Here is a 144,179-nt window from a genome sequence, read left to right as displayed (position 1 = left end):
TGCAGAGATAACGGGAATCTCACTGCTTCCCTGAGCAGTAAACCTCTGCACATTGCGCAGCCTCGCAGACCTTCGGGGCCGCTGAGCAGGAGAGTCTGCGGCAGGCCAGGAATGGGAGACCGCTTCACTCCTTGTAACAGGAGAACCACTAGGTGTCACCCTTCTGCTGCCTCTCTGAGAAGGCATCTCCTGCACACTGCGCAGTCTGGCAGACCTTCGGCGCTGCTGAGCAGGAGTGCTCGTGGCAGGCAAGGAATGGGAGACTGCCTCAGTCCTTGCCTCAGGAGAGCCACGAGATGTAACAGATGGGTATGGCGGGTTGAGACCTACGGGGGCGTGGTGTAGGTGCATCCCTGGGTGCTTGTTCAGGTGGCTCGCTGGCGGGCATCTCCAGCTCCATTTCTTCCACGGATTGTGGGAACATTATCACAGGAACAATCACTGCGCCGTTCTGCGTAGGCCAATCAGCTGGAAAGTCACCCATTACTGTATGGATCACTCCTTTCTTTTCCTCCACGCTCGGCGTGGGCTCAGGAACCTCGTCTACCAGTCTCAGGGGACCCGTGCATCTCTTCAGGTGGTCCCTGGAAACAGTGGCCGTAGTTTTCCCCTGGTCACGGCTAATCAAGTAGGTCTTCTCGTTCTCCCATCCAGTGGGCTGTATAACATAGGGGGTCCTTTCACACTGATCATTAAGCTTGTGCATTCTCCTTTTACGCTTCAACACTACATCCCCAGGTCCAAAAGGGGCAGTCTGAGCCCGCTTTTTGAAGCGCTGCTCTTGCTTTTCTCGACTTTGACGCAGATTCCTTTCCACATACTCTTGGATCCGTTGGTACTGCGTCTGTCGCTTGGCATCCCAGTTGGCAGTGGGGGGATAGAGCTTCGGGCATTTCTATGTCCATTTCTAGGTCCACTGGCAGCCGCCGGGATCTCATCAGGTACGCAGGTGTGCACTTGGTGGAGCTGCAGGGGATGTTATTGTACATGTCCACCAAATCAGGCAACTTCTCCGGCCACAGATTCCGTTCTTCCAGGGATAGTGTCTTGAGGAGGTTAAGGACCAGATGGTTCATTTTAGTTTGGGCATGGTAGGGCGTGGTCCGGATCTACTTGCACCCGTACAAGTGGCAGAACTCCTGGAACACCTCTGCTTCGAAGGCAGGGCCCTGATCCGTAAACACCTTCTCCGGGTAGACATGCGGTCTGCAAAAGTAGGCCTGGAAGGCTCTGGCTGCAGTACGGCCTGTCAAGTCTTTAACGGGGAGAACCACCATGAATCTTGAGTAGTGGTCTACAATGGTCACGGCGTAGGTATACCCGCTCCGGCTGGGTGTGAGCTAGACATGGTCCAGGGCGACTGACCCCAGCAGCTGGTGGGTGACAATCGGCTGTAGCGGGGCCTTCTGACTGGTTTTGTCTTTTCTTCTCAGTGTACAGGGACCACACTCTCGGCACCAGGCTTCCACGGACTCCCGCATTCCACTCCAGTAAAAACGTTCCCTCAGCAGCATCTCCAGCTTCTTCCAGCTGAAGTGTCCTGCGCCATCATGGTAGGCCTGCAGGACTTTGGGCACGCATGCCTGGGGCACCACCAGCTGGCGGACTTTTTCATGGGTCTTCGGGTTGATTGAACCCCTATACAGCTTCCCTTGATGCAGGTAAAGACGGTCTCTCTCTTTCCACAAACAAGTGAAAACTGTGGAAAAAGAAAGCGCAATAGGGTCTTACCCCAATATATATAGGGTGAAGCAAAGAATAATCCTACTCACCAATTCGGGTTGTGACAGTCACAACACCTATAGCAGCATGTAACACCAAGTCCCGGCAGCGGTCCCCAAGAGGCAGATAACAGAGAGTAGTAGAGAATGGGTTTCACAGCCGCGCCAAAAGACTACTGGATTCTTCTCAGATTAATGTTTCTTTTATTTCATAACAGGTCAAGTCTACGCGTTTCAGGAGAACACAGCTCCCTTCTTCAGGACAAACCAGCAAAGAATCATCAAATCTGCTGTATAGAGAGCCTATACACCATTATATACCTCATGGAATGAGGTCAGAGCACACCCACCAAAAGAGAAACAAAAAAAAAAAAAAAAAAAAAAAAAAAAAAAAAAGGAGGCGGGAAAGACATGCTTGCAAGTCACAGTGACGTAGTATGGAATAAAAAAGTCATAATGCAATACAATTGTAAAGGCTCTCTATTAATTCCAACAACTTAAAAATCAATGAATTAAAAATACCGAATAAAATTATGTTTATATTAAAATGTTTCTGAGTGATTTATTTAATTGTGTATAAAATGTGAATATATGTATAATACTCTCAGGGAAGTGTATAGTGTATTGCCCAGAACACTGAAATAGCTTAAAGTTTTCAGTACCATATAAACCGGGAACCATGTGTGGAAGACGTGCAGCTGAACGTGCCACCTGTGATTATATAGATCAGACCCATACAAACACTTGTTTAGGGAGTTAAATCCTTCCAAGAAGGATTGGAGACAAAAATGGATAAAATATCTATATAAGCAAGTCTATTACTAGCGGTCCCATAGTGACCGCCCAGACATAAGAAGAAAAAAGTCTCCAAAATCTTAGAATGACCGTTGTGATGTGAATAATTATCTATGTTATTATATAAACGCAATCGTGACATTAGTGTCAACGTGTGTGTGCCACTGAGGGAATAATCAACCTTACAATCTTGGGACAAGGGTTGGTATGGATACGTGCAGTGAAAGGAGATATACTAATGAAAGTGAAAACACAGGGTCGGGCCGGATTTGCAACACTTCATGCATAAATACAATTTAGACCATACATGAGTCCAACTATGGCTCACGGGTCTTAGGATCATAGATTCAAATAGGTCTTTCCACAAACACTGAGCTTCAGAGGGGGCTGTGGGGTCCATCCTGGAGGAGCCTTGGGCAATCATCGTTTTGAACAGCTGAACTGCAGGCTCCTGATCCAAGGCTTCTTGCTACCCCTGGCTAGGAAGCGGGTCAAGGTTCGCCTACTGTTGGCTAACGCAGGGCTTCTCATCCCTCGGCTGATGGAATGCGAGTAGCTTTATCTCCTCCAGGCTGTCTTCTTCCGTCCATTCATCCGACAAGTGTGGCATCCGGGACAGCGCAACCGCGTTAGTGTTCTTGCAGCCAGCCCTGTACTTAATGGTGAAATCGTAATTGGACAGTGGAGCCATCCACCATCCCAGCTTGGCTGTATCCAGATGTGTCAACGGGTTGTTGTCAGTGTAGGCAGTGAACTTTGCCGCTGCGAGGTAATGTTTAAACCTTTCTGTTATTGCCGACACGAGGGCCAAGAACTCGAGCTTGAAGGAGCTGTAATTCTCGGGGTTCCTCTCTGTTGGCCGGAGCTTCCTGCTGGCGTAGGTGATCACCTTCTCTCTTTTATCTTGTACTTGGGACAGGACCGCCCCCAGGCCCACATTGCTGGCATCGGTGTAAAGGATGAACGGAAGGCCGTAATCAGGATAAGCCAAGATTTCTTCCCCTGTTAGGGCCGACTTCAGCTGTTGGAAGGACTCCTCATGCTTCTCACCCCAGACAAACGGGGGTCCAGGAGATCTACCATTCTTGGTATGTCCCACGAGGAGGTCTTGCATGGGCGCGGCCATCTTCATGTACCCCTTGATAAAACGGCGGTAGTAGCCCACTAGGCCCAGGAACTGCCTCACCTCCCTCACCTTGGTTGGTTGTGGCCAGTTCTGGATAGCGGGATCTCAGGATTCAGGGCTACGCCTTCCGCACTCACCAAATGCCTGAGGTACTGCACTTTGGGTTTCAACAGGTGGCACTTAGAGGGTTTTAACTTCATCCCGTACTTGGAGAGGGCTGCGAACACTTCTGCCAGGTGCTTCAGATGGGCTTTATACGCCTTGGAATACACAATCATGTCGTCCAAATACAGCAGAACAGTCTCGAAGTTGAGATGCCCCAAACAGCACTCCATGTGCCTCTGGATGGTCCCCGGGGCATTGCACAGCCCGAACGGCATACTGTTGAACTCGCAGAGTCCCATGGGGGTAGCGAACTCAGTCTTCTCGCGGTCTTCCTGTGCAACCGCCACCTGCCAGTAGCCACTAGTAAGGTCAAGAGTAGATAAATAATTAGCAGTCTTCAGCGCAGCCAGTGACTCTTTAATGTGGGGGAGAGGGTAGGCATCTTTATGCGTTATCTGATTGATCTTCTGGTAGTCCACACACATTCTCATGGTACCATCCTTCTTCTTCACCAGCACCAATGGAGCTGCCCAGGGACTACAACTATCCCAGATGACCCCTGCCTCCTTCATGTTCCTCAACATGTCTTTGGCGCACTGGTAGTGTGCAGGTGTGATTGGCCTGTACCTTTCTTTAATGGGTGGATGTGTACCCGTGGGGATATGGTGTTGAACCCCCTTAATTCTCCCAAAATCTAGCGGGTGCTTGCTGAAAACCTGCCCGTACTCCTGCACTACCCGGTATACCCTTTCCTTGTGGTGCATGGGCGTGGACTCGGTGCCGACGTGCAACTCCCGGCACCACTCCTCTAACTCTTTGGGTGGAGGGTCACTGCCCGAGTGTGGTGTAGTGGTTGTGGGGATTGTTTATTGGATAGCATGTGCATCTACGGTGAACAACCTGGCTATGGTGGCGTATCTGGGGAGCCTTACCTCTCCCTCTCCACAGTTCAGCACTCTCACGGGCACTCTCCCCTTTTTGACATCAATAACCCCTCTGGCTGCCATTATCGTGGGCCAGTGCTCCGAAGGCAAGGGCTCTACCATTGCCGGGTAATCCTGTGCTTGGAGTCCTACTGCTGCCCTACACCAAATCATCATTGCGCTCCGCGATGGCACCACCAACGGCGCAGCGTCCATCACCCGCACACCACCAATCTCTCCACCTGTCATGTTCACCTGCTGCCGCTGCAAGAGGGCCCAGATCACACGCTGCAGTGCCCTCTGCCGACCCCCTCCCGCAGTGGCAGACAGTGTTTGCAACAGGCTCAACACTTCCCCCATGCAATTCTCAATTACATTGGTCCCAAGGACCACTTTTGGGTTAAGGTCACTGGAATCATTCAGCACCACAATCATCCCTTGACGTCTCAGCTCCGTTCGTCCCACAGTCATGGTCACTTCCTTGAACCCCACCTGGATCATAGGGAGCCCATTGGCCGCAATGATAGTTAGCTCATCATCCGGAGTTGCAAGTTCACTATCAGCCCAATATCGCTGGTACAACATGTAAGGCATAGTCGTTACCTGCGATCCGGTGTCGAGCAAGGCCATGGTCGGGCCACCATCCACTGCCAGGTAGATGATGGGGCGGCCTCCAACATACCGATCCCGCCAATCAGCTGGGCCTCGAGGATCTACTCCTGAGAACTGGCCCTTTCCCTCAGGGGTTGCTCATTTAACGGACACCGTCTGGAGTAGTGAGTGGTCTTGTTACACTTGTAGCAGACAGGTGGTCTATACCGTGGGTCGTTGTTCCTCCTCCGCTGCATCCAAGGGACGTCTTCCGGACTGTCGGCGAGCTGGATCTTCTCCATGGGCTTGACTCTCGTCGGTAGCTGGAGAGCGGCGAGGATCCTGGTGACGTCCTCATTCAGGCGCCGGACTTGCGATGACAGATCTTCCGGAGCTCCGGTGGCTGGAGCAGGGGCCGGCAGGGCCAGCAAGGGGGGCGCTACCGAAACGGGAGTGGTATCAACCGGTAAAGATGGCGGATCGGGGGCGCCGGCTTCTGATGTTTGTAGGGCCTTGATGGACCGCTCTTTCAGCACTGCAAAGTACAGGTCGGCATGTTCCAAAGACCACAGCCGCAGTTGTTTGCGATCTTCGGCGGACCCCAGTCTCTGTAGGAACTGTTGCACTAGCATTTTGTTGCTATCAGTCTCATTGATGGGGTCCACCCGCTTTAGTGTACGTAAGGCTGTTTGCAGCCGCAAGGCATAGTCTCTTATACTGTCCTTTGGTCGCTGCCGACAATGGTAAAACTGCATCCGTAACTCCGCTTCCATGCGGGTTTCAAAGGCGACCTGGAGTTTATCAAAAATGGCGGTTACCGAGGCCCGGTCCGCGTCTGCACAAGTCGCCACCTCCTGCTCGTCCGCGGTGGTCAGCTGCCCTAGCACTACTGCTGCACGCTGCTTGCCAGTCATGACATACAAATTGAGAATCGTGCATATCTTTTTCCAAAACACCTGCAAGGCGTCAGGCTTCCTATCGTACTGGGGTAGCCAGGCAGAACCGGGCACGTAGGGCAAGGAGATTGGCATTACCTGGGCGACCGTCGGAGCCTCCCCCGCTCCTGCAACCGGAGCGAGCGCCGCCACGTTCCCATCGTCAGGCACACCTGCGGGCGCCGCCGCTCCAGTGGCCGGCGCCACTCCGCCGTCTGGGTTAGGCACGGACATCTTCCCGCATCTCCCCTTTGGTCTTTTGCCGGCACTTCTTTTTTTCTTTTTGCTGGAAGTTTCATTTTGCGACTTCCGGCTCACTTTCCGGCCGTGTTCCCAGAGTGCGGGGCTTCGCTTTCGCACCCTTTCTGCGGGGAAGAAGTCTCTGGCGGGAATCTTCGCGCCAAAAGATAACAGCAAGATGGCGTACTCCGAAAACTTTACAACGGATCACCGCTGACTTCACTTCAAGGCGCACTTCACTAGGTAAGTGTATGGCTAAGTATCCTGTTTGTGACGCCAGAAGAGTCGATGTGTACCACCCCACGCTCGGATGCAGCCGAGCCGCTCGGATCCGGGCTCGCTGGTGGGTGGCTCGAGCGCCTCCCGACCCGGGGGCCCTGTGGTCACTCCAATCTGAAAGGGGGCTGGCGTTTTAGGGGACATAGGTGTACGGCCGGAGCGTGTTTAAGTTCGAGACGCCACCCATGGGATATGGTGAAGGTGGACACCACCGCTGCGGTTTACGGGGCACCCGGGGGAGATGTTGCGCAGCAAGTTGTTAACCCCTCTGTGGGTAGGGATGGTGGCCCCGGGACCCGTTGAGGGGCAGTAAATGGGCGGTGCACGGAGATGGGCAGCCGGAAGGCACTGATGTTCTCACGATTAGTAACACACTCAAGTCTCTGGTAAACCAAGTTGATGGTGGTCGGTGCCTGCAGCCGGCTGAGTCTGGTCCCCCTCCCGGTTGGTGGTCTCTGCCTTTCTCCTGCACCGTGTTGTGTATTTGTGGGCTACCTGTGCTTCAGCGTCAGAAGTCCGCTCCCCGGCTTTGTGGATGTCTGGAGAGCACCGTGTAGTGTATGTGTAGACTGTCTGCGCTTCAGCGACGGGAGTCCGCTCCCTGGCTGTGTATATGTTGGGAGATCCCGTTTGCTCGCAGACGCTGGCCCGTGGGATCTCTCTGCCATGGCGGTGGCTTACTATCCCCCTCGATGGGCTGTTGTCTTAAGTCCGGACTTTGGGTGTGAAAGGACCCAATCAGCAGTCCAGACCGCAATCAGTTAATTAACTCAGTCCAGTGGCTTCTGGACCTCGGTTCAGGTTCTGAGTACCCCCCTTTGTGCTCCGGTTTCCGAGTCGGTTCCCCGGGTCGGTACCAGCGGGCCACTACCCTGACCCAGTCCACCACGGTTCCACTGAGCCGTCTTCCCGGCTTCTGCAGGCTGAGGCCACCGTATGCCTCCTAGCCAAAGGTGCCCGGGCTCCAACCCTGGCACCTGTCAGACTGCTGCAGACCTGGGCACAGGCCTGCTTCCACTTTCCTTCACTCTTCTCAACTAATCACCTCTATTTTCCTGCCTCAGGCTCTCTGAACTCATTGGTGGGCGTGCCAACCGTCTGGCTCCGCCCCCTGGTGTGTTCATCAAGCTCTGAGGGAGGTGACTAGGTTTTAATGGTTGGCTGATGACACCATTTTAGGGGACAGGTGTTGTGCGGGGCTCTAACTGTGACTACCTGGCTAATCCAGGGTGTCACACATTTATATCAATGTGTTCTCTGCCTAACGCAGGCAGGTCTTGTGAGATTCTGCCCTTAGATCAATAGCTGAAGACCACAACCAGGGAATCACCCCTATATTATCTTAGAATTCCATTTTTGTGATTATGAAGATGGGTCTTTAAAACTAGAATAAACCCTTAAAGGCCTCTATAATACTCCAGAGCTGCATTCACAATTCTGCTGTCAATGAAAACAAGCTTGGATATGTGACGCCCTGGGCAAGCCAGGGGTCACAGGTCACAACATCACATGCACCCCACATTCCCGGCAGGTACACCTAGGCTAACCTAAAATCCTTGTTGCCTTCCTCCAGGGGCTGATGTCCACACCAGGGGGTGGGCCAGGCGGTTGGCTCCGCCCACCGAGGAGTTCACAGCCCTGGAGACGGGAGAGCCAGGAGATAGAGTTTGGAGGAGGAAGTAGAAGGAAGTGGTAAAGGAGGACAGTAAGAGTGGAGGAGTAAAAAGGAACAGTTAAGAAAGCCTGAAGTTGGTCCGGGTGTGTGCCCCGGACTGAGACAGCAAGGTCAGCAGACGGCGGTGATAGTCTGCAGGGGGACTGCTTGGAGGTTGCTGGAAGGACCGCGGACGGGTGGTGACCCGGCGGTACCGGAGCAGTATACGAAGAACAGTCAGCACCAGGGCAGGGGCCTTTCGGATCCCGGCAAGGCTAGGAGTCGCCATAATTTGCCAAATCCGTCAGTGAAGGGGACCTCTGTCTCCTAACAACCAAGTCCCGATTGAAGGCAACAGTCCGACCGTTAAGGGGAGACACCGCCACCGCCAAGGCACCAGTTTCCCAGGGCCAGCGCCTGCGGGCAAGAGAGAGGCTCCTCCAGCCCATATCCAAGCCGGGGAGCGGGTAACCGGTGGGAACGCATCGCTACCAAAAAGACTTTACATAGGTGCAGGGAAGAGACCATCACCGCTAACTGCAGGGAACATCAGCACCGTAACCGTCCGAGGGACCCGTCCAACCAGCCGTTTGTTTACCGAGAACTGTGTCGTGTTTACTGGCTGAGTGAGTACCTCCGTGCCGTGCGGCACAGCGCTGCCCCTGCGCGCCTGCACCTCCACAGGCCCCATACCCGCCTGTCTACCATACCAACCCCATCACTGGGCCCCGGGACCACCAAACCCCCTACCCACGGAGGGGCAAATCAACAACTGGCTGCTCCATACCATCACTCCCGGGCTCCCCAGACAGAGCAGCGGTGGTGTCCACTTAATCACCACAACCGTGGGTGGCGTCACGGACAATAAACTATCCCAAAACCCAATCCCCTTTCACTCACGGGCGAGGAGCGCCGCTCGAGTCCCCGGGATCCAGCCCATCGCTCGAGCCACCGAGCAGCAGCAGCAGCAGCCGCAGCGGCGGCCGGACCCGAGCAGTGGGAGAGCGCGGCGTCCCCTCCTCCGCCCGCGACAGATACAGTCATTTCTAAAAGCTTAGCTGAATTCCTATATAACTGAAACCTTTTATACAGAGTAATTGACTTCTGTTGATGAAAACTACACTTTTTACACTGCGAATCCCTAGAACGGGCTCATTGAGATACATAGTCTGCAAACAATGCTAGGAGATTTTAGCTCTGAAGGATGCAGAATTGTGAATGCAATTTTGAACAGGTTTCCACTCAGGATCAGTACAATATATGCAATGTAACATATGTACAGAGATACTCTATATCTATGCTGCATTTTAAAGATTTCATGGCATATTTTTGCCTTTTTTTGTGTGTTTTGCACCTTTGTTTTGTTTGTACCCAATTTACTATTCTATTTGCACTTATTTGCAACTTTTTTTATCCCCTTAATGACCCATGAAGTACTATGATGTACAATGGCCATCATAGGTTGTGTTCCTCCCTTTGATGCTTTCTACCACGCTGAGCCCGCAATCTCCCCTGCACATTTCGGCTAACCTGATCAGACAACATGTGCCTCTAATTTGGGATCCTCCCACGGCTGTATTCCAGTTAAATCCCTGTGTCAATCTAAGACAGCAGGGTTTAAAACTCGCTGGCTGTGGAGCATGTCATTCCCTGCTGCCATCGGTGGCCCTGTAACATCAATGCAGAATGCCGATAGGTTGTAAGGAGAGCCAGAGTTCAGCTGATGACCTCTGTGTCTGTCGTGACGAACTTCCCGTGAATGCCAGCTGATACCGCCATTCATAGGAGATCATGAGTTCTGCTGTGCTGATGCTGACGTACCACTCTGTACAGCACAGGCAATGGGATGATCTCAATTTCAAGTCCCCTAAGGAGACTAGTAGAAAAAAAGTAAGAAAAATGTTTTTAATGATATGAAAAAAATAAAAAAGCACAAAAGTTCAATTCTCCCTCCTTTTTCCCCATTGAAAATAAAGCAATAAAACCAAATTAAACCATACACATACTTAATATCAGTGCATTTGTAAAGGTCCAATCTGTCAAAATCTAAAATATATGTATCCGAACTGTAAACAACGTAACGAGAAAAACAATAAAAAATCCAGAATTGCTGTTTTTCGACCACTTCAATAACAGAATAAAATGTAAGAAAAGGTGCTAAAAATTTTGTATATATCTAAAAAATAATTTCAATAAGAGCATCAGCTAGGGGCACAAATAAGCAAGCCCTCACACAGCCCCATAGCCCTCCTAGCCCTCACACAGCTCAATAGCCCTCCTAGCCCTCACACAGTCCCATAGCCCTCCTAGCCCTCACACAGTCCCATAGCCCTCCTAGCCCTCACACAGTCCCATAGCCCTCCTAGCCCTCACACAGCCCCATAGCCCTCCTAGCCCTCACACAGCCCCATACCCCTCCTAGCCCTCACACAGCCCCATAGCCCTCCTGGCCCTCACACAGCCCCATACCTCTCCTAGCCCTCACACAGCCCCATAGCCCTCCTGGCCCTCACACAGCCCCATAGCCCTCCTAGCCCTCACACCGCCCCATAGCCCTCCCAGCCCTCACACAGTCCCATACCCCTCCCAGCCCTCACACAGCCCCATAGCCCTCCTACTTGCCTATATTTCAGAAACTATACATCCGATTTCACCACTAAAGGTGTGTATAGAATCAGCATGATAGTGCCAGTATAGCAATGATTTAAATTTATATAGGAGAATCCTGGTGGTTGGTCATCTTTAACCTGACGGGTTCCATTTATACAATATAATTCTATTGCTTAATGCATTATTTACTTAGACATCAGAATTATTCAGCAAATATTCGGCTTGGATGAATTCATATTTTGGGATCTTTAAAAACTTCAAAGGCTTTTCATTTGTTTTTATCAACCAAAATGTGTATCTGGGTATGCAGGAACATTTATACGTAGACATGGGTGGACTGCAGAATTATGACAGATATATACCTTCAAACAGTGTGAGACCGAGGCGCAGCCCGTTCATTGACTACAGATCGTATCATCTGGGAGGTTTAAATAAACAGACGGAGTGGAAAGATTTTCAGAAGTGCACTTCTAACTACATAAATAATATTCTTCTATTTCACGCACCTCAGGGGTCGTACAGATTTATTGAGAAGAGTTAGCCTGAGGGATGAATGTTTTTAGAAATGCAGGGAAAGTTAAAAAAAAGTTTATAGAATTTTATTTTTTTACAACAGGGTTCATTTATCTCAATGGATTTTTTTTTTTGCATACACAGACATTTTCATATATTGAAAAAGTAGAAAATTGGAGAAAAAAAATGTTCAATATGGGGCAATTGTAGAATTTAAATATTAAAGGGAAAGTGAGTTTATTCATACTGCCCAATACATGGACTGCAGGAATCAGAGTCTGCCTATGTGATTGAAGACAGGTATTTTTTTTTTTCTTTGAAACAGTCCGGCATTACAGAGAAAGCATAGATTGAACATCCAGTAGATCAGTGGTCCTTACCCTAAGGACTCGCTCACATGGCCATAGATTCTCTTACGCACGAAAACCAGCTGATTATGTTAATGACTCTTGATTCAAATTCTGTTCATCAGATTGTAGAGGGGAGCAAACGCCGGGCCGACAGGGCTCCCCTTTACTTCACTAAACTGAACCTGTGTTTGTGCTCCACTCCGGACAGGGGGTGCGACACTTACTTTGGTCTTCAGGTGAGCATCCACCTCCCCGCAGACAGTCACCGTCGTAGACATGGCAGGGCAACACAACACAGGGAGAGTCACTTTATAAAACAACAAGGAAGAGTTTATTTGCTCTTTAACCTTCTTGACAGACATGGCCATTCCTATCCAGTTCTGCTGCATTTGTTCCCTGGGTTACTTCTTCTGCCTAGCTCTCGCCCTGGGTTTTAGCCTTCCAGTGGCCAAGCCTAAAGGCAGCGTTACACGCTCCAATTTATCTGATGATATGTCGTCGGGGTCAGAGATTCTGTGATGCACATCCGGCATCGTTAGCGACGTCGTTGCGTGTGACACCTACGAGCGACTTTGAACGCTCGCAAATAGGTTGAAAATCGTTGATCGATGACACGTCGTTCAGTTTCAAAATATTGTTCGTCGTTTGGAACGCAGCAGACATATTAGTACGTTTGACACCCTGCCAACGACAAACAACATCCACTTGACAGCCTTGGTCAAACAATAAATCGCTGAACGATGTTGCGTCATTTGTGAGATTGTTACGTGTGACCACTATTAAATGACCTATGAGCGATCTCGGCAAATCGTAACTACGATCTGGGCGTGTCACATCGCTAATGAGATCGTCAGATAAATCGTAGCGTGTAAAGCGGCCTTTGGGCTGCTTCTCACTTGCGAGTTTCTCGCAGTAGAGCAATGCGAGAAAAACTCGCATTGGAATCGGACACATGTTAGTGAATGATTCAGCTCACATTTGCGATTTTTTTCTCAGTCCGAATCGGACTGAGAAAAAAATCGCAGCATGCTGCTTTTTTGCGAGTTTCTACTGCGTGTAAATAATCGGATGTCATGGGACGGCACTCACACCATCCTAGTGACATCCGATTTTCTAAATACATTTCTCGCATGTTTCCTAAAACACTGGAAACGAGCGATGTCTCACAATGTCCGTCAATCACTATTCTCTGTCAGTCGGTCTCTCCCTCTCGGTCTCTATTCTCTCTCTGTCGGTCCGTCACTATGTCTGTCCCTCTCTCACAGTCTTTCGGTCATTTTCCCCTCCTCTCTCATACTCACCGTTCCTTGATCCCCGGCGCGGCGCTGCACGGCATTCACACTGCGACGCACGACCATCCTGGATTCCGCCGGACATGGAGGGCTTTATGGGGCTTAGTAAATTGGTGAACCAAGGAATTTGTTAGTGTTTTTTATTTCTAATAAATGATTTTTTCAGGTGTGTGTGTGTTTATTTACTGTAACTTACAGATTAATCATGGAAGGTATCTCGTGGAGACGCCTGACATGATTAATTTAGGATTTAGTGGCAGCTATGGGCGGCCATTAACTCCTTATTACCCCGATTTGCCAACGCACCAGGGCAAATCGGGAAGAGCCGGGTACAGTCCCAGAACTGTCGCATCTAATGTATGCGGCGATTCTGGGTGGCTGCTGACTGATATTGTTAGGCTGGGGGGCTCCCCATAACGTGGAGCTCCCCATCCGGAGAATACCAGCCTTCAGCCGTATGGCTTTATCTGGCTGGTATTAAAATTGGGGGGACCGCACGCCGTTTTTTTTAATTATTTAATCATTTATTTCACTGCACAGTATAGACCCGCCCACCGGCTGCTGTGATTGGGTGCAGTGAGACACCTGTCACTCAGTGTGGGGGCGTGTCTCACTGCAACCAATCATAGGCGCCTGTGGGCGGGGAAAGCAGGGAATCGAGATTGTTTAATGAGTGGCTGGCTTTTTCAAAATAGTAAAAGCCGCCGGAGCAGTGTGAACGCCGTGCAGCGCCGCGCCGGGGATCGGGGATCGGTGAGTATGAGAGAGGGCTGCTAACTTCAGTCACTCAGGGGATTAGCGGTCACCGGTGAGCCCTTCACTTGTGACCGCTAATCAGGATGCGGCACAGACAGAGCCGCAGCATGACAATGAAGTCGGGTGAAGTTTACCCGAGTTCATTCTGATCGTGCGGCTCTGTCTGTGTCTGCTGTCATCTGCCATTCAGCTCTGCTACATGGCTGTCTGTGTCTGCTGTCAGCGGCCATGTAGCAAAGCTGAATGGCAGATGACATAGTAAAAAATACGCATTACACACGCATTACACACGCTAGTAAAATCATTAATTTATTCAGAAAAAGCATCGCACTTGCGTTGCACTTGGACCTAACGTGAACTAAAATCAGCCGAGTTTTTTTCAGCCCAGTCGGACCGATTTTACTCGCATAGATGTGTTTCCAGCCTTTAGCCTCTACTTGTCCCTGTTCTCACCTCAAAGGCTACCCGTGTCCAAACGCTGACTTGGATGGCTACACTAAGCCCGTCCCGAGGTGAGCCGTAGGCACCGGAGACACAGAATATACTGTACATTCGAGTTCCATAACGGGCTCAAATTACCAAGTACCATCCACACCTGGAACCCCTCTGCTGAACTAACTTCTGTCAGGCCTATCTCACCAGCCAATCCTCTGTTCTCTGACACTCCTCCCTTCCTGGCTCTCCGTTCCCTTGGCACCTGGAAGTACCTACTACACTGCACATACTAAAACCTTCACCTACTCTAATCCTTATCTTGCTAACATTCTTATACTCTACATTATATATTTAATACATTAATCATACATAACTGATTATACTTTACATTACTATACAATACACATTATAATAAAATGCAATTTTCAATAGAAACACTTTAAAGTCTCGGTTGCTAGATGGCGCTGACCGCTCCACTTCTCTGGCTCTGCTACACTGCCAGCCAGTATTCTCCAGCAGCTTTATCCATGCAGGCTCGCATATAGGTTGTCTGATTCTCACTTTCAGCTTCAGAAGGTCTCATTGTCTGAGCAGTTTTTTTCCTTCAAACCCGTGTTCTGCTAATGAGAATTATTTGACTTTATTTATTTAACAGATGTTAATTGTGGTGTTATCTTGTCCATAGGTGTTAGGGTACTGTCACACTTTAGCGATGCAGCAGCGATCCCACCAGCGATCTGACCTGGTCAGGATCGCTGCTGCGTTGCTACATGGTCGCTGGTGACCTGTCAAACAGGCAGATCTCACCAGCGACCAGTGACCAGCCCCCAGCCAGCAGCGACGTGCAAGCGACACTGCGCTTGCACGGAGCCGGCGTCTGGAAGCTGCGGACACTGGTAACTAAGGTAAACATCGGGTATGGTTACCCGATGTTTACCTTAGTTACCAGTGCACACCGCTTAGCTTAGCGTGTGCAGAGAGCAGTGTCACGGGCGGAGGAGGGGACACCGCGCTCTCCCACTGCTGCTCGGGTCCGGCTGCCGCGGCTGCTGCGGCCTGCTGCTGCTCGGTGGCTCGAGCGATGGGCCGGATCCCGGGGACTCTAGCGGCGCTCCTCGCCCGTGAGTGAAAGGGGATTTTGGGTGTGAGGATTGGTTATTGTCCGTGACGCCACCCACGGTTGTGGTGATTTGGTTGACACCACCGCTGCTCTGTATGGGGATCCCGGGAAGGATGGTATGGAGCAGCCAGTTGTTATGTTGCCCCTCCGTGGGTAGGGGTTGGTGATCCCAGGGCCCAGTGATGAGGTGGGTGATGCAGGGCCTGGTGGGCATAGGGACGCGGGGGGCAGCGCTGTGCCTTGCAGCCCTGTGGTACTCACTCAGCCTGAGACGATGACACAGTTCTCGGTAAAACACACAGCTGGAAAGACGGTTCCCATGGACGGCTGCACTTGTTTTCCCCAGTAGGTAACGGTGACGGTTCCTCTGTCCTGCACCTGAGTTGATGTTGGTTGCGATGGGTTCCCACCGGTAACCCACTCCCCGGCTTGGATATGGGCCGGAGGAGCCCTACTTTGCCCGCAGGCGCTGGCCCTGAGAAACTGGTGCCCTGGCGGTGGCGGTGTCTCTCCGTTACGGTTGGACTGTTGCCTTCTATCGGGACTTGGTTGTTGGGAGACAGTCGTCCCCTTCACTGACAGATTTGGCAAATTATGGCGACTCCTAGCCTTGCCGGGGTCCGAGAGGCCCCTGCCCTGGTGCTGACTGCACTTTGTATACTGCTCCAGACCGCCGGGCCACTACCCGTCCGCGGTCCTTCCAGCAACCTCCGAGCAGTCACCCCTCCAGACAATCACCGCCGTCTGCTGACCTTGCTGACACTGTTCTGGCACACAGCCGGACCAACTTCTGGCTTTACTTCTGTCACTTTTCACTCTCTTTACACTTCACTGTTTACTCCTTCACCTCCTAAACTCATCTCAGCTCCACACTCTAGCTCTTCCCTGAGCTGACTTCACTTTTCAACTCCAACACTCATCTGCCTGGTTCTTCCCGCCTCCAGGGCTGTGAACTCCTCGGTGGGCGGAGCCAACCGCCTGGCCCACCCCCTGGTGTGGACATCAGCCCCTGGAGGAAGGCAACAAGGATTTTGGTAGCCTTGATGTTCCTAACTGGGGTGTAGGGTGTGGTGGTGCAATGACCTGTGACCCCTGGCTTGCCCAGGGCGTCACAGCAGGAGCCGGCACTGGCAGCATGAGAGCTGCGGAGGCTGGTAACAAAGGTAAATATCGGGTAACCACCTTGGTTAACCGATGTTTACCTTGGTTACAGCTTACCGCAGGCTGTCAGACGCCGGCTCCTGCTCCCTGCACATTCAGGAGTGTTGCTCTCTCGCTGTCACACACAGCGATGTGTGCTTATCAGCGGGAGAGCAACAATAAAAAAATGAACCAGGGCGGTGTGTAACGAGCAGCGATCTCACAGCAGGGGCCAGATCGTTGCTCAGTGTCACACACAGCAAGATCGCTAATGAGGTCACAAAAAATGTGACTCAGCAGCGATCTCAATAGCGATCTCGCTGTGTGTGAAGTACCCCTTATCCTAAGGTAATTTTGTGGCGCCCTGGCCTAGCCAGGTCGTCACAGATAACACATAAACACCCCCAACCCCATCAGGGACAACAGCCAAACAAAAACCCTTGTTGCCTCCCTCCAGTGACTGATGTCCATACCAGGTGGGGCGGAGCTAAGCGGTTGGCTCCACCCACCGAGGAGTTCACAGGCCTGGAGGCGGGAAAAGCGATAGAACAGTTTAAGAGTTCAGTGTTGAGCAGTGAAGAGTGAGGAGTGAACACTTGGGTGTCTGGGTTTGTGGCCCAGGCACTGACAGCAAGATTGGCAGACGGTAGTGGCCGTCTGCAGGAGTGGTGGAGCAACGCGGAACCGTAGGACTGGGGATGGGCGACGGTACTGACCGGGGAGCGAAGTGAAGCCAGCACACACAGGCAGGGCAATCGGACCCACAGCAGGCTTGGAACCGCCGACAATAGTCAGATCCGAATGTGACTGGAACCCGGGTTTCATAACAGCAAAATTCCCGATTGAAGACAACCGCCCACACCGTGAGTGTATACAGCTACCGACTAAGGCTAGAGACCCAAGGGTCAGCGTCTACGGGCAAACGGGCTCCTCCGGCACCCATACACCGGGGAGCAGACTACTGTTGGAAATCCATAGTAGACAGAAAGAGAACATCAAGGTGCAGGGAAAGACAGCCGCTATCACCTGTCAGGGGAGAGACACTGCAGCCGACTGTGGGACCCGTCCATCCAGCCGTTTGGTTTACCGAGGACTTTGTACCTTTCTTGCTGAGTGAGTACACCCGTGCCATCCGGCACCGCGCAGTGCTGTCCCTGTAACCCTGCATCTCACCAACCCTGCCTCCCCATCACATCATCGGGCCCCGGGACCCCCGACTCCTACCCACGGAGGGGGAAAACAACATCCCAGCTGCTCCCTACAATCGCTCCCGGGATCCCTGTCACCAGCAGCGGTGGTGCCTATCTTCACCACGACCCGTGGGTGGCGTCACGGACTAAATCCCCCAAAGCAACTACCCCTTTCACTCATGAGCGAGGAGCACCGCTCGAGTCCCCGGATCCGGCCCACCACTCAAGTCACCAAGCAGCCATCGCAGCAGCGCCGGACCTGAGCGTTAGCGAGAGCGCAGCAGCGACGGCGTCCTCCCCGCCCGCGACAATTCCTTTGAGACAATAATTTATTTTCAATCTGTGGCCTCCTGTTTACCATTGCCTCTTGTTGGTTGTTTTGGACAACAGGTCTGCTTCTATTGATCTGTATACTACTGCATCAGAGTGGGGGTTTATATTGCACAGCTTTCTCTGTACGAGGGTAGTTGGACCATGTGTGTTTAACTATAGCTTTTTGCTTATTAAATGTTTTTAATTGTGTTGTTCACCTTTCTTGTGTCAATTTTGTAAAATAAAATAATTTTTTATGGTGATTCTCCTTGTATGACACATTCTTTTCTCTATATATTGGACTAGTTTCTATTGTGTCAGGAGAGATCCCCCTGTGAGTGAAGTGGTGCCCTCCATATTTGTTAGTACTATTCTCCAGCAGCAGTAACACTAAAGCGGGCTTTACACGCTGCGACATCGCTAGCCGATGCTAGCGATGTCGAGCGTGATAGCACCCACCCCCATCGTATGGCCGATATGTGGTGATCGCTGCTGCAGCGAACATTATCGCTACGGCAGCGACAAACGCACATACCTGCTCTGCGACGTTGCTGTGACCAGCGAACCGCCTCCTTTCTAAGGGGGCAGTTCATTCAGTGTCACAGCAACGTCACTAAGCGGCCGCCCAATAGAAGCGGAGGGGCGGAAATGAGCAGGACGAACATCCTGCCCACCTCCTTCCTTCCTCATTGCTGGCGGGACGCAGGTAAGGAGAGGTTCCTCGTTCCTGCGGCGTCACACATAGCGATGTGTGCTGCTGCAGGAATGAGGAACAACATCGTTACTGCAGCAGCAACGATAATTGGGAAGAGGGGGGCATGTCACCGATTAGCGATTTTGAACGTTTTTGCAACGATTCAAAATTGTTAATAGGTGTCACACGCAACGACATCGCTAACGCGTCCGGATGTGCGTCACAAATTCCGTGAGCCCAACGAGATCACTTTATCTTTAGCGATCTCGTAGCGTGTAAAGCCACCTTTAGACATTTTGTAAAACATGACTATTAAGATGCACACAATATAAATCACTATATGTACAAACACCGTATGAGTCGGGTAATCTGGCCACCTCCTACAAGATAAAAAGAAAGGGCTGGTCGGCACTGACCCATAGTATAACATGGCCATTTTATAACCTCATGGGAGCGTATCTTAAAAGCTATATTGAGCTCTGACAGATAATTGCAAGCCACATCCAGAGCCCTCTGGGTAGGGCCATCTGGTTCCCCTATCCCCCTAATTAGTTGCACCCAGAGACCAGGATAATGATAGGCTAAGCTTTAGCCCAAAAATCACACAGAGACCTTGCGCTACTCTGTCTTAGGCCGGAGTCACACTTGCGAGAGACTCACGGGAGTCTCGCATTGCATCACCCAGCACGGCTGCACAGTCTATGGACAAGACCGTCTCCGCTGCATAGAAATACATGCAGCCAACCTGCTTCTGTTGTAGCGCCCCTGAGACCCTCAGGGCACTACAGGGAACTGTATCCTCTTGGGGATGCAGGACCTACCCCCTGGGACCTAGAGTACCTTTGCCTTTTCCAACCAAAACACAATCTAAATCCTAGTTCTCCACTCCACACTGAGCATAGAGGGTTAACCATGTAAGGGGAACCATGTGTGGTCGCCATGAGAATGAGTCCCTGGGTATAGCCAGCCTGGTTGGAGGGGTCAGGCAGTCTGAGAGGAGTGAGAGAGTGGGCAGCACACAGGAGAGGTGTGCGGATGTGCCTGAGCTGGGTCTGTGTAACGGTGCCACGGGGGGCACAGGAGAGAGGTCGCCAGGACGGGTACCGAGATACTACTGGGACCAGAGCACGTACGGGGTACAGGGCCGTAGGTCAAGTGCACGTTTTAGACTGTTTGGCAAATACCTGCTCGGTGAGGACACCTTCACGGACTTCACCGAACCAAATAATCTGGGGGCATCAGCAGTAAACTAGGATCGAGTTTGGACACTTACCTCCCCACAGGGTCCGCGCTGCCCGCCGTACGGAGAAGGAGACTGTACCCCAAAAGGGACAGTCGAGGTCCCCAAATGCTCCACGCTATGGGGACTCAATCTATAGAGAGTGACGGGGATAGAGCAACCTGAGTCACTACATTGGCACTGGTCCTCCGGGGACCTGAACCAGCAACCCTTGGGTCCACAGTGAGTAGAGACTGTTAAAGACAACCTGTTGTGGTCTCCATTATTGCCCCTCTATATCCCCCAGGCACAGCCCTACCTGCAGAGAGCCTACCATTGCAGCTGCCACTACCACCAGCCCTGGGAGTACCCACATTGAGCAGCGGCAGTTCTCCATCATTAACTGCAACCCGTAGGTGGCGTCACATGACAAAAACTCTTATCTCACCTGTAACTACCCCCTATTAACAAAAGGGGCCCAGAGCACGGGATTGGGCAACGGCCACCAGAGTGACATTCCCATTTGTTACCGCCCGGGACCGAGTACCCCCTTCTCTGGGCGCTACACTGTCAGCAAAGCGTAATGTCTCTCGCAAATATGACTCTGGCCTTAAAGGCAGCCTAATTCCATCTAAATGTTCACACCTTACTTCCATTCAGTATTTTCCTATCAAGCACTCCCATTCCACTATAGCACCCCTCTAACTGGTGGTACCATCCTATATTCAGGCTGGCCAGTGTATGTGCATCCAGATCTGGATTATGTTACTCAAAGTTGTCACCATCTAAAGACCTGTTCTTCATATCTCTTTACTAGTTCTGGTGCTAATGCAGCATACTGGCACATCATGGGTCTGCAGGGCAAATTTGGCTCCTGAGCTACAGGTTGGGGAACTCTGCCCTAGAGGCCATCCAGCTTCTCCTGCATCACTCTAGATTATGTCTAGATTATGTACACACATGTGAGCAATTTATCAATAACCCAGAATGATGAGAGGAGAAGTCAACATAGGTCAGAATCTGACAAGTATCCTCTTGCTGTATAGTCCATGCAAAACTCTTAAAACTATATTTTCTCTGAGATTTCAGAATGTTTCAAAGGGAAATATACAATTTCAGCCAGGTTCTGATTCATGCTGTCATTGGTTTGAGCAAGAGACATTTATGGGGAACCTTTAAGGACAATGATACTATTTAAAGGCAATCTGTTAGCAGGTTTTTGCTACCTCATCTGACAGCAAAATAATGCAGGCAAGGAGATTCTGGATCCTTTGGTGTATCACATAGATTACTGGCTGAAGCCATTCTTAAACATCAAAAAATCAGATCCGGGAACACAGCAACACTGAGTTAGCTGCCCCCACCCACACCAGGCTCTCAGTAGAGATTGACATCTCACAGTCAATGCACAGTCACAGCAGAGGGGATGTCAGACTGCCATGCATGAGTTTCTAGTCCTGTAATGTTAATCACAGGGTAAAAAAACTTTTTTTTTTATGTAAAAAGTTGCACACACTGATAAGAGAAGCACAGTTGCTTTTTGTTTTTTAACCCTTGCAGCATGCTGTCCTCAGCTTACATAGCAATAACCTGCTGGCAGATTCCTTTTAAGCTAGTGATATGGCTGTATTCACTGCAATAAATTGCAATAAAAACAATAACAATCTCATAGTAATCCATGTACGATTGCTGAAAATGAAGGTTTGAAACCGCATGCAAGTTAGTCTAGATGTGCATTTAGAGCTTGTTGATATACCCAAAATGTATATACACGTCTAGTCGGAATGCGGCCAGAAGTATGCTCCGAGCACCGACATAAGAGAATTCTGACAGTGTGCACACTTATCTTTCGATTGCAAGTTCTGATGATCCATGTGATTGCTGTGAAGCACATTTTTAAATGGAGCTCAGGTAAGATGGTCATCCCATAATCATTTAAAGGGAACCAATCACCAGGATTTTCATTTATAACCTAAAGCCAGTGCTATACTGGCACTATCAGGCTGATTCTATACATACCTGTAGTGGTCAGCTCGGATGTATAGGTGTTGAAATCCAAGAAAGTAAAGTTTATAAAATTGGCAGCTTCTTGAGTGACAGCAGCCGAGGATCAGATAAAATCTGGGGGTGTATTCATAGTTATCCCCTCCCCCTTTTACAATTAGCATGAGTATTATACAATTGATTCACTTTTTCACTTCCAGGACGTGTGTGAGGTCATACCCATGTGATCAGAAGGGGTGGAGCCTCGGCCAACAACGCTGATACCACAAAGCAATATTTTTCTATTGGCTGAGACCCTACCCCTACTTGTCACATGGGTATAACCTCATACAGGTCCTGTGCTCCAAATTAAATTTATTCATAGAAAAAAAGAGCTTCAATTTTCCAACTTTTAAACGTTTTCGGCTTATTAAGCCTTTCTCAAAACAGATCTGGATAAAGCAAACAATAGATATATAAGATCCATTAATAAACACTTAAATTACATACAAAGCATAATTCTTATACAAACAACACTATAACAAGTGTACTTGTTAATTTGCAATAGATAATATAGTTACATAGTTACATAGTGTGACGCCCTGGACTAGCCAGGTAGTCACAAACACAACATCACACACACCCCCTCCCCTGGATAGTCCACAACAGTCAAACAAAATCCTTGTTGCCTTCTTCAGGGTCTGATGTCCATACCAGGTGGGGCGGAGCCAGGCAGTTGACCCCACCCACCGAGGAGTTCACAGGCCTGGAGGCGGGAAAAAGCAGTTAGTTGAGTTTAGGAGTTGAGGAGTGGAGGAGATTCGAGTTGGAGTTGAAAGTGACAGGAGAGAAACTGTTAGTGTCTGGGTCGAAGCCCAGGCACTGTCAGCAAGGTCGGCAGACGGTGGTGGCCGTCTGCAGGAGTTGGCGCAGGTCAGCGGAACCATAGGACCGGAGACAGGCGGTGGCCCGCCGGTACCGAGCCGGGGAGCAGATCTGAACCAAGCACAAAGGCAGGGCCATCAGACCCCGACCAGGCTAGGAGCCGCCGACAACGGTCAAATCAGATAGTGACCGGGACCTCAGGGGTTCCCTCACACCCAAGACCTGACAGAAGGCAACCGTCCACACAGTGAGGATAAAAAGCCACCGCCATAGGCTAGAGATCGAAGGGCCAGCGCCTGCGGGCAAAACGGGCTCCTTCGGTACATACACGCCGGGGAGCGGACTACCAGTGGGAAACCATCGGAGTCAATACATACACAGCGGTGCAGGGAAAGACAGCCACCATGAACCTGTCCAGGGAGAGCAAAGACACTGCAGCCGGCTGCGGGACCCGTCCATCCAGCCGTTTGGTTTACCAGAGACTCTGTGAATCTGTGCCTGAGTGAGTACAACAGTGCCATCTGGCACTGCGCCTGCAACCCTGCACCCCGGCCTTCCTGCCTCCCCGTACTACCACCGGGCCCCGGGATCACCAACCCCTACCAACGGAGGGGGAACCAACATCCTAGCTGCTCCCTACCATCGCTCCCGAGATCCCCGTCACCAGCAGCGGTGGTGCCCATTATCACCACGACCCTGTGGGTGGCGTCACGAACTATCCCCCACAAACAAATCACCCCTTTTCACTCGTGGGCGAGGAGCGCTGCTTGAGTCCCCGGGTCCGGCCCACCGCTCGAGCAACCGAGCAGCAGCAGCCCCGGACTCGAGCGTAGCGAGCGCGGCCCCTCCGCCCATGACACATAGTTAAATAGGTTGAAAAAAGCCCCCAGTCCATCTAGTTCAACATTTCTCCAACAATAATACATTTTGTCCCTAAGTCACTTATAACCAACAATCTTGTTTGTACTGAGAAAATCATCCAGCCCTTTTTTAAAAACTGTTATAGTATCTGCCATTACTACCTCTTGTGGTAGGGCATTCCACAGTCTGACTGCTCTAACTGTAAAGAACCCTTTCCTATTTAGCTGTCAGAATCGCTTTTCTTCCACTCGCAGTGAGTGCTCCTGGTCCTTAGTATTGTCTTTGGAAGAAATAAGTCATGTGCCAGTCCTTTATATTGACCACACATGTATTTATACATATAAATGAGATCTCCTCTGAGACGTCTTTTTTCTAAGCTAAACATATCTAACGTTTTCAACCTGTCATCATATGGGAGGCCTCCATTCCTTGTAGTAGTCTAGTTACCCGCCTTTAACTGACTCTAACTTATGTAAGTCCTTCTTAAAATGCGGAGCCCAAAACTATCCACATAGGGAAATCGGAATACATGATATAATAAAGAGAACTAAAGTGTCACTGTACCTAGAGTACCAGGTCATGGAGTAAGAGCACAAATTTCAAGTTCAAAATTACCCGGAAAAGAGCAAGCTATAATGCAAAAGGAAAAGAAGAGATTATGACTATAATGACTATAATGTATAATGGTAAATAATCATGAATGGTAATTATCAAACTTAGAAAATAGAGACAAAAGGGTAATAGAGTAAAGGCTGCTTTACACGCAGCAACATCGCTAGCGATGTCGCTCGTGAAAGCACCCGTTCGCGTCATTTGTGCGGACAGTACCTGTCACACATAGTTACCTTCCTAGCGACATTGCTGGGGGCGGCGAACAACCTCTTTTTTAAGGGGGATGTTCGTTCGGCGTCACAGCGACGTCACACAGCGGCCGCCAATAGAAGTGGAGGGGCGTAGACCAGTCGAATTAACGACACGCCCACCTCGTTGCCGGCAGGACGCAGGTACATTGTTGTTCTTCGTTCCCGGGGTGTCACATGTAGCGATGTGTGCTGCCTCAGGAAATATGAACAACCTGCGTCCACAATGAGCAACGATATTTGGGAAATGAACAACGTGTCAACAATCAACGATTAGGTGAGCAATTTTGATCGTCAACACTCGCTCATAGGTGTCACACGCAACAACGTCGCTAACGAGGATGGATGTGCGTCACGAATTCTGTGACCCCCACGACATATCATTAGCAATATCATTGCGTGTTAAGCTCACACGAGCCATATGACTCGCACGAGAATCATATCACATCACCCGGCAAGGCTGCACACTCTCCAGACAGAAGCGCCTCGGCTGCATAGAAATACATGCAGCCGACCCCCTCCTGTCAGGAGAGTGTGTGGGGGCACCAGGTGATGTGATCCGATACTCATGTGAGTCATACGGCTCATGTGAGTGCACCCTAATGGAGAGAAACTTAGGAATAAAAGAAAAAAAAGGGGAACAAAAAAGAAAAAAAGCTTATAAAAAGAATAATAGAAGGGAATAGAACGAAAATTCAGAAAGCATAAGAAGGAAGACAAACAGAACATAACACGGAATATGAAAGTAAGATGCCTTTTATGAACAAAGAAAAAGACAAAACTATAGTGTAAATATCTGTGTGGCCAAAAGAAAAGGTGCACTTATCAGTGGAAACACCTATATGAAAAGGTCAGACCATTAATAAAGGAAAAGATAAGTGTGCAGAATAAAAAAGAAAACGATTCCATAATCAATTAACTTATGCGGGCATCAGAGAGGAACAAGGACCAGGCGTAACCGTAGTGTGACCCCAACTTAACCGGTGGTGTAACTTTCACCCCCATCCGAGCTGATCACAACTGGTATGTATAGGCTCAGCCTGAGGCCTAAGTTACAGGGCGAGAAAATCGGTGCGAGTAGAGTGCGATAAAACATCACATTCCACTCGGACCAATTCTAGCCTGTGTGTCAGCGCACATGAGCGATTATTTTCTCAACCCTAATCAGACCAAGAAAACAATCGCAGCATGCTGCGGGTGCAATGCGATCCTAGATTCTCTCGCACCCATTCAAGTGTATGGGGCGAGAGAAAAATCGCACTGCACTCGCGGTATACCGGTGTACCGTGCCTGCAGAGCGAGAATCACAATAGCCGGCTACGGACGAGAGAGGGAGATAAATCCCTCCCTCCCCTCCTCCGTGCCGGCCTGCCCCTCCTCAGTGCCGGCCCAACCCTCCTCAGCGCCGGCCCGCCCCCCGCAGCTGAGGTCCACTCACACAGTCGGACCTCAGGCGCAGGGATACTAGCATGACACTCGGTTCCTGCTGTACTGCCTGCGTGAGCCGATTGTCATGCGAGCATCACACTAGTGCCCCGTGTGGCCCCGGCCTGATAGTGCCAGTATAGCACTGGCTTTAGGCTATATAGGAAAGTCCTGGTGATTGGTTCCCTTTCACAGAAAATAAAAGTAGATACTTGAGATCTTTTTTTAAGACATCATTTTTAGTTACCTACATGGAGAAATGTATTTATATTTCTCTTTGAAAAATGACAGATTGTTAAACATCGAAATTGTAAAATATCACCAAAAATGTTCAAAAGCATGAAAACAAAAATTCAGAAACCGACCATTATCTTACAATACAGTAGTTATTTTTTCATTTAAAGCAAGCAATAATAATAATCCACCATTTAACGTTATGAAAAGAGAAAAAAAATCTTTATAAAGGAAAAAAGGAGTAAATACAACATCAGGTTTGGTCTATGATTTACATTGGAATTATAGACTTAGGGGCACTTTGCACGCTGCGACATCGCACGCGGATGCTGCGATGCCGAGCGCGATAGTCCCCGCCCCCGTCGCAGCGGCGATATCCTTGTGATAACTGCCGTAGCGAACATTATCGCTACGGCAGCTTCACATGGACTCACCTGCCCTGCGACCGTCGCTCTGGCCGGCGACCCGCCTCCTTATTAAGGGGGCGGGTCGTATGGCGTCACTGCGATGTCACACGGCAGGTGGCCAATAGGAGCGGAGGGGCGGAGATGAGCGGGATGTAAACATCCCGCCCACCTCCTTCCTTCCGCATATCCTACGGAAGCCGCAGTGACGCCGGTAAGAGATGTTCCTCGCTCCTGCGACTTCACACACAGCGATGTGTGCTGCTGCAGGAGCGAGGAACAACATCGGACCAACGCGTCAGCGTAATTATGGATTACGCCGACGCTGGACCGATGATACGATTATGACGCTTTTGCGCTCGTTAATCATATCATCGAGCCTTTACACACTACGATGTCGCATGCGATGCCGGAAGTGCGTCATTTTCAATTTGACCCCACCGACATCGCACCTGCGATGTCGTAGTGTGCAAAGCCCGCCTCAGGCGGGCTTTGCACCTTGCGACATCGCAAGCCGATGCTGTGATGTCGCACGCGATAATCCCTGCCCCTGTCGCAGCTGCGATATCATTGTGATAACTGCTGTATCGAATGTTATCGCAACGGCCGCTTCACATGCACTCACCTGCCATCCGACGTCGCTCTGGCCGGAGACCCGCCTCCTTATCAAGGGAACGGGTCGTGCGGCATCACTGTGACGTCACACGGCAGGCATCCAATAGGAGCGGAGGGGCGGAGATGAGCGGGATGTAAACATCCCGCCCACCTACTTCCTTCCGCATATCCTACGGGAGCCGCGGTGACGCCGGTAGGAGATGTTCCTCGCTCCTGCGACTTCACACACAGCGATGTGTGCTGCTGCAGGAGCGAGGAACAACATCGGACCGTCGCGTCAGCGTAATTATGGATTACGCCGACGCTACACCGATGATATGATTACGACACTTCTGCGCTCGTTAATCGTATCATCTAGGATTTACACACTACGATATCGCCTGCGATGCCGGATGTGCGTCACTTTCAATTTGACCGCAACGACATCGCACCTGCGATGTCGTAGTGTGCAAAGTGCCCCTAAGCCTTTAGGCACCATGATTATTGTATAATTGTTCTTTTGTGCTGTCTTAAGAATTTTTTTTTTTGTCGTAGTAGAGGTAAAGTGGTTTCTTCAGTGTTACTAGCAGCAACATGTGCAGTGATGCCGGGCAGATATCCAAGAGCGATTTTGATGAGCATGAAATAGAGTCAGCATATCTTCCCTCCCTGGAGAGACAATTCTTCATTTAGATTAAAATCAGAGTGTTCCTTTTTTCTTCTATCACAATGTTCTCCTCTGAAGATCACAACATAAGCCTACTTGGATGATCCTTTAACTTCTAAAAATCGACATCGTAATGTTTGATCCAGCATGAGTCTATGGACATGGCGTGACACACCGTAGGATGCATATGCACAATGTACGCTTGCCGAACTTTTCGGAACTTTTCGTAAACTTTTTAACTCCTTCGAGTTTCCTATCTGAACTCTGTAATTAGTTCAGCAGCTTGATGGCTCGGAATTTTTAATAGCTCGCTGCAATTTCTAAGACCTGGCGATCACTGAAATAATTTTATTGAAATAATGTGAGAAAGGACTGAAATATTTATATTCCTCCTTTCAAAATGGCAAAAAAAAACCACCATGGTGGAATACAGTATATTGAGGAATTATCAACAGTCACAAAAATATTGCAGACAATAATATTAACAAGTAAATTTGAGTGTTTCCTGTTTTGTGCTGCTTTTAGAAGATAAGATTTAAATGAGATGTGTACAGTACAGACCAAAAGTTTGGACACACCTTCTCATTCAAAGAGTTTTCTTTATTTTCATGACTCTGAAAATTGTAGATTCACATTGAAGGCATCAGAACTATGAATTAACACATGTGGAATGGAACACTTAACAAAAAAGGGGGAAACAACTGAAAATATGTCTTATATTCTAGGTTCTTCAAAGTAGCCACCTTTTGCTTTCATTACTGCTTTGCACACTCTTGGCATTCTCTTGATGAGCTTCAAGAGGTAGTCACTGGAAATGGTCTTCTAACAGTCTTGAAGGAGTTCTCAGAGATGCTTAGCACTTGTTGCCACTTTTGCCTTCACTCTGCGGTCCAGCTAACCCCAAACCATCTCGATTAGGTTCAGGTCTGGTGACTGTGGAGGCCAGGTCATCTGGCGTAGCACCCCATTACTCTCCTTCTTAGTCAAATAGCCCTTACACAGCCTGGAGGTGTGTTTGGGGTCATTTTCCTGTTGAAAAATTAATAATGGTCCAACTAAACGCAAACCGGATGGAATAGCACGCTGCTGCAAGATGCTGTGGTAGCCATGCTGGTTCAGTATGCCTTCAATTTTCAATAAATCCCAAACAGTGTCACCAACAAACCATCCCCACACCATCACACCTCCTCCTCCATGCTTCACGGTGGGAACCAGGTATGTAGAGTGCATCCGTTCACCTTTTCTGTGTCGCACAAAGACACGGTAGTTGGATCCAAAGATCTTAAATTTGGACCCATCAGACCAAAGCACAGATTTCCACTGGTCTAATGTCTATTCCTTGTGTTCTTTAAACCAAACAAGTCTCTTCTGCTTGTTGCGTGTCCTTAGCAGTGGTTTTCTAGCAGCTATTTTACCATGAAGGCCTGCTGCACAAAGTCTCCTCTTAACAGTTGTGCTAGAGATGTGTCTGCTGCTATAACTCTGTGTGTGGCATTGGCCTGGTCTCTAATCTGAGCTACTGTTAACCTGCGATTTCTGAGGCTGGTGATTCGGATAAACTTATCCTCCGCAGCAGATGTGACTCTTGTTTTTTCTTCCCTGGGGCGGTCCTCATGTAAGCTAGTTTATTTGTAGCGTTTGATGGTTTTTGGCACTGTACTTGGGGACACTTTCAAAGTTTTCTCAATTTTTCAGACTGACTGACCTTCATTTCTTAAAGTAATGATGGCCACTCGTTTTTCTTTACTTAGCTGCTTTTTTCTTGCCATAATACAAACTCTATCAGTCTATTCAGTAGGACTATCAGCTGTGTATCCACCAGAATTCTGCACAACACAACTGATGGTCCCAACCCCATTTATAAGGCAAGAAATCCCACTTATTAAACCTGACAGGGCACAGCTGTAAGCTGAAAAACATTTCCGGTGACTACCTCTTGAAGCTCATCAAGAGAATGCCAAGAGTGTGCAAAGCAGTAATCAAAGCAAAAGGTGGCTATTTTGAAGAACCTAGAATATAAGACATAGTTTTGGTTGTTTCCCCCTTTTTTGTTAAGTATTTCATTCCACATGTGTTAATTCATAGTTTTGATGCCTTCAATGTGAATCTACAATTTTCAGAGTCATGAAAATAAAGAAAACTCTTTGAATGAGAACGTGTGTCCAAACTTTTGGTCTGTACTGTATCTAAGTTTTCAAGCACAAACTCAGTTTGGCGCTCCCTCAAAGGGTCTGATTATTATTCGTCATATGCAATTTAAATATTTACAGTCACGTGCAGACTAGCTGCTCTTCCACATTCTCTCAATGTTCAGCTAAAAACTGAGAAGCAGTAAAAAAAGAAAGTTGTCACATGAGGGAACCCGGCATTGGATGTTTATAATACCTAACCGTCGGTGCGGTGCCGACTGGTCAGATGGGCGTCTACATTCTCCGAGGACGGCGCCCCCTCTTTTGGCCATCTTTATCCTCCTTCTTCTGAAACTAGTGTAGATGGCGCGTTCTATGTCATCTATACAAGCCGACATTGAGGTCCTGCGCAGGCGCACTACAATACTTTGATCTGCCCTACTTAGGGCAGATCAAAAGTGCGCCTGCGCAGAACCTCAATGTGGGCTTGTATAGATGACATAGAATGCGTCATCCACACTAGTTTCAGAAGAAGGAGGATAAAGATGGCCAAAAGAGGAGGCACTGGTACCGGAGAATGGAAAAACGACCAGTTTGCTCTGCACCGACCGTTAAGTGAGTATCATAAACATCCGGTTACAGGTTCCCTTTAAAAATGAAAATTGCATATGAGTGGAGTGGCCATATGATGACTGCTGAAACTAGCAAGCAGAGCTGAATCCTGACAGTGAATATATTACACGCTGTTAGGATTGGCATACTATAGGGCTTACTTTTATAATTAAAGGGCTTGTCCAGGTTTGAGATGAAAGTCTGCAGGTGACTACTATACTTTTGGTTACTGCTGGCTTCTTATTTTTACAGGGCCCACACTTTTAGAATTATCCCTTGCCAATGGTAATAGTGGACAGTTATGTGAGCACAGGCATGCGATTTGTATACTTCTGGCCACTTTTTGACTAGATGTGTCCATCTTTGCTCAATTAACTCTTATTGAGTGAGGCCACTTATGTCTAGTTGCTACGCGACAGCATGTAGGTAAATCGCATGTTTGATGTTTCATGGCCTCCCACTTTCACTACCAGCACCAGAGAATCCTGACAGTGTGAACTGCATGCACTGTGAGAATTCAAAGGTTTGCAGTCACATAGTTTATCGCCCAAACCAGCATCCTCGCACTGTTCTGCCCCTCTTCCCTGGTGGGGACGCTGGTACTCTCACCTTCTTGGCCACCCAGCAGTGACTGCCCCATCCCCAACTCCTGCTGCCGACTCTCGGAGCTTGGGCACGGCACTCACAGGAGATCAACATTTCTGCTGTACAGAGTGATGCTGAAGCATCGCTCTAATCAGCAGAAACGATCAGACAATTTAGCCATAAAGTCCCCAAAGGAGACTAGTAAAATCAGTAAAAAAAAAAGTTAAAAAAAGAGTTTTTAAAAGTATAAAAAAAATACCTAAAACTTCAAATCACCCCCCTCTTGCCCCATTGAAAATATAACAATAATAATGAAAAAAAAAAACAAATGTAAAATGAATTAATCTGATTGGTACACGAGGTAGCGAGAAAAAAATTCCAAACGCCAAAATTATGTTTTTCTGATCGCCGCAACATTACATTAAAATAGGCGATCAAGGCATCAAGACATCGCATCTATGCAAAAATGGTATATTTGAAAACACCAACTCAAGACCCAAGACCGGAAAATGATAACATTACGGGTCTCGAAAAGTGACGAAAAAAGTGCTATTTTTTTTTTTTTTTTTTACAAATTTATGATTTTTTTTTACCACTTACTTAAAAATAAAGCTAGATATATGGGGTTTCAATGAACCCGTACTGACCTGTGGAATCATAAGGTCAGTTTATTTGCAAAATAGGGAACACAGTAAATAAAAAATCCAAAGCGATTGTACAATTATACATTTTTGTTACAATTTCACCGCATTTGGATTTTTTTCTCTGTTTTCCAGTACAATATATGGCAGAATGAATGATGTCATTCAAAAGTACAACTCGTCCAGCAAAAACAAACCCTCATATAGGTATTTTGATGGAAAAATAAAAATGGTATTCCTCTTGGAAAAGGAGAGGAAAAAATGGAAAAACTGAAAATCGCCCGGGGTTAAAGCGGGTAGGGCACCTTCCCCTTAAGGGAGGAGCCTGAGCAACGTGTTCTTAATGTTGCTAGTTCTCAGGTCCCTTTGTGCTTCTGCTGCAGTGTGCTGCATTTCTGATGCTCCCATACCTGCTGCAATTTTCTACACTGACCACTCCTACATTATTGGCCATCGCTGCTGCAATTACACATCTCAGCCACTGTTGCCACAACTAGCCATCTGATCCAAACCTACGATACCAGCTGCTGCTGCTGCTGCTTCTAGTATCAGAGACTATTGGTGTACATACCCATGGCACCAGCTGCCAGGGTACAATGTTCCCATGGGGCTGAATTGTTGGCTACCTACCAGTGTGTTAGCCTATCTCCACCTCCATTGGCTTTAGTGAAAACTCAATAGCTATTCAGGTTTGCTCCTTGAGGTCAGTTATTGGTACCTTTGGTCAAGTGGATCCACTTACCTCTAGCTTGCCCTGTGAGCACTACACATAGTGGGACTATAGACTCATCAAAAACTTAGCATTTGTAGCAGTTAGTGGTGACGTCACTCAGGTTAGTTGCAGTCACAGCTGGAGGTTCCCATGGTGCGCCACCTGTGACTGCAGGTAAACTGACCCTTGTGAGGAGAGGTCACTGAGTTTATTGAGGTCTCCTGAGGTCAGGCTACCTGTGATCACTGGGGGAGGGCCATGGGAACCTCCAGCTGTGGCCATAACTAACCTGAGTGACATCACGCGCTGCTCATTCTCTGCCTGAAGCTCACAGCAGGCAATCATTGCTCTATGGCCACAAACTGTCTGTTCAGATGTAGTAGAGCTGGAATTATTAAGGGAACTAGTGTGGATTATGTCAGAACTGGGTCTTTTGGGGTTAATAAATTAGTGAAGGAGGGTGGGGTTTGTTGTAATTTATTTCAAATAAAGGATTTTTTTGGTGTTTGTGTTTATTTCTTTTCACTTACAGATCAGTAATGAGGGGGTCTTATAGACACCTTTCAATCCTTATCTAGGGCTTGCTGGCAGCTGTGGGCTGCCATTAAGCCTTTAATACCCTGATTGCCACCACACCAGGACAATCGGGAAGAGCCAGGTAAAGTTCCGGTATTGTCACATCTAATGAATGCAACAATCCTGGGTGGCTGCATGCTGCTATTTTTAGGCAGGAGGGTCCAAAAAGAATGGGTGTCCCCAGCCTGAGAATTCCAGCCCCAGATGTTGGGCTTTACTGTATTTTTGCTGGGTTTCAAAATTGAGGGGACAAAAAAAAATTAAAAAATTAAAAAATAAAAAAAACACATGTGGTTCTTCTTATTTTGGTACACAGCCAAGACAAGCGCAAGGCTGGAGATTGCAGCCTGCAGCCATGGGCTTTATCTGTGCTGGTATCAAAATATAATATATAGGGGGACCACTTGGCATTTTTTAAATTTATTTATTTTACATCAGTATAACGCTGTCAAAGAGGGTGGGGGCGCGGTCTGAGTGCAGATAATCAGAGACATCAGTGGGCGAAGAAAGGAGTGAATATGTATGAGGGATAATTAGTGGCTCTGGAAGTAGCGCTGCAGATGTGGGGAGACTCCGTAACTATGTCCTGCTTTGTTCCTTCCTTATTTTCTTTCTTTTGCAGCCCCCTAAACCCTTTGCAACCCACCTACATCATAAGTTTTGCCTCTCATTGAATTCAATGGGTTCAGCTAGGATCGTCAATTGGATCAGCAATCTGATCGGCAAACCCAGACGGGTTCAGCGATCCCGACTTAACCCATTCATTGGAAGGATTGCGCATCTCTAGTGGTGAGACATGTAGGAATATTGAAGGAAGGAATATGTGAGATGGAACACGCAGAGGGAATATGTATGAAGATGCTTTGTATTGATAATGATTATCCAAGAGGTTGTGTACCCATTATGTAATGTACATAGTTTCCATCTGAATTTTGTTCACTAAAACTACATTTTTAAATAACTCTTGGTCTTTCTTGATGAAGTGGTTACCAACTGGTCCTTATTAGCCAATGTCAATGGCAGCATGCCACCTGGTTTGGTGTACTGCCCTAATAGCAACAGTACAAACACCCAACCAGGACACCATCTTTCATGTAGCATGCCAGGGCACAGAAGACTCATAACTCACCTACCCTTACTGCCCATGCCACGCTACAACAGAGAGAGGGAGGACATACTTATGGGAAGCTAGATCCGCGAGAAGTGAGTAACAGAACCGTTCATGGTTGGGGATCCAATAATGGGACATCTTGGGACCTACTAATTGTCAAGAATCACTTTGAACAATAATGAATGATCAAAGTGGAAATTGTAAACCACCTGAGACTGCCCGCAACCCAATTGTCATGCATGATACCATTCAGCAATTTACTTTTTCTCAATATTTTACTGATAATATTTTCATTCTTTATTTTATTTAATCATAACATTTATTTCACTTTTATGATTTCCTCCTTTTCTTTTTGCTCTCGTAGTGTATGCACTTCCCAGCAATTCTACAGCAGGATATTGGGATGGGCACTTATCTCCCAGTAACACTGGCTTATTTCCATTCCCAGAGACGCCGCAGTCAGAAGCTGATTTATCAATGAATGAGCCATATGGCTGTCAGCAGTATCATTTTATACTTATAAATATATATATATATATATATATATATATATATATATATATATATATATATATATATATATATATATAACTTTTCTTAAGCTTTTTAGGATCTGAGAAAGAAGAGCTAAAACCTATAGTCTGCACAAGCTTTTATCAGATGTCTGAATTCAAAACGCAGCTTTAATCCTGCAATTTCATGAAGGAAAGTAATTAGAAAAAGTGTAAAGGTCAGCAAAAGAATAAAAATGCTGATTCATAACGCTATGAAGCACCGATATATACTGACACAGTCCGGCACACTAAATTTGAATGAAACCCATGAGCTAAAACTGTTTGTCATTTTCTTTTAAACATTCCTGTAAAATGTTTGCAGTGTGGGTGGAGACCACCATCATTAGCCAATACTTCAGCCGTGAGCGGGGTACTTGGCCCATACAATGTTGAGGCTGGTTGCGCAAGTCACATCCATATGATGTCTGGATCCAAATTTTCTTAAAACATTGTCCAGAGTATCATCTCAGACAAGACAAGATAGCCTATGGTCTTCATGTGCATCATCGAGCCGTGTGCCCAAAGCCCTGCTGATGGTTGACCACTTATCCTTCATTGCCGCACTTTCGGTAGGGACTAACCACTACATACCAAAAACACCTCTCTAAAAAATCAGATTTTGTAATGCTTCGGCCCAGTCATTCTGCCATCACAGGATCAACTTCCTGACACTTGCCCATTTTACTAATTCAATAGCTGCCTAATATATCCCATCTCCTAAAGTGTGCCTTTGTAATGAGAAAATATTTAACCCCAATCTTTGTGAAGTCTTGATGGAGTAGAAGAGGCATAAAGGGAACCTGTCACCAGATTTGGGGAATATAAGCTGTGGCCACCACCAGTGGGCTCTTATATACTGCATTCTAACATACTGTATATAAGAGCCCAGGCCACTGTTTAGAAAGAAAAACTCCTTTTATAATATCTACCTAAACAATCGCTGCGGTGGAGTTGGGCAAGGTGGGTGTCTTCGTTCTCTGGTGCCAGCGCTTCATCTTTTGGCCATCTTCATCCTCTTTCTGAAGCCTTTGTGCATGATGCATCCTATGTCATACATGACCACTGAGGAAGGATTCTCCGGTCGTGATGGTTAGTATACCCAACTTAACCTAATAAATAACACACCGACTGCATGCGACTTGGTTAAACAAATTGGCCACAGCAGCCTTTATTACCTATTATTAACATTCTAACACAAGGGGGCGCCGTCCAACGGGTGACCCCAAACAAATAATAGGTAACACATAAATAATAACTGTACATGTAACCCCATGTAGACCCGGTCCAGAAACCACTTCCTCCACCAATATCCCTGGCCGCAACACTCCGACCCAGAGATGAGGTATTAATCACCCCGTGGATTAATACCCCCCAAACTTTGCAGAACCCCGTGCCTGCAATTTACCGGAACCCGGAGACACCATACCAAGACAGTGCCTCTCAGTCCAGCCACCAATCCCTTACAACCGCCTCTGGACCAGACCTACCCCGCCACAGGACAGGACACGTGACACCTTACGTGGCCTGGACCCGCCACACACCGAAGGCTTGCTCCACCATCACGCAAACCCAAGGCCCATAGATCAGAACCAATCTCATTAAGGTGAACCCCATCACCCCTCCAAAACTGCCACTTCGGCGACTCCAGATCCGCATGTCGCACTACAATACCGCAGTTTCTTCGCACGAAACGCGCAACCACCCTGTTCACTTGAGCTTGGGCGCGATTAAGCTTCTCAACTGACCGTGCCCCCCTCCACACCAATCTGGCCACAATATCCGACCATACCACTATCAAAACCGGATACCTGGTCCATAAACGCAATAGATCCATCTTGATGTCCCTGATCAAATCACGTGATGCCCGCGCTCCCAAGTCATTTCCCCCCCACGTGCAAAACCAACACGTTCGGAGGTCTATCCACCCTGCAATAGTATTCAAACTCCGGCACGACCCTGCTCCATTCCATGCCCCGCACACCGATCCACTTGACCAACGCCAGCAATCTGTCCACACCCAACTGCCGACCATTCGGGCGAGCGTCGGCCCGACGGGCCCCCCAGAACACGAAGGAGTGCCCCAGAATCCATATCAGGCAGATTCCTACAACCAAAGAAACAACTTTAGTAAACAAAAACCCCACCAACTCCAATTTGCAGCAAGGAACCCCGACAAAGCCACAACCAACAACTCTATAAAGCCCTCACTGGGACAACAACTGTGGGCGCACATAACCCCGAAAACGATAAGACTCCCACCAACCGATTCGTCTCACCATGTCATCACCCAGGCCCCAACGCGAAGCCTCCGCAGCCGCCCCGATCCTGAAGGAATGAGACCCGTAATCTCCCGGGCATTCCCCCGCACAGCGCAAACAACTCCTCAGTACGGCCGCAAACTGGTAACGAGACAACCAAGTCCCATCCACGTGCCGTAACAGCGGGCCCGGAAGACCGCCCCGCAGGCAGCAAAACTTCCTCACCATCTGCACAACTCATCCCCTTGCACCGCGTACATCACAACCAACCTGCCTCGACCCATCTGGTCTGTTTTGGACCGCCTAAGCTGACACTCTACTCTCCGTCCCCCCACTGTCACATTCTCAGACATCAGACCACCCCCCCTGAACCTGGAAGGGCTCACCAATGCCCCAAAAAAGGCTAACACAAAAGCCGTTTCAAAAGCACCCTCTCATAAACTGAGACACAAATTTCCCGCAAACCATCCACCAATCGCCGTAACAAAACCAAAGAAATGGGCCGCCTAGTGTCCCGCTCCTTCGCCCCTTTACGAAAACCCTTCAAGGCCTGCCGCACCCGAAATCCCGCAACACGCCCCACTCACCCCTGACCTTCAACCAAAAGGCCCCAGCCGCCACCCTAAGTATCATTGCTGATGCTGACTTCCCAGCCCTGAAATCCTCGCTCACCAATGCCAGTAGCGCCAACAAGTAATTTGCTCGCCCGTCACCAAACATAACTCCCAGCATCTCCTGCCACTCAACCCACACTTTAGCATAACGGCACCAAGTCACCTCGGTCACTGAATTCCTAATTAAACCCGCAATCAATGCCTCACCAGGCTCCACAAGTCCTCAGGACACACCGCTCCGATCTCGTCCGCCCCCGGCATTAACTCCCGAAACCTGTGGAACTGAAAACGAGATAAAGCGTCCGCCACCCCGTTACCAACCCCCGCCACATGTTTTGCAACCACATGAATGTTCCACAGTAAACACTTGAGCACCAAATGCCGCAGATAAGCCACTACCGGTCCGGACTTTGCTGACAAGCTGTTTATCGCATGCACAACCGCCTGATTATCACAGTGATAGCACACTTTACGTCCCGAAAATTGCGACCCCCACAACTCCACCGCCACCACGATCGGAAATAACTAAAGCAAGGCCAGATTCCTTACCAGACCAACCTGCCGCCATTCCTCAGGCCACCTCCCAACGTACCAATGTCCCTGAAAAAGGGCGACGAAACCCGCCGACCCGGCCGCAACCCTGTACAGTTCCAGCTCACCATTGGGCACCACCTTCTTCAACCACAAGGCTCGGCCGTTAAAACGTTGCAAGAAAACATCCCAAACCAGAAAATCCTCCTTGATCTCCCGCGTGACCCGCACAAAGTGCGCCGGGGACCATACGCCTGCCATAGCTGCAGCCAAACTCCTGGCGAACACCCGCCCCATTGGCATAATCCTGCACGCAAAGTTCAACTTCCCGAGCAAAGACTGCACCACCTTCAGCCGCACTTTCCGTGCTGCCAGCATTGCTGCTACCGCGCACCACAAGTCCACCATCTTCCCCTCCGGCAGCCTGCATTCCATAGCCAAAGAGTCAATCTCAATCCCCAAGAACCGCATACCCGGCGCCAGCCCCTCCGTTTTATCCTGTGCCAAAGGGATCCCAAAGCTATCCGCCACTCTCTGTAAGGTGAACAACGAGGCAGCGCAAACCATGGATCCCGCCGGACCGACACAAAGAAAATCATCTAGATAGTGGATAATGGAGGACAAGCCAGACACGTCCCGCACCACCCACTCAACAAAGGAACTAAACGCCTCAAAATACGAACAAGAAATTGAACAGCCCATAGGCAAACAACGATCAACATAAACTTATCACCCCACCAGCAACCCAGAAGGTGCTGGCTCTCCGGATGCACCGGCAGCAAACAAAACGCCGATTCTACATCCACCTTTGCCATCAATGCACCGCATCCCGCCGCCCGTACCAAGTCCAGCGCTTTGTCAAACGAGACGTAGTACACTGCCGACAATTCTGGCGCGATGCCATCATTCACTGACGACCCCTCCGGAAATGAAAGATGATGGATGAGCCGAAATTTATTCGGCTCCTTCTTTGGCACCACCCGCAACGGGGACACCACCAGATTACTGCACGGCGGGCTCTCAAATGGACCCCCCCATCCTGCCCAACTCAACCTCTTTCCCCAACTTCCCACCCACAACCATAGGGTGGTCCCTTGCCGACCGTAAATTACGACAAACCGGAGGCAATGCCTCAACCGCCGACGGAATCTGAAAACCGTATAAAAACCAAACCGCAAAAGTGACGCCGCTGCCCCGTCCGGATACCTATTTAAAAACGGCGCCATCGCCCCTATTTTCACCGGCGTCCTCCCCTTTACCAAACCCGTCCCCAGCCTTGCCTTTCCCTTTTTTAAAACATTTGGAAAAAACTATGTCCCCCACCACAGCCGGAGCACTCATGCTCGAACCTGCATGCTGCACCAAATTTGCACTGGCCGTCGTTAACTTGCCAGCACAATCCCTTCTTTCTGGGTACCCGAGGGCCCGGCTCCCGTTCCCCCGGCGCCGCCACGAAAGGGCTGGCTCGGGGTCGCCATTAAACGCATCCATAAGGAAATGTCCTTATGGTCCCACCGCATGCCGGGCCGCAACGCCTTCCGCTGCCTAAACTGCTCATCATACCGCAGCCATGACAAGCCCCCGCACGTGCGATACGCCTCCCCAATTGCATCCAGATAACCAAACAGAGCCGAGCAGTGCTCCGGCTCCTTTTCCCCTATTACACTTGCCAAAATTGCGAACGCCTGCAGCCAATTGGAAAAGGAACGAGGAATGAGCCTATAACGGCGTTTTTCTTCCTCTTCCCTTTCCTTCTTGGAGTCGCTCGGCTTCACCCTGTCCAGATTAAATTTTTCCAGGGGTAGCAGGGAAAATATCTCCACATACTCCCCCTTCCAAATCTTGTCCCTCACCTCTTTCTTGAGATGAGCCCCTAACGGTCCCTCAAAGCACACGTAAACTTGGCCCTATCATCCAAACGCACCACCTCATCCTCCTTTTCCTTCTCCTTTTCTACCGCTGTTTTACCCGCGGGCTCCACTACTCCACCAACCACACCCGACCCTACCGGCGCCGCCTCGCTGCTGACCGACGCTGCGCCATCCACCGCCGACCCGTCCAGGCCGCTACTGCCGCCGGCGCGCGCGCTAAACCCTGCAACAAGCCCAGCAACTGACTAAGCAATGCTGACCCCCCCCTGGCGCTGCCGTGCCCGCAGCCACCTCCCCAAAACCAGCACCCCGCGCCGCAAGCAATGCTGAATCCACGGCTAGCTCACCCGACCGTGGCGCAGAAATGGAAATCGGTACCGCGACGTCCTCTGCCATCTGCTCGTCAGATTCGTCCCCCGACCTGAGGGCTCCCTCTTCTTCCTCGCTGTAGTCGTCCTCCACCGTTCCAGCTCCAGAGGACGCAGCCGATGCATCCCCTCCACCATGGCCGCCCTCCTGGGCCGCCGCGTGGGCACTGGCGGTGGGCATCCTTCTCTTCCTATGCGGCGACAGCCCGCGAGACCGTCCTGTCCCCCGGGCCGCCGCTGACCGAATCCTCTTCCTGGAGGAGTCTCTCCCCGAGCTCAGGGGGCTCCCCACCGTCGCCTCCAGCCCTCCAGGGGCCCCAACCGTGGCAACCCGCAGGATCCTCCCCCAGGGGGAGACCGCTGCTGCCGGGCGCAGTACTGATGACCTGAGGGACCTGGCGGGAACCGCAGGGCTCCTGCCGTCCCCCCCGCTCCCCGCTCCCGCTGGCCTGTTAAATTGAGCCCGAGGCCTGGGACTGGAAGTAGGCCCCAGGCCGGGCCCACTTCCGTCCAGGCCACCGCTGGCCTCAGATCGTCGCCGGGCTCGGTCCCTGCCGGGAGACGCCGCTGGGCTCCTCACTCCAGCCCGAGGCCCGACATCAGAAGAAGGCCACGCCCCCTTTGCGGCCGCCACGGTCTCGCCGGAGATTCCTCCCTGCGGCCGGGGCAGACGCTGGAAGCAGCCGCTGTCCGCCCCGCCGCAGAGGGTCCCGAGGGGGGCTCTCACTGGGCCTCCTTGCCCCCCCTGAGCCCGGGGAATACCTGATGGGGGGGCCTGGAACGCCGCCCGCGGCCGAGGGGGGGACAAGGGGCAGGTGCCGACGGGGGAACCCAGGCAGCCCTGAAGTGGGACTGCACTGCCTGGGCCCCGTGCACCGCCATCGCTGCTCGGATCATCCTGTCCAGTTCCTGGAGGTCCGCCATGCCGCTGGTCAGTTGGTCAGGTCGGAATCCTTTGCTGTCCGGAGTCACAAGGAAGGTAAGACCCCTCCCCTATAGCTTATATACTAGCCCCCTCCCCACCCTACAGTGACCCTATTCCACCAATCCTCTATAAGGGCCCATAATGCCCTTTAATTCACTTTATTAACCCCTCACTCCCTCCCTTCCCTCTGGCCATGACGCCCCTCCCCCCTATGGGGTCCATGGCTTTCTCACTCGCTGGTCTCGCGCAGGCGCACTACAATACTTTGATCTGCCCTGCTCAGGGCAGATCAAAGTGTGCCTGCGCAGGACCTCAATGCTGGCGAGTATGGATGACGTAGGATTGTGGGGATTTGGTGAGGAGGATCAGGTTTTGGAGAGCTATCAATGATATCAATGAGGAGAAGCAGTGAGAGTGTAGGTGGGAGCAGGAGAGGGAATACAGTGGCTGTGTGTATTTGGAGACAAAGGATTCTATGTTGAGGAACAGATCTGAAGAGCAGGTGAGATGGATGGGGAGGATGGAGGGAGAGATGACTAGTTCATTATTACAAGGGCTTCTCAATAAATTACAATATCATCAAAAAGTTATTTTTTTTTCTGTTATTCATTACCAAAAATGAAACACACATATATTATATAGAGTCATTGCACACAAATGGATCTATTCCTATATATTATATAGAGTCATTACACACAGAGGGATCTATTCCTATATATTATATAGAGTCATTACACACAGAGGGATCTATTCCTATATATTATATAGTCATTACACACAGATGGATTTATTCCTATATATTATATAGAGTCATTACACACAGAGGGATCTATTCCTATATATTATATAGAGTCATTACACACAGAGGGATCTATTCCTATATATTATATAGAGTCATTACACACAGAGGGATCTATTCCTATATATTATATAGAGTCATTACACACAGAGGGATCTATTCCTCTATATTATATAGAGTCATTACACACAAAGGGATCTATTCCTATATATTATATAGAGTCATTACACACAGAGTGATGTATTTCAAGTGTTTATTTCTGTTAATGTTGATAATTATGGCTTACAGCCAATGAAAACCCAAAAGTCATTATCTCAGAAAATTAGAATATTATATAAGGACTAGAGTTGAGCGCGATTCGTGGTTCTCCAGTTCGCGGCTCGAGTGATTTTGGGGGCTGTTCTAGATCGAACTAGAACTCGAGCTTTTTGCTAAAGCTCGATAGTTCTAGATACGTTCTATCAGCAAAAAGACAAGCTAATTACTAGCTGGCTTTCCGCTGTAATAGTGTAAGTCACTATTATGAAATTTCAGTGTATAGTGTATAGCACATTCAGATCACTGCTGCTGGGATAATGACGATCGCCATTTTTCATTTTTTTTTCCTTGTCTTCCTTCCCTAAGCGCGCGCGTGTAGTGGGGCGGGCCAGCATGTCAGCCAATCCCAGACACACACACAGCTAAGTGGACTTTTAGCCAGAGAAGCAACGGCATGTGTGATAGGATGTCCTTGTCACAGGTCCCTGCATTATAAATACGGGTATCTGCCCGTCAGGACGCCATTATCTGCCTTCTGCGTCTGGGTGTCAGTCACCGCTGGCGCAGCTCCTGTCTCCGATACTGCTGTGTACGGTCTACACACAGCGCTATACAGAATAGGGATAGAAGTTTCTATTAGCCCTTGTAAGAGCTAATACCAGCAGGCTCAGAGCCATAGGTGACAGTCAGGTCCGTGGAAACAGATTTTAACAGGTACAGATAAGAGCGTCTGTGTAGCTAAGGTCAGGGACTTCCTCGCTGCATTTCCCCATTAGGAGGGATAGAAAGTGAGGTTTCCTTTCCTCTACACCAGGGGTGGGGAACCTTTTTTCTGTCGGGGGCCATTTGGAAATTTCTACCAACCTTCGGGGGCCGCACAAAATTATCAATGTTTAAATAACCCTGCTATATTGGGTGAAGCAATTAATTAACTGGGGGCATGGGGCTGGGAGCACAGACACCACACGCGGGGATGGGGGCACAGATACCACACGCGGGGCTGGGGGCACATACACCACACGCGGGGCTGGGGGCACAGACACCACACGCGGGGCTGGGGGCACAGACACCACACACGGGGCTGGGGGCACAGACACCACACGCGGTGCTGGGGGCACAGACACCACACGCGGGGCTGGGGGCACAGACACCACTGGAGGGGCTGGAGGCACAGACACCACTGTGGGGAGGCACAGACATCACTGGGGGGGGGCTGCACACAGGACTGGGGGGGGCTGCACACAGGAATGGGGGGGCTGCACACAGGACTGGGGGGGCTGCACACAGGACTGGGGGGGCTGCACACAGGACTGGGGGGGGCTGCACACAGGACTGGGGGGGTGCACACAGGACTGGGGGGTGCACACAGGACTGGGGGGGTGCACACAGGACTGGGGGGTGCACACAGGACTGGGGGGGTGCACACAGGACTGGGGGGGTGCACAGAGGACTGGGGGGGTGCACACAGGACTGGGGGGTGCACACAGGACTGGGGGGTGCACACAGGACTGGGGAGTGCACACAGGACTGGGGGGTGCACACAGGACTGGGGGGTGCACACAGGACTGGGGGGTGCACACAGGACTGGGTGATGGGCTGCACATAGGATTGTGTGGGGGTGCACACAGGACATTGGGGGGCTGCACACAGGACTGGGGGAGGGGTGCACACAGGATTGGGGGGGGTGCAAACAGGACTACTGGGTGATGGGCTTCTCACAGGACATTGGGGGGCTGCACACAGGACTGGGGGAGGGGTGCACACAGGACATAGGGGGGCACACTGCGCTGAGAGTTTCATGCAACTCTGGGGGAGAAGGTTTACAGAACTTGTGTGGGGAGGCACAAAGCATTGGGCAGGGCACATAGCAGCAGAGGGTCGGCGCTGGACTCACAGCAGCATTGCATTCACATCACCGGAGTACAGGAGCCGGACACACTGCATCAGAAGGAGAAGGCAGGCACTGATCTCCGGAGGGCAGGGGGCGGACACACAAGGCTGTAAGCTGTGAGGCTGCTGTGGACCCGCCCACAATTGGCACTGGTCAACGGGAGAACACATTGCAGCACAAACAGCAATGTGTGGATTTAAAGGGCCGGCGGCAGCAAGACCGCGGTGACAGCACCAGCACTGCCTCCCCCGGGAATCTGCCCGTGGGCCACATAAAAGGTCATGGCGGGCCGCATGGGTGGGTTCCCCACCCCTGCTCTACACAGACCCACAACCCTGCCACTGTACCCTCCTGCCCTTTGCACACTCAAACTCATTGTTACTAAGCTATTATACTAGCAAACACTGAGGAAACTTAGTGGCATCCTAAAAGTGGCTGGACTTCATTATTGTCCCACCGGTGCAAAGCTATTTCCAGCACCTCTGCATTGTACACTCAAACTCATTGTTACTAAGCCATTATACTAGCAAACACTGAGGAAACTTAGTGGCATCCTAAAAGTGGCTGTTGGACTTCATTATTGTCCCACTGGTGCAAAGATATTTGCGGCACCACTGCATTGCACACTCAAACTCATTGTTACTAAGCCATTCTAATAGCAAACTATGCTGCCAGTTTAAGGGCCGTAGTTGCATTGTCAGGGATCTTTATTGTTGTTTATTCTGCTGTTAATAAAGATAGACCACCGCTGCAGTCTACACCATCTCTCAATTTTTACTACCATATTTTAAGTGCACAATCTTGTCGCAATCAAAATGAGTGGCAAAATGACAGATGCTGGTGGAAAGGGGAAGAGGCGTGTTGGAAAAGGAAAAAATGGTTTGTCCGTGGGGAAGGTGGCAAAGCTCCATTAACATCTGCTGAAGATAGACCATCTTCCAGCAAAAGTAAGATGTCTACTACTTACCATGGACAATCCGATGTGCTCCCTTTTTTACGGACACGAACAACTGGAACAAAGGTAGATGATGGCCAAAAAAAGAAAATGCTTGAATGGATCTCAAGTGGTCCAACAAGTGCCCTCTCCTCCACCTCAACTACCGCATCCAAAAAACACCAGTCCTCTGAGTTGTCATCCCAATCACATTTGCTTTCTCCCAGCTCTGAAGTCTCCATCCGCCCTGCACAGTGTGGTGGAACTGAGATGGCTGAGTCTGCAGAGCTGTTCAGTCACACTATAGCCTGGGAATCAGAGGTGTGCTCCCAAGCTACAGTGAGTACAGACCAGGAAATGGTCTGCAGTGATGCCCAGAACCTTTGTGACTCTGATTCAGGCCGTGAGGACCAAGTTTCTGAGCATAATGTTGTCCCTTATTCACAAACTGTAACACCTGTTGTTATAGACAATGAGGAACATACTGATGATGATGAGACGCAGATACCAGATTGGGATGACAACTTAAATATTCGGTCAGGGCAAGAAGAGGCTCGGTCTGAGGGTGAGGGGAGTGCAAACACAACAATTGATGAGGAAGTTCTAGATCCCACCTAATGTCAACCCACAGTCATGCACTCGAGGAGGTCAACAGAGGCGGTGGAGGAGGATGCAACTGACGACGAAGTTACCTTGCGCCTTCCTGGACAGAGTCGGAGTATTGGTAGCACGTCTACAACTGCATCCTCAGCCACCACTCTGCCTCTGAGCACTAGTCGGGGATGGATCAGCAGGTCGCATGCCCTCTAAGCCTTGTCTAGCCTGGTCCTTTTTTGACATAGCAAAAGATCGCCCAAATGCATGTGATATGTAAAATTTGTTGTGATTCTGTTAGTAGAGGGTTAAACATCAGCAGTTTGACAACTTCTTCCATGAATCGTCACATGAATAAATATCATATGTCCCAGTGGGAATCTCACCGTGCTGCAATGCGGCCTAGCGGAGCGAACCATCCACCGCCTGCCCCTTCCAGTGCATCCGCGCGCTCTTCATCTTCTAGGACTGTGGGGACAGCTGTAACACCTGGTTTTCCACACACAACTTCCACCACTGTAATCGCAACAGGCAGTTTGCTTGGTAGGCCGTCAGTTGGTTTAAAAGGGGAAACAAGTGCGTGTGTACAGCTCTCTCAGACATCGATAGCACCAACGTTGGATGAAGGCAACATCATGTCCACGCCTGCACTTTCCTCACAAACCTGCATTTTTCCAGGGACACCCTACTCAACACCGTCTACACACAGCAGCCAGATCTCTGTCCCTCAGATGTGGACAAATAAAAAGCCATTTCCTGTGACCCATGACAAAGTTAAGAGGTTGACTTTATCCCTCTGTAAGCTCTTGGCTACCGAAATGCTGCCTTTCCGCCTGGTGGACACACAGGATTTTAGAGACCTTATGCCTGTTGCTGTGCCCTAGTACCGGATGCCCAGTCGCCACTACTTCTCTAAGAAAGGACAACCAGCATGTCGCACACAACATCACCGCTTCCTTGAGAAACTCTGTGTGTGAACGGATACATTTCACCACCGATACTTGGACCAGTAAGCATGGACAGGGACGTTACATGTCGCTGACTGGGCACTGGGTAACTATGGTGATAGATGGTGAAGGGTCTGCTGCACAAGTCTTGCCGTCCCCACGACTTGTGTGTCAATCCTCTGTCTGTCCAAGTTCCGCCACTGCTTCTGCCTCCTCCACCTCGTCTGGGTCCTCCACCTCCACCCCAAGCCTGCCTGGTCAGGCCACCAGCATTCTAACTGCGCAGAAGGAATTACCCACCCCTCATTACTATGCTGGCAGCAGAGTGCAACGGCATCAGGCAGTCTTTAGCTTGTAATGTCTTGGAAATAAGAGTCACACAGCGGCTGAGTTGTGGGCAGCTTTGGAGACTGAGTTTGGTAAATGATTGTCTCCACTCAACCTGCAGCCTGGTAAGGCCGTGTGCGACAATGCTGCAAACTTGGGTGCGGCCCTTCGCCTGGGCAAGGTGACACACGTGCCTTGTATGGCTCACATGTTGAACCTTGTTGTCCAGCAATTTTTAACATACTATCCCGGCCTAGATGGCCTTCTGAACAGGGCACGAAACCTGTCTGCACACTTCCGCCGTTCAACCACCACTGCATTGCTCCAGAAGTCTTTCGGCCTGCCGGTTCATCGCCTGAAATGCGATGTGCCGACACGCTGGAATTCGACACTCCACATGTTACAGCGACTGTGGCAGCACCGTCGAGCCCTGGTGCAATACGTCATGACGTATAGCCTGGGCCAACGATATGCAGAGATGGGGCAGATCACCCTGATGGAGTGGTCTCAGATCAAGGACCTATGCACCCTTCTGCACAGTTTCGACATGGTGACGAATTTGTTTAGCACTGACAATGCCATTATCAGCATGACAATTACAGTTATTTACATGCTGGAGCACATGCTAAACACTATTCGGAGTCAGGGGGTGGGACAACAGGAAGGGGAGGAACTACATGAGGATTCATATGCGCAAGAGACAACAACATCACCAAGGTCCAGACGTTCATAATCACCAACGCGGCAGGCATGGGACCATGGGGGACAGGGATCAACATGGGCGCATGGTAGCAGGCGAAATGTTGAGTAAGGTGCAGGAGAACATGAAGAAATGGAGGACGAACTGTCCATGGACATGGAAGACTCAGCGGAGGAGGGAGACCTTGGTCAAATTTCAGTTGAAAGAGGTTGGGGGGAGATGTCAGAGGAAGAAAGAACGGTTAGCACCTCTATGCCACAAACACAGCGTGGACTTGGTCCGCATGGCTGCGCAAGACACATGAGCGCCTTCTTGCTGCACTACCTCCAACATGACCCTCGTATTGTCAAAATTAGAAGTGATGATGACTACTGGCTTGCCACACTATTAGATCCCCGGTACAAGTCCAAATTTTGTGACATAATTCCAGCCATAGAAAGGGACACACGTATGCAGGAGTATCAGCAGAAGCTGTTACTCGATCTTACCTCGGCTTTTCCACCAAACAACCGTGCAGGTGCAGGAAATGAATTTACCAGTTGTAACTTGACAAACATGGGACGGTCTCGTCATCTTCAACAGTCTACCCGTACCAGCAGCACCGTATCTGGTGCTGGTAACAGCAATTTTATTGAATCTTTTCATAATTTTTTTAGACCATCCTTTGCAAGGCCACCAGAGACAACAAGTCTGACACATAGTCAACGGCTGGAGAGGTTGATACAGGAGTATCTCCAAATGAACATCAATGCCATGACTTTGCAAATGGAGCCTTGCTCATTTTGGGCTTCAAATCTTGAAAAATGGCCAGAGCTCTCAACTTACGCCTTGGAGATTTTGTCGTGTCCAGCTGCCAGCCTTGTCTCTGAACGTGTCTTCAGTGCTGCTGGGTGTGTGCTGACAGATAAGCGCACGCGTCTGTCCAGTGACAATGTGGACAGACTAACGTTCATCAAAATGAACAAGTCATGGATCCAGAAGGAATTTACTACCCCTGTGTCATCCTGGGGAGAGTAAATGCTTGTGGATTTGGAATGTGCTTGATGCAAATCTACCTGTGAAGTGTACAACTAGAGCACAAGTGCTGCCACTGAAGGGGTGGGTGTGTGTGGGGCACAATTTTTGGAAAAAAGGGAGACTCCGCTTGGAGTAACCTTGCGGTGTTTTACATGATTTTAGAAGAGCATGCCATGCCTATATCTGTGTCTCATCCTCTTTTCCTTGTAACACTGTTTTGTTTTCGTATGAGAATTTGTTCTTGTCACTGTCCCATGTGTTTGTGTTGTGTTTTGAGTTGTTTGTCACCTTTTGGACACCTTTGAGGGTGTTTTCTAGGTGTTTTTATGTGTTTGTGATTGCCTCCCATTGTTTCCTATGCGGTTCGAGCGGTTCGCCTAACCGGTTCGCCGAACTGAACTCAAACGAGACCTCCGTTCGGCGAACCGAACTCGTGCCGAACCATGGCCGGTTCGCTCATCTCTAATAAGGACCAACCGAAAAAAATTATTTTACACTCAGATATGTTGGCACCTACTGAAAAGTCTGTACAGTAAATGCTTCAATACTTGGTCGGGGCTCCTTTTGCATGAATTACTGCATCAATGCGGCGTGGCATTGAGGCGAGCAGCCTGTGGCACTACTGAGGTGTTATGGAAGCCCAGGTTGCTTTGATAGCAGCCTTCAGCTCATCTGCATTGTTGGCTCTGGTATCTCTCATAGATTCTCTATGGGGTTTAGGTCAGGCGAGTTTGCTGGCCAATCAAGCACAGTGATACTGTGGTTAGTAAACCAGGTATTGGTGCTTTTGGCAGTGTGGACAGGTGCCATGTCCTGCTGGAAAATGAAATTTCCATCTCCAAAAAGCTTGTCGGCAGAGGGAAGCATGAAGTGCTCTAAAATTTCCTGGTAGACGGCAGAGCTGACTTTGGTCTTGATAAAACACAGTGGAGCTACACCAGCAGATGACATGGCTCCCCAAACCATCACTGATTGTGGAAACCTCACATTATACCTCAAGCAGCTTGGATAGTGGCCTCTCTTCTCTTCCTCCAGACTCTGGGACTTTGATTTCCAAATCGTGGAGTGTGTCAATGACTGCCTTCTGGACATCTGTCAAGTCAGTAGTCTTCCCCATGATTGTGTAGCCTACTGAACCAGACTAAGAGACCATTTTAAATGATTAGAAAGCATTTGCAGGTGTTTTGTGCTAGATAATTCTAATTCTAATTAATTCTAATTTTCTGAGATAATGACTTTTGGATTTTCATTGGCTGTAAGCCACAATCATCAACATTAACAGAAATAAACACTTGAACTAGATCCCTCTGTGTGTAATGACTCTATATAATATATAGGAATAGAACCCTTTGTGTGTAATGACTCTATATAATATATAGGAATAGATCCCTCTGTGTGTAATGACTCTATATAATATATAGGAATAGATCCCTCTGTGTGTAATGACTATATAATATATAGGAATAGATCCCTCAGTGTTTAATGACTCTATATAATATATAGGAATAGATCCCTCTGTGTGTAATGACTCTATATAATACATAGGCATAGATCCCTCTGTGTGTAATGACTCTATATAATATATAGGAATAGATCCCTCAGTGTTTAATGACTCTATATAATATATAGGAATAGATCCCTCTGTGTGTAATGACTCTATATAATATATAGGCATAGATCCCTCTGTGTGTAATTATATATAGGAATAGATCCTTCTGTGTGTAATGACTCTATATAATATATAGGAATAGATCCCTCTGTGTGTAATGACTATATAATATATAGGAATAGATCCCTCTGTGTGTAATGACTCTATATAATATATAGTACTATCAGTAAACCTCAAACAGAGGGAGGCCACTTATCAATTAATAGTGTATATAGCAATAAGAGGCTAAAATTTAACTTTTAATTCTAAAATATTAAAAGCCCAAGAGGGATACATGTAACCATGAAACTCCAGTGCTCTAGAGTATGAGATAATAACTTGTCATAGCACAAGGAGTCAATGATGTATAACAAACATAACAAAAAAACACAAAATACATAAATCATGAATTGAGTAGATTATATCCACCCATAGGACAGTGGTCCACTTACTAGGGAAGAAAAAATAATCAAAAAAACGCAATAAACCTAAATCAAGAGCTAAATATTGGTCCTCAATGGAAAGACCAGTACAATTACTATTGCTCAATATACAAATAAATGAGAACAATCTCACCCATGTTCAGTGGTCTAGGGCAAAACAGGATCTCCTCCGTGTAGGTCCTCTTTATGTCGTCAGGTTGTCACTGACCCTACATAAACCTAGGAGATAGATTAAACCTGTTGCCCAAACTTCTGTCCTGACAAGGACAGACCACAGCTGGCCCTCTCTATATACCCCTACACCGATCCTATCCACGTCCCGACGCGTTTCGTCATATAAGACTCATCAGGGGACTCCGGTGTTTAGATAGAGGCCAGAGGTCCTAAGCCCTCGCTCCCAGAATAACATGAAGGAACCAGAGCCACAGTGACAAAGGGTATATAAATGGTAACGGTCCAATAAGGATTATAGGTCAATTAAGAGACTCACCAGTGGTGATTCAGTTACGCAGGTGGATGTATATCTAATATGATGCACATTAATGTCCCATGATGACGCCACCTCCTGTATCAACCTCGTGTACACGTGGAACGCAAACAGCGTCCACGTTAGGATCCCAGCAACGCACTTCCGGTCTCGCAGCGAAAAACCGGAAGTGCGTCATAACGAAGGCGGGACCATTGCTACACACTAATGTGCACGCTCCAAGCCACAGGCCCAGGGCGGCGTTCAATCCGCCTACCGGAAGTGAGGTAACGCGATCAAAAGGCGGTGGGAGTGGCAAATGCGTCATGCAGACGTCAAATCACCCACCGCCCATTCAATAAGATCACGGATCATGATGACACGCCCTACACTCCCAGCGCTCAGGATGCATGTAGGGAAGCAAGCCCTGGTCCGCTACACATCCCGTGCACCGGATCGAGTAACGGCATCACATACAAAGCAAAAAGAGGCGCAAGACACATCATCCTCAGGATGGGGGCACCATGCAAATCGCAGTATTCATGCCCCAATAAAAAACACAAAGCCCGATAGATGGGGGGTACCTCATTAGCACATGAAGAGGGGATCATGGGGCAGGATCACATTGCTAAATGCACCTATCTGAAAATCACCACACATCCTAATATGAGTCATCTTAATAATCTTATTCAGTGTAATCAGCTTTCATCACACATAGAGTTATAGTCATGTTACCCAGATATTACAAGTGTGTATAAATCCAGGATTCCACATATATGGAGGGATTATTCACTGTGTTTACTGTCCCTCCAGGACTATACAGGTTACAACTACTTCAAAGAAATTGATGAAGGTTATCATTGGCTAGTGATTCTCCTAATGTCTAGATAAAGCTGGCAAATTGAAGCTGTTCATTTAGGCCCCCCGGGGACGAGGTGCCTAATCTAAATATCCATTTCGTTTCCTGTTGGAGGACACACCTGTCCCAGTCGCCACCCCGTTTTGGTCTGGGGACGACATCAATACCTACAAAACGGATGGCAGTGGGATTGCCACCATGTTTAGCCCAAATGTGTCTGGCTAGTGGTTTGTCCCTCTTATGTTCGATGTCGCCAAGGTGGTCTCCAATTCTTCGCCTAAATTCACGGATCGTTTTCCCCACATACTCCAAGCCACAGTTGCAGGTAGCTTTGTAAATCACTCCTTGAGTGCGACAATTTATGAAATGACGTATTTCAAAATTCCTGTCCAACACCATACTTCTGAACGTTTTCCCAACTTCCAGGTAGGGGCATGCTATGCATTTAGAGCATCTAAAGCAGCCCTTCACCTCCCTGGACAGCCAATTGGTCTCCTGGTGTCGTTCAAAGTGGCTGTGCACCAGCCTGTCACCAAGGGATCTCCCTTTTTTATAGGTGATCAATGGTCGTTCAGGTAAGGAGGGGCCCACATCTCTGTCCATTAAAAGAATAGGCCAGTGGTTCTCCAGTATTTTACGGACTTCAGTGGCTCCGTTGTTGAAAGTAGTGATGAAGCGAGAGAAACCATTCTGTTCCAATGGCCTCTCCCGGTCCATCAACAATTCCATTCTAGGGGTGTTTTTCGCTTCATTATAGGCTCTTTTAAGTATCTCCCCAGGGTAGCCCCTCTCTTTAAAACGGTCACGGAGCTCCCTTGATTGACTTTCAAAGACCTTTTTATCCGAACAGTTCCTCCGTAGACGGAGGAACTGTCCTTTGGGGATCCCCCTCCTCATGTGGAAGGGATGACAGCTCTCCCACATGAGGAGAGAGTTGGTGGCTGTGGATTTACGGTAGGTTGAGGTGGAGATCTCACCATTCCCACTTTTCTGGATAAGAATGTCCAGGAAGGGGAGATTGTCTTCCCCAATGACGTGTGTAAAGGTCAGCCCAATATCGTTTTGATTAAGGCCCGCTACATAGTTAGACAGTTCCATCCTCGACCCTGTCCATACAATCAGTATGTCATCTATGTAGCGGGCCCATATCTCAAATTTAGATGTAGAATCTTCCATTCCTTCCACAAAGATCCGCGTCTCCTCCCACCAACCCAGGAGCAAATTGGCGTAAGAGGGGGCACATGGGCTCCCCATGGCCGTGCCCCTGAGTTGGTGGTAGATCCGCCCATCGAAGGTGAAGATATTTCTCGTCAAGCAAAACTCCAAAAGTTTCAGGACGAATCTGTTGTGCTCCCTAAACTGACGGCCCCGCGTATTCAGAAAATAATCCACCGCCTCGAGTCCCTTCGTATGGGGAATAGAGGAGTAGAGAGCTTCAACGTCCACACTTCCAAGAAGGGTGCCCTCACTAACTGATATACCGTCTAGTTTCCTCAATAAATCTGGTGTATCTTTCACAAATGAGGGTAGGGCTGCAACAAATGGCTTAAGAATTCTATCCAAGTATGTTCCACAATTTTGGGTCAGGTTGTTGATCCCAGAAACTATTGGCCTACCCTTCAAGGGGCAAAGGCCGTTATGAACCTTTGGTAGGCAATAGAAGGTCGCCATTGTTGGTTCTTTTGGGAGAAGAAACTCATACTCAGTTTTACTGATTACTTCAGACAAAAGGCCTTCATCCAGGATACCTTTGAGTTCGCTCAAATACTGCTTTGTCGGATTTGCAAGAAGTCTTTCATACCCTGTCCTGTCGTTCAGGATCTTGATACACATTTCCGCATACTGGTCAGTATCCATGACAACCACATTGCCCCCTTTGTCCGAGGGCTTGATGACAATGTGGTTGTCATGTTCCAATTCTCTCAAAATCCCCATCTCTTCCTTCGTGAGATTATATGGTGTATAAAGAGAGGATTGAGAGATAGATCTAATTTCACGAGTAACAAGTTCCTCAAAAACATCAATTGCCGATTGATCCCCAGAGGGGGGAGGAAATTTCGTGCTCTTATTTTTTAGATCGGTAAAAGGTCCCCTACCCTGGAGACTGGGGTCAATGGTACCGATACTTTCCAGTAAGCGTATATCTGGTAAAAGGTCAGGTGGAATATCAAGATCCTGACACAGTCTGGTATCCTGACGTAAAAAATGTTTCCTCCACCTGACCTTTCGCAGGAAAAGATTCAGATCTTTGATGGCTTCAAAGGTGTCGAAATTAGAGGTAGGGACAAAGGATAGCCCCCTCTTGAGGAGTTCAACCTCCATGCTACCCAAAGTTTTTTTAGACAGGTTAATAACCTGTACACTGGAGATTAACTCCTGGGCTGCTGGAGCCGGTTCCTGAGGGGGTAGGGTTCTAAAAAAGGGCTCAATGGTTGATTACCTCCCCTATCACCAGATCTAGAGCCTCTTCTTCCCCTCCCTCTCCCCCTTCCTCTATTCCTGTTATTCCGCTGTCTCCTGTAGTTGTCGCTATCCGAGAAATCAGTATCTGTGGAGGATGGCTCACATTCAGTCAGTTGGCCTGGCAACTGGTTATTAACTACCTGGTAGGCCCGATTATCCTTAAAGTCAGAGTAATCCCTCATATACTGCTTATGCTTCCTCTCTTTTAGTCTATATTGGAAACGTTCCAATTCGTCCTTCAGTTTATTCTCTTTGGTGGTAAAGTCAGATTCACCTGAAAACGTTTTAGTTATGTCGATGCTTTCCTTTAATCTGTCATCCAGCTGGGAGAGGTTGGCTCGTTCCTCCTCCAACATCAATTGCATCAAACGTATTGAGCTATTGGTTGCTTCTCTCTCCCAGTTGGTGACAAAATCTGGATTTCTATATCTAGAGCCCGCCGTGAGGGCCAGACCACAGCTGGCCCTCTCTATATACCCCTACACCGATCCTATCCACGTCCCGACGCGTTTCGTCATATAAGACTCATCAGGGGACTCCGGTGTTTAGATAGAGGCCAGAGGTCCTAAGCCCTCGCTCCCAGAATAACATGAAGGAACCAGAGCCACAGTGACAAAGGGTATATAAATGGTAACGGTCCAATAAGGATTATAGGTCAATTAAGAGACTCACCAGTGGTGATTCAGTTACTCAGGTGGATGTATATCTAATATGATGCACATTAATGTCCCATGATGACGCCACCTCCTGTATCAACCTCGTGTACACGTGGAACGCAAACAGCGTCCACGTTAGGATCCCAGCAACGCACTTCCGGTCTCGCAGCGAAAAACCGGAAGTGCGTCATAACGAAGGCGGGACCATTGCTACACACTAATGTGCACGCTCCAAGCCACAGGCCCAGGGCGGCGTTCAATCCGCCTACCGGAAGTGAGGTAACGCGATCAAAAGGCGGTGGGAGTGGCAAATGCGTCATGCAGACTTCAAATCACCCACCGCCCATTCAATAAGATCACGGATCATGATGACACGCCCTACACTCCCAGCGCTCAGGATGCATGTAGGGAAGCAAGCCCTGGTCCGCTACACATCCCGTGCACCGGATCGAGTAACGGCATCACATACAAAGCAAAAAGAGGCGCAAGACACATCATCCTCAGGATGGGGGCACCATGCAAATCGCAGTATTCATGCCCCAATAAAAAACACAAAGCCCGATAGATGGGGGGTACCTCATTAGCACATGAAGAGGGGATCATGGGGCAGGATCACATTGCTAAATGCACCTATCTGAAAATCACCACACATCCTAATATGAGTCATCTTAATAATCTTATTCAGTGTAATCAGCTTTCATCACACATAGAGTTATAGTCATGTTACCCAGATATTACAAGTGTGTATAAATCCAGGATTCCACATATATGGAGGGATTATTCACTGTGTTTACTGTCCCTCCAGGACTATACAGGTTACATCTACTTCAAAGAAATTGATGAAGGTTATCATTGGCTAGTGATTCTCCTAATGTCTAGATAAAGCTGGCAAATTGAAGCTGTTCATTTAGGCCCCCCGGGGACGAGGTGCCTAATCTAAATATCCATTTCGTTTCCTGTTGGAGGACACACCTGTCCCAGTCGCCACCCCGTTTAATCTATCTCCTAGGTTTATGTAGGGTCAGTGACAACCTGACGACATAAAGAGGACCTACACGGAGGAGATCCTGTTTTGCCCTAGACCACTGAACATGGGTGAGATTGTTCTCATTTATTTGTATATTGAGCAATAGTAATTGTACTGGTCTTTCCATTGAGGACCAATATTTAGCTCTTGATTTAGGTTTATTGAGTTTTTTTGATTATTTTTTCTTCCCTAGTAAGTGGACCACTGTCCTATGGGTGGATATAATCTACTCAATTCATGATTTATGTATTTTGTGTTTTTTTGTTATGTTTGTTATACATCATTGACTCCTTGTGCTATGACAAGTTATTATCTCATACTCTAGAGCACTGGAGTTTCATGGTTACATGTATCCCTCTTGGGCTTTTAATATTTTAGAATTAAAAGTTAAATTTTAGCCTCTTATTGCTATATACACTATATAATATATAGGAATAGATCCCTCTGTGTGTAATGACTCTATATAATATATAGGAATAGTTCCCTCTGTGTGTAATGACTATTTAATATATAGGAATAGATCCCTCTGTGTGTAATGACTCTATATAATATATAGGCATAGATCCCTCTGTGTGTAATGACTCTATATAATATATAGGAATAGATCCCTGTGTTTAATGACTCTATATAATATATAGGAATAAATCCCTCTGTGTGTAATGACTCTATATAATACATAGGAATAGATCCCTCTGTGTGTAATGACTCTATATAATATATAAGCATAGATCCTTCTATGTGTAATGACTCAATATAATATATAGGAATAGATCCTTCTGTGTGTAATGACTCTATATAATATATAGGAATAGATCCCTCCGTGTGTAATGACTCTATATAATATATAGGAATAGATCCCTGTGTGTAATGATTCTATATAATCTATAGGCATAGATCCCTCTGTGTGCAATGACTCTATATAATATATAGGCATAGATCCCTCTGTGTGTAATGACTCTATATAAAATATTTTTCACTTTTTCTATTGAATAATTGAAATAAATTAATTTTTGATGATATTTTAATTCATTGAGAAGCACTTGTAGGTGTAGTGATCAGGGGGGTTAGTAGGAAGTGAAGGACTATTGGGATGATAGTGGAAATAAACAGAAACATTGTTTACAGTGACTATGCATCCAATTACCTTCAGGTTCAATTCTGGTCTAATTTATTGTAGTACACTTTCAGTATACGATGCACTTAGATGATGCGCGAGCAGACTAAATAAATATTTCATCAAAAGCTTAAACCTTCATCTACTTGTCCCCAAATCCAACAATTTCTTGGGCATTTCCATGGCCAGTATGTACTGCACTACACTATTGGATGATAATTATTAGGAAAATTAAAGTAAACCATTAAAAATTTCCTGTATCGTCGGCCATGGTGTTTTTAAATAGACATGTTGCATCCATCACGTGTCTTATGGTTCGATTTAATAGCAAGAACAGAAAGTAGTCTGAAGAAATGATGCTGGATCTGGAATAGGAACAGTAACAAAGTGTTTTGGACATAAAGTGATAAGGACTATGTGTCAGTTCAAATCTGGGTTAGTTTAATGTCACTCCTGCTCGCAGGCAATTATCTAATATTAGCTGTTATACGCCATCGGCAAGTACACATTTCTTTCTTTCAGTATGAATATATCTAGCGTCAGACTTGCAGTGGAGAAAATGCCAATTATGAGTCCTCGTCACACATTTCATGTTCACTTTCAATTTATATGTCCTCAGCTTAAAATAAACTTTTGGAAAATAAATGTTTTATAGTTTTTCTTCAGGGATGGATACAACATTCAAGCACTTGAGCACTGTTTGAGGGTAGAAACACAGACCCCCACCGAGAAACTGAGCTCTGAATCCTTTGAGTTTCTTGATAACTCATATACAAAAATGGCAGTTGCACTCAAGTAAAGGAAAGGAGAAAAAACAAGAATGTAGATGGTGAATATTGGAATGTGAACACACATTACTCCTAAGAAAAGATGAACATTTTTTTTTTGAAAAATATGAGTAACTTAGCAATTAAAGGTGGCCAAATTTACTTGTGCCTAGATACCAACGTCAAGGTGTAAAGGTGGTGTCACACACAGCGACGACAACAACAACATCGCTGCTAAGTCACCATTTTCTGTGATGTAGCAGCGACGTCCCGTCGCTGGCGCTGTGTGTGACATCCAGCACCGCCCTGGCCCCTGCTGTGAGGTCGCCGCTCGTTGCTGAATGTCCAGCTTCATTTTTTGCTCGTTGCTCTCCCGCTGTGAAGCACACATCGCTGTGTGTGATAGCGAGAGAGCAACGAACTGAAGCGAGCAGGGAGCAGGAGCCGGCTTCTGGCAGCCTGCGGTAAGCTGTAACCACGGAAAACATCGGGTAACCAAGGGAAGCCCTTTCCTTGGTTACCCGATATTTACATTCGTTACCAGCGTCCGCCGCTCTCACGCTGCCAGTGCCGGCTCCCTGCTCCCTGCACACGTAGCCGGATTACACATTGGGTTAATTACCCGATGTGTACTCCAGCTACATGAGCAGGGAGCCGGCACTGGCAGCGGGAGAGCACACCGTTTAGCGCTGGTTCCCTGCACTCCTAGCCGGATTACACATCGGGTAATTAACCCGATGTGTACTCTGGCTAGGAGTGCAGGGAGCCAGCGCTAAGCGGTGTGTTCTCCCGCTGCCAGTGCCGGCTCACTGCACACGTAGCTGGAGTACACATCGGGTAATTAACCCGATTTGTACTCTGGCTAGGAGTGCAGGGAACAGGGAGCCGGCACTGGCAGCGTGAGAGCGGCGGATGCTGGTAACGAAGGTAAATATCGGGTAACCAAGAGAAGTGCTTTCCTTGGTTACCCGATATTTACCTTAGTTACCAAGCGCAGCATCACTTCCACGCGTCGCTGCTGGCTGGGGGCTGGTCACTGGTCGCTGGTGAGATCTGCCTGTTTGACAGCTCACCAGCGACCATGTAACGACGCAGCAGCGATCCTGATAAGGTCAGGTTGCCCGTCATGATCGCTGCTGCGTCGCTATGTGTGACCCCAGCTTAACTCTCATCTGGGTCCTAATCTAAATGCTATGCGTCACTTGGCCAAACTGAACAGGCCAGAATAAAACCTGCAAAATAAAAATTAAAAACTTCTGAAATAACTGGGAGGAGTGTGCAGACCAAGGACATGACTCCATAATACAAACTAGAAAAAAATTGCACTTCCTAATCTCATAAGGGTGCTGTACACGCTGCGACATCGCTAACGATATATAAGGTGGTCGTGCGGCGCTATAGAATACTGAGGGTTACAGCAGGTTGTAGGCTTGTTAGAAAAGGTGGGTCTTCAGGTTCCTTTTGAAGTTTTTCAAGGTAGGCGAGAGTCTGATATGTTGGGGCAGAGAGTTCCAGAGTATGGGGAAGGCACGGGAGAAATCTTGGTTGTGATTTTGAGAATAGGAGAAATGAGGTGAGTAGAGAAGGGTTACAGGATTTGGGAATGTTTAGCTTAGAAAAGAGAAGACTGAGAGGACACTTAATAGCTGTCTACAAATATCTCAAGGACTGTCACACTGTAGAGAAATCATCCTTATTATCATTTGCCCATGGAAACATGAGAAGCAATGGCATGGAACTGAAAAGAAGATACGGATTAGAAAAAAAAAACGGTTTGACAGTGAAGGTGATGAACGAGTGGAACAGGTGGTCACAAGAGGTGGTGAGTTATCCTTCCGAGTGGAACAGGTGGTCACAAGAGGTGGTGAGTTATCCTTCCGAGTGGAACAGGTGGTCACCAGAGGTGGTGAGTTATCCTTCCGAGTGGAACAGGTGGTCACAAGAGGTGGTGAGTTATCCTTCCGAGTGGAACAGGTGGTCACCAGAGGTGGTGAGTTATCCTTCCGAGTGGAACAGGTGGTCACAAGAGGTGGTGAGTTATCCTTCAATGGACATCTTCAACAGAGACTGGACAGACATCTGCCTGAGATGGTCTAGTGAATCCTGCATTGAGCAGGGGGGTCAGACACAATGACCCTGGTGGTCCCTTCCAACTCTACATTCTATGATTCTATGATAATAAACTTCATAGGTCACAATTACTTGCGGATATTCATAAACATCTAACATTAGGTTCTATTAGATGAGCTATGGGATAAAAGGGTGCACATACATTTCTTGTATCAGTCCCCTCTGCTTTCTTTGTTCACCCCTGGAACTGATGGTCCATTTTGTTTTGTTCTTTTTCATGGGTGGGACAGTTAATATTTTTTGGATGTAGGGCACAGTAAGTTGTTGCTGATGGTCATTTGATGCCTACTCACTGAGCATTCCTCAGACACGCAAATAAAGTGATTTCTCATTTATATTGTGTCATAGCTCAAAGCCGTGCCAAGATTTAAGAGAAAATAGTCTTAGCCCTTGTCTAGACGTATGATTAAGCCTGTGAGCTGGTCAGAAAGTAAGAAGACTTATAATTTCATAATTGAGACATGAAAAAGTTTCTTAAGATTCAAAACAGAAATCAATTAGATAATTCTTCTTTTTCTCCTTCTTCTTTATTTTATTACATTTTCTTTGTAGGTGTTCTGTCTTTACATACAGAGGCTGAAAACCTGTCTACCTGATCATGAGCAAATGACACATGTGAACAGCGCATAATAAGAGCGCAGTGACACAATGTAACAAGCCCTGGAATTGTAAAATGGGCAAAAGCCAAATGTCAGCAGCTCGGAGCCATCCTTCAAGATCAGCATTTTCTACTCATCACTGCTCGGCTTGCTACAGGGATTGAAAACTCAAGTCTCTGCTTTATTTTTCCATAAAATCATTGACTGAGCTCTACCGCGGAGGTCTATCAACCTACAACGTCCTCAGGTTACAATGATTTCAATGTATAATGGTTTTCTTTGTCACTCTAAAGGAAACCTGTCACCAGATTTGTCCTGCGGCCACCACCAGTGAGCCTTTATATACTGCATTCTAGACTACTATATATAAGAGCCCAGGCCGCTATGTAGAACGTAAAAATCACTTTTATAATACTCACCGAAGGGGCGATTCGGTCTGATGGGTGTCCCTGCTCTCAGTCCAATGGGTGTCACCACTCTTGGTCCGATGTGTGTCGGTGCTCTCAGTCTGATGTGTGTCACTGCTCTCGGTTCGATGGGTGTCAATGCTCTCAGTTTGATGGATTTCGCTGCTCTCAGTCCAAAGGGTGTCGCTGCTCTTCATCCGATGGGTGTCGCTGCTCTCGATCCAATGGGTGTCGCTGCTCTCTGGTCCAATGGATGTCGCTGCTCTCCGGTCCGGCACCTCTGCGGCGATTTCCGTCCTCCTTCTTCTGAGGCCTGTGCAAATGATGTGTCCTACGTCATTCACACTAGCCGGCATTGCAGTTTTGCCCATGCACACTTTAATCTGCCCTGCTCCTGGCAAATCAACGTATTGTAGTGCGCATGTGCAGGCGGTCTTTAACTTTGCCTTGCGCCTGAGCATTACAATACTTTGATCTGTCCTCAGCAGGTCAGAGAGAAGTGCGCCTGTACAAGACTGCAATACCACCCTAGGTTGGATAGATGGAGGACCGCGATCACTGCAGAGAGGAGGCACCGGATTGGAGAGCTACAACATCCATTGGACTGGACCATCCCCTACATGAGTATTATAAAGTGTTTTTTTTGTTATATAGATTGGACTGGGCTCTTATATACAGTATTCTGATGCTGGAGGAATGCTGAAGAAGAGGGAACATCCACTGAAAAAGAATCAATGGTAAGTTACACATCATTTGGGGAAGTGGTATTTGCATCAAGAACAGTTGTTACTTACTGTAGGGAATGAAAATAACAAGTCCAAGCTTTTGTAAACTTTAAATATGGATCTAATTTTACAATATAAAAAAAAATAAAATGAAAAATATAGTTTCCAACGAGTTGTGGTTTATACACCCAATGCAAACATACCATAATACTATCCAAAAACCTGTTGTGGAAGACAGGTAAAGAGATGATAGCCAAGAATTTGGTGCAACTTAATGGCATCTAGAACAATGATAGGAGATTGACTCCAGATAGAAATGGGCTCTATGGGCCTCTCCCTGAAGACGTCAATTGTCACCTCAAGACAGTGATGTAATTATTGTTGACATGAATAATGTGTTAATGCTTATTCCATGTATGTGGCCATCTAGTGGCCGGTTTTAGATTCTGCTCCTTAGCAAGGTATCGGATGTTGCTTAGCGACAGGAGTAATGAGTTAGTATATAGTTAGGAATAATGGAAGGAGATAGATATAAGATATAAATGCAGAGGCAAAATACACGGCAGATAGGAAAAGAGTTGAACATATTGAGTGCAAGTCAGTTGAATATTAAAGGCCTAGAGAGCGGGTGTTGTGGCAAGGCCCAGAACAGAATTAGAGACTGCAACATAGGATGGGACAGCGAAGTACTCTACCCCACCGTAGTGAGTACCAAACTCTAACCCACAGGGTGTGGGTCGCAACTGTGTCCACCAGTACTAGGGCTATAGCGGAGACTTGGCGTAGACTTGGGCAAATTGGTCGGCACGGAGGAGCCAAGAGAACGAGCTTTATCTGACAGCAGTTAAGATCAGTAGACCAGTTGACAGAAATTCGACGGTAAAGGTTGGATGTGACTATGGCCATGTGGGACTTTATGACTTTACTGGGTTGAACTGTGGTGTCAGAAGGTGAAGGAGAGGACAGTGGGACAGCAACAGTGTCAGGAATAATGGAGCGGTCTGCAGTAGACGTGTGCATTGAACTAAAGAGTACCATTCCTATAGTGTTCAAGTGTTGTGCCCACAGTAATGAGGTGACAAAAGCGCTGTGTGTCACCATTAGTGAAAGACTGTTGAATAAGAATAACGCATCTGTGTCCATTGATCCACGGCAAAGCTATGGATAAAAAGTGCAGATAGAGTCTTACACGGTAAATAAAGTGAATTAATCAATAAGAAGAACTCACCAGGGCTGTGCCAGTCACAACACCTAAGAAAGCCGGAGAAATGGCTGCTGCAGCAGCTCCACATGTAATAAAATCAATTTTGGAGAGGAGAATCGGGGTTACTGCCGCGCTGTCGCTAAAATGACACGATGTTGATTATATCAATTTGCTTATTTTATTCAGGTCAACGCATTTCGGAGAAACTGAGACTCCTCATCAGGACAAAATTTGCCATCAGGATTTTGTTGATTCTTCTTTTATCCTGATGAGAGACTGAGTTTCTCCAAAACGAGTTGACCTGAATAGAATAAAAAAAAAATGTTAAAATCAATATTATATCATTTTGGCATTAACTCCGATTCTCCTCTCCATCATTGATCCATGGTGTGAGACTCTTGGAATGAACAAGGGCCTGCGCAAAGGTATGGCTTGCACACACAAAGTTCACACACCCCACCAGGTACCTCGCCAACCAGCTCCTTCCCCTAGTGCTGTAGAGCGGACCAAGAAATGGGCCAAAGTGAAGGAAGGGCCAACCCCCAGCAGAAGGACTGTGTCCGGCCCGTGGCCCCTGCTGCCTATCTTACAAGGTGTACAGTGCTGTGTTTAGTAAAGTCTCTTTAATCCAGTAATCCAATAAGATTAAGGCAATTAAGGTGATTAAAACATGGTATCTACCCCAAAATGGTATCAGTAAAAACACCAGCTCAGGATGCAAAAAGCAAGTCCTCACACAGCCCCATAGCCCTAAAAATTGGAAACATTATGGGTCTCAGAATATACAGACACAAGCAAAAAAAAATATTACAAATTTAAGAATTTTTTTCTCACCAAATACATTTTTTTTTTTAAAAAAAAAAAACTATGAACTAGGAATTTTTTCCCCACTCTCCAGTGCATCACATTAGAAAATGAATGGTGTCATTCAAAAGTACATTTCATCCTCCAAAAAAAACACGTGCTCATGCAGCTATGGGGACAGAAAAATAAAATAGTTATGGCTCTTGGAAGGAGAGGAGGCAGAAAAACTGAAAATCACAAGGTCGTGAAGGGTGGGATGTTGTTATTCATTCAGGATGCTCGTTAAGGTACCACACAGGAATGATTGCCATTTATGACCATTAGGTTTATTACTCCTTTATAAACTGCTCCAGCAACACAAAAACAAAAAAGCTCTCTCCGGAACAAAGTCCCAAACAGAACACAAAAAATATATATATTGCCAGCACAGGATCTCTCAGGAGGTTTTCCAACCTCCATACACAGTCCATGTGTCAAACAAACAGGAGACACACCCATGGGCGGGGGAGAGGGGGGCTGTGGATAGCCAGACCCACCAGACTTTCTAGCTATCCGTACAACCTGGCAGGGTTTGGATAGCCAGACCCACCCAAATCTCTAGCTATCCACACAATCTGGAGGGCGTTGGATAGCAAGACCCACCCAAATCTTTAGCTATCCGTACAACTTGGAGGGGGGTTGGATAGCCAGAGCCACCTGACTCTCTAGCTATCCGTACAACCTGGTGGGGGGTTGGATAGCCAGACCCACCCGACTTTCTAGCTATCCTTTCAACCTGGCGGGGGTTGGATAGCCAGACCCACCCGACGCTTTAGCTATCAATACAATCTGACAAGGGATGGATAGCCAGACCCACTCGACGCTCTAGCTATCCGTACAACCTGTCAGGGAGTGGAGAGCCAGACCCACTCGACTCTCTAGCTATCCATGCAACCTGGCGGATGGTGGATAGCCAGAGCCACTCGACTCTCTAGCTATCCATACAACCTGGCGGGGGGTGGATAGCTAGACCCACCCGACTCTCTAGCTATCCATACAACCTGGTGGGGGGTTTATAGCCAGACCCACCCGACTCTTTAGCTATCCATACAACCTGGCAGGGGGTGGATAGCCAGACCTCCCCGGCCCCGACTCTCTAGCTAGCCGTACAACCTGGCCGTGGAATGACCTAATAAGACTCGTTATATTACAGGTACCAGAGCAGACATCCAGGTTTACTCCACCTTCATAGTACATACCCGCCTCAATGTTACAAGGGGTTAAAGTCTAAAAAATCTTATACAGCTCGAAAGTAAAGAAATGTAGGATTCTTTCTCCTTCGCTTAGTCCTCAAGTGGTTAATCCTGTAGCTGCTGTTTGAAAAAGAACATCAGGATTGAAAATACCTGAGAAGTGTGAAACTATTTTGCGGTGTATCATTATACGTCTCTGCCACTGTGCCGCGTACAAGGTTATTATGTGCAATGTACGTGACGGGGACCTTTTATACCTACGCTGTATATACATTTAAACCCTCAGGAACCGCGCAGCTTTGCAGAACACGATTTACAAGTGTATACAGTGCAATCTTAATGATGACTGGATAGGAAAAAAACAAACAGGATTCGGGCAGACAGCTTTAGCGATGACTTATTTAGCAAACTTTAACTTGTTCCAGTGTGATTTATGAGCCGGAAGATAAACATGGAAATGTTTTTTTTTATTTTTGGTCTGTAATAGAAATAATTTATGTTATCTCTTACCCAATCTTAATAGCACATAATGCCTCTGTTTACCGGAGCTTGGGTTGCTCATTGCTATCTGTGCTATTATTATTTCCAATCATTTTTGTTTTCCTTAGGGACACATCGAAGGCCGTCATGCCGGATGACTCGCGAAGATTTGTAGAATATTTATAGTGGATTAACCGAAATATAGGGCACCAACGAAACTTGCATAGGATAAAAAGAAAACAAACATTGCTTCACAGTATGGTGTCCATTTTCCAGCCGAGTAAATGTAGTGAGCTCAACCATGCCATGAATGTGAAAAACATCCAGAGATCCTTAAATAAAAATTAATTTGGATAAACTCTTGTTGAGCTCCAGTCTACTCAGCTGCTGGACCTAAAAGCTTCACTGTAAAGCTCTTCACAAAATAGCCACCGGCTGGGGTAGTTATAAGGGGTGCAGAGATTAAAGTCGCACCAAGATCCTAGTCTTCCTCTGCATCAGAAGACACCATACTTGCCAATTTTAGGAACCAATTTGTCACGCACAGAGTAGAACATGTCCATATATAATGCGTGACACACACTATCAGACCAACGAATGTCTGACGCACTACCAAAAACACCACAAAAAAGGGTAACACCGGGGACACGATATCACGGAGGTCCCTGCCGCTCGGGGTGAGGGGGCACCTCCTGCACTCACCTCAAGCTGACTCGAGCTCCCTACCGTCCCTATACAGGTTCTTTCAACCTGTCGGTGAGCAGGATACCTGGTGTCCCTCAGTTAGCCCTAAACTCACGCTGTCTAGTGAGTAGGCCAATGAGTACACTAGCTCACCACTCAACTAATAAACATGGAGGGAAAGGAAAGACAGACGGGGGAATAAACAGAACGATACAAAACACCAAACTTCACCATAGCATATGGACTCAATAGTAGCAGGTGGATGAACACAGGAGAAAACCTCAGCACCTCCTTCCACCAGGCTGGCCAAAGTTGAAATGATTCTAACAGCAGCAAGGACTGCTGGGAAGGCTCCAAAATTTAACCTAAATGGGTGTGGGCCCAAAGCAACAACACCTGATTTGCCCTGCACAGAGCTGCTTACAACAAAACTAAAATTAACTCATGAGACGCCAAAGGAAAGGAAAGCTTGTGTAAATGAGGAGTCAAAATGGAGATGACAGGCTCCAGTCCTAAGGCTGTCACTAGTCTCAAAACAGCAGGAAGACGACCGTGACAGAATTGTGGTTGCCCGCTGAAAAATGTGTTTTGGTATGAATGCTCGCCTTTCCGCAGACCATGGCTTTTTTGAGACGTGCCAAAACTTTTTCCTCCTGAGTCGGATCACACAGAAGACCAGAACTATCTGAATTTTTTCCAACAGCCTTTAGGATGTTTTTGGAGAGTTGGCAAACGTTTAAGTATTAAAAATATCACATGATAGTTGGAGCCAGGTCACAAATTTGCCCATACACGTTTATTTTAAAGGAGAGAGAAAGATTAGCCAATGAAAATATCTGCCATCAAGGCATAGTCCGGACGTAGAGATGAACGGGCCTTTTGAAATTCAAATTTAAAAAAATCTGATTTGTGGCAAATTAATTTGCGTGTATCTCAATGCTGTAAATCTTGTAGTTGTAAAAAAAACGTGGGGAAGAGGAGAGAGAGAAAGTATCTGAACATATGAGTTTATACTCTACAGAAGACAGAGAGGATACCACTAACCATAAGACCTTACACTGTACTGAAGAGAGAAGGACCCCCATACTATAAGAGCTTACACTCTACAGAAGAGAGATGACCCTGCTGACCATGACAGATTACATTGTACACTCTACTGCAGAGAGGGAGAGAGAGGACCCACTTACCTTAAGAGCTTACACTCTACAGGAGATAGACAGGAACCCACTGACCATAAGAGCTCATACTTTACAGAAGAGAGAGAGAGGCCCTCGCAGACTATAAAAGCTTATACTCTGTAGGAGAGAGATAGGACCCCACTGACCATAAATGTGTGCCGCCCCGCTCGCAGCAGCCGAGCTGCTCAGAACCAGACCTTCTGTGGGTGGCTCGTGGGTCTCTGGACCCGGGTGTCTCGTGGTCACTTCGATCAAAAAGGGGGTTTGTAGTGGTGGATGTAGGACGTATATGTACGGGCTGAGCCATATTAAGTTTGTGACGCCACCCACGGTATGTGGTGAGGTTGGACACCACCGCTGCAGTGACGGGGCACCTGGGGGAGATGTTATGCAGCAAGTTGTTAACCCCTCCGTGGGCAGTGATGGTGGGCCCGGGACCAGTTGGGGATTGGTGCAGGGAGATAGGCAACCACAGTGTGCTGGTGTACTCACTATTGAAGGAAACACACGAGTCTCTGCTAAACCAAGGTGATGGTGGTCGGTGCCCACAGCCGGCTACGTTCTGGTCCCCCACCTGGCTGGTGGTCTCTGTCTTTCTCCTACACCTTTGTGTAATGGTGGACTGCCTGTGCTTGCAACTTCAGGAGTCCGCTCCCAGCTGGATGTGGCCTAAGGAGCCCTTGCCTGTTACACCTCATGGCTCTCCAGTGGCAAGGATTGAGGTAGTCTCCCATTTCTTGTCTGCCACGAGCCCTTCTGGTCAGCAGGGCCGAAGGTCCAGGAGACTGCGCGGTCTGCAGGAGATGCCTGCTCACAGACACAGCAGAAGGGTGACACCTAGTGGTTCTCCCTTTGCAAGGAATGAAGCAGTCTCCTATCCCTTGCCTGCCACGTGCCCTCCTGCTCAGCATCACAGAGGGTCTGAGAGGTTGCGTAGTGTGCAAAGGGTGGATGCTCAGAGAAGCAGCAGGACTTCCCTTATCTCTGCACATTGTGAAACCGAAGATCCCGCCTTTATGACCCAGAGGCAGGAAGATGAGCATGTGCCCCACGTGACGTGTTCTGATTCACTCACTGATATCACACGGCCCGATGACGAGGCTGGTGATGTGCTGAATCCTGACTGGCCAGGCCAGGACGTCACGAATCCTGATTGTGTCACGTCCATCTCGCGCCCGCCGTTGGGTGGAGCTACGCCTCCTTAAAAGCTCCTCCTGCCTTCATGGCGGCGCGCAACCGTCCTTCTATGTTTGGATGTCTGGCAGCGTGCTGCCACACCACTGTACAGACGTCATTGTCTTTTGTGGGCTTTGCCCTTGCTGCTCAGGCAGCACCTGGTTTGCAGGTCTTGCCCCTGCCTTGCTGCTCCGGCAGTATCTCATTCAACAGGCCGTGTTCCTGTCCCAGGTGAGCTCCTCGAGTCTCCACCGGACTCACCTGGTTCTTGACAGCACACGTGCGTGGGCACCTCTGTGCTACCCTCGTGCCATATCCTGTGACTCCCGCTGGCACACGTGCGTAGGCACCTCTGTGCGTCCCCGTGCAACAGGTACACCGATCGAGAAGCCCCAAGCCATACAACCCTCATGGGTTAGGGCGGACCGGTGTACATAGATTGTCTGTGACATTCCAGACGATCACTAGTAGCAACCCGCTCACTCTTTCCTGACCATAGCAGCGGTCCCTTACACCGCACAGTGGACCTTGACTGGCGGAAGCTGTCCATTTCCCATCTTGGCACGCTTCCCCGGCTCCCCCTCGTAACATTACGGTCGCGCCAAAGGTCTGGCTATGGCGGAAGAGCAGCAGCAGTTGCTGCGTTATGTACAGCAGTTGGAGTCACGATTGGCAGCAGTGGAGTGGTCTTCCCCTGATAAGGCTGCTCTAGTGACAGTTGCCAACCAAGTGGCTACTCAGGCTGTGGAATTGTGTGGAAGGTCGCCTCGCCTTGCGCTCCCAGAGCGCTTTAGCGGGGACAGCTCCTAGTGCCGTGGTTTCATAAACCAGGTTACCACCTACTTGGAGTTGTCCGCGACTCATTACGCTACTGAGAAGGCGAAGGTAGCCTTCGGTCAGTCCCTGCTCACAGGGAAAGCGCTAAAATGGTCCACGCCATTGTGGGAGCGTGGAGATCGTGTGGTGAATCACCTTCCCGCTTATCTTGAGGCCATGACAGAGGTGTTCCTCGGGCCTCAAGTCACCCACGACTCCGCGCTGCGGCTCCTACACCTTCGGCAAAAGTCCACTTCAGTCGGGGACTTTGCGGTGCAATTCAGGACACTCGCCGCAGAGCTGGACTGGCCAGATAAAGTCCTGGTCCCTGTGTTCTGGGAGGGTCTGGCAGGGTTCGTCAAAGACGCGCCGACCACCTTAGAGTCCTTGATTCGGCTTGCCTCTCGCATAGACATCCGCCACGCGGAGCGGAGGCTCAAGGTCTCTTCGGCACCCACGTCTACCTGGCCTACAGAGCCTCTGACTCCTCACCCCCACCAGACAGGTCTCCCAGCCAGCCCTGTTGACGACCCCGTGGAGTCAATGGAAGTGTCCAAAGTGGTCTCCTCTACCACAGGTTCTCGGCCTTCGATCGTTTGCTTTGCCTGTGGGCAGAGGGGACATATAGCTACCCGATGTTCGAAACCATCGAAAAAAGACAGCGTCTAGTTTCCATCAGAGGGGGGATCCTAGACGCTGCCTCTCCTTCTAGGTTAACCATCAGCGCCCAGTTGCAGTTCGGCACCACTGTCTTCTCTGCCCAGGCTTGCTTGGACTCCGGCGCTGACGGCAATTTCATTTCAGCATCCCTGGCAACTAGGTACTCTGTCCCCCTGGTCCTGTTGCCTAAACCAATCAGTATCCGGGTAGTCAACGGGTCCCTACTTGTCGATCCCATTACCCAGATCACCGTCCCTCTCAGGATGGATGTACCACCAGGCCACCATGAGCAGGTGTCCTTTCTGGTGCTTCCAGGGGGGACGGATGAGATCCTACTGGGACTTCCCTGGTTGAAACGGCATGCTCCAATACTCAACTGGGCAACAGGGGAGATCTCGTCCTGGGCAGGGTCATGTAGGGAGCACCTCGGGACCACCGGGCCACCCACTACCCTAGACCAGGTGCCACCTGGCCAGACCATTGTTCCCCCTGGGCTACGGAACAATGTGCTGTCCTGGGACAGTACCTCCAAGGTCGGGGGCCCCTTCTGGGCCAAAAGGACCAAAGTCCTAGAGGCCAGGCATGATTGGTGGCCGACGGCCGACGAGCCTGAAATAGCGAGGCTGGTAAAAACAAAAGTTGTACAGGGCAAGAGGTACTTCCTCATGGAGTGGGTCGGTCGTGGACCGAAGCATAGGTCCTGGGAATTGGAGGGTCATGTCCATGCCCCGGGTTTGGTGGCGGCCTTCGAGCACAGGCAGGAGGGGGGCTATGTTACACCTCGTGGCTCTCCGGTGGCAAGGAATGAGGTAGTCTCCTATTCCTTGTCTGCCACGAGCTCTTCTGTTCAGCAGTGCCGAAGGTCTAGGAGACTGCGCGGTCTGCAGTAGAAGCCTGCTCACAGACACAGCAGAAGGGTGACACCTAGTGGTTCTCCCTTTGCAAGGAATGAAGCAGTCTCCCATCCCTTGCCTGCCATGTGCCCTCCTGCTCAGCATCACAGAGGGTCTGAGAGGTTGCGCAGTGTGCAAAGGATGGATGCTCAGGGAAGCGGCAGGACTTCCCTTATCTCTGCACATTGTGAAACCAAGGATCCCGCCTTTATGACCCAGAGGCAGGAAGATGAGCATGTGCCCCACGTGACGTCTTCTGATTCGCTCACTGATATCACACGGCCCGATGACGAGGCTGGTGATGTGCTGAATCTGACTGGCCGGGCCAGGACGTCACGAATCCTGATTGCGTCACATCTGTCTCGCGCCCGCCCTTGGGTGGAGCTACACCTCCTTAAAAGCTCCTCCTGCCTTCATGGAGGCGAGTGACTGTCCTTTTATGTTTGGATGTCTGGCAGTGTGCTGCCACGCCACTGTACAGATGTCATTGTCTTTTGTGGGCTTTGCCCTTGCTGCTCAGGCAGCACCTGGTTTGCAGGTCTTGCCCCTGCCTTGCTGCTCCGGCAGTATCTCATTCAACAGGCCGTGTTCCTGTCCCAGGTGAGCTCCTCGAGTCTCCCCCGGACTCACCTGGTTCTTGAAAGCACACATGCGTGGGCACCTCTGTGCTACCCTCGTGCCATATTCCTGTGACTCCCGCTGGCACACGTGTGTAGGCACCTCTGTGCATCCCCGTGCAACAGGTACACCGATCGAGAAGCCCCGAGCCATACAACCATCACGGGTTAGGGCGGACCGGTGTACATAGATCGTCTGTGACACTCCAGACGATCACTAGCAGCAACCCACTCACTCTTTCCTGACCCTAGCAGCGGTCCCTTACACCGCACAGTGGACCTTGACCGGCGGAACCTGTCCATTTCCTATATTGGCACGCTTCCCCGGGTCCCCCTCGTAACACTTGCCCACAGACGCTAGCCCGTGGGATCTCTGAGCCCTGGCAGTGGCCTTCTATCCCCCTCGATAGGCTATTGTGTTCTAATAGGGACTTTGGGTGGGACAGGACCTCTAGTCCTGGCCTCAATCGGTGAATTAACCAGTTCCAGTAGCTTCTGAACTTGGTTTCAGGGTCCGAGTACCTCCCTGTGTGCTCCGGTTTTCGAGTCGGTTCCCCAGGTCGGTACCGGCGGGCCACTACCCTGTCCCGGTCAACCTCGGTTCCACCGAGCCATCTTCCCGGCTCCTGCAGACGGAGACTGCCGTCTGCCTCCTAGCCAAAGGCACCAGGGCTCCTACCCTGGCGCTGTTTAATTTGGAGTATTCACCTCTGCTGGAGCTGCACACAGCTCCAGCCCACACTCCTCTCCAACTTGAACTCTAACAGAATCTGTTTACTTTCCTGCCCCAGACTGTCTAGACTACTTGGTGGGCGTCGTCCAACCGCCTGGTTCCGCCCCCTGGTTTGTCCATCGAGCCCTGAGGGGGTGACTAGGGTTCTAAAAGGTTGGCTGATGTTTCCTATGAGATAACGGTGTACTGCAGGGGCCTATTTGTGACTACCTGGCCCGGCCAGGGTGTCACAAATGCTTACACTCTACAGGAGAGAGGGAGGACCCACTGACCATAAGAGCTTATGTCGCGGGCGGGGAGGAGGGTGTCAGCACACTACGCTCGCCCCCTTCTGCTCGGGTCCGGCGGCCGCTGCTCAGTGGTGGCTCGAGCCGTAGGCCGGATCCCGGGGGTTTCTCGAGCGGCACTCCTCGCCCGTGAGTGAAAGGGGTTTGTTGGGTGCGGGGATTGTTATAGTTCGTGACGCCACCCACGGTTGTGGTGATTTCACCACCGCTGCTCAATGCGGGGATCCCGGGGATGGTGATGCGGAGCAGCCAGGTGTTGTGTTGCCCCTCCGTGGGCAGGGGTTGGTGATCCCGGGGCCCGGTGATGGTTTGTGAGGTGCGGGGCCTGGTGGGCGCAGGGACGCGGGGGCAGTGCTGTGGCTTGCGGCACTGTGGTACTCACTCAGCCTGAGACACGGACACAGTTTGTACGGTAAACCAAACGGCTGGTAGGACGGTCCCACAGACGGCTGCACCTGCACTCCCGGTAGGTGACGGTGATGTCCCTCTTCCTTGCACCTATGGTTGACTTGTGGTAGCGGTGGATTCCCTCCGGTTACCTGCTCCCCGACTACAATCTGGGCCGGAGGAGCTCTACACTTTGCCCGCAGGCGCTGGCCCTGAGAAACTGGTGCCTTGGCGGTGGCGGTGTCTCTCTGCTTCAGGTTGAGCTGTTGCCTTCAATCGGTACTTGGTTGCTGGGGGATCTACGTCCCCTTCACTGACGGATTCGGCAAATTTGGCGACTCCTAGCCTTGCCGGGGTCCGAGAGGCCCCTGCCCTGGTGCTGACTGTCCTTCGGAACACTGCTCCAGACCACCGGGCACACAGCCAACGGGGTCCTTCCAGGAACTTCCAAACGGTCCCCCTCCAGACAGTCACCGCCGTCGCTGACCTTGCTGTTCTGGCCCTACACAAAGCTGGACCCTTCAGGCTTTCCTTCCTTCTTGTCACCTCACTCGCTTTCCTCCTTTTCCACTTTTCCACTTTCACTTAGTTGTTTACTCCTTTCTAGCCCTCAGCTAGACTTCACTCTTGCCCTGCCTGGGCTACTCTGCCTGGTCCTTCCTGCCTCCAGAGCTGTGATCTCCTTGGTGGGCGGAGCCAACCGCCTGGCCCACCCCCTGGTGTGAATCATCAGTCTCTGGAGGAAGGCAACAAGGATTTGTAGTTTAGCTGTGATGTGCCTACCTGGAGTGTGGGGTGTGGTGGTGTTGTGACCTGTGACCCCTGGCTTGCCCAGGGCGTCACACTTACAATCTACAGTACAGAGAGGACTCCACTGACTATAAAAGCTTACACTCTACAAGATAGAGAGAGGATCCCCACTGACCATATGAGCTTACACTCTACAGGAAGGAGAGAGGACCCCACTGACCATAAGAGCTTATACTCTACAAGAGAGAGAGAGAACACTGCTGATCATGAGCTTACACTCTACAGGAGAAAGGAAACAATTCCTTAGATATAATTGAGCAGCCTTTTTAGAGATAGTTCCCCCTACTATTAATACTTGGACTTGAACTGTATTTCCTATGACTTGACCTGCCACTTTTATCTTTGCTATTGCACAGAGAAATATATATGTTGCTTGTTTGTGGCTCTGGAAATTTATGAACAGTAATGTGACCAACAAAGGGCAGAGTGAGTCCCTACCAAGTTATGGATGCACCCGTATGCTTGGTGTAATGACAGGGCAGTCTGGTGTAAAGGGTAGCCTCTCAGAAACCTGTAGATTAATAGGTGGACAGGCTACAAAGCTTACAGGCACTATGGTGAGGTCCATGTGGTAACACATGTAGAGAATGGGAAGCCCAACCATGGTTTGAAGACCCCTTTACATAGCCATGCCCCTGGTTTAAAATAAATCTTCTACATTGTAATATGTCCTCCACATTGCTCTCTTTTAAAAGTAGGCGAAGAAATATCTGAATGGGACGTCACGTACAGTGAAAAGTGAAATTTATTTAATCTGGCATCTAATTATCTTGAAAATCTGCTAATCTGGCACTAAATTATGGCATCAGACTATGACATTTCATAAAATCAAAAACCCAAAACTGAACAGAAAGGACCATTAAGTAAATTTCTCTGCTATATGGACATATTTTATGTTCCTGGCAATAGTATACCATTATCGCTGAGTATAAGGCTAGGTCAAGAAGGCTGTATTTTCAGTCCACTTGCGATCTGACAAAAAGTTGGATCATACTCAGGGATATATTCTATGTGGCTATGCACAAGTCTGATTTTTTTCCTTGGACCGAGCAAGAAAATTGCAAAATCCCTGAGTTGTCTCCGTAAGTTGAATAGCCATGCAAATCAATGGGTCTGTGAAAAAGAATCAGACCACACTCGGATGACATCCAATTTTCATGACCTGATAGAATGGAGGGCATGAGATAGTTTTCTTTTTTATCTCCTCCACATCCGAGAAAATCATATTACACTCTGATCAAACTCTGACTAAACTCGGATCTGAGTGTTATTAGCATAATCGGACAGATTTTCTCGCATGAGAGAAACCTGCTCATCTACACCTAGCCTTATAAACATTTTATAGTTGTTTGATAAACCACACACATTTTTCATGGACGTGTCAGAGATGCGTTTTGCCCTCCGTGAGCCATGTTTATGGCACACGTGTGTTCTCCGTGTGTTATTCGTGATAACACACGGAGAACGGGAACTTTCTGCTCACCTGTCCCTGGCGTCGCTGTCTATGGTGCTGATCTTCGGTCTTGGTCCTGCCGACTCCCCGCTGCTGCAGCTTCCGGCCGTAGTGAAGTGAATATTCAATGAGCATAATGAGCGGCGGTGGGAAGCAAGTGACAGCAGCGGCAGAGACAGGAGGGCAGGAGAAGGTGAGTAAAGTTGTTTTTTTTTCTCAAACACGTGTGTTTTCTCTGGCATGTGTCACATGGAACACCTCTGTGTGGTCCGTTTGCGTTCCGTGTGATACCTGTGATGCCAGAGAAAAACGGACATGTTGACATGTGGAGCACACGGACACACGTATGCTCCACATGTACACACGGTTCATGGCAGAACACGCACGTGAGCGCAGACCCATTGATTTTAATGGGTCTACGGTTGCCCGTGTCTCCGGTACGTGAGGAAAAGGACCAAACACGTACCAGAGACACGGACGTGTGAAAGAGGCCTAACAATGTAGAAAATCAGTGAAGATTTGGTTAGAACCTACAACTGCGCTTTCCAGGTCATTGTTTTGGCCATCTTGGGAGTAGGAGGAATGGAACATTCATCTGAGCAGAGGAGGAATATGGAGGCACAAAGGAAGCATCAAGTGGGATAACGTTATAAAAGAAACATATATCACTTTTCAGTCCCAAGGTGGAGGTTACTTAACACCCCCATCCTCCCCAAAATACTGCTAACAGTAAGATGACTTTAACTGATATTAAAATCACTTTTCAAATTGTACAGTGCACATTGGGTACAGGAGGAGCAGTGAATGAGTAACGACTTTTGTAAAAGTGAAGGAGAATAACTAACGGATCAGTCCATTGAGAGCAGATGATTACAAAACTGAACTGTTTCCTCCCTCCTCTCTCTCCTTGCACAGTGACCCCCAACACATTATACAGATCACGCCCACAATACTGTCACACTTGCTGGGTGTAGCAAGCATGGTGGGGTACGTTCAGACCTCCATGCTTCTGATGTACAACAAAAAACACAAGAAAGGTGGGCACTGAGAACACAGAAACAATGGGAGGCCCTAGAACTAGTGAGAGGGGTTGGTGGGGCACCTCCTATTCTCACCTGCAGTTGTTCCTGCTCTCCTAACCAGTCTCTATATAGTCTCTGCAACCAATCAGGAACCTGAGACCTTCGGAAGATCCTATAGTAGCCCTGACTAGTGAGGGGCAGGTGGGGTTCACTAGACTTCACCGCTGTACTAACAACACACCAGGTAGGTAAAGACAAACAGGGGGAACAAACAATCAAAAGGATAAAGCCTGAACACAGGAAATTTCAACTGCAGAACGTTCCTCAAAGGCAGACAGAGACCAAATGACTTTGTATCTTCAGCAGGGATTGCTGGGATACACGACTATTTAAAGCTAAAGGATGTGACTACAAAGTGAGTGCAGCTGAAAACACTCAGCAAGGAACTGCTTGGAAAGGCTGCAAGAGAAAAACGGACACTTAACCACTTCAGTGCCAAGAGAAACGAAACCCATTTAAATTTAAAGAGCCAGATAAGAGCTTCCAGTATAAAGGCTGTCACTGGTGTCTACATGCATGGAGATGAAAGTGAGAAATATGCTCTAATACATATCAATAAGTCATTTTTATGATTGAAGTTCAATAAATTAAAACTTCTGCTTAAAGCAGCAGCTTAGCCAAAATGGCTGCCCCCATAATCTCATAACAAAAGTGGAAAAAATAAAGTATGATAATAGAAAAAAAAAATAAAAGGTCATACATTCCCTTTAAGGTGAAGATAATTTAAACTCAAGGTAACTGGCAAGATATCATCAAAAGCAAATATTGTGGTAACTTACTTGCCATATTTTTATTCTAAGATTAATTGGAATATAAAGGCTGTATACATATGCGGAGTATCGGTTGCAGATTAAATGAATGATGCTAGATAAAAATCTGGATAATCCTCACTTTATAGCTACAAAAACAAGCCAGACCTTAAGAAATAGTCAACAAGAATTCCCTACGTTTTCCATTAGCAAACATTTTGGAAAGCCTCCAAAATTCAGGTAGCTATTAGTTTTTATGTTCGTCTAGAATCGGATAAACATTATTCCATGTGCAGATGTTAATTTTCATTTAATCTCAGCCACCAATCACTTTGTCCCCGGGGGTAGTAGGGTGAATGGGAATTTCCACTTAGTGAGGTTAGCGTAAGAACTTTGCTTCTAGGCAGTGTCCGGGAATGAGGAATGTCTGTGGTCAGTAGAAGCCGCGGGCGGATGTTATGCAAGTCCACAGGCAGAAGACGTTGTGTACTACATATTTAGGACAACACACTTTGAATCTGTCCAGGCTCATCCTGGAGGCTCCTTCTGATTATCCGTCACCTTGACATAACCTCTTCCAAGTTGTCTTCATTTCTTGCTTTTGAATGTTTTTTATTCCTCAAGTCTCACAACGTACCGTGCAATTATTTTTATCACGTCAATCATTAGCGGATGACTGAACAGCTGTTTTCCTCTGGGACAGCAGCACAAGATGTTGGCATTCGTATCGTTAATGTTCCCAAATATTTTATTGAACACATCACACTTTAACCCCCTCCCCGGTGTGGAAGCTTTCTTATCAGTCACCGAGTGTGAAGCGTTGTTGAGCGGACAGGGATCATCTCTCACCAGAATATTTTTGATTACTGAAAGCTTATCAATATGCATTTTTTATGCGTAAAGTGCATTTGTGGTGTTACATAATTCTTGAAAAATGAATAATCACTGCCAGAGGATACATAAACTACTGTGTATTTGTATTTTCTGGTTAAAAAATAGAGTATTTTTGCATACAGCTCCGCTTGATGTCCTGGATGATCTTAATATGGGCTTAAAATAGGAGTGTAACCTTTGTAGTTGTAGAAGGTGCAACTGTGACCTTGCCCTTGGGCCAACCAGCACCAATTTTAGCTGGATGTGCACCCTCAATCACACATTCAGTTTGAAAATACTGCAAGGCAGAGGACCACCGGCTCCGCTGTCACGCTCGGACTAGGGGAGAGTTCAACCTGAGGTCAAACACACAACTTAAATGGGGAAAACACCACGACAAGAGAAGGAGTACACTGGGGACGCTTTAAGAATGGTGAGCCCTTGTGCTAGTGAGAGGGAAGATAGACACCTCCTCCACTTACTGCTGCTGTACCCTGCACTCCTAGCCAGTCCCTATACATGTTCCTCAACTGTTGCCAAGCAGGAATGTGAAGCCCTGAGTTGACCCTACAATAGACCCTGGCTAAGGAGTGGGCAGGTGATGGACACTAGTCTCACCGCTGCACTGAAACAACAAACCAAGAAATAAAGACAGACAGGGGGAAAAACAACAACAGACTGCTGCAGTCTGAACCAAGACCAGCCACACAAACAACTATGGCAGAGGATAACAGCAGCTCCTTCTTACTCCAAGACCAGAATCCAAATGAATGAAGAATAAATGGCACCCTCTGCTGGAAGCAGAGGGTATATAAAGGGACTGAGAGTGGTCCAAACTGGAAACACCTAGGATGTAATTGGCCTTCTTGCTGTGAAGGAATACTGTCATTAACCCTACAACTGCCAAAGTAAAGGAAAACATGTTTAAATAGCAGTCTCACAGGGGAAAGTGAGACTCAGACCCAAAACCTGTCACTAAACTCCTATAGCAGAGAGAGTGAACGTGACACCTGCACCACAAAAGCTATACAGGCTGCCAGCCTAGCAGAGGTTGATAGTTGACATTGGTGTGCCATCATGGGTGTTGCATAAAGTCACTGCAATGCACTGTCTGCCTGCAATGGATATGGAGGAGGAAGACACTACTCATCGTGGGATCAGGTTCAGGTGGAAAGAATTGTTTATTTAGCAAATTTTTAATGTGTTGGAACAGAGTGGAAGAATGGAAGGATGGGGAAAATATTAAAGGGATCCTGTAATGTGAGAAAATGCTATTAATCTGCAGATATGGGGTTAATTTGCAAGTTAATAACATATTAAAATTGTGTGGCGGGCACAGGGAAAGCCTAGCTACTAGGGGGAAATTAACTTTATTGTTCCCAACAACCTTGAACTTTCAGTTTTTAGGGTGCTTTTCACGCTGCGACATTGCTAACGGTATATCGTCGGGGTCACGGTGTTTGTGACGCACATCCGGCGTCGTTAGCGACATCGCAGCACGTGACACCTAGGAGCAATGATCAGCGATCGCAAAAATGGCAAAAATCATTGACACGCCGCTCCTTTTCATAATATCGTTGGTTGTGCATGCCGCTGGTTGTTCGTCGTTCCTGCGGCAGCACACATCGCTATGTGTGACACCGCAGGAACGACGAACATCTCCTTACCTGCGTCCACCAGCAATGAGTTAGGAAGGAGGTGGGCGGGATATTCTGCCGCTCATCTCCGTCCCTCCGCTTCTATTGGACGGCTGCCGTGTGACGTCGCTGTGACGCTGCACGAACCGTTCCCTTAGAAGGAGGCGGTTCGCCGGCCAGAGTGACGTCGCAGGGAAGGTAAGTCTGTGTGACGGGTACTAGCAATGTTGTGCGCCACGAGCAGCGATTTGCCCGTGACGCAAAACCGACGGGGGCGGGTACGCTCGCTAGCAATATCCATACCGATTTTGCAGCGTGTAAAGTGCCCTTTTGTGAATGGAGCATTATTCAGTACATATTTAAATTGTCTCTTTCAGTCAGGAAGGAGACGAACTCTAATGACACCTATTGAATGTAGAAATCCTAACAGTCAAGTGACCCTTTAACAAGCCTTTTCATATGACTTAGGATTTATGCCAAATCAGAACCAGAATTTAGAGACATGGTGTTTCGGGTTGATTGCTCCTCGTCAGTGCAAAGTATGAGATCTGATCTGGTATGAGAAGCTATAGTGGGGTCTAGGTGAAAACCTTTCTCCTTGCAGAGACTGACATATTAATCTGGTTGCCACTGAAGAGTCTTATAGCTGCAATGCTCCTCTGGGAAATATTTAAATTGTCTTTTCAGGGAGGAAGAAAATGAACTCTAGTGCCACCTATTGGAGGTAACAATCCTAAATGTCAAAAGTTACCCGCTAACAAGCCTTTTCATATGACTTAGGATTTATGCCAGATCAGAACCTCAATTTGCAGGTACGGTGTTTCGGGGTGATTGCCCCTCATTTGTGCAAAGTATGAGATCTGATCTGGCTGTATAAGAAGCTATAGTGGGGTCTAAGGTCTAGTGAGCAACACCTTTAAATGCACTCCCAGCACCAGGAGTGGGCATACCATTGGTGCAAACTGTGCAGCCACACTGTTTCCCAATAGATGAGGATGCCAATTTTTACCTCCAAAGCGGTTGCAATTTTGTGAGCTTTTGGACTGCAAAGGACCCATAAATTCTTCTTGCACAAAGGTCCTTTTCTGACTGTGTGCGCCAGTACCCAGCAATGACTGACAGCCGGCTCTGCATTGCATCTGAACACAGAATCAGAACAACTTTGAAACTTGTTGTACAAACAAACCAGTTTCCTTTTACAGTGCCTTGATTCTACGAGATGCTGGCAGCACCCTAAAGAAGCCATCATTTGTATTTGTGTTACATTCATGTTATACAAAACAGACTTGTTGATGTTGAGATCATGGTTCTACGAGGGCAGCATCACCGCTTTTAAGTCTGTTTGTTCTTCTTCATGCTGAAGACAGTTCTTAATGACATTGGCTTTATGTTTGGAGTCATTGTCCAGCTGCAGAACAAATTTGGAGTCAAGAAAATACCTCCCCGATGATACTGCATGATGGATGAGTATCTGTTAGCATGCTTATCCGTCTTGAGATGCTATCAGTGAGGTACATCACTGGCTGAAAATATATGCTAATCAAAAAACTATTGCCATGGCTTGATTTCTGGATTCAATCCAGTGACCTCTTACTCCATGGACGGTTCTCCTGTCTTCTGGGCTTGATCATTTTCAAATGTTTTCCATGATCCCATTTTGGTTTGGGGTTTGGTCCATGATCCCATTTTCCCATATATACACTACATTCACTTCGCTTCTTTGCTGGCTATACTTCTAGGTAGAATATTACTAAGGAATTCCAGCCCTTCATGTAAGGCATATTCCCTGCTAGGCAAACATTATTTGTATTCTGTTGTGTGTTTGGTTGTCTTCCCAATACCTTTCCTTTCTCCTTAGTTAGGATGGTGGTAAGCTATTCTTGTTTAATTTATTATTCTCCTTTTTCCCCCTTTGTGCATGTGCTTTAAGTTTCCTCACCTTGAGTCTCCTATATACATCTGCACACGTTCCCTCTCCTGGTTATCTATGCGTAGTGGCTTCCCTTCTGGTTCCTCAGGATGTATGAGAAACTTCTTGATGGCCTTTTAAGGAGTCAGGTCCAAGGTGATGTTTTCAGTGTTCCAGCTAGGGATTTTGTAGTCTGTACTGGGACCAGTAGGGTGTGGCTTTTCTGTGTTGAAGGCTTTATCATTTCTTTTACCCATGTATGAGTGAGTTACGTGCATAACAACTATCCTTAGTGCAAAGAAAAACAAGAAGTCATGTAAATGATGATAATACACTCATTGTGCACTTATAGCAACATCACCAAGTCAATGTGGGATTACATGATGAGTCCAAAGGATCTTTTTAAGCCTAAAGCCAAAGAAGATGTCTGGTTAGTTCTACCAGATGTTTGGAACAATGTCCCTTTTGTGTTTCGTCAAAAACTGTGTAAATATTAATGCTATCTTTGAGTGCCTTGGAAAGTAATACAGCTCACATTTTGCAATCAACCACCACCCCACCGTGGGTCCATTTGTAGTTTACAATATCCTGTGTTTCCCTTAAAAGTAATGATATCCCTTGATACCACCAAAGGTTCCTCACATGGTATGATGGACACCACAATTCTCCACACACAGTATGATGCCTCCACAGCCCCTCACAAAGTTTGATATCCCCACACACAATATGATGTCTCCACAGGTTCCATACACAGTATGATGGACCCACAGTTCCCCACATGCAGTATGAATTACCCAAAGTCTCCAAACTTAGACTGAAAACATCCACAGCTTAATATGTATGGTATGATGTCACCACAGATATCAACACAGTATTATGACCCCACACAGTATGATTCCCCACACAGTATGATGGCCTGACAACACCTCTCCTACACACCTACAAAGTACAATGGCTCCAATCACTAAGATCTCATACACAATGTGATGGCCTCATCACAGAATTGTCTACCACCCAGTATGATGATCACAAGGCCACTAGGGATGAGCGAACCCGAACTGTAAAGTTCGACGTCTGTACCACACACCTTGTGTGCGATGCTTAACCATGAAGACAGAATTTTAACTGTACGTCCGGTTCCTATTTGGATTTGTCACCCAAATAAAGCTTGTTTAATGGCTGCAGAACAGCTAATGAGAAAGCTTTTAGGCTATGGGCACTTCCGGAGGCATCGCAGCCATACCAAGTACTGACATGGGTTTGATTGGCCGACGCATCCCGTGACTCGGCCTGTGTAAAGTCTGGATCACGGGCTGCGGTGCTATTTTGCCAGGACTAGAATAAGGAAAGTAGAAAAAGAGGGAGAAGAATCAGCACATCCCAGTGGAGGAGTCCACTTAATACAAAATCCTTTACCTCAACATGTTTTTGTTTTTAAAAATTTGAAATAAAGAATTTTGTTTTATCCTGACTCCTCCACTCGGATGTGCTGCTCCTTCTCCCCCTTCTTCTACTCTTTTGGTAAAAGCCATACCTGGATCAAGCATTTGTTTGTTTTATCACAGATAGAGACAACATTCACAACGTGGTGAGCTTTCAAATTATTCCTTATAGAATAGGGGGAGTACACTGTTGGAGTGAGGCACAGTGACAGGTGCAGTTAGGAAAAAATAAATACATTGTATGGATAGGACACTGTAGGAGTGAGGGACAGTGATGCGTGCATATAATTCCAAATCAAATACAACGCTGCACCACGCAGCTTTGCGTAGTGGTCAAAAACAGCTGCGTACATGCAATGTATTCTATCAAAAACCAGAGTGTGTACAGTATGCCTTTCTGCGTGAATATCTCTGAAACTTCATACTACGTTGCATCACGCAACTTTGCGTAGTGGTCCAAAGCAGCAGTGTACAGCCAGTGTAATCTATTAGTGGCCACAATACCAACAAACCCAAAAATGGAAACAGTCTTATTCAACTATTGAAAGCTGTCACATTAAGAGATAGCTGCCTTCTTTGAAAAATATTTTCAAAGAAATAAATAAATAATAATAAAAGAAATAAATGATAATAAAAGAAATAAATGCTTCGGATTCCTGGGATAGACACTGAGCAGCATGGGTGAGTAGCTTCAAGTCTAAATGACTGGGACTGGCAGTAACAAGTCTAGCTGGTGTACCTCTGGCTTTATTCTAAATTCAACTATGAGCTTTTTTAATACAGCAACTAGATTGTCCAAACTGTAGCAGAAAATTGCCTCCTATGTGGGAACTGTTTAAACAGGCAGTCTAAGAATTGATTCCCTGCTGAAAGCACAGAGTTGGCATCTGAGGTACATGGGCATCTTCCATCAATGCCACCCACTCAAACATGAGCAAAGCAGTAGGAACCTGAACAAGTCAGGCACCTTTAACTTATGGTTTTTGAGGACTCTGTTGGATGGGTTCTGTGGCCCATCTATGTTTTAATTGGATGCTGTGTGGTGGATCTCGGCCAATGAGAACTGTTAGAGTCAGCTGGGTAAACAGGCTGACTCAGGGCTTTTTTAACAGTTCGGTAGTCTATGAGGGAACTTTGTCAATCTTCGCTGTGTGAGTGAGCAAGAAACACAGGCTATATAGGGACATCATTTTCTAAATGTGTTGCTCTTTGGGTAAACTGCCAATATTTTATGTCTTCCTGCTGTAAACAATATTTGTTTCAAAATAAATGCTTTGGATTCACAGGATAGACTGTAAGAAGCAAGGGTGAGATGCTTCAAGTCTAAATGGCTGGGACTAGCAGTAGCAAGTCTAGATAGCCAATCACAAATCCAACTATATGCCGCTTTACACACTGCAATATCGCTATTGATATCACTAGCGTGCGTACCCGCCCCCATCGGCTGTGTGTCTCGGGCAAATCACTGCCCGTGGCACACAACATCGCTAGTCCCCATCATACTACTTACCTGCCTAGCGACGTCGCTGTGACCGGCGAAATGCCTCCTTTCTAAGGGGGCGGTTCGTTCGGCGTTACAGCGACGTCACTAAGCTGGCGCCCAATAGAAGCAGAGGGGTGGAGATGAGCGGGACAAACATCCCACCCACCTCCTTCCTTCCTCATTGCCGGCGGCCGCAGGTAAGGTGAGGTTCCTCGTTCCTGCGGTGTCACACATAGCGATGTGTGCTGCTGCAGGAACGACGAACAACATCGTACCTGCAACAGCAACGATAATTGGGAATAGGGGAGCATGTCAGCGATTAGCGATTTGGCACGATTTTGCAACCTTTGTCGATCACTCGTAGGTGTCACATGCAACGACATCGCTAACGGCGCCGGATGTGCGTCACAAATTCCATGACCCCAACGACATCGCTTTAGCGATGTCGCTGCGTGTAAAGCGGCCTTATGAGCTTTTTAACTGCAACAGCTATACTGTACACAACAGGAGCTGAAAATTAGGCTCTGCAGGAGAAACTTGGAATACAGGATCTTGGGGTCTGTTTAAAAAAATGTTGCTCTGTGAAGGTACCATTACAATTTTGGCTGTGATAGTAAAATGGGAAAACAGGGTTGGCAGGGTGTAATGTAATGTGCAAACTGTTTTGGCGCATGACTTAACACCACCGAGGATCGGAGCATATTTCTCTGTCCGTGTAGTTGTCGTGGGCGTAGGGGACGCCCTCGCAACGCTCGGGTCCGGGGCTTCTGCTGCTGCTGCTCGGTGGCTAGAGCGGTGGACCGGACCTGGGACTCAAGCAGCGCTCCTCACCCATGAGTGAAAAGGGGGTGGTTTGGTTAGGGAGATTGTTTGTGACGCCACCCATGGGTCATGGTGATAATGGCACCACCGCTGCTGATAACGGGGATCCCGGGAGAGATGGTAGGGTGCAACTGAGATGTTGTCCCCTCCATGGGTAGGGGGGTTTAGCGTTCCCGGGGCCCGGTGGTGGTGACGGGGAGGCTGGACGGCTGGGGTGCAGGGACCGCGCGGCGCGGTGCCGGACGGCACTGGTGTACTCACTCAGACAATCACTGACAGAGTCTCTGGTAAACCAAAACGGCCGGATGGACGGGTCCCGCAGCCGGCTGCAGTGTTGTTGTTGTGCTCTCCCCGGACGGCTGATGGTGGCTGTCTTTCCCTGCACCTTTGAAAATGTTCTTAACTCCTGTGGTTGCCCACCGGTAGTCCGCTCCCCGGCGTATAGGTGCCGTAGGAGCCCGTTTTGCCCGCAGGTGCTGGCCCTTGGATCTCTAGCCTGTGGCGGTGGCTGTATATCCTCTCTGGGTGGACGGTTGCCTTCAATCGGGACTTGGTATTTTGTAAACCCCTGGGGTTCCTGTCACATTCGGATTTGACTATTGACGGCGGCTCCAAGCCTGGTCAGGGTCCGATGTCCCTGGCTGTGTGCTTAACTTCACTCCATTCCCAGGTCCGGTACCGGCGGGCTGACGCCCGACCCCGGTCCTTACGGCTCTGCGGAGTTCCACTAACTCCTGCAGACGGCCACCACCATCTGCCAACCTTGCTGTCAGTGTCTGGGCTCCAACCCAGGCACCCAAGTGTTCACTCCTCTCACTTTCACCTCCAAGACTGAACTGTCACTTTTCCCGCCTCCAGGCCTGTGAACTCCTTGGTGGGTGGGGCCAACCACCTGGCTCCGCCCCACCTGGTGTGGACATCAGACCCTGGAGGGAGGCAACAAGGGTTTTGTGTTTCGCTGCTGTAACTGTCTAGGGTGGGGGTGTGTATGTTGGTATGTTTGTGACTACCTGGCTAGTCCAGGGCGTCACATTGTCTCCTCCTACTACTTTGCTTCCTCCACCAGTTCTTCAGTCGGTCAGCGTAAAACCTGCATTTGCCATCTCAGCTGATAACAGCCAGGGGGAAACAACAACTGGCTGTTCTGAGACTCAGACGTTTGGGGTTGAAATCTCCCCACCGCAAAATGAGCTGTGGATTGATTACGCTGCGGGGCAACTTTGCCTATCTTGACTATGTGGGTGAACCGGGAATAATGACATCATAGGGGAAGTTTTTAAACTTGTTGCTGTGTAGGGGAAGTCTGGCAATCTTGACTTTGTGGGTGAACTAGCTAGACTTCTACCGGGATGCCAAACAGGGGCAAAAAAGTGTTACGTGCGTCCCATTCCTTTAAAATTACCCATGAGCTAGCGCATGAAGCTGAGAATATAATATGGTGAGCTGCCTACACATCAAGCTGCAGAGTCTAACGTTATAAAGCAAGTCACATAAATAGTATTATCCATTATTTATTCAGAGGAGAAGTTGTGCTAACAACATGATATTATTTGAGACTGGACTGTGAAAACAATGTGAAATGGGATCAACGCAGCCTCTTAATGTTATTCTGCTTGAGGCATCCTTCCAGCACCACGGCTCAGAGGAAGATTTCACTGAAAAGAAACAGAAGGCGAAATATAAGCAAGCCTCCCAATATTGCTGGATAAGTATTCCTGTCAATAATCTGAAGACGAGGGAAATGTGCACAGAAAAGGATAGGTCAGCGCTTAGCTGTTTATGAGCATGAATAAGAAGGATCAGAAGAGACAGATAAATTCTATTATTCCCAAATGATGGATAAAGATATTACCAGGAATAAGTGGAGATGACTGCGCCATTACTGCATTTTCTAATACTGATAGTTCACAATAAAGCAGCATGGGCCTACTGATAAAAAATAATTTAACAAATTTAGGTTTTGCCAACAGCAAATATAATATCTTGTGCCATTGCTTCAGAATAAATGTCTTAGGCATATTGGAGCCCAGACTTCCTATATTGTCAGTATAGATAATACTATAGCACCCTGGAAAACCAGGTAGTTGGACACATAGAGTCCCACAAACGGTTACACCAGCCGACCTAAAATCCTAGTCACCGGTGACTAACCTCTAGGCCAGGGGTCCCCAGACTTTGGAACCCGTGACAAGGACTGCCGGGTAAGGAACTTTTTACCTGGCCCGTAAGGGCATCACCCAGACCCGTTCCCGGACTTAAGGAAAAGGGGTGCTAACCAGTTTTTTAGAGGTGGCACCAGGGTCAGGTTTGTTTGGGTGGGAGCAACAAGGAGGTGGCCCGGTCCATCCCGTTCCATTTAAATGTGCAACGTTTAAGAAATGTGCCTCCCGTAAGGGAAGAAATTGTAGAAATGTTAGTATAATTGTAACCTGTTTTACCCTTTTTTCTTAGTTCCGGTTAAATAAATGGTGGTGGTCGGACAGCCCGCGGACGGTCTGTTTAAACCAAGGGGGAATGTAGCGCCCTAAAAACCAGGTAGTTGGACACATAGGCCCCCGCATAACACCTGTCCCACAAAGGGTTACACCAGACGACCTAAAATCCTAGTCACCCCCCTCAGGGAAGGACAGACACACCAGGGGGCGGAACCAGGTGGTTGGAAGATGCCCACTGATTAGTCTAGAGAGCCCGGGGCGGGAAAACAGTCAGATTGAATCTAGATGGAGTTCAAGATTGAGTCAGAGAAGATAGAGTTCAAGTTTGAGTCTGAAAGGAGCTCAGGCAGTCAAGGCCTGGAGCTCAAGCTGACAGGTGCCAGGGTTGGAGCCCGGACACCTTGGTTAGGTGGCAGACAGTAATCAGAGCCTGCAGGAGACGGGAAGATGGAGCCGGGGATCCCAGGTGTACCGCGACAGGGTAGGAGCCCGCCGGTACAGACACTGGAGAACCGGTCCGGAAACCGTGAGCACCGAGGGGGTGCTCGGACCCTGAAGCCAGGACTGGCACCGACGGCCTAGCTAATTAACCGATTGAGGGCAGGATTATAGGTTCTGTCCCAACCTAAGTCCGGAAAAGTAGACAACCACCCACCGTGAAAGATAAGGCCACCGCCAGGGACCATAGATCCCAAGGGTCAGCGTCAGACGGGCACGGCTCCCAACCAAAGGACCGGGAGCGGACTCCCTTGTTCCAGACCGGGAAGTTCCATCAACACAGTAAAGAGTGCAGAGGGGAAAGGTTCTGACTATCACCCGGGTGTGGGATCAGATACACCCGTCAGCGGCAGCCGGCCACCATCCCGTTGATTTACCACAGGACTTGTGTGCTTTCTTTCTATCATGAGTACAACCCCGGCCTGGCCAGGTGCGCCGGCCCCTGCAACCATCCCCCTCAGCACAGAGACACTGGGCCCCGGGACATCCACCCCTACCTACGGAGGGGTTAACATCTAGCTGTCAGCCCAATGTCCCCGGGAGCCCCGTAACGGCAGCGGTGCTGCTACACCTCACCACACACCGTGGGTGGTGTCACAGACATTTTACAAACAATCCCGTGCAAATATGTCCCCTTTTCATTCGAAGTGTCTGCGTGACCCCGGGTCCGGAAGACCCCTCGAGCCATACCGTAGGTCCGGATCCGAGCAGCGCCGGCTGCTGTCACGGGGGCGGCACAATACTTAGTATGTGTGTGTGCCTTATTGGTGTTGCAATGAATGGAAGATAATTAACAGAGAAATGTCATAGAGTGTTATAGCTTCTAAGAAATTATGAACTACTGACCCAACCCTCCTTCAGAGACCATGAGTGACATGAGTTGCATACAAAGTCATTTATTATGTTACAATCCTATTGTGTTATTATCCCTATGTTGTAATAAAAATGAGATTACTCTGCTTATTCTTTTCCAGCTCACACAGCTAAGTTGACAAGCTGCACATAGCAGGAAGAATCAGCATATTGTGTTTGGTGGCATGAGTTGCATAGAAAGTCATATCTTGATTTATTTTGTTACTATCCTGGCCTGCCTGTAGAAATACTTTCATTAACTGCCCTATATTGTAATAATAATGAGATGACTCTGCTAATTCTTTTCCAGTTCATACAGCAAAGCTGACAAGCTGTTAGTAACAGGAAGTGTCAGCATATTGTGTTTCACCTAAGCTCCGGAGTGCAGCCTGAACTGAACTCTGGGTTTGCAGGAATGAACTTCGTGCGCCGACTGATTCCATGGCGATTACGATTCAGGTCATGTCACAGCTGCGGACAGGCCGGGCTGAAGTCCGGATCTCCGGTGAGAGATTCCTCCGGGAGCCAGTCTGACACTGTATGTAGATTATTAACTCTAAAGGGGGCTTTGCACGCTACGATATCGTTAATGTTTTATCGTCGGGGTCATGTTGTTAGTGACGCACATCCAGCGTCATTAACGATATCGCAGCGCGTGACACTTATGTGCGACCTAAAACGATCGCAAAAGCGGTCAAAATCGTTTACTGCGGAGAGGTCATCCTAAAACAAAAAATCGTTCACCTCTCATTAGCGATGTTGTTCCTCGTTCCTGCGGCAGCACACATCGCTGTGTGTCATACCGCAGGAGCGAGGAACATCTCCTTAACTGCGTCCACCGCCAATGCGGAAGGAAGGAGGTGGGCGGGATGTTACGTCCCACTCATCTCCGCTCCTCCGCTTCTATTGGACGCCTGCCGTGTGACGTCGCTGTGACGAGGAATGACCAGCCCCCTTAGAAAGGAGGCGGATCACCGGCCAGAGCAACATCGCAGGGCAGGTAAGCCGTGTGACGGGGGAGCGCGATTTTGTGCGATATGCCCGTGTCGCACAAACGATGGGGCCGGGTACGCACGCTAGCGATATTGTTACCAATATCGCTACCGCGTAAAGCCCCCTTAATTAATTACCCTTTTTGCAAGATCCTCTAAAACAGTGCTCCTCAACTCCAGTCCTCAAGGTCCACCAACAGATCAGATTTTCAGGATTTCTTTAATATTGCCCAGGTGATGGAATTATTTCCTATGTACTAGTGAGGAAATCCTGAAAACCCATCACCTGTGCAATAATGTGGAAAACTTGAAAACATGTGTGGCACCCCTGATTGTATCAAGGGGCCACAGGGAACTGCATCCTGTCACCCAGGGTGCAGAGCCTACCCCCATGGTTCCAGGTTCTTAAGAAACCGGTGTCACTACCATCAGCACAAATCCCAATCACACTTCACATCATGACCTGTCAGACACACCAGTGGGTAGGTCAAACTGGAATAGGGCCACCCACCTAGGGGTCAGGCAGACTGGTGGGAGGGAGGAAGTAGGAGAGTAGTGAGAGCCCTCAAGGAGTGAGGAACTAGAGTAGTTTCTCCCGGGGAGCTAGACCAAGGTTGGGTTGCAGATGATTGTCCGGGACCAGAGGAGTTGGGGACCGGTGGCAGTGACATTGGTAAAGGGTGCGATGGACATAGTCTAGGAGGACTGTCGGCATTTGAAACCCAAAAGAACTGACAGGTACCGAGCACGACGGGGTACAGGACCCTAGGTCAGGAGTCGATTCAACGTTTTGATAATTAACCTGGGAGGGAGAGGACCTTTATGAACTTCCCTTAGAGCTCAGAGATTGAAGGCGACAGCACACCACAGGGGATAGGGCTTTCCAGTAAAGCAGCCCACTAAAATCCCAAGTGCTAGCCATCAAGAGTACAGCTACACTAAATATAGTGAGCGGGGCCCTAACAGCTTCAAGCCAAGGGGCCACAGAGAGAACTAAATTGTGCACAGAGGCGGCTCTGGATTACCAAATGACAAGGGTGGGAGCGGACACCTGGACAGGTTCCCCGTAGTAACTGTGATGCACGGAGACTTTGGTTTATCTTTAGTGTGAGTGTCTGCTTTATAATCCTCATCCAGCACCACGACTACCCACAGTGAGTACCCTGGTTGCCCTGCACCCTGTGCTCCCAAATATCCCACCAAAACCCCAGAGGCCGGGGCCTTCCCTACCTGCGGAGGCACTGACACCTTGCTACTCCACACCATCTACCCCGGTACTCCTTCCAGCAGTGGCGGTACTCCTATTACCGCAACCCGCAGGTGGCGTCACAAACTTCTCCCCTGTAAATAATCCCATTTCAAGGATCGGAGTGTCTTGCGAGCCCGGGTCCAGACCCCTCGGGCCACGACCATCCCAGATCTGAGCACCCCGGTCGGTCTGCGCCGGGGCAGCCCACATGATCTGTTGGTGGGCCTTGAGGACTAGAATTGAGAAACACTGCTCGAGAAGCACTACAATACTGTTGTGCACAGCAAAATCCAGCGCTCTGTTCTTCATACAGTTAGGTCCAGAAATATTTGGACAGTGACACAATTTTCGCGAGTTGGGCTCTGCATGCCACCACATTGGATTTGAAATGAAATCTCTACAACAGAATTCAAGTGCAGATTGTAACGTTTAATTTGAAGGTTTGAACAAAAATATCTGATAGAAATTGTAGGAATTGTACACATTTCTTTACAAACACTCCACATTTTAGGAGGTCAAAAGTAATTGGACAAATAAACCAAACCCAAACAAAATATTTTTATTTTCAATATTTTGTTGCGAATCCTTTGGAGGCAATCACTGCCTTAAGTCTGGAACCCATGGATATCACCAAACGCTGGGTTTCCTCCTTCTTAATGCTTTGCCAGGCCTTTACAGCCGCAGCCTTCAGGTCTTGCTTGTTTGTGGGTCTTTCCGTCTTAAGTCTGTATTTGAGCAAGTGAAATGCATGCTCAATTGGGTTAAGATCTGGTGATTGACTTGGCCATTGCAGAATGTTCCACTTTTTTGCACTCATGAACTCCTGGGTAGCTTTGGCTGTATGCTTGGGGTCATTGTCCATCTGTACTATGAAGCGCCGTCCAATCAACTTTGCGGCATTTGGCTGAATCTGGGCTGAAAGTATATCCCGGTACACTTCAGAATTCATCCGGCTACTCTTGTCTGCTGTTATGTCATCAATAAACACAAGTGACCCAGTGCCATTGAAAGCCATGCATGCCCATGCCATCACGTTGCCTCCACCATGTTTTACAGAGGATGTGGTGTGCCTTGGATCATGTGCTGTTCCCTTTCTTCTCCAAACTTTTTTCTTCCCATCATTCTGGTACAGGTTGATCTTGGTCTCATCTGTCCAAAGAATACTTTTCCAGAACTGAGCTGGCTTCATGAGGTGTTTTTCAGCAAATTTAACTCTGGCCTGTCTATTTTTGGAATTGATGAATGGTTTGCATCTAGATGTGAAACCTTTGTATTTACTTTCATGGAGTCTTCTCTTTACTGTTGACTTAGAGACAGATACACCTGCTTCACTGAAAGTGTTCTGGACTTCAGTTGATGTTGTGAACGGGTTCTTCTTCACCAAAGAAAGTATGCGGCGATCATCCACCACTGTTGTCATCCATGGACGCCCAGGCCTTTTTGAGTTCCCAAGCTCACCAGTCAATTCCTTTTTTCTCAGAATGTACCCGACTGTTGATTTTGCTACTCCAAGCATGTCTGCTATCTCTCTGATGGATTTTTTCTTTTTTTTCAGCCTCAGGATGTTCTGCTTCACCTCAATTGAGAGTTCCTTAGACCGCATGTTGTCTGGTCACAGCAACAGCTTCCAAATGCAAAACCACACACCTCTAATCAACCCCAGACCTTTTAACTACTTCATTGATTACAGGTTAACGAGGGAGATGCCTTCAGAGTTAATTGCAGCCCTTAGAGTCCCTTGTCCAATTACTTTTGGTCCCTTGAAAAAGAGGAGGCTATGCATTACAGAGCTATGATTCCTAAACCCTTTCTCCGATTTGGATGTGAAAACTCTCATATTGCAGCTGGGAGTGTGCACTTTCAGCCCATATTATATATATAATTGTATTTCTGAACATGTTTTTGTAAACAGCTAAAATAACAAAACTTGTGTCACTGTCCAAATATTTCTGGACCTAACTGTATATAAAAAGATTCCTAATGAATTATTTACATTTGGCTTTTTTATTGACTTTTGAATGATAATAGTTGTAAAAGCACCAGTGTATTGTGCCTAGAGGAAAATCCAGCCATGGCTGGGCTCCATATATCCATGGTATTTCTCAGTAACTACTAAACAGAAGCAGGACCAATTACCTTAACACCTAAAGATCGTGCCCCTAAAGTGCAGACTAGATTATTCCACCACCACTGTTTCCTCTGTACACCGCAGAACAATGACCAGACCTTCCAAACACTGGAGGAAGCTGCACAATCTACAGACACTTATCTAATGGGAAATTATTTATCTCTAGGGAAGCGCTGGACAGATTCACGCCTGGGACAACAAACATCCAAAAAGAGCGAATAAATCAATGTCTGTGACGTGAATGAGATACACGATGGTGAGAATATGCAGAGATATAAAAAAAATGGTCACCTGTTTCTTCGATGCTGTGTAAAGAGTGTTAGATATTGATGATGGTGGTGGATTTTATATTCCATTGTCATTTGTTTCTAGCAAATACTTATTTCATGTAATAAAATTCTAATTAATTATTAATTAATTAGTTATTTAAAAATCATGTGATTTTTAGGTTTTTCTGAAGGGATTCTGTCTGTCACAGTTGACGTTTAGATATGATTAAAATTACAGACCTCTCCATTCTTTGTAGGTAGGAAAATGTGCAAAATCGGCAGCGTATCAAATACTTATTTTCCCCTTTGTGTCATGCCCCGACCCTTACAAGGCATGGGGGTTGGCACCTAGCACGCGACTCCATACAGTCTGCCCATCCCGCTGTCCTTCCTTCCATACAGAGTAATCACTCGGATCGCAGTCCTGGATCTTCCTCCAGCTCTCTGCCTGTGGCCTGCTCGTACAAAAATAGGAGACTGAACAGGTCTTACAGGACCTTCTTAAGGCGATGCCCACTGCATCCTGCTGTGATTTAAAAGGCCAGTACTTCTCCACCTGGAAGTGCTTCTCAGCCTACTGCAGAGACAATGGATATATAAGGTATCTTCCCCATCTGAGAGGTGCCTGAGCAATATCTTCCTGTCCCTTAGTGTGGCATTGCTTCCTGTCAGGTCCATGTTCCCTGTCTTCATTGTTTAACCCCGCCCCAGTTCCTAATCTCTGTTCCTTGTCTCTGCTCAGAGCCGGCCATGTCTGTCTGCTGCTCCAGTCCTTATCTGGGTCCCGGCACTCCACTGAGTCCATTCCTTTCCGGCTGTGACCACTTCGCTTTAGCTCGCCAGATCAGATCAAGCCCCTACAGTGGAGGTTCTTACTGAGTCTCCTGTGTCAACATCCTTCCTACTACTGGATTTAGGCCTGGCATGTTGTTACCATCTACCTCCACTTTGGACCAGACTTCGCTTGTGCTCAGGTTGTACCTACTGTGCAGTGCTATTCACCTACGGGTATTAGGACTGTTCCTGTGCTGGGTGTACTTTTACTCTGGACTCTACTCATGGACTTTTTGTGTTTGGCGCTGGTCGCGCTCTGATCATTAAAATCCTTTCCTTCCCTCAAGCTTTGTCCAAGTCCATCTCTGGGGTCCGCTGCCACAGCCCTCTGTGGTACTGTGGGTTGACTACCGCGCTCTCCCGTGGGTAGCGCAACACACTGTACATACAGTCATGGCCAAAAGTGTTTTACATCCTTGAAATTGTTCCAGAAAATGAAGTGTTTCTCACAGAAAATTATTGCAATTACACAGGTTTTGCTATACGCATGTTTATTTCCTTAATAAGAGAATAATCAGAGAAAAAAGACAAATTGGACATAATTTCACACAAAACCTCAAAATGGAAGAGACAACATTGTCGTCACCCTCAATGGAATTTTTCGTTGCGCATCCTTTACCCTTTGAAATAAATAATTGCAATCAATTGCTTCCTGTAATCATCAACAACTTTCTTCCACCTCTCACCTGGAATTTTGGAGTCTTCTCTTGCAAACTGCTCCAGGTTTTTCATATTTGAATGCGTCTTCTAAAAACAGCAATTTTCAGATCTCTTTACGTGTCAATGGGATTTAGATCTGGACTCATTGCTTCCACCTCAGAACTTTCCAGCTCTTTGTTTCAATCCATTTCTGGGGGCTTCTTGAAGTATGTTTGGGGTCATTGTTCTGCTGGAAGACCCATGACCTAGGACGTAAACCCTGCTTTCTGACACTGGGCACTACGTTGCGACCAAAAATCCTATGGTAATCTTCAGATTTCATGATGCCTTGAATACACTCAAGGCAACCAGTGTTAGTTGCAGCAAAACATCCCAAAACACCTTGGAACCTCCACCATATTTGACTGAAGGTGCTGTGTTCTTTTTTTTGTAGGCCTCATTCTGTTTTTGGTAAACAATAGAAAGATGTGCTTAACCAAAAAGGTCTCTCAAAAGAGACACTTTCTAGAAAGATTTTGGCTTACTCACACACATCTGGCAAACTGCAGTCTAACTTTATTTCTCTGCGTCAGCAATGGGGTCCTCTTGGGTCTCCTCCATATCATTTAATTTCAGTTTTTAGGATGTCAAGCTATGCGTATATATTTTTTTTTTTTTTTAAAGGAATTTTATTTTATTTTTATTTCATTCCATAGTCTCCATAGTGGGCTTGAACTTAAGCAGCTTTTGACTGTGATGTCACCAGAAAAATATTTACATTACTATCACCGTGCCAGAAAAACTCTTTGATGTGTGATATAACTATATTGCGCACATAGCACCTATGGTATCTTTACAAGTCTCCTATAAAGGTTCTTTCAGCGGTGGTGAATTTATTGACCTCTTAGGTGCCATGTATTTCACAATCACAGGATAACCGCTGTGTAATGCATGATGTCTCTTTTAATATGAACGGGTGATATTTCTAGATTATTTATAGGCCTGTCACCGTAATCCATTTATGATTTCTAATAAAAATAGATTAGTGGTTTCTAATGTCACAATGTCCCAGATATTTCATTAAAAAATCAGAATCATTAAAAGAGCGAGCAGGCATGGAGGGCTGCAACGAGGAAGCCCTTTCTACACTGCGCAGTCTGGTTAAATATCTCATTAACTTTCTGGTTTCCTCTCGTTGTGTGGCATCTTACAAGCAAAATCTGCAAACCCTATTATTATCCAGAATTACATGAACATATTCTGGAACTTGTTATGAAAAGTGCGTCTAACTTGGTGACCTCAATTGCCTTTCAAAGCTGTAAATCCTGGTTGTGAACTTTCTGCTTCAATTTCAGGCATGCTGTAGACTCTTGGCATGTGGTGAACCATATAAGAAGATACTAAGGCATAAAGGTCTGGAGAAGATCAAAAAAAAAGTTGGTTTTATACATAATATTATTGAAGGCATTTTTTTTTTCCATGGCAACAGGTATTTTAAGCAGAGATATTTTTGAAGGAACCAACCATGGATTTTGCATACCTTGACTTCTGTAAGGCATTCGATAAAGTATCCCAAGATATCCTTACTGAAAAACTTATCAAGTAAGGAATCGACAAAGAATCAGTTAGATGGATTCACAACTGGCTTAATGATCGTGCACAATAAGTATTACTAAATGGCTACACATCAAACTGAAGGAAAGTCAAAATCGGAGGCCACAAGGCTTTGTCCTGGGGCCAGTGCTGTTTAATATTTTTATAAATGATCTGGATAATGGAATTACTGGGAAACGCATAACATTTGCAGATGATACTAAGATAGGAGGAGTAGCCAACAGTAGAGAGGAAAGAGATCAGATTCAAAAGAATCTAGACACTCGAACAATGGGCCGAGGAGAACAGGATGGTGTTTAACAGAGACAAATGCAAAGTCAAACAACTGGGGTAAAACAAATGTAAAAAGCATATATAGTACGGGAGAAATAGAACTAGGTGATAGAACCGGGGAAAAGGACTTGGTCATAATAGTCGATACCAGATTCAACATGAGCCAACAATGCGGAGCTGCAGCTAAAAAGGCCAACAAAATTCTGGGATGTATCAAGACAAGCATTGAATCTAGATCAAGAAAGGTAATTTTTCCCCTATACTCTACCCTGGTCAGACCCCACCTGGAATACTGTGCACAGTTCTGGGGGCCCCAATTCAAGAAAGACATCGATATATTGGAGCAAGTCCAGAAACGAGACACCAACCATGTCATATGAAGACCGGCTAAACTACCAGGAATGTTTAGTTGCAAAAGAGAAGGTTGAGAGGAGACTTAATAGCACAAGGAAGTACAAGAATCAATGTGATGAAACTAAAAGAAAAGAGATTCAGATTGGACATTAGGAAAATCTTTCTGAAAGTGAGGTCAGTCAGGGAGTGGAACAGGCGACCACGGGAGGTGGTGAGCTCTCCATCAATGGAAATCTTCAAGCAGAAACTGGATGATTTAGGAAAACCTGCACTTGCAGGAGGTTGGACCCAATGGCTCTTGATGTCCCTTCCAACTCTACCATTCTATGAATCCATAACTCTATGTAGATATGAAAATGAGCATAGATTAGCAAAATGAATTGAATTTGTTATGGATTTCTAAAATTGGGATTGATCTCAATCCACATTTTTGTCATTCATTTTGCTCAAATCCAGCAAAATGGGCACCATTTTAATGGATTCCTTAGAGTTGTGAAAATGGTTTAAAAATAAAAAATAAAAAAGCATATTCACCTCGCCCCTGACTTGTCCTTTCGCTCAGCTCCCATCCCAGCCCTCTGCTGGCTCCATCTGTTTGGCTTTAGTCTTGTCATTAGTCTTCACTCTTTGGTGCCTTCATGATGTCATGGCATCAATGAGCAATAATCATCATGACATTGCGTGAAGCTTAGTCTAGTAATGACATTGTTTGAGGGCTAATCCTACCTAGAGGCACCTAAGAGTGAAGACTGAGGAAAAAAAGACCAGCGCCGGAGAGAGGAAGGGAGCCAGCAAAGGACAAGGTGGAGAACTGTGGTGGTGGGACAGGTGAGGGACAAGCTGAATATAGTATTTTTTTCCTATTTTAAATTAATTTTTCAGGCAATTGGAGAACATTTGATTTGCATCAAATAAATTTGATGTGAATACAACAGAATTTGCTGAATAAGAATTTTTGAAATTCGCTAATCTGTACAAATGAACTTTAGTAAATTTTGCAAAGACCAGAGTCAGTCCAAAAACAATTAGTGAAGCACAATTGTTTATAAACCGATACCATAAACCAAAAAGTGAATTAGAGATTGTACTAATTAGTACTAGGAGAGGAGAGAAAAAAGAGGGGAGGGTACAACAGATAATCCTTTTGCTCTCCCTTTTTCTGCTCCTGCCTATCCGCTTAGGTTGGCACCCTCTTGAATGCAATATGGTGCCCCCCCTCAACAATGGCTGACCCTGTTCCACTATTGAGTCCCATGACAAAAGTTATGTAGTTGTTGAATTCGGCTATTCGCCAGCTCTCTGGCATTGATGAGTAGGAGGATATTACAGTGGATTTTTTTGTTATGTGACCTCACATAGACACATAACACTCACTGTATATATCCACATGCGATATCTGTCACCTGAATGTGCGTTCGGTCTCAAACGCATGAAATCTGTAAGGGGTGCTTTACTGCAGGTTTCAATGGCAAAAAGGATTATTGCCCACTCTCCTAAAAGTCTATGGGGTCTTAGTTTTCCGGACTCTCCAAGACATAGTTGGAGAGTTGGCAAATATTGATTAAAACTTTTGGTAGAATCTAAGGAATTCCGTAATCATTACCTTACCTGTTTTATTTGACATTTTCATCTAGAAGTATAGATGCTTGTCTACTACTAAAAGTGAAACTTTTTTTGAGAAATCCAAAGTGCTATTCATAAGAAATCTAGTGCTGTATGCAAATTAGGCTGGAAGTGCAGCGGGGCAGGTGCATGCACTTATGTCACTACCTGCAAGAGCATTGATACACCCACCCCTAGTGAAAAGGATTACAGCATTTTGCAAATGAAGTGAAAAGGTTAATGCTTCCTTACCTTCGTTACCACAAGGGGAGGATTACATGAATCAGGGGCAGACATACCATTAATGCAACATTTGAGTTGCACACAAGCCCAGGACTAAGGGCCCATTTTTACCTCCATTTTAGCTAGTTTATTCCATTATGATGAGCTATTGGACTTTAAAAGGCCCATACATTGTTCTTGAAGAGGGGCACTTTTTGTCTGTGTCTGATCCAGCCACGAATACAGAGAGTTGTTCCGACACTGACTATATTAACCGGTTGGATCACTCCTATATCTCTGCCTAGAAAGAATCAGCACAGCATTTTTGACGTTAAAGGGAACCTGTCACCAAATTTGGTGACTATAAACTGCGGCCACCCCCAGTGAGCTCTTATATACAGTAATCGAGAATGCTGTATCTAAGAGCCCAGGTTTATCTGTATAACATAAAAAACACCTTTACAATAATCACCTATGGGGCGGTCCGGTCCGATGGATGTTGCCGCTCTCCTGTCCAGTGCTGCCTCTCTGCTGATTCCTCCTTCTAACCAGCCCAATAAGGATGATGTGTCTATGTCATCCACACAGGCAAGCATTTCATATGCCCTGCTGTAAAAAACAAAAATAAACCATGGTGAAACGTTCGTCGGGGTGTTCGTCTGGTAAGGTTTTTTTAGCATGTGATTGGGTTTTACACATACCTTGGCTGCATATGGCTGCTTTATTTTTATCAGAACTACCTGGTGGTTCTTATTATTGGTACTCTGGTTCATGTTTTTTTGAGTAGTGATCAATAGTGTAGGTTTCCAAAGGGTTTTCTTACATTGTACATAGCGGCCTGGGCTCTTACATACAGTATTCTGGAATGTTGTATATAAGGGCTCACTGGTGGTGACCACAGCTTATAGTCGCTGTGGAGACACGGGGCTCAGTGGGTGCTCTCGTCCACTAAAACCCGCCGCCTTTAGAAAGATAGCGTGGCTCAGGGCTCATCCCAACTGAACGCCGGCCTCCTTAACCGTGGGCGTAACATTACTCAGACAACACAGGGTACCACAATAATTAGACTTTATTGGATCCCCAAACAATTAACGGCACATAACACATAACCAGCAAAACACACAAATGTAACAGGCAACAGAGTCTCACCCTTCCGCTGGCTAACCAGGGATTTAGAATGTCCATGCCTTAGAGGTTCCAGGGCTATTTATTCAAATCCAGCAGCACCCCACTTTTGGCAGGCACCCACCGAGAAAGGAATAATGCGAGATTCAGGAAGCTGTGTGAGGTCTGCAAAGTCTGTAGCCAGGTGACCGGATTGTCCCAACCTGAGTATCCTCCTTAGGTAGTCCTGGTATGATGATCTAATCCTGGCAGCCGGAGTCGAAATCCCTAGGCTGTGGATATGGTCTCCAACCGGATCCGGAGTCCCTAGATTGAAGCCATAAGATATCCTGATCCTCTAGTCAGCTCCAAAGAGCTTAGACTGGATCCATCAGCATCCATCAACCTTCATCAACCCTGGTGGCTTAAAGAAGTCCCTTTTATAGCCATAACCTTCCCTTAGGATACACTGCGTCCTCATCGATTGGTTGGACAAGATTGCTTCTCCCATTGGATGAATTTCAAGCTGCATGGATAATGTTCATTTAAATGATGTGCATAGAAAGACTCAGTATATCTACATGGAGTCGGCAAGTCACAGACTCAACAATGGCTACTAAGGTAATCACATTAGCAATACACAACTACAAGACAATGGTTATTGGAAAAGTCTGGAGAACAATACGTCTAGCTTTCAGTGGCCAACACAATTACATTGAGTCAACAAGAGTCTTGTAAAAACAATGAGGGACTTCTCCCCAATCTATAGACAATCTATCATGCTGTTTGGCTGGATTTTAAGAAACTTTAACCCATGAGAGTCCATGTCGTCACATTCCTCTACCTTCTTAATATTAGCCAGACATGATAGGCTTCCGATCATCTTTCTCCTCTTGACGGCATTGTCCTTTTTAATGGTGAGGTCAGCAACAGAGTCTTGCATCTATACACCTCCCCCTGATTACCTCCCCCAAGTTGAGCAGCCATATTGTTGACAAGCACTAAAGGGTGCTTTACACACAGAGATAAATCTTTGGCAGATCTGTGGTTGCAGTGAAATCATGGACATATTTTTCCATTTGTACAAAGCCACAAACCTGGCACTGATTGTCCACAATTTCACTGCAACCACAAATCTGCCACAGATTTATCTCTGTGTGTAAAGTGGCCTTAAGGTGGGGTCCATGAGTTGGGCCTGCACAAATCTCCCACTATCAATCCTCCCCCAGTCAATAGCCACAGTGTGGTTAGGCTTACTCACGGTTCTTGGCTCAGAAGTGGATGATGGAGACCGGGAATGCAAACCATCCCTGGAAAAGATGTTAGAAAGATCCACATCAGGGTCCTGCTTGGCTTGGAGGTGGGTGATGGCTTCTTCAAACTGACTGGATAGTCCTTGTCCTAGGTCATTCTCCAAAATGACTGGTGTGAGCAGGTAATTCACAAGCCCCACTTTCACTTCCCTTTGAGTGGTATCCGAAACAACAGGCTTGGTGGGGCCATCTATGAACCCCACTTCAACTTCCTCCTGGCTAGTCCCCGAAACAACAGGTGTGCGGAGGCTGTCCATAAACTCCATATGGACCTCTTCCTGGTCAGACCCCAAAGTAACTGGTGTGGGGACGGTGTCCATAAGCTCCACATCAGCCTTGCTCTGATTAGTCTCCACAATGACAGGTGTGGGGAGGCTGTTCACAAGTCTCACATCAACCTCTCCCTGGTTCTTTCCCGAAATAACTGGTGTGGGGACGGTGTCCATAAGCTCCACATCAGCCTTGTTCTGGTCAGTCTCCACAATGTCAGGTATGGGGAGGCTGTTCACAATCCCCACATCGATCACTTCCTGGATGGTCCCCAAAATACCAGGTGTGGGGAGGCTATCCACAAGCTCCACCTCAACCTCTCCCTGGTGGGTCCTTAGGTGCAACTGCACACGTGCCAGAGGAATGTCTGAGCGCTGGCCCTCAGCCAGGGAGATGGATAATTGGGAATCTGGTACAGGGTCTTCTGGGGAAACAATAACTGGGCTTACCAGAGTGATGGAAGATCCAATGTCTCGAAGTCCCTGAGCCTGTATATCACCGACCTTGACCGTCTGGATGTGGGGATGGAGGTTGGCTGGTGTACAGTGTCCGGCCTGCCGTAGGGTGTGGATTGGATAAACCACTTCCTCAGCTATTGGTGTTTCTTGGGAGTAGCATTCCTCAGGTCTCGTTGGTTCATCTCGGCATATGTTGACTGGTTGGAGTGGCAGACGGGCTCCAAGCATGCGGCCTCGGTTTTGGAGACAATCTTTATCTATATGTCCATTGCACCCACATGTATAACAGCGCCATGTAGTCCTTTGTTTTGGCGCAGCTTCTGCTGGGTAGCGGGACCATCCTTCTCGAGCGGCTGGTGTTAGCAGTACTGCAGCTGGAATCCCATAAACATATTCCAGAACCCAAGCCCTCTCTTCTCTTGAGGATCTAGGCCCCAATGCATCCAACAACGCTGTGGCTTGGGCCATTTTGGACAAAGTCGATTCCCGATTGTCACTAGATCCATGATGTGGCACATAGTTTAAATCCTCTGGGTCAATATCGGCGGGATCCTCATCGTCCTCTGCATCATTCTGGGCATCCCAACGGACTAATTTCTGGATCAAGTCTGACCGAGTCTCAGCGTTCCAGTAGATAATCTTTCGCCTCTGGCACAGATCCTGTAGCATCCATTTACTGCAGCGGTCGTAACTCCTCTCTGGTCCTTGTCCCATGGCTGAGCTGGTGGGGTTGGACATGGCAGTGTCCGAAACCTGAATGCCTCCCCTATGGCCTGCTGGGTATGCTTATGTGCCTCCCTGGTTGTTGAGCCCTGGACGGTGTCCGAAAACACCAGTCCGCTGCAGCTCCCCTGGGTAAACCAGGCTGAGTAGTATCCCACTGCTGCCACCAATTGTGGAGACACGGGGCTCAGTGGGTGCTCTCGTCCACTAAAACCCGCCGCCTTTAGAAAGACAGCGTGGCTCAGGGCTCATCCCAACTGAACGCCGGCCTCCTTAACCGTGGGCGTAACACTACTCAGACAACACAGGGTGAGGGAACCACAATAATTAGACTTTATTGGATCCCCAAACAATTAACGGCACATAACCAGCAAAACACACAAATGTAACAGGCAACAGAGTCTCACCCTTCCGCTGGCTCACCAGGGATTTAGAATGTCCATGCCTCACAGGTTCCAAGCTGTCTGAGGTCTGCAAAGTCTGTAACAGGTGACTGAACTGTCCCAACCTGAGTGTCCTCCTTAGGTAGTCCTGGTTTGATGTTAAAATCCTGGCAGCCGGAGTCGAAATCCCTAGGCTGTGGATATGGTCTCCAACCGGAACCGGAGCCCCTAGATTGAAGCCATAAGATATCCTGATCCTCTAGTCAGCTCCTGAGAGCTTAGACTGGATCCATCAGCATCCATCAACCTTCATCCACCCTGGTGGCTTAAAGAAGTCCCTTTTATAGCCATACCCTTCCCTTAGGATACACTGCGTCCTCATCAATTGGTTGGACAAGATTGCTTCTCCCATTGGATGAATTTCAAGCTGAATGGATAATGTTCATTTAAATGATGTGCATAGAAAGACTCAGTATATCTACATGGAGTCCGCAAGTCACAGACTCAACAATGGCTACTAAGGTAATCACATTAGCAATACACTACTACAATACAATGGTTACTGGAAAAGTCTGGAGAACAATACGTCTAGCTTTCAGTGGCCAACACAATTACATTGAGTCAACAAGAGTCTTGTAAAAACAATAAGGGACTTCTCCCCCATCTATAGACAATCTATCATGCTGTCTGGCTGGATTTTAAGAAACTTTAACCCATGAGAGTCCATGTCGTCACAGTCGCCAAATCTGGTGACAGGTTCCCTTTAACTGATTATAAAAATGAATATTTACATTACTTTTAATATCCTATAAGGAATGCATCTTAACATCCTAGAACTATTTCAATGCAATGCTAGGGTCTATAGTGGCCCATTGAGAAACTCACATTAAATTTTACTCAATATGGACTTCATGGAAATTCCATGGTTACAGTCAATTTCCAAAATCCCCTGTGTTTCTTGGTTTTTGCAGAAGAAACCTAACTGTATATATAATAACTAATCTATATTTAGAAATGTTCTTACGCATTTAATTTAAACATCTGTTACAAAAATACCTTTGTAATCGTAACTGGAAATGAAAATGCAATATTCATGGAGTTTCAGAAGCATTGCGGCCGTATAATGACTCGTTACAGGAATCTGTCCTGATTATGCGGCACCTTTAAAGTAACTCTATTGCAGTCAGCATTTTGGAAGTGTGGGCCAGAGGTTGGCTGTGGTTATGTAGCGGTTCACTGGTGTTGCAGAAAAGGAAAATAAAAGCTGGGAAAATCCTAATAATTTGCTACTAGATCCAAACTGAGTGGGATAACCGGCTGCTATTACAGCTGGACTCGTCAGGTTTCTCAGGCTTAGGTTTCATCGTAACCACGCTAAATGCTTTAAAAAATAAAAAACACCAAGACGAATGAGTTCATCCACAGTGGAAGATCTTACCATTTTTTTCTAACTTTTTGGAGAATTTAAACCAGTTCTTGTGACCTTTTTTGTCCCATTGTTAAAGCATAGTTGTAGTTTCACTCACAGAGTAGAAGCACGGCCTTATCACTTACGATGAGTGAGCACTAAAATGCTCTAGTCCTCGGTACTCGAATCCAGCAGGACGGACGCTTGATGGCTTGATTCGAGTGACGAGTATAATGGAAGTCAAAATTTCGCATTGCACTCGGACCAATTATATTCTATGGGGTAGAGCAGATGGTCAGTTTTTTTGTCATCCAGATTCTGGATGAGAGAAAAGTTGCAGCATGCTGACATTGGCAATGAGAGATGTCTCACTCGCACCCATACAAGTCTATGGGTACTAGTGAGACATCGGACCGCAGTCGGATGACATCCGAGTGCAGTGCGAATATCACATCAGCTGACAATTGAAGTGATGGGTGGATGAGTCCCTCCCTCACCTCTGCAGCTGTGATCTGATCGTAGTTACATGACACTCGGCTCACGCTCACAGCACAGCGGGAGCCGAAGGTAATTAGCATATCACATCCGATGCACTCATGTTGAATGCCACAGCAGCGTGTGAATCCAGCCTAATAGCCAAGCTGTCTCTCACTATATTTTGCTGCCGGCTATGACTATAGTAGATGACATAGAAAACGGAGAAATAAAACTACACCCACCGGTAGTCACTGGTAAATGTAATTTTAACATTTTACTGCTTTATCTGAGCATGTGGTGTGTGTGACATGGTCAGACACATTTTCTTTATTTATGGACTTTACGACCCCTTCTGTTTTGTGCCTGGGTCGAGCTGCACCAGCTCCAGACCACAGATCTTCACTCATCTACTACCTCCTTCCAACTCCCCGACACTCTACAGTGCGCTCCCACTAACTAGACTCCACCCCCCAGCCTGGCTCTGACTGTGCGTTCCAATGGAGCATCAAAGGTGCAACTTGCCCTAGCCTTCGGCCAAGTGAAGTATTGCTAATGAGAGTGTCTGTGTTTTGTGTGCATACCGGTGGATGACCACTTCCGTACCCAGGATGGGGTACCACACCTCTGTCTGAGGTGCAGTACCTTCGTGGCGACTAAAGCAGAGTAGCGCCACAAACTATCACCCCCATAATTATCCCCCTATTTACAGTGACTTACACCACCGGGGTTATAAAACCGGGCCTTGCCACCACGGCGTTCCAGAAACAGAAACCGCGGCCTGGTAACAAGTAACCCCCACAGCACCGACTCGGGCGTGTCACCATCTCTACCATTGAGGGGAGAAATAAGTAGAGCAGAGAGAAAACAGATACATAAGTTCTGAAGGACTTATACATTTTTTGTAGATCATTCAGCTAGATAAACGACTTGCAGACACTCTGCCCTACCTGAGACTATACAGCCTTTAATCTGTAGTTATCTACATCCATTCAGAAAAAAATTTGTTACTGATGTATCATGGCTAAGAATGGATCCTCTTGTCATTTGAGTTTGTCAAATGCTCCTCTATCTCTTAGTGCAACTTAAACAATGGGCAGAGGGCACAAAATATCTGAAGACATCCTTTGCAAAAGTTTTTATGTTAGGTCATATCATATGCATATACAAAAAAGGCAAATCTCCAGCACCAACACTCTTCTTACCAAGCCTAATTTGTTAAAGTATAAAGGGTACTTTACATGCTGCGATATCGGTACCGATATCACTAGCGAGCGTACCTGCCCTTGTCGGTTGCGTGACACAGGCAAATCACTGCCTGTGGCACACAACATCACTAACACCCGTCACACGGACTTACCTGCCCTGCGACGTTGCTCTGGCCGGCGAACCGCCTCCTTTCTAAGGGGGCGGTTCGTGAGGCATTACAGCGAACTCACACGGCAACCGTCCAATAGCAGAGGAGGGGCAGAGATGAGTGGGACGTAACATCCCGCCCACCTCCTTCCTTCCTCATTGCCGGTGGACGGAGGTAAGGAGATGATCGTCGCTCCTGCGGTGTCACACATAGTGATGTGTGATGCTACAGGAACGAGGAACAACCTCGCTACGTACGAGACAACGATTTTTGGTAAATGAACAACCTCTCATATACCAACGATTTTTGTCTCTTTTGCGATCGTTTAAGGTCGCTCCTGCCTGTCACACGCTGCGATGTCACTAACGGCGCCGGATGTGCGTCACAAACACCGTGATCCTGACTATATATCGTTAGCGATGTTGCAGCATGTAAATGGCCCTTAAGTGTATCTTTGGGCTTATTAACAGATCAGATTAAAGGGAACCTGTCAGGTGCAATATGCACCCAGCACCACGAGCAGTTCTGGGTGTATATTGCTAATCCCTGCCTAACCATCCCTCTATATAGTAGCATAGATAAAAAGATCTTTAAAAAAAGTATTTGTAAAGATTCTTTATAATAGGCTAATGAGCGCAGGAACTAGTCATTCCTACTCTCATTCCGCCCTCTTAGCATGTTAGTATGTCCACATGGGCGTGCTAACATGCTATTCAATGCAGCATCACCAGCTGGGCCGCATGTACCTCTGTCAACTGAGCAGGTACTTGCATCACCGCTGATGATGCTGCATTGAATAGCCTGTGGGCGTTCTAACATGCTAAGATGGCAGAATGAGCACAGGAACTCATGCCCTTGCGACTAATCCCTGCACTCATTAGCATATGATAAAGGATATTTAGGAATACTTTTTCTAAAGATCCCTTTATCTATGCTATTATATACAGGGATGGCTAAGCAGGGATTAGAGATATGCACCCAGAACTGTTCCTAGTTCTGGGTGCACATTGCACCTGACAGGTTCTCTTTAACTTCTTAACGACCGAGGGCAGTAATATTACGTCCCTATGGACATGGTGTTAATCCCTACCACGAGCAGCTGGGTGAGATCCACGCACATGTCAGTTAATTTGTATAGCTGACATGTGTGCCTTGCAGGCACGAGTGGAATCGCTATCCACCCGTACCTGTTAACCCCTTAACTGACGCTGTAAAAAAGTGACAGCGCCATTTTAATGTTGATCGCTGTAGATCTGTACTCAATGACCTCCACCGGAAGTCACGTGACGTGATCACGTGGATCAGATGGTTGTCATGGTAGCACAGGGTCATGTGATGACTCCTGTGCTCATATGACTCAGGTCCTGTAACAAGCAGCCGAGTACTGCAGCTTACAAGAGATGATCATTTCTCCCGATCTGAGCGGTGCTGATCTGAGCAAAAGAAAAGAATGAGCGATCAGACTGCTGATCCTTATATCCCCCTAGGGGGACTAGTAAAATAAAATAAAGTAAAAAAAGAGTTTTAAAAATTAAAAATAAACAAAAAATCCTAAAAGTTTAAATCACCCCCCTTTTGCTCCAATGAAAATTAAAGGGTTAAAAAATTATAAAATATACACACCTTTTGGTAACGCCATGTTCAGAAATGCCCGATCTATCAAAATATAAAATCAATTAATCTGATTGGTAAATGGAGTAGTGGTAAAAAAATTCCAAATGCCAAAATTGTATTTTTTGGTTCGCCGCAAATTTTGTGCAAAATGCAATATGAGGCGATCAAAATGTAGCATCTGCGCAAAAGTTGTACTGTTAAAAATGTCAGCTTGAGACGCAAAAAATAAGCCATCACTGAGCCAGAGATAATAAAAGAGAACAGTACAAGTTTTGGAAAATGACCCTAAACATGCGGTCACGGGGTTAAAAAAAATCTAAAGTTTGTCCAAAAAATGGGCAACTTAACACAGATTTGCAGTTGTATTTTTCTCAGAAGTCTGCATTTTTCTTGCAGAAAAAAACTTAATAGTTGCAGTTTTTAATAATTGTTCCTCCAATTTTCTCTCCGCCGGTATTGATCATGGAGCATGATGGAGTCAGGCTTTAATAAGTCAGTGAGAGTTGCATTCCACATCAAAGTGCAGGAAAATTCATATAAAGTGGTCACTGGTACACTGCTCCAATTCAAACCCACCTGTGGTATCCGAACGCCACCATCCAGTGTTGGAGATGTGGAACAGAAGAGGGGACTACTTTCACGTTTGGTGGACCTGTCTCAAACTTCATCCCTTTTGGGGTGAAATCGCATTACTCATATCAAAACTCATCCACCACCGAATATCTCTAACACTGGAAAAAGCCTTACTTTGTTGACGAGGGCCATTGGATCAAATACTTAATTAACCTTTGGACATAGTGTACTGTGGGAAGTGTGTTCAATGAAATCGATTCTCTATACATAATCCAATCTTCAGAGATATCCAAGATGGCCCCCAATGATATCATAGATCCGCCCATCAGCATCACCATGGATCTGCCCAATGATGTCATAGACCCGCCCATCAGTGTCACCATGGATCTGACTGATGACATCATAGACCCACCCATCAGCATCACCGCAGATCCGGCCCGATGATGTCATAGACCCACCTACGAAGACGCCCACCAATCAGCTCATGGACTAAAACATTGTTAAACCCACTGACCAATGAACACATCAGGCATGCCCACTATATGCCCCTTTCTTAGGTTATATACGTTAATGTATGTAATGTTCAGTGCAAAGGAGGATCCACGGGACCGTGCACCGGACTCCCCCAGGGAGACTACCAGGAGCGAACCTCTATACAGGGACTGTCTGGCGGCCACCACAAAGGGCCTAGATGCACAGCAGCCGGGACACGAGAGGAATACGGGTTAACGTCCTTAAGATCTCCATGCAAAATATGGATGCTGGTCCAACGGTAGATGTGGGCTGAAGCAAATTAGGATGGATTAGTGGAACCGGGTACAGGTGCTGACTGGTGGTAACAGATGGAGTCCGGGGTCAGCGAGAGTGCAGATTGATGATACCAGATGGAGTGCAGAACCGGTGACGGGTACAGGCTGGCGGAAGATGATGGGATCCACAGCAGACTGTCACAGGGGAATCTCCTGGAAAACCGAAGGGCTGGACACACTCAAGCTGGCAGTCGGTATCTGTGGGCAGAGAAAGGGTTAACATGGGTATGAGGCACAGAGGGACCTGAACACCTAGCACAAGAGACAAAGCTACTAGTAGATGTTGAACAGGCTCTGCCCATATGGAAAAGGAAGTCTTATATACCCTGTACCTGTTATCAGTCATATCCTGTTTCAGAAACGCAGGCCTTTAAGACAAGGTGTGAGAGCGCGCCCGCGCCCTAGTGCGCATGTGCGAGGACCAGGAGCCGGAGATCAGTACAGGATGCAGAGGAAAAGATGCAGGAGAGCTGAAGGCGCAGTCCTGGGCTGCAGCGAGACGGCAGGGCCGATGAGCAGGGAGCACAGAGGAGGCTGAGGAGAGAGAGCGAGAGCAGCGGCCGCGGGCAGAGCACACGGGGACCGGGTCGGTGAGTGAGGAGCGGCGCCGTGACAAGCTTGGCTGCAACAGAGCAAGGAGAGGATGCCTCAGAGTCTTAGTAACCTTATCACCATCAGGAAAAGCCTTTTAACGTACGTCCGTTAAGGGAAAATGGTCAATGGCCTTCTGAGTTGAACTACTCCCTCCCTGTTCCTTCCTCCCCATCTATGTTGCCTGAATGTTTGATCTGCGTTCTGTCATTAGTGTACCGCCCCGCTCTCAGCAGCCGAGCTGCTCGGATCCGGACCTTCTGTGGGTGGCTCGAGGATCTCCGGACCCAGTTGTCTCGCGGTCACTCCGATCAAAAAGGGGGTTATAGTGGTGGATGTAGGACGTATCTGTATGGGCTGAGCCGTGTTAAGTTCGTGACGCCACCCACGGTATGTGGTGAGGTTGGACACCACCGCTGCAGTTACGGGGCACCTGGGGGAGATGTTATGCAGCAAGTTGTTAACCCCTCCGTGGGCAGTGATGGTGGCCCCGGGACCCGTTGGGGTTTTGGTGCAGGGAGATCGGCGACCGCAGGGTGCTGGTGTACTCACTATTGAAGGAAACACACGAGTCTCTAGTAAACCGAGGTGATGGTGGGCAGTGCCCGCAGCCGGCTGCGTTCTGGTCCCCCACCCGGCTAGTGGTCTCTGTCTTTCTCCTGCACTTTTGTAAGATGGTGGACTGCCTGTGCTTGCAACTTCAGGAGTCCAACTGGATGTGGCCTAAGGAGCCCTTGGCCGCAGACGCTGGCCCGTGGGATCTCTGAGCCCTGGCGGTGGCCTTCTATCGTCCTCGGTGGGCTGTTGTCTTCTAATAGGGACTTTGGGTGGGACAGGACTTCTAGTCCTGGCCTCAATCGGTAAATTAACCGGTTCCAGTCGCTTCTGGTCTTGGCTTCAGGGTCCGAGTACCCCCCTGTGTGCTCCGGTTCCACGGGTCGGTACCGGCGGGCCACTACCCTGTCCTGATCCACCTCGGTTCCACCAAGCCATCTTCCCGGCTCCTGCAGACGGAGACCGCCGTCTGCTTCCTAGCAACTGGCACCAGGGCTCCTACTCTGGCGCCGTTCAATTTGGGGTATTCGACTCTGCTGGAGCTGCATAAAGCTCCAGCCCACACACCTCTCCAACTTGAACTCTAACACTGTTCTGTCTACTTTCCCGCCCCCGGGCTGTCTAGACTCCTCGGTGGGCGTCTTCCAACTGCCTGGTTCCGCCCCCTGGTGTGTCCATCAAGCCCTGAGGAGGTGACTAGGGTTTTAAAGGTTGGCTGATGTCACCTGTGAGGGAAAGGTGTAGTGCAGGGGCCTACCTGTGATTACCTGGCCTTGTCAGGGCGTCACATTAGCGTTTTAAGCATTTAACCTACAGGCCATTACTAAAATACACCTGTTCAATTGAGCATTATTGAGAGTTTATCCCAGCAACGCAACCTCATTGTTGTACCTCAGTTCAACATCTGGATAATAACTTGGTATACCTCAGTTTTTCTGACGTAACCACTTTTACTCTGCACTTTGGGATATAATGCCAATAGAGATATGTCATATGTAACCTTTGTTATGAACCTGTTTTTATTTGTGTAAGTTTTGTTACATACTCTTGAAAACTTCCATAAAAAATTGAAAAGAGAGTTGCTGTGATAACTGTCACTAGGTGGTGCTAGACACTACTTGCATGCAGTAAATGGAGAGTCAGACAGGTTGAGATCATAAACCAGGAGGGCACGACAGTACACAGGGGGCAGACAGCGATGAGGTCAGGATTCAAGCTGAAGGTCAGGGTTCCAGGAGAGTACAAACAAAATACAGGGAGCAGGTGGGGACGTGGTCAGGAGGAAGTCCGAGGTCAGAAGCCGGGAAGTCACAACAGAAACGGGAAGAAAGGCAGAGATGGGTCAACAACAGTCCGGAGTCGAGAGACCAAGATCTGAACACTGAGCACCACAGGAGCCAACAGCACAACTGTAAACAGGAAGAACGACTGGCGGCATCCTGAGCTAACATGCTCCCTAATTATGCAGAGCAATCACCGGGAAAAAAAAGCATCTGCGTGTGCACCACCCAGGACCAGCGTGGAACCCAGTGCTATGAACGACAAGCAGAGCATTCATCCTGCAAAACGCTCTGCACTATAAGCAACATATACCGTCTTTGCAGGAGAGCATAGCAGAACAATACAGAATGTTCTGCACATTGGCATCGTGCCAGTTGCATTTTGCTTACTGATGAGTGTGTGCACGACCGTGTGCTTTCCCACAAATCTTACTCAAGTCTCTGGATAAAGATTTCTAAAGAACACCTCATTTCGTAAAGAATTAAATGAGCTCTGGTGTCACAGCCCTGCCCCGACCCACCTTAGCTTCACCCTTTTTGGCACAGCTGGAAAAAACTAGTGTGAAAACGCCAAAAGTTGCTAAATGTTTGTGTAACTTCGAGTTGCACAAAATTTTGCCATGTTTCAAGCAATTTTTTTGCCAAAATTCTTTCCAAACTTTTTTGATAATTCAGACCCAATGAATGTTTCCAAGCTAGATAATGATCTGAACTGTGTCATAATTGAGCAGTGCTAAGTACAACATAATTAGCAGGTAAACATTACTTAAAGAATATTTCAGCAGCAATATAAGTAATTAAACGACCCTGATCAGTGATTAGGTTAAATGAAGACGAAGGCGAAGTTTCTGTGAATGACTCGGTCCGGGGTCGGCTAATGATTCACCGGCGCTAATATTTGGCTGGTAACATTTCATAATGATTTTCCGGCAGGTGCTTGGATTCATGTAAACTCTCCTCAGCAGATGTTTTACTCATAACAAACTTTCTAATTAGTTTTACTCCGTCAAAAACAAGTCTTGCGGAGAATACTTAGCATGTTTAGATTATTCTCTCATCTGTGACACAGTGTTCCTGAAATCTGACAGAATGGATCCTGAAAAATAATGAATGTTGACCAAAATAAAACAGGAAATAAAGGCGCTCCATGGCCAGAGTTAGACAAACATGGCTTCCTTCTGTCCAAAAGCACGTCACCCCTTTTTACAGGTTGTGCGTAGTACTGCAGCTCTACATCATCCTTTTCATAGCTATAGAGAAAACATCTGGCACAATAAGTAGGGATGAACTAACCTGAACGGTAAAGTTCGGGGTTCGTAACGGAGATCGGGTGTCCGAGTCTCAAACACGAACATGGACTTTTAAACAAAATCCATGTCCGAGTTCAAAGTTCAGGTACTGTTCGTATGCTAATAAAGTTTTTTTTTTTTTTTGAAAGGCTGTCGAATAGCCAATCAACAAGCTTTATTGCAGGCAGAGTTTGCCTCTCTATTGTTCTGACCAATAAAGAAAAATCAATGTAAAAAAGGTGATTGGTCCCTCCTATTTTCAATAACCAGTGCAGGTAAAGCAGAGAGCTGGGGGCTGCAACCCTCAGCTGTCTGCTTTACCTTGGCTAGTTATCTAAAATTTCTTGGTCCCCAACTGAGATGCTACGTCAGTTTTTAAAATTATTTAAATAAATTCCCAATTCACAGTTGACATTAAACCCAAAAGTATTATTCCAACTGCCACCTCACTAGGGCAATAGGGAAAAGCTGGCAAAGCACCAGAATTGGCACATCTAATGAATGTGCCACTTCTGGGATGGCTGAGAGCTGCTATTTTTAGGTTGGGAAGGGTCAAATAACCATGTGTTCTTACACCCTGATAATAACAGCCCCCCGTTGTCTGCTTTGCCTTGGCTGGTTATCAAAAATAGGAATCCACTCTATTTTTGATAATCAGCCAAAGTAAAGCAGGCAGCTGGGAGTTGCAGCCCTCAATCGTCTGCTTTACCTGCACTGGATATCAAAAAATAAGCAGGAACTTATATAATTTTTTTTTGTATTTACTGTTCTCAGCAATTTATGCATGAAGTACGTATACAAGCTGTTATGCCCATCCATCATAGGCGGTCTTCCTCTCGGGTCAGGGTGCCCCATGTCTCTTCTTTGCCCGAGACCCCCTCTGTGGCTTCTGCTTCACCTCAGCGTCTATCGCAGCATCAAAGAATGAAATGACAACTCTTTTATTGATGAAAAGATATTCGTTCACATGAAGAATCAACAAAAACATTTCGGCTGTTTGCCTTCTTCAGTTTTTTATAGTTTTTTTATATGACTCTATATAATAGAAAAAACATATTATTACAAAAAATATCATATTGATACAATCATTACATAAAAATTACAGAAAACTGAATATTAATTTTCCTTTACCTAGGAGAATAATTATGGATTCATACTAGAACATATTCTGTTGTCATCATAGTAGAATGCTTATAGTGTATGCATCTATATAGAGAAACAACATATTAATAATATGCAACAATGTATAATAACATCGAAATTGTATGGCAAGAGCATTGTACAACAAAAGGAACAGTAATAAAAAAATTTTTTGCAAGGACAGAAAAAGCAGCGAATGAAACCGAAAGTTCCATCTCAACCCCTATAACTATAGAAACAGGTGCCATATGTTAGTGACTAAACACTTAATTAATAATTAGTAATTAGTTAATATCTTTTCCAGATGCGTTAAATCACAGGAACAGTTCCTTGGAGCGGTTTCCCGTCCTTCTTCTCTTGCAAAATCTAATGCGCATATGCGCGTCACCGGGTTCCACTACGCACGCACAGCTTGCGTTCCACTTTGATCACTGCTTGCACTCCATCACATGGAAATGTTTGTTTACACCCACCCCTTTTCACTATAAGGCTATGTGCGCACGTTGCGTACAGTTCACTGCAGAAATTTCTGCAGCGATCTGAAGAGCACATGTGCGCTTCTAATCGCTGCAGAAAATGTCCGTAGTGAAGCCGATTCCATGCGCTCTGCCTGCAGCTCCTGCCATAGACAGAGCAGGAGCTGCCGGCAAAGCGCACGGAAGAAGTGACATGTCACTTCTTTTTACGCAGCGCTTCGGCAGTAGCCGAAGCGCTGCGCTCTAAAACGCCACGTGCGCACGGCCCCTGCACAATCTCCATAGACTGTGCAGGGGACGCAGGACGCATGCAGTTACGCTGCGCTACAAAGCGCAGCGTAACTGCATGTATTTGCGCAACGTGCGCACATAGCCTAAAAGGTTGCACTCTTGTACTCCCTCACTCATTCCCTTCCTGGACACTGATGAACACAGGTAATGAATTGACTTAGTGGGAAACTAGCACCGTGTATCTTTGTATGGAGTTATTTATCCTCTTGTTTTTTCTTTTAGTTCATGATGACCTAATTGTCATTTATTACCTATGATGGTTTGACACTTGTTTACCGGTAAATATACCTTGTGGGTGCTAGACCCTATATATTTTTTTTCTTGGACTTTGTACTACCTGAATCTTCCTTGTTGTACATTATTTTGCCTCCACATTGTAATTAATTGTTTAGTCACTAACATATGGCACCTGTTTCTATAGTTATAGGGGTTGAGATGGAACTTTAGGTTTCATTCGCTGCTTTTTCTGTCCTTGCAAAAAAATTTTTTATTACTGTTCCTTTTGTTGTACAATGCTCTTGCCATACGATTTCAATGTTATTATACATTGTTGCATATTATTAATATGTTGTTTCTCTATATAGATGCATACACTATAAGCATTCTACTATGATGACAACAGAATATGTTCTAGTATGAATCCATAATTATTCTCCTAGGTAAAGGAAAATTAATATTCAGTTTTCTGTAATTTTTATGTAATGATTGTATCAATATGATAATTTTTGTAATAAAATGTTTTTTCTTTTATATAGAGTCATATAAAAAAACTATAAAAAACTGACGAAGGCAAACAGCCGAAACGTTTTTGTTGATTCTTCATGTGAAAAAATATCTTTTCATCAATAAAAGAGTTGTCATTTCATTTTTTGAGTGCCGGAGTTTACTTTTCTAATATACTATACAATTTACTCCTGAGCACCTAAATATACAGTGAGCATAGCTATACTATTGCTTAGATCGCAGCATCAAGTCCAGTCCCCCGCTGTGCTTCTGCTTGCTGTTTAGTCCCCAGATTCAAAGTCTGGAAACCAGACTAGTGCACATGCGCGGGTTAAATCTCAGCGAGAGTCTATGTCCAGAAAATGGTCTAGTGCGCATGCGCGTACAGGATCTCCACCTTAGTCTAAGTCCAGAAAGCGGGCTAGTGCACATGCATGGGTAAGATCCCTGCCAGACTCTCAGTCCGGAATGTGGGCTACTGCGCATGCGCTTGATGTGGTATGACGGAATTGGCCCTTGTATGTCAGCTACTCCGATGATGCGGCTCTTCTGGATTGGTAGTTGGATGACAGCCATGCCGATTGGGCGTGAGTTTGACTGGGCAGTCCTTAAGTTATATAAGAATGCCACCGACACCGGACGATGCTCAGTTTTCACATGTCTTGGGGTTAGAGAGTGCTTAGGGAGGTTGCTTGAATTTGCGTTCCTGTTTGTCTTGTCTGCAATGGTTAGGTGTGCCCTTCTCCTCTAGTCCTCCCTCTCTCATCCCCTGTACTGCGCTGTGTAGTGCACTGTGGCTCTAGGCTATCAAGGCGGTTACGGTGCTGTTTAAGCCACCGTTTCCTCTGAGCCAGTCTCATTACTTTCATTTATAGCTCCAGTTAGGCTCACTGAAGAATCAGTCTTTTGTTTTATTTATCAGTGGTACCGACTTAAGTGGCCTGTCAGCCATTCCTATATTGTTGCAGTAGGTGCACCATTGGACTTCACTTGGTGACACTGAGTGTCAGTGTGCTATTAACACCGACAGTACTGCGACCACCTTATTAAATCTGTTTGCTTTCAAGTTTATAGTAGTCCATCCTGCCCTGTTGGCTCTTAGCAGCTAATACCATCTATAGCACGGTGGACGCCGGGTTACGCCTAGTGTGCTTGCTGTGCCCTCATTCAATTAGTCACCAACCCTATGGTGCGCCGGCCAATCATATCTTTTGTTTTTATTCCCTATCCACATTTGTTTGCAAGGAAATTGCCATTTGCTTCCTATTGCAGCCCCCTAGCCCTTACTTTGACAATTTTAGGAATTTTACAGGACAGAAGTTTGGGTCTCAATTGACTTATATGGGGTTCAGAGTCTGGGGTCAAGTCTGGGTCTGAACTGAATTTTCAACTAAAGTCCGGCCAAACCCCGAGTACTCAAATTTCCATGGGTCCGCTCATCCCTAACCATGACCATATACCCCCAAGTTCCTTAATATAAAGAGTTATTCACTGGTTCTCTGTTCTCGAGCAAACTGCACGCTTGCCTCCTGATTGCCTGGTTTCCCTGTTGCAGTGCATGTCTGAAAATTGTCAGGTTGGACCAGGGGCATGTTTGCACTCCCTTATGCTAAAAGCAGCAGAGGATACTTTGCAGTATCAGAAGAGCGCGGCTTCAGTACAGCAATTGCAAGCTCTATACGCGACGAGCTTTGCTACACTGCACAGGTGGCCATTAACTTAATAAATAAACAATAAATCGCTACATTCATGAGTCGGGAGGCAGGGGAGTAGTGCGGTCCTGAACAAAGAACCTTAGAATAACCCTTTCAACTAAGGTGCTTGGGGTATAACCTCGTGGTGCCTAGGCAATAAAGTCCAGATGTGCTCTGAGCTGTGAAATAAATGCTGTACAGGTGCAGTACAACACACAATCTATAGAAATTATAAAGTTGCTTTTTTTTTTAAGGCCTCTCTACTCTCTGCTTTGGGAGGAAAAATTTAGGAAGGTACAAAAGAGCCTTTAAAAGAGGAACAGATGCCCTCCTCCATTTTTTTCTCACTATGAGACGGCATTTTGTCTGATCTCCTTTTCATCCACCTTTTTTAAGCAATGCACAAAAATGTGGTCAAATCCTGTTTTCAGGGCTTTAAATGGAATCCACAAGAAAGTCAATGACGTATGGCAAACAAGAAAAATGAACATAGCCTTAGTTGGTAGGAGCGAGCATGAGAAGCCCTTGTTTGGCACTACATCTCCACTAGAAATTTGTCGTCAGATGTATCATATATTATAGTAAAATAAAGTTATGTTGGGTATCTTTCCATATAGCACTTACTTAAAGAGAACCTGATACCTGATACAAGCTGCTATCACGGATGTGCTACGGCCTGTCAAGAAAGTGTCACGGCCAGCTGACAATCCAGTGGCAGCAAGTGTTTGAAAATCCCAGAGATTGGCAGTAAGTGTTGTTATTTGAAAGTTCCCTGTTTCTACCGAAGTAGACTCTATGATCCTGGAAAATTGTAAGTTTTTCCCCTCAGTTGCAAGCCTCTGACTTCCTTTATAAACCTCACCCTGGGGGGAATTGGTTGCAATTTATAGTTATTCCAGGCTGTTGTCTGCAGTAGTCATCTCCTCTTGCTGTTCCATAGACTTCTGTGGTAGCAGGTCCTAAGATAAGTGTTTGAGTTTGCTATCTACCTGGGCTCAGGTGGTAGCATTTGTGTTTCTCCTGTATTGTTTCCTTTTGTCTCCCTTAGTGTTAGTGGTGTTGACTAGCGCTCATACACACCATTCTTACTTAGGGCCCAGATCAGGGTTTTCCTAGGGTACGGTATTCCTGCTCAGTCACAAGTGTGGAACCTGTATAGGGTCGGTGAGGGCAGTGAGGATGAGGTGCAGGTTGTTTTCAGGGGTCACCACTTCCCTTTTCCCTAGCAATAGGGCATTCCTTTCCCCTTCCCTTTACATTGTACTATACGGCCAGTAAAGCTTCTATCCCCGACCGTGACAGCATCATGTATCAGGCACTGGCTGTATAATCTCAGCCAGAAATGCCTGACTCTTAAACACTGCGGCATTTCAGACAAAAACATACTTTAAAAGCCACCATGGTCCAAACTGCACTGGTAAATAGTTGGGTGGGTGGGTCCCTGGTGGGTCAAATCACTTTTTTTTCTAAAACAGCACAACTATTGTCCACGCTCTGCATCTGGTCTTATAGTTTGACCATGATTATTTTTTGGAAAAAATAAATAGATCCTTTTTCTATTCCTGGACAAACATTAAAACAGTTTACCCGATTTTTACCTGTTATACTACCCTTCAATTTGATATTTTATTTAATATGGAATTAAACATTTCTGTATTTTTTTTTTAATTTTTTTTTTCTCACTGTGCATAAAAAATAATTTGTAATTTTTCAACTTTCATTAAAATACGAATAAAGGTCTTAAGATTTTCCGCCAGGGCTGCCGGCTCCCACACGCTGCTCCGAGAAGCTGCCTCCAGCTGTCCCAGTATAGGGGTGTGAATAGAAAATCTTCTCACAGCGTAAAGTCACAGTCAAGGCTAATTAGTTATTAGTATGTAATTATGGTTATTTCATTTCATCACAATGCCAGCGTGATCGGTTTCCTGGTACTTGATCCTCTAGAGAAGTTTTTTTTAACATTAGTTTAGTGATAGAAAAGCTGAAAACTGTTATTTGCCATCACTTTAAATTACACATTTGCCCGTTCCGAGGGTGCGCTACACCTTACATAAACAGTGTTTGTGTCATTGAAAGAATATTAAACCTGAATCATATGGATCAGATTGCTGAATGGTTTAAGAATATGAGACCTTTGGAAATAATGGACATGTATGGACTTGGACATCTGGGCATAGTGTCTGGTCATGGGCCATTTCTTGTAGTATGATGATGATCAACTTGTTCATTAATAGTGTGATTTTTGAGACTAATTATAGTCATCTAACCATACGTTATTGGGCTGCAGAGGAGGGTTTTATCAGAAAGATAAAAATCAAACCCCTTTCAGGAGCTCCCTGACACCACCACACTTACAACCCCCTGACAGGCGATCATGGTGCCCTTTGAAGATGAGGATGAGCCTATTCTGAAATGGGCTTATTGTCTTATTCTCACCTGTTTTCTTTCCAATATTGTTCATCGTTGTTATGCTAAACACCGCTGATTACGTCACAGCGGCAATGATGGCAAAATCATGTGATGGTTCATCAGCAATGCTCAGATTCAACAAAGATAATGGCCAGTTCCTTTTCTTGAGGGTTGCAGTAGGTACACTACACATACGGGGGTCAGAGTGGCCTATGAAGTGAGTGTGGAGGTGGTACCTGTCTGCAGCTGCACGTCTCGGTCTCCAGCTATCTTCTCAGAATCCCATTCACTACGATCAGTCTTGCACACTGCAATGTCAGAAATGAGTCCACCACTGTTTAAAACTGCAACAACCTTACTGAACAATTGGATAGCACAGAGTTTCCATTTCTTAAAGGCAGATTTTTCATTGATATCATTTAGAGGCATTCTTTCCAAGGGGCGATTTATTCTCTCCTTTCTGGAACAAGGGATACATCCCTCCTTCAATTTCTCCATACTGGGATTATGCTTGACTGCTGAGGAGTTCACACTCCACTCCAATCTCCTTTACTCCTTCTTCCTTCTTCCTAGGCCTGACACCTCCACACCACCCGACTCTACTCTGCTTCATCCAACCCGGCAGGTCCTTTCTTTTCTTGATCCTACCCCCTATCTCCCTTGTACCTGGAAACTTCTGCCCTCTGTCCTATATCTTCTCCTGTGCTCGGAACCGTCCTCCCCCAGTTAACCCATGCCGTCCTGTCACTCCCTCTGCATTCCTTCACACTAAGGGACCAGAGAGCCATTGATAACTAGTGGCAGCCGGCAAAATTACCCAGGAGAAACACATGTAAGAAAAGTACAATATATTAACACACATGCATGAAGAACATCTTTCATTAAAAATTAACCGATTCGCCATACATGTTCGGGGGCGGTAGGGCATTGGACACCTTCTTACAAGGGCTAGCCTATGTTTTTTCTAACAGCCCTCAAGCCAATGTTATAATATACAGTTAAGATAAGGAAAATGGGATAGTGAGAGTCAGCTCAACGGATCATGGTACACTTGTAATCTAGTGTAGTAGATACACACAGGCGGACCTGAGTCAAGGTTCCATCAAGCTTTGAAAAAAGAAAGGGGAAATCAAGTGAAGTGTTGCACACTCCATCAAAAAAAGTAATTAATCCACTTAAAGACTACTGACTTACATGTTTCGGTGTTACCCTGAATCATGTTAGCTGAAATGTGTAGTTCAGTAGTCAATAGTCCTTTTTTCTAAGCTTAATATTATGCTATGTTGCAGTGCCAACCAACGTTTTTTTCTCATGCCGATTCAGCATGCTGCAAGTCGCAGCGTATAATGGATGGCTAGAATCCATTCAAGTCTATTCGTGTGTGCGAAACCTTGGACCGCACCCGAATATATGCCAACACAGACAATGGAGAAGATGGAAAAATTAAGTTGTCCATGCTCTCTGTACCTGTGATCCGATTCTTGCATGCAAGACAACCAGATGACAATAAAGTGACACTCAGATCAATCTCTGGTCAGAGTTTGATCTGAGTGCCATTAGAATAATCAGTCCGATTCTCTCCCACGCGAGAATCTATAGCCATGTAAGTGAGCACTAACTAACTAATTAGGAAGGCAGAGGTTTAATGGATAGTTACGGAGACTTATTTAACGTTCCTAAGTATTAAGTCTCTCAGAAGCCAAAAAGCCTTCCTCAGATAGACTTGGCAAAAAACATTCAATTTAGTGAAAACCTAGCCTTCACTATTTAGCACCTACACTGTGTGCAGAATTATTGGGCAAATGAGTATTTTGATCACATGATACTTTTTATACATGTTGTCCTACTCCAAGCTGTATAGGCTTGAGAGCCAACTACCAATTAAGTAAATCAGGTGATGTGCATCTCTGTAATGAGGGGGGGTCGGGTGTAATAACATCAACACCCTATATAAGGTGTGCTTAATTATTAGGCAACTTCTTTTCCTTTGGCAAAATGGGTCAGAAGAAAAATTTGACGGGCTCTGAAAAGTCCAAAATTGTGTGAAATGTCTTGGAGAAGAATGCAGCAGTCTTGAAATTGCCAAACTTTTGAAGCGTGATCACCGAACAATCAACGTTTCATGGCAAATAGCCAACAGGGTCGCAAGAAGCCTTTTGGGCAAAAAAAGTCGCAAAATATCTGCCCATGAATTGAGAAAAATCAAGTGTGAAGCTGCCAAGATGCCATTTGCCACCAGATTGGCCCTATTTCAGAGCTGCAACGCTACTGGAGTATAAAAAAGCACAAGGTATGCCATACTCAGGGACATAGCCGAGGTAAGGAAGGCTGAAAAACGACTATCTTTGAACAAGAAACATAAGATAAAACGTCAAGACTGGGCCAAGAAATATCTTAAGACTGATTTTTCAAAGGTTTTATGGATTGATGTAATGAGAGTGACTCTTGATGGGCCAGATGGATGGGCCAGAGGCTGGATCAGTAAAGGTCAGAGAGCTCCAGTCCGACTCAGATGCCAGCAAGGTGGGGGGTACTAGTATGGGCTGGTATCATCAAAGATGAACTTGTTGGACTTTTTCGAGTTGAGGATGGAGTGAAGCTCAACTCCCAGACCTACTGCCAGTTTCTGTAAGACAACTTCTTCAAGCAGTGGTACAGAAAGAAGTCTGTATCGTTCAAGAAAAACATGATTTTCATGCAGGACAATGCTCCATCACATGCATCCAACTACTCCACAGCGTGGCTGGCCAGTAAAGGTCTAAAAGATGAAAAATAATGACATGGCCCCCTTGTTCACCTGATCTAAACCCCATAGAGAACATGTGGTCCCTCATAAAATGTGAGATATACAGGGAGGGAAAGCAGTACACCTCTCGGAACAGTGTCTGGAGGCTGTGGTGGCTGCTGCACGCAATGTTGATCATACAAAGATCAAGCAATGACAGAATCTATGGATGGTAGGCTGCTGAGTGTCATCATAAAGAAAGGTGGCTATATTGGTCACTAAATTTTGGGGGGTTTGTTTTTGCATGTCAGAAATGTTTATTTCTAAATTTTGTGCAGTTATATTGGTTTACTTGGTGAAAATAAACAAGTAAGATGGGAATATATTTGGTTTTTATTAAGTTGCCTAATAACACTGCACAGTAATAGTTACCTGCACAAACAGATATCCTCCTAAGATAGCCAAATCTAAAAAAAAACCCCACCCCAACTTCCAAAAATATTAAGCTTTGATATTTGAGTCTTTTGGGTTGATTGAGAACATAGCTGTTGATCAATAATAAAAAAAATCCTCTAAAATACAACTTACCTGATAATTCTGCACACAGTGAATACCGGGATTTGAACTTACAATGGGGTCTCCTGTGTTTTATACTCAGAGTAGCTGCTGATCCCGAAGAGCGAGCATGAGGCAAGGATGATCAAAGGAAGCCAAGTCCATACCAGGAGGTACAAAGTTAAGAACTCAATTAATAGATAAAGTCATAGTCAGGGAAATAGAAGAGGGAAGATATGGAGCAAATCATAAAAGCAAAGTCAGGCTAGCTGAGATCAGTATCAGAAGGGATTAAAAAACAACGTCATTGTCACAAGCAATGTCAGGATTAGAACTAGAACTACAAGTCAAACACCAGAGCACAAGGCATACACGAAACAATAATTGATATCTCCCAGTCATATGCTGGGATTTTAACTCCTTCCAGCATTAGGACTGAATTAATGTCCTGCAAAGGAGTATGAATGTGTGGAGTGGGCTCAGGAGCTGAACTCCCTGAACACGAAGCTGGTTTCAGCTATATTATATAGCTGTCATCTGTCTCTAATAGCCATTTGTCACTAACAGCAGCAGCCGGGCCTGAGCGCTGACCGTGGCTGTCAACCATTTACATTTCTGATAGCATTATAAAGAAATGCTTTCTGGTGCATGCGCATATCAGCTATAATTGTTGCACTGTGAATTGATCACAGGGGACTGGTGGGTTATAATGGAACCCTGGTGCCTGCTGAAAGTTTCCATAACTTTCTGCACTTAAATGTGGCTAAGGTCCATAAGAGAATGATATATTGCAATACTGTGCAGAAATGCATTAAAGACGCATGCACATTTTTCTGCATTTAATGCAATTTTTTGGGGTAAATATGCACAGAATATCTTGAGAAGAGTATGATTTGTTTCGGATTTCAAACATACACCACAGGTCAATTCTTGCTGAGTACAAAAGAAGTGCAGTGGGCATGACATTTCTTTAAATCCCTTCCAATTTGTTGGAACTATAAGACACTGCACTTACGTAGCATGAAAAGCTCACAAAAAATTCATCATGCGCACACGGTCTTAAAGGATAAGTAAGGAGTGGCACCGCTCCATTGGACATAGCAAGGAGTTGATCTCACTTCTTGAGCTTTAGAACAGCATCCATAACAATTCTACCTGATTATAGATGGCACCATATCCCAGACACAGCAATGTATCTGGCTGGACATACTGAGATAAGTGTTATTGGTCCCAACATTCCCTCTTTCACCAGAACCTCCTACAGGATGAATAGGATGGCACCTGGTAAAGTAGGCAGACATCTCAGATGTACAGTAACTATTATGAATGTACCTAGCATAAAGGGAGAAGTATAGTCTACAACACAACAGCCGTACCCACACCCTACTGGTTCCTGTACAGCACACCTAGCACCTAGCACCACAACTAAAAATATCAACTTGGACCTGGCTACCTGAAAGGCCATTGAATGTTTTCTCGCACCTTCTAAGGAACCAGAGGGTAGGCTACTAGGATCAACAAGCCAAGAGATGGAAAGTATGCAGAAATAAAAACAATTGTGCCAAAGGCCGCTCACCTATTAGGGTTGCGCACCCATGCACAACCCCGGTTAAGGTCAATGGAACAGTCCGCAGGAGCTGGTGGAATCTGTGCTGGCTGCACCCACGCGACCGCCACTTAGGTCTTGATTCCGGGTAAATCACGTGAACGGGGAAGACCGGAAGTACGTCACCACAGGTCCTGCCGCACGACTATCATAGGCCCGATAGCCCAACAACCACAGGTCCTACTAAGCTGGTGGAACGCTGTATTCCCAGAGCTGCTCCTGCCGTTAATCCCTTGGTCGGGATATAGCATAAACAAAGAGCAATGATGGCGGTCAGCTGGAGCGCTAGGGAACAAGATCATATACTCCAAGGGTAAAAGAACAAACCTTTTTATTACAACCCACTAACGGTCACAACGCGTTTCGAAAGCATATGCTATCGTCATCAAGTGGTATAGCAATACCTCTTGATGAAGATAGCATATGCTATCAAAACACGTTGTGGCCGTTAGAGGGTTATAATAAAAATGTTTGTTCCTTTACCCTTGAAGAAAATCGTCTTGTTCCCTAGCACTCCACCTGACCACCATCATTGCTCTTTTCAAATCTGAGGCATGACAGTAACATTGTTTGTCACATTTTGCCAGTTGTATTCCAATACAACTCTGATGCTTTTATTAATGTGTTAAGCCTGCTTTACACCATACGATCCAGCATACAATATCGTATGTGATCGTAACCGCCCCCATCGTATGTGCGGCACGTTCAGTTTGTTGAACGTATTGCACAAACGAGTAACCCCCGTCACACGTACTTACCCGTCCATATGACCTCGATGTGGGCGGCAAACGTCCACTTCCTGGAGTGGGAGGGACGTCCGGCGTCACATCGACGTCACAAGGCAGCCGGCCAATAGAAGCGGAGGGGCGGAGATGAGCGGGACATAAACATCCCGCCCACCTCCTTCCTTCCACATAGCTGGCCGGGAGCCACGGGAGGCAGGTAAGATCTATTCATCATTCCCGGGGTGTCACACACTGTGATGTGTGCTACCCCGGGTACGATGAACAACCTGACGTTCAATTTTTAGGAATTGAACGACGTGCGTGCGATGAACGTTTTACCGTTCAATCGCAATCGCACGTAGCTGTTACATGCTACAATGTGACTTACGATGCCGGATGTGCGTCACTTATGACGTGACCCCGCCGACACATTGTAAGATACATTGCAGCGTGTAAAGCGGCTTTTACAGTAGTGTTCCATCCCAGCTTTTCATTTCACCATATTTTTAATTTTTTTCTTAGATCCCAGTCTGATTTGACCTGGATTTTAAGCTTGTTATGCTGCCTGGCCTCCTGGTCCCTAACCAAGCTAGCCCTAAACGTATATGCACACATCTATTTTAGGAGGAACCCTCTCAAAACATCTTGAAAATGTGCTAACTAATCACTCAAAATAGTAAAGATATCTATTTCTATGCAAAATCGACTTGCTGTTCCCATGTTCAGTCTTTTGAGCATCTTCTAACCACTTCAGTCTTCCAGATAATAATGGTATATTTCGTATTTTATGTGTACCCTCATTTTTCCGCAATTAGACTACACTATGAGCAGAGAAAATCTGAATAGAATATAATTACTTTCATAAAAATGAGATCAGAAATTCATTTGAAAAATTCTGTCTTCCAGTCTGTTGGGGTTTTAATGTCCGAGCCACTTGTGATCCTAATTAATTAAAATTCTAATCTCCATAGAAACATAAAATGGCAAACACCAGCATTCGGAAATAAGGTTAGATGACGGATAAAAGCCTGTTGGCCTGTCTGTTCTCCCCTTTGTTCTGAATTGTTTCCCATCTCCTTTCACGCTGTCTGTTACCTTTCGCCTTTCTGTATTGCAGGTATGTGCCGCATTCATAGAGTTTCCACAAATAACTCAATGGAGCTAATTAAGCTGATTGACTGATTCAATTAAATGAATAACACAGTGTGCGTCCAGGACAGACTCGAGCTGATGAGCATTCATTGCGAGTTTCTAGAACTTCTCTTTTAGATGCCCGTAATCTATCGGATATTTCAATAGCAGTTATCACATGAAAGATACTCCTCCCAAAAAAGCTCAACTAGAATCCATAGACACGAGACCAAATGGACAGATCGCTACATGGATGACCATGTAGATGAATATTATGCTCCTATTAGCTGCCACCATTGGGCGGTGGTTCAATGCCAAAGCTAAATGCATGTTTGGTGCTACCCTAAGGCTGGAGTCACACTTACAAGAGATTTGCATGATTCTTGCATCACATCACCCGGCACGGTCTGCTGTCTTCTGGACAGGAGCGTCTCAGCTGCATAGAAATACATACAGCTGACCCGCTCTTGTCAGGGGAGTGTATGGCTGTGCCGGGTCATGAGATGCGAGACTCACAAGAGTTTCACATCACATCACCCGGCACGGCCTGCCACCCTCTAGACAGGAGTATCTCAGCTGCATAGAAATACATACAGCTGACCCGCTCCTGTCAGGAGAGTGTATGGCTGTGCCGGGTCATGAGATGTGAGACTCACACAAGTTTCACATCACCCGGCATGGCCTGCCATCCTCTAGACAGGAGTGTCTGAGCTGCATAGAAATACATACAGCTAACCCGCTCTTGTCAGGAGAGTGTATGGCTGTGCCGGGTCATGAGATGTGAGACTCACACAAGTTTCACATCACCCGGCATGGCCTGCCATCCTCTAGACAGGAGTGTCTGAGCTGCATAGAAATACATACAGCTGACCCGCTCCTGTCAGGAGAGTGTATGGCTGTGCCGGGACATGAGATGTGAGACTCACACGAGTTTCACATCACATCATCCGGCACAGTCTGCTGCCCTCTAGACTGGAGCGTGTCAGCTGCATAGAAATACATACAGCTGGACCACTCCTTTCAGGAGAGTGTATGGCTGTGTCGGGTGATGCCAATGCGAGACTCCAGCGAATCCTTCACAAGTGTGATTTTGGCCTAAGAGAGAATTTGCCATTTGTAAATTAGTATTCCCATCCCAGACTTCCATTATCATTTCATTACAACCGTTAGATCTGTACATACAGCAATGCACAGATGACACATTATTGTGTCATCCAGCATCCTCACATTCTGCTCTCTAAGGCCCCCTTCCGGTACGTATGATGTCCATTTTCATATGTAGTGGAGACACGAACATACGCAGACCCATTAAAATCAATGGGTCTGCGCACACATCAGCGGTTTTTAACGGACATGTGTCTGTGTGGCGTGAACGCGTGTCCTTGTGATCCATTGTTCTCCGGCAGCACTGATGTCCCACAGACCCCACACTTTTGTGATCCATGTGACATCAGTGTGACATGTACCAGAGAAAACACGTGTCTGTGAAATAAAATTATTTTCTATACTCATCTTTCTCCGGTGCTGCTGTCTTCGGCGCTGGTGTCACTTGCTTCCAGGGCCGCTCATTATGCTCATGAATATTCACTGCACCACCGACCCGGAAGCAGCAACATTGGAGTCAACAGCACCGAGGAAAGGTGAGTAGAAAGTTCCTGATCTCCATGATCACAGATAGCACACGGAGAACACACATGTCACACATGTGCCAAAATCACAGCACACGGAGGGTCATACGCACCTTCAACACAGACCGTGATAAACGTGCGTTTTTATCACGGACATGTGAAGGGGGCCTTAAGATTCAGAAATCTTGCCATTTTCAAATTAACCACTAAAACTAATGATAAACTCGAACTTCCTGCTTTGATCTGGACATTTATGTTTTTGCTTTTTGAAGAAAGAAGAAGAGGTGAGCTGTGACATCACCAATTGTCAATGCTTGATCCTGTGTTATCTAGTTTACATAGAGAGATTATCAAGCATTATTCAGGGAGTGGAGAAGGTGAGCTGTGACATCACCTATTATGAAAACTGGATCCTGTGTTATTTACTTTATATAGACTGGTTATCATTTTACAGGAGGAGGGGGAGGAGGTGAGCTATGACATTACCTATTGTGAAAGCTGGATCCCATGTTATCTACTATATATAGAGTTGTTATCAGTCATTGTACAGGAGGAGGTGAATTCTGGTATCAACTATTGTGAAAGCTGGATCCTGTGTTATATGCTACATATAGAGGTGTTATCAGTCATTGTAAAGGAGGAGGAGGTGAGTTGTAACATCACCTATTATTAAGTTGGTAACCATGTTAATAATTGAGCAACAGCTACCAGTGCGCCCCCTTTATGTCCAACTCAGGGGCCCACCAAGGACTGTGACACATCGGAGCATTGTCCGGTGTTCTGGTGGGCCAGACAGATGCTGGTAATTTATTGACTGTGAGTTTCCTTCAGGGGGAACACATTTTCAAAAAATGTTTCCCCTGCATAAAAAAACATGTCTGGTCAATAAACATATCACTAAAAAATTCCATTAAAAGACCCTTAATAGCTGTGAGAATATAAGGGTAAAGCTGGGCTCTACTGCCTAAAGAGGGAGGTGCTTAATGGAAAAGTGACTCTAAACAGTATGATAGATCCCAAGCACTCAATAGGACACAAAAAGTAATGCAAAATGTGTTTTATTAGACTATTTGCAAAAAATAAAGAAACACCACTACCAAAATAGAGCAAAGCCAATGTTTCGGCCTGTATTAGGCCTTTGTCAAGGTCTTGCGTATAATAGAATGGTGGATGAGACGAATTAGACGTCAAAGGACTGTACCATGAGTAAGGCGTTTACTTTTCAAAGGTACGTTGCGAAGGCCAGGGAGGCATGGAAGATAGATGGAGGGAGAAAGAGGATGCCTGGATAGCACGAGGAATAGGGACAGGGTCCCAGAGGTCTGTGATAGCGGCTATCTATCTTCCATGCCTCCCTGGCCTTCGCAACGTACCTTTGAAAAGTAAACGCCTTACTCATGGTACAGTCCTTGGATGTCTAATTCGTCTCATCCACCATTCCATTATACACAAGACCTTGACAAAGGCCTAATACAGGCCGAAACGTTGGCTTTGCTCTATTTTGGTAGTGGCGTTTCTTTTTCTTTTTGCAAATAGTCTAATAAAACACATTTTTCATTACTTTTTGTGTCCTATTGAGTGCTTGGGATTTATCATACTCCTTAATAGCTGTGAGACCTGGGATCATATATAACCTGTTTGCAGGATGTGCCGTAGGATGTGAATAGATGGAAGAACCAAAGTAATAACATTTCAGCTCTGGTATTCCGAGAGGAAAAACTTAGCAAGGTATTTTCACTAACATGTAAAAGCTGCTGACCAAGTTATTCTGATATCCATCCAAGTATCAGTCTGTTAAGAGAAAAATCTGGAGCCCGGACTGGCAAACACAAGAGCGAGGGGATCCAAGAGGAAATTCTATGGAACAGACACCTGCTCGAAGGTAAATAGTCCGTGGGCAGAAAATCCATGTAAAACGATGAAATGAAAACAAATATTCTGGGATTTTAGGCAGTATATCAGGAGGGAAAAAAGAGTACGGAAACATAATAAAATTTTTTATTAGATTTTAACCTCTTATTGACTGGTACAATTTTTAAAATGTTTTATGACCTTGGACAAGATGCGACAACTCTCCCGACAAGTTTGTTTCTGGAAATACTTATGTTCCCCATCAAATACTCATCATTTCTCTGAATTGTGCTGTTTTTCTGTTTTCAATCCACTGGAACTGTAAAAATAATTGACAAACGTCTGTCTCCACAAACTCAAAAATGGTCCGTGCGGATCCCCAATTGAAACAGCATCAGTCACAGTCCTCCACTTAGTCAGCTGCTTCCTGGAGGGATAATCGGTGGAGAAGTTCTAAATTAATTATATTATGGGAACTTAAGAGGGCTTTACACACAGCGACATTGCTAGCGATGTCGCTGGTGAAAGCACCCACCCCCGTCGGTTGTGCGTCACGGGCAAATCGCTGCCCGTGGCGCACAACATCGTTAACACCCATCACACGGACTTACCAGCCTAGCGACATCGCTGTGGCCTTTCTGAGGGGGTGGTTTGTTCGGCGTCACAGCGGCGTCACTAAGCGGCCGTCCAATAGAAGCGGAGGGGTGGAGATGAGCGGGACGAACATCCCGCCCACCTCCTTCCTTCCTCATTGCAAGCGGCCGCAGGTACGGTGCTGTTCCTCGTTCCTGGGGTGTCACACATAGCGATGTGTGCTGCCGCAGGAACAATGAACTACCTGCATCCTGCAACAGCAACGATAATCGGGATTGGAACGACCGGTCAACGATCAATGATAAGGTAAGTAATTTTGATCGTTCGTGCGTTTCACACGCAACAACGTCGCTAACGAGACCGGATGTGCATCACGAATTCCGTGACCCCAACGACATCTCATTAGCGATGTCATTGCGTGTAAAGCCCGCTTTACACCTGACTTGTCAGTAGAGGTGACATATTTTTTTAAATGTTATATGTTTCGGGATAGTTATGGATGGAATATTGCAATATGGGGAGAGAGAGAGAGAGAGATGGCTCCGTCGCAGGAATCCAACATTTGACGGTTTACGTCGGTTCCTGCGCCCATAGGCTTAAATTCTAACAAACGATGGACATCAACTGATCCGTCGCTGTCTGTTTTTTCAATGCAAACAAATAAACGTTACTGTGGACATTGTCTCCGTCCGACGGACAAAAATTTATCAACAGATCCGTTTTACATGAGACCATCTGTTGCGATCCGGGTCAATGAGAAAAAACGGATCCAGCGCTGGATCTATTTTTTTTCCAAAATGCGACGGATTGCGACTGATGGCAAAAAACAGATGTGTGAAAGGGGCCTAATCTTTGGTGCTGCACATTGCTATAGCAGGGAGCTGATTTCCTCTGTTGAACAGCTGGACAGTATACACAGTACACACAATATGTGGTCTGCACCAGAATCAGACCACAAGTTGCTGAAGAAAGAATAGGTAAGTATATACAATAGTAACTTTTATACTTGCATCCTCATTTGTAGTAAAATTTGGTTGGAAGCCATGCTTGTGGTCAAGGATTGATTGCTTTCAGTGAGAGAAACAAAATTAAAATTTTGTAGTTGTGATACCTTTCAAGGAGTCACAAATTAGTTCTGACCTGTTAACATGTGAAACTTACAATTTTAGCAAACAAGTGTTGGACTGGCGCTCCTTGTTCCACCAATGGTACATTCTCTAAATGGGCTATAGTCAGCAGTGGGGTGCCGCAGGGATCTGTACTAGGACCAATTCTTTTTAATCTCTTTATTAATGACCTTGTGGATGGGATTGATAGTAAAGTGTCAGTCTTTGCTGATGACACCAAACTATGTAGGATATTAAAAACTGACCTTGGTAGTACAATATTACAAAAAGATCTGGATAAGACGTCAGAATAGGCAGATACTTGGCAAATGAGATTTAATGTTGATAAATATAAAGTAATGCACCTAGGACGGAGTAATCCTATAACTGCGTATACATTAAATGGAAGTAAACTCGGGACTACAGAACAGGAGAAGGACTTGGGTATTCTCATTACAAATAAGCGGAGCAGCAGCACTCAATGTCAGGCAGCAGCTGCTAAAGCAAACAAGATTCTAGGGTGTATAAAAAAAGAGATTAGATCCCGTGATCCCAACGTATTGTTACCCCACTATAAATCACTTTGAAGGCCACATCTGGAATATGGGATCCAGTTTTGGGCTCCACATTTTAAAAAGTCCATTCAGAAGTTAGAGTCAGTTTAAAGGCGGCAACTAGATTACTACAAGGAATGGAAGGCCGCACATATGATGACAGGTTGGAAAAGTTAGATATGTTTAGCTTAGAAAAAAGACGTCTCAGAGGAGATCTCATTTATATGTATAAATACATGTGTGGTCAATATAAAGGACTGGCACGTGACTTATTTCTTCAAAAGACAATACTAAAGGCTGCTTTACACCAGACAATCTATCGTGCGATAGATCGTCGGGGTCACGGTTTTTGTGACGCACATCTGGCATCGCTGGCGATGCTGGCCTGTGTGACACCTCCTAGTGACGCAGTATCGCTCACAAATCGTGAGTTGTGTACTGGTCGCTAGGTTCCAAAATATCATTTAATTTAGTTGTTCATTGTTTCCGTGGTAGCACACGCCGCTCCGTGTGACACCCCGGGAATGATGAACAGCAGCTCACCTGCATCACGCGGCCGCCGCCGGCTATGTGAAGGAAGGAGGTGGGCGGGATGTTTACGTCCCGCTCATCTCCGCCCCTCCGCTTCTATTGGCCGGCGGCCGTGTGATGTCGCTGTGACGCTAAATGTCCCTCCCACTCCAGGAAGTGGACGCTCACCACCCACAGCATGGTCGCACAAGAGGTAAGTACGTGTGATGGGGGTTACCGACTTTGTGCGACACGGGCAGCGACTTGCCCGTGACGCAAAAAGGACGGGGGCGGGTACGATCGATTGTGAAATTGCACAATCGGTCGTACCGTGTAAAGCAGCCTTAAGGACCAGGGGGCACTCACTGCGAGTGGAAGAAAAGCGATTCCGGCAGCTAAATAGGAAAGGGTTCTTTACAGTTAGAGCAGTCAGACTGTGGAATGCCGACCACAAGAGGTAGTAATGGCAGATACTATAACATCTTTTAAAAAAGGGCTGGATGATTTCCTCAGTACACAAAACATTGTTGGTTATAAATGACTTAGTGACCAAATGTAGAATTGGTGGAGGAAGGTTGCACTAGATGGACCTAGGTCTTTTTTCAACCTAAGTATCTATGTAACTGTAACTATGTAACAGGAAATTATTCTGATGGTCACCGTTCATCTACATAACAGTTTATGTACAAAGTCCTCTCCAGATGACAAGGGAATAAAATCCATTCTATAGTCAGAGAACAATGAAATCTATGGAATAGGGAGGCATCGAAGAGTCATAAACAGTAAAGCCAAATTGCAAAATCTCACATTTTCTGTATTTTCGGAATGCATTTCTTACAAGTAATACTGAATGCTCCTAGGGCGTTTGTGTTCTGGTATTGCATAGTGGATTAAATTAATTTTCCCACTTCTGACATTAAAGGGAACCAACCAGCAGGATTTTCATATATAAAGTAAAGCCAGTGCTGTACTGGTGCTAGGATGTTGGATGGAAGCAGAGCTTTTGTTCAGAGATTGGATATTTTATTTTAGAATTATGAGCAAGTAAAGTTCCAGCAATGCACTGCTATTTGATTGACAGGTGCAACAGCAAGTGAATATGTGGGTTGGGTCTTGTTATCTATTCCCACTTGGTCTTCCTGTTCCTGTCACCGTCATAGACATTAATTCCAGCGCAGGCAGACATACAGGCAGGAATATAGAGCAAGACCCAAACCACATATCCTCACCCCAGTGGCACCTGTCAATCAAATAGCAGTGCATTGCAGGAGCTTTATTTGCACATATTTCTGAAATAAAATATCCAATCTCAGAACTGTTGGTATGCATACTATCAGCATCTTAGCGCCAGTATAGGACTGGCTTTACTTTATTTATGAAAATCCTGGTGCTTGGTTCCCTTTAATATCGTATTCATACATTTCATAAAGATAACGGATCTGAAAGGTTTAGATTCCTCATTTATTTAGAGAAGTGGGTAGTCCCTTGCGAGCCAAATTGACTAGTGGTGGCCACATTCTGGAAAATAATTTTTCTGTAGGTGTAGAGGAGAAGTGATGAACGGCCAGTAGGGCTCCGCTCTACTTTACTAGACTGAGCTTGTGCATATTTTCTGCCTTGGCCGGGGGTGAGACACTTATTTGGGTCTTCAGGGGTGCATCTGTGGTGCCCCTGCGGCTTCAGGCGCTACAGGGTACTGCACCCCCATTAGGGTGTAGTACTAATTATGGGTCCAAGAAAGGTCAAGGCCGGTTTACACATACACCAATATACAGTCAGTGGATTGCCCTCCCCAATGGGAACCTGGCCATGGTCAGATGACAGAAAGTTCAGCTTCAGACACAGAGCAGAGCGGACATGCCACGCACAGCTCTGTGGGCCAAGGCATTCAACACGGTCGCTGGGGAGAAGCAAGCGGCTGCTTCCACAGGACTGGTGCTGTTAGGATACAGAATCCTAAGACTGGCAAACTTCAAGTTGTCTACCAACTCTGCAAGGGTTGCGGGGAATGGCTACGAAAAGTCACCGGACCCGTCCCACGGGTCTGCAGCAAATAGCAAATAGGACCGGCCCCATAACGGAACTGCGCTATCAGCATACAGAATGGGACACTTTACTGACACCGGGACCCTCAAGTGCTTCATGCCACAGGGATCCAATACTTAGCGCTTCAAAGGAGCAAAGGGCTCAAAGGCTGACACATACACCGGACTTGACCTTTCACGGATCCGGGATCGGCTGGAGCCCATCGTGGCAGAGGACGGTACTCTGGGCAGTGTCTGAAAGACTTATGAGTAAAAACACCTGGAACCGCAGCCCCTGTCTCTGCCTCTTTTTCAACTGGTGCCAGCGCCCAGCGCTGCGGCGACAAAGGAGACTACCACCAAACTCCCGCCATCATCCTGGGGTAATCCCGCTCCGCCTGTGGGGAGCGACACCACCCTGCCCCAGCGAAGGACTCTGCAGTGGCGGCTTCCATCCCTGGCCGCATACCACAGATGGCGTCAAGATCCTAATAGACTTTCCTAAACCACCGACTGCTACCTCCATCCTCGCTCCCACCCTCCAACCCTCCTTCCTGTATGCCTCGGGGCAATGGAACTGGGCCAGGCCACCTTGTGACGACGCAGAGGATTTGAACCCCTGGCCCTGCAAGGAGTAAAATAAAACACCTGCCCCGTGGGGCACTACACATCCACCACCCCACAGCCGGCTACCATCATAGACATAGCAGGACAACACATCACACAAAGAGTTTCTTTGCAAAACAATAACTGCTTTATTTGTTTCTCAATCTTCTAGAGAGATATGGCCATAGATTCCTGTTCTGCTGCCACTGTTCTCTAGGGTACTTTTACTGTCTAGCCCTTGACCTGGGCATTCGCCATCCAGCAGTCAAGTCTAAACTTCTACTTTTTCCTGTTTCTCGCATCTGCAGCTTCACTAGTACGCTCCACTACCTTGGACGGCTTCTAGCTTCTTGACCTGTATATGGGCCTGCCACCGGTGCACTTGCCCGATGCGCAACTGGTTCCTGGACTCTTGTAATGTAAGCTGTAGGCTCCGGACCATTGGAGCATACCTCCTGATTCCTTGACAGGCTCTAGTACAGAGCTTATCCTTGCTTCAGCATCTACCCTGCAGAACTGCCCTTGTGACGCCCTGGACTAGCCAAGAAGTCGCAAACACGACACCACACACAACCCTTCCCCGGACAGGTGACATCAGTCACACAAAAATCCTTGTTGCCACCCTCCGGGCTTGATGTCCACACCAGGTGGGGTAGAGCCAGGCAGTTGATTCCACCCACCGAGGAGTTCACAGGCCTGGAGGCGGGAAAGCACGGCAGTTACAGCACAGACAGTTGAGTTGAGGAGTTGAGAGTGGAAGGAGAGGAGAAAGGACACGCACAGGCGGACCTGGGACCAGGCCCGCCAGTGGAACTGCTAGGTGTCTGGGTCGGAGCCAAGGCACCTCCAACAAGGTCGGCAGACGGTGGTGGCTGTCTGCTGGAGTTGGGAGTACAGTCGGTGGAACCGTAGGACCGGGTTTGGGCGGTGGCCCGCCGGTACCGAACCGGGGAGCCGATTGGAAGCCAAGCACCAGGCTGGGTACTCAGACCCCGACTAGGCTAGTAGCCGCCCTGATAGTCAAATTCACTCATTGCGGCCTGGACCTCAGGGGTTCATTCCCACCCAAGTCCCGATTGAAGGCAACAGCCCAACCATCCAGGATACGTTCCACCACCAAGGGCAAGAGATCCAAAGGGCCAACATCTGCGGGCAAACGGGCTCCTACGACACTTACACACCGGGGAGCAGACTACCACTGTCCAGGCACAGAAGTCGGCATCTACATAACACAGGTGCAGGGAAACGACAGCCATCACCAACCCGTCCAGGGAGAACACTGCAGCCGGCTGCGGGCCCCGTACGTTCTGCCATTTGGTTTACCAGAGACTCTGGGGTCTGGTCACCATCAGAACTGGTGACTATCCTCCGGGTCAGGGGTCCCCCTGAACATGGGGCCTCTGAGTGACTTCAGGGTGCGAAGTACCATACCCGTTCCCGCTTGGGTGGCCTGGCCAGGTTCCTGTTCCAGACTGGGGAAAAGGGGTGCTGCCCACTTCTTAAGGGCAGCATCTGGGCTAGGTTGCTTGGGTGGGAAAGCGGAAGGACATGGACCCGTTCCCTTGTTGCAAATAAAAATGTTCCCATTTGTAACGGTTCAAGAATGTGCCTCCCGTAAGGGAAGATTTGAGAAAGAGATGCTTAATGTTCATAAAATGTTGAAATGTTGATTATGTGTTTATCTTTTACAGAAATATAAAACCGGTGATGGACGGGCAGCACGCGGATGGTCTGCATTAGACCAAGGGGGAATGTGACGCCTTGGACTAGCCAGGTAGTCACAAACACGACACCACACACCCCTTCCCAGGACAGGTGACATCAGTCACACAAAAATCCTTGTTGCCACACTCCGGGCTTGATGTCCCCACTAGGTGGGGCGGAGCCAGGTGGTTGACTCCACCCACCGAGGAGTTTACAGGCCTTGAGAGTAGAAGGAGAGGAGAAAGGACATGCACAGGCGGACCTGGAACCAGGCCCGCCAGTGGAACTGCTAGGTGTCTGGGTCGAAGCAAGGTCGGCAGACGGTGGTGGCCATCTGCAGGAGTTGGGAGTACGGTCGGTGGAACCGTAGGACCGGGGTCGGGCGGTGGCCCGCCAGTACCGAACCGGGGAGCCGATTGGAAGCCCAGCACCAGGCAGGGTACTCAGACCTCGACTAGGCTAGTAGCCGCCCTGATAGTCAAATTCACTGATTGCAGTCTGGACCTCAGGGGTTCATTCCCACCCAAGTCCCGATTGAAGGCAACAGCCCAACCATCCAGGATACGTGCCACCGCCAAGGGCAAGAGATCCAAAGGGCCAGCGTCTGTGGGCAAATGGGCTCCTACGACACTTACACGCCGGGGAGCGGACTACCAGTGTCCAGGCACAGGAGTCGACATCTACATAACACAGGTGCAGGGAAACGACAGCCATCACCAACTCGTCCAGGGAGAACACTGCAGCAGGCTGTGGGCCCCGGACATTCTGCCGTTTGGTTTACCAGAGACTCTAGTATCTTGTGTCAGAGTGAGTACACCAGCGCCTTCAGGCTGCGCACCGCACCTGCGTCCAGTACGCCCACACTCCCTCGCTCCGAGCACCTTCCCGCAGGCCCCCGAGACCATTGCCCCTGCCCATGGAGGGGTTAATACCGAGCTGCATAATACCATCCCCGGGAGGCCTAGTCAACGGCAGCGGTGGTGTCCATCATACAATCACCACAACCCGTGGGTGGCGTCATGAACTTTACCAATTCCACCAACCAACCGAACCCCTGCATGCATCGCCACTACCCCCCTTGCAGAGCGGCGTGACCCCCGGGTCCGTGAGAGCCTCGAGTGTTACACGTCGTGGCTCTCTTATTGCAAGGAATGAGGTTGTCCCCCATTCCTTGTCTGCCACGGGCCCTCCTGCTCAGCAGTGTCAAGGGTCTGGGAGATTGTGCAGTCTGCAGGAGTTGCCTTCTCAGAGACACAGCAGAAGGGTGACACCTAGTGGTTCTCCTCTTGCAAGGAATGGAGCGGTCTCCCATCCCTTGCCTGCCACGAGCTCTCCTGCTCAGCATCACAGAGGCTCTGGGAGGTTGCGCAGTGTGCAAAGGATAGATGCTCAGGGAAGCAGCAAGACTTAACATGTCTCTGCACATTGGGAAACCGGGGATCCCGCCTTTATGACCCAGAGGCAGGAGGATGAGCATGTGCTCCACGTGACGTCTTCTGATTCGCTCACTGATATCACACGGCCCCATGACGAGGCTGGTGATGTGCTGAATCCTGACTGGCTGGGCCAGGACGTCACGAACCCTGATTGGGTCACGCCCGTCTCGCGCCCGCCCTTGGGTGGAGCTACACCTCCTTAAAAGCTCCCCCTGCCATCATGGAGGTGTGTGACCGTCCTTCTATGTTTGGATGTCTGGCAGTGTGCTGCCACGCCACTGCTTAGGCATTATTGTCTTTTGTGGGCTTTGCCCTTGCTGCTCAGGCAGCACCTAGTTTGCAGGTCTTGCCCCTGCCTTGCTGCTCCGGCAGTATCCTGTTTAGCAGGCTGTGTTCCTGTCCCAGGTGAGCTCCTCGAGTCTCTGTCGGACTCACTTGGTTTCTGAAGCACACGTGCGTGGGCACCTCTGTGCTACCCCCGTGCCATATTCCTGTGACTCCCGCTGGCACACGTGTGTAGGCACCTCTGTGCGTCCCCGTGCAACAGGTACACCGTACAAGAAGCCCCGAGCCATACAACCCTCACGGGTTAGGGCGGACCGGTGTACATAGATCGTCTGTGACGTTCCAGATGATCACTAGCAGCAACCCGCTCACTCTTTCCTGACCATAGCAGCGGTCCCTTACACCGCACAGTGGACCTTGACCGGCAGAAGCTGTCCATTTCCCATCTTGGCACGCTTCCCCGGGTCCCCCTCGTAACATTACGGTCGCGCCAAAGGTCTGGCTATGGCGGAAGAGCAGCAGCAGTTGCTGCGTTATGTGCAGCAGTTGGAGTCACGATTGGCAGCAGTGGAGCGGTCTTCCCCCGATAAGGCTGCTCTAGCAACAGTCGCCACCCAGGCGGCTACTCAGGCTGTGGAATTGTGCGGAAGGTCGCCTCGCCTTGCGCTCCCAGAGCGCTTCAGCGGGGACAGCTCTGAGTGCCGTGCTTTCATAAACCAGGTTACCACCTACTTGGAGTTGTCCGCGACTGATTACGCTACTGAGAAGGCGAAGGTAGCCTTCGTCCAGTCCCTGCTCACAGGGAAAGTGCTAAAGTGGTCCACGCCGTTGTGGGAGCGCGGAGATCGGGTGGTGAATCACCCTCCAGTTTATCTTGAGGCCATGAGAAAGGTGTTCCTCGGGCCTCAAGTCACCCACGACTCCGCACTGCGGCTCCTACGCCTTCGGCAACGGTCCACTTCAGTCGGGGACTTTGCTGTACATTTCAGGACACTCGCCGCAGAGCTGGACTGGCCAGATAAAGTCCTGGTCCCTGTGTTCTGGGAGGGTCTGGCAGGGTTCGTCAAAGACGCGCTGGCCACGCGTGACGTGCCGACCACCTTAGAGTCCTTGATTCGGCTTGCCTCTCGCATAGACATCCGCCATGCGGAGCGGAGGCTCGAGGTCTCTTCGGCACCCACGTCTTCCTGCTCTACAGAGCCTCTGACTCCCCTTCCCCACCAGACCGGTCTCCCAGACAGCTCTATTGACGATGAAAAAGGAAAGACCTTGCATCACCTCCCATAGGTGCTCAGGAGAAATTAGACAGTCACTTAGAAGGTTATCTCCGGCACACTAATAATTTCCAATAGACCAAAAAATGAACGCAGTAGTTGGATATCAAAATCTTTCTTTTATTTTGTTAGTGCAAAACGTGAAAAAAAGGGGTGCTGTACAATTGTCCGCCAGATGTCGACGTTTCGGCTAACAAGCCTTCATCAGGTCAGACAGGCTTGACCTATGCTGGAGTAATAGTTTGGTGAGTGTGTAAGATGGCTGCCGGGATATGGAGACCTCCGTGTGGAGACAACCTCTATGGGGTCCCTTGGTGTTGCCGGTATACAGGGTCAGGTCTTAAGAATATGTGTGGTTTCTAATGAGAAGATCCCGGTAGTAGTATATGTCTCTTGCTGGAGCGTCCAGGTATTTAGAAGGTATGGCAACCAACCAGAGGTCACATGAAAGAGTGCAGGGAAACGATAGCCATCACCAACCCGTCCAGGTAGAACACTGCAGCAGGCTGTGGGCCCCGTACATTCTGCCGTTTGGTTTACCAGAGACTCTAGTATCTTGTGTCAGAGTGAGTACACCAGCGCCTTCGGGCCGCGCACCGCACTGCACCGCACCCGCGTCCAGTACGCCCACGCTCCCTCGCTCCGAGCACCTTCCCGCAGGCCCCCGGAACCATCGCCCCTGCCCATGGAGGGGTTAACACCAAGCTGCATAACACCGTCCCTGGGAGGCCTAGTCAACGGCAGCGGTGGTGTCCATCATACAATCACCACAACTCGTGGGTGGCGTCACGAACTTTACCAATTACACCAAACAACCACCCAAACCCCTGCGTGCATCGCCACTACCCCCCTTTCAGAGCGGCGTGACACCCGGGTCTGTGAGGGACTCGAGCCACCGCCTGCAGTACGCGAGCACGGACCCGAGCGGCTCGGCGGCCGCAGCCGAGGCTGCGGGGTGGTACACCCTTTTTCTGGCCTGTCTCACTAACCCACCCTCTCTTCTCTGATAGTCCTCCCCTCCTGGCTCTAGTTCCCTCAGCAACCAGAATGTATCTGCTACAGTATACATAGTAAAATCCTCTCTACTAATATTCCTACTGAACATTTCATGTTTAACTCATAAATCACACATGACAGATTATACTACTGTACAAAATACACATCATACAGTAGAATGCAACAAAACACTTAAACATGCAGATGGCTAGAGGGCGCCGACCACTTCACTGCTCTGGCTCTTCTCCATCGCCAGCCGTGTACTCTAGCCGCAACACTTAGACATTTACTTTAATAAACATTATATGTACGTCGTAAGAGTGGGGTAATCTGTCTACCTCCTACATACTGGCTTGCAAAGTCTCCGTAAGGAGAATAGTGTTCCCCCGTGGTCCCCACAAAGCTTCTCATGAGCCAGATCAGACACCCCATACTTTGCACTGACGAGGGGCAAGCACCCCGAAACACCGTGTCTGCAAATTGGGATTCTGATCTGATCTGGCTTATATATCCTAGGTCATATGCAAAGGATTGTTAAAAAGCCACATTTGACTTTTAGGATCGCTACTTCCAATAGGTGGCGCTGCGCTAGAGTTTGTCTCCATTCCGGGAGAGATAATTTGAATACCTCCTACACAGCAACTTAGTTACCGTATTTCCAAATCTACCATATTCTTCAAAAAATCATTTCATTCAAACTTCAGAGGATTGTTGGGGTCAATAGACACTCAATTATCAAATAGTTGGTGGCCCCAGAGGCTGGAGATCATCTGCTGGATTTTTAAGGTATATCTGGTGGAATTGATGTACGGTAAATCCTTTCCATACTGTATATTATCATTGTTCTATGATAATTTGCTGGTGGACTGCAAACATAAGCTTGTCTGTCTTCTTCTTTTCCAGATTTACGTTTTTTTTTAACAGATTATAGGCCAGAACTGTCAATAGAGGAAATCTGAACTTCATCAGAATTTATATTCCGAGATTTTAATCTCTTGTTGAAATGGGCTGCTTTAACTCTCAGCCTGGCTTAGTAAAACAGTTGCAGGCTTCAGCCACTTGGTATCCTGAGCATGACCCCATAATGGCCAGATAGCGCTGCCAGTAGATACATACCAATGTGTGCTGCTATGCTTTATATGCACAGGCTGCTGTTTTTCAATCCAACCTGTCAAGAAGTTGAAGCAGAGCTTAATTTGTCATTTAACAGTCTGTACATCAAAGTAGCTGTTTGGCTTTCTATCTGAGCAGTTATTTTGCTTGTTTTTTGCTTTTTTTTTGTTAACCAAATGGGATTGTATCAAATGTAAAATAAAATTCAAGACTGAAAACCAAAAAGAAATATGGCTGCACTTCCTGTTGCCCCTAAAATCCAGCATCTCTGTAAATTATGAAAACATTTTACTACTTTTGTTCCTTCTGCTATTCAGCAGAGCTTTGTATATCAAAAGAGATACAATACATGGAAGTCGGCGGTTTAGGCTGCTTTCACACATCCGGTTTTTCCTGTGCGACACAATCCGGCACTTTGCAGAAAAAACGCAACCGTTTTTTTTTTTTGCCGCCGGTTGCGTTTTTTGCATAGACTTACATTAGTGCCGTATTGTGCCGCATGGGCTTGTGTTCCGTCCGGTTTTTGCCGCATGCGGCAGATTTAGCTGATGCGGCGGCCGGATGGAACGTTGCCTGGCACTGTTTTTGTCCGGCAAAAAAAAAACGCATCGCGCCGCATTGCAATGCATGCCTATGGACGCCGCATGCGGCGTCCTGTGGCAAAAACTGCATCTGGCCGCCGTATGCATTTTTTTCCACTGCGCATGCTCAGTAGCCTGCCGCAAGCGGCAAAAACCGGACGGGCCGCATGTAAAAAACTTATGCAAAGGATGCGGTATTGTCGCCGCATCCGTCGCATAGGTTTTAGAGCCGATTTGGCCGGCTCTGCCAAAACCGGAGGTGTGAAAGCAGCCTTAGCCTAAAGGCCCTTTTCACACATCAGTTTTTTGCCATCAGTTACAATCCATTTTCTCGAGATCTGTCGTAGATTGTGGCTAAACTGATACGACGGATCAATTTTTCGATTAATCCGACGAGCTCAGGGCTAAATAATAAATTGGAGCATGCTCAGTTAAAAAAACCGGAATCCATCGCCGGATTCCGTCATTTCATGGATTACGACGGCTCCTGCCCCCATAGGCTTCCATTCTACCAAACGACGGACAGCAACGGATCTGTCGCTGTCCGTTTTTTTGATGTACACAAAAAATGTTACTGTGGATGTCATCTCTGTCCAACAGACAAACATTTTTCAACGGTTCCATCGAACAACAGATGAAACATGAGGCCATCCGTCACTAATACAAGTCGATGAGAAAAAAAACGGATTCAGCGGCAT

This window comes from Anomaloglossus baeobatrachus, chromosome 2 (assembly GCF_048569485.1).
Source record: "Anomaloglossus baeobatrachus isolate aAnoBae1 chromosome 2, aAnoBae1.hap1, whole genome shotgun sequence".
Classification (NCBI taxonomy): Eukaryota; Metazoa; Chordata; class Amphibia; order Anura; family Aromobatidae; genus Anomaloglossus; species Anomaloglossus baeobatrachus.
Note: the sequence above shows the minus strand (reverse complement) of the source record.